The sequence below is a fragment of the Brienomyrus brachyistius genome, chromosome 13 (genome assembly GCF_023856365.1).
Source record: "Brienomyrus brachyistius isolate T26 chromosome 13, BBRACH_0.4, whole genome shotgun sequence".
Classification (NCBI taxonomy): Eukaryota; Metazoa; Chordata; class Actinopteri; order Osteoglossiformes; family Mormyridae; genus Brienomyrus; species Brienomyrus brachyistius.
The window spans coordinates 14,180,959-14,324,384 of record NC_064545.1 but is presented as its reverse complement, the minus strand read 5'-3'; the positions used below and the strand labels follow the sequence as shown (position 1 = coordinate 14,324,384).

Here is a 143,426-nt window from a genome sequence, read left to right as displayed (position 1 = left end):
TGGCCCCGGAGAGGAACAGGAGCGGACTGGCCCACCGAGGAGGAATAGGAAGAGACCTGCATGGCTGTGTGAATGAACCGGGTCTGAAGGGGAAACACCCCCCCAGTGAGGAAGAGGAGCAGACTGGCCCACGGAGGAAGATCAGGAAGAGACCTGCATGGCTGCGGGAATGAGCCGGGTCTGAAGGGGAAACAGCCCCTCGGAGAGGAACTGGAGACAGCAGGAGGCCAAGCTCCAGGGTACCTGGAAGGCTTAGCTCTCCTTACGCCTTTATCACTTTTCTTCACACAGATCAAAGCACGGATCATTCAATTAAGGCAAGGATTTTAATCCTGATTCCATCCAAATAAGAACACGGCAGGAGAGTGGTTGAGTATATCTTCTGGAAATTGCATCACTGAGCAAAGGTTTTGATCAATACTGTTTCAGTGAGTAGCCAAGTATCGAAACTCTCACCTGGATAAGTGGATGAGGAAGGGCAGGAAAGGCATAAAGACACGAGTCTCTTGGCTATGAAATCAATTAAAATCATCTTGCTTGGCACTGGATTCATCAAGCACCTAGACTTTATGCAGAGAAGTGGTCAAAAAGCATGGCGAAGGGCATATAGTAAGAACCTCCTCAGCCAGAGATCGAACATAAGAAACAAGACAGAACGACATGATCCCACAGGCTGTGTCCCGCCTCCTCACACGTCCCAGAAAGCACGCTGGCCCAGCACAAAACAGGCCAAGAGGAGCATTCAGCCAGCAACACTACGTGCATGTTGAGATTTCTCTGAGCAAACCCTGTGAATCATTTTTCCTTCTCCTGCTAAATGCCGTGCATGGCTAATCGCTGACAGAAAAAGCCTCTTGTTCTAGTGCTTCGCGTGTGTTACTGAAATTGTACAGTCCTGCCCTGAAGCCTATATCTGCACAGTTTCGACCAAAACACTACAAAATTAGGAACGGCCATGAAATCCAAATCGAGGCAGGTTTGCAGATATTGAGATACCCGCGTATGCCTTTCTAAAGCAGACGACAGTATCCGAATAAGACAGATGGTCACTCGTCGGCAATAAGCAGAAGATTTTCCTAGCAATGAGGATGAAGAACAAAAATAAATTCAGCTGTCTTGTGTCTGGCAAGATAATGTCTAAGACATTCACATTCACCTAAAATATCGCGTGTCATATGCTATTTAACCAGTATTATTTTCATCACACACCCATTTAACGATGGTGCATAAATACGTATATAAAGATGTGGTTTATTAAGCATTGCTGCGGTGACTTTTCCCAAAACCCAAAAACAAAAAACGTTGCGCTAAATATTTATAAGACGACACGTGGTTCGGTCACTGGAGCCAAGACTGGGCCTAGATCCACACCTCTCTGGTTTGGAAGCCATGGCAGCAATCTAACAGCGTGTTTTATAAAGTTAATCTGTGCAGCTTCAAACTTCACAGACGGTTTTGTTTGGCAAGCTTGAGAGAAACCTATTTAAGGCCGACACAGGCTGTTCTGTGTGGCTACAGGAAAGCAGGATGAGGAGCTAATATTTAGAAACACGTTTTTATTTGATTTCTCTATTTATCTTGTGTGTTTCTCCAATCCCGGGGAACCTATTTAGCATCAAAGGTGCGGCCGCGCACGCCCACTGGTACCAGTGGAGGCAGCCAGGGGTTTCTGGTTTTAAATCCATCCCGGAGCTGGCTGCTGGACAGCCCCACAGGGACCCTAGACATTCCCTTCTGGGGGGCTGTTCCAAAAGCCAAACGTAAAGGAGGCAAAGCTGATTAATGCGACGACTGTGTGCACACAGTTTCTACTTTGCCCACCATCAATTTCAGTACAGCTTTGTTTTTACATAGTGCCCTTCCCAACATGGCCGCTCGGCAAGCGATTAGCCAACACTTTTTTTTTCAAGCACATCTAATACAAACATGAAAAGCAGCATTGCAGACCCACGTAACGGTAATTTTCAAATTTAAAAAGTCAAGTCTGGGTGAAAACTGCATTTCCCTCCTGGAAATACTGATTCCTGGCGCATTTAAAACCAAGTGGGGCGCCAGCTTGCGGTCAGCCTGTCGTACGGGCAGAGTCACAGGCATCCGTGGAGAGAACCAGAGGGTGTCACATTCTACATCCCACCACCGCCGTTGTCGCCGCGGGGGGGCGGCTGACTGGACAGCACTGGGAGAATACGCCACTTACCAAGCTGTGCGTGTGTGATCTTCAGAGCAGGCCTCGGATATCTGGAGCTGTACACACTGCACCCGCACACCAGCCTACACTGTACCTAATGAACATCAATCTCAAGCTGCAGGGTGAACTTAGCAAGAAAACAAAAAAAGAAACCTTTTAAATACTGTCCCGGTTCAATGCCCAAACCCAAGCTCCTATTTCCAGGACCCAGGTTAATTTTATTCCCGTGTCTCCCACCAACCAAAATAGCATGCGTATTTCCATGGATATGATGCATCGACACTGCCTGTCTGCTAAACCAAGACTTTGCAATGACCCTTTGCCATAGAAACCTTCTACGCACATTAAAAACTTCATAAGCATTAATGACTGCACTGTGCTCTCAGCTATTTCAAATCCCTTATTACGAGACGTGTAGCACAGGGCTGACAAAACAAGCTGCGAGGAGACGCACACTGTGGCAATCTAATTTGCCTAATAGATTCCCATTTCCCATTCCATTTCTGGGAAAAGAAGAGTAGAAAAAGACAGAGGATAAAAGAGGAACATGAGCTTTTCATCAGAAGCACTTCCTCAACTCCAGTCAACAACATAGCCCAAAAGACAAAATGTGTTTTCACACTGACTGAAGAGCAAGGAGAACATCAAACAGCACAAAACAGTGGCTATCCACGGCTCCAAGAAACTTTTGTGTCACTACTGCGGTTTTGTGGAAGGACAAACTCACCCAGCAATCAGAGCAGCGATCCCCTCTTTGCTGGAGAAGCTCTATCCAGCCCTTCCTACTGTCCTTCGGTCTTCAGAAGCTCCTTCTTGTCTTTGGCTTCCTGTTTCCTGCTAATGTTGGAGAGAGAAACAGAGAGGGAGGGAGAAGGAGAGAGAGAGATAGAGAGGGAGAAGGAGAGAGAGAGAGAGAGAGGGAGAGAGGGAAGCTTCAGATGATTCAATGGCACAGCGTAAACAGCAGCTCTCTGCGCTGACAACCCGTGTTAGCGGCCGCTCAACCTCGCCCACACAGCCCCCACCGCCCCCCACCGCCAGAAAAGGGCTGCAATCAGGCAGCACTATTCCTGAGCAGAGTGCAAGACAACCCCCTGTAACGCCCCCAGCCAAGACCTCCCGAGCTGTATCTGATGCAGTTAATTAGTGATAAACTAGTTCCCATCTTAATTAGGATGACTAAGATTACTGTTGTGTAAAGATATTAAGGATAATATACATACAAAGGCCTGGACCGTAAAATTTCAGAACCAAGCAAATAACTCCATATCGATGAGTGGGGCAATACAGTTTTTAGTAGGTAAACGCAATCATTCTTTGCCATAGAGTAAAGCCAAATGAAAGCTTCTGTGACCCCAAATGTGCTGGACATCTGCTCACAGCGGCCAGATCGCCCGATGGCTCCTCCGTGGACCCAGAAAAGCACAACGGCTTCCTGTATCCTGTACATGAGAGTCGAACAGATCCCAGGCCTTTGCCAAGCAACGAAGTCCATCACACTGTACGAGCAGCGTGCGGCTTGATGAATGTCGAGCGGAAGCACTCTGCTCAGCTGCGCTAGCAGTTAGCATCAGCCTGCGGGACTATAATGTGATGCAATTGAGTAGAAAAATTCACTTGGTGGAGACCAGAAATAGACCGTCAATTGAAACACACACAGGGCTGCCTGTTTGCCTGCAAGCTGCAGCCCAGAAGAGAAGAGGAGAAAGAGGCACAGAAAAACACCTCGTACTGGTAAACGCTCATCATTCTGCATGTCCTTCCCTGCTGTGTTGGTTCCCAGATTGGCGCTGATCCACGGACACTAAGCCCTGAACACCTTCGCCCTTTGCATCACTCTCAAAACACAACTGTAATTCAGCAAAACCATGGGCAGTAGCTGAGAGAACCATGCTATGCTGTTTCAGTGACAGAGTGGGTAGAGTTAAAACAGGATTACAGTAAGTGTTAAGAGGACCAAAAAATGGGTTGAAGCAAGATACAGCAAGAGCAGCATTAATGAGGCAGAGTGAGGCTGTGCCAAAAAAATACTGTTTGGTTATGCAATGAAATTATCAAACAGGCCAGTCTGATTTCTCCCCTTAACATTTGAGATCTCCTCTCGTCTCGTGCACTTTTCAAGTTCTGAGTCATAACATTCAGGCTGAATGATGTACCTCCCTGTCACTTCCAGCAGGGCATGCGCCACAGGCAATGTAAGCAGGCCTTAGCTTATGGTCACTAATGCTGCCAGGCTTGGAGGGCAAACAGGTTGTCACACGAAGGGTGCTGATGCCCCCAGAGGAGAAGCAAAACCATTAAGCAAAGAAAGCAAGACATTTTGTGCCCTTGTTCTCACGCACCATTACATTTCCAGAGAACAAATCATGAGCCACAGAGATTCTATATTGCTACAAATCACCTTAGAGACAGTGCAGGAAACTCCTTTCATTATAAATATGCTGTTCTGTTTAAGAAATATATGGAGGAAAGCAGAAGCATTCCGGCTAATGATCCTTTGTTTTACGTGATCCTTCTCTCAGTGAGCCCCATGCCTGAGTTTGGCAGTTTGCTCATATTAGATTAAATTCAGAGAATAAAGGCAAGCACCCCATTCGTATCCCCACACGATTCTCTGAGCCCATCATCGTAAGCCGACAACCTACAAGATTCCTTCTCTGCATCCATGAGATCCCACAGAAACATGCATGTGTGATGTGGAAACAGAGGATGAGCCAGCAGGAAGGTAAATAGGCCAGCAAGACACTTTCAGATTTTCAAGCATGATGTCTCTTCATTAACAAAACTGGGAATTTAATTTCGAGGATTGGTTGTTAAAGTGCAGAAAGACGCATGTGCCCATGAAGCAGCACACACTGCAAGCCTAATGGCAACACGAGCTAACGTATACACCTAAAGTACTGAAGCCGTCTCCATTTTTATGAAGACTCCATTTCATCGGAGATGGATTTGTGATTCTGCTAACCAGTTTCTAGACCATCCATTACAGTCGCCTTCTTTATCAGATGTAATTTAACATTCATTTGTCAATTTCTGCCCATATCTTACTTATCTTTACAAAGTGCAGGTCATTCACCCAAGAAATGGGAGAAGAAAAACAACAAATTCTGTTGTTCTGTTGTTCTTTTTTACAACAGTATTATAATTGTCTTTGCAAAAGTGTATTTGAACACATTCCTCTACTGAAATCGAGACCATTTTATAACTGATTTTTACAAATATTTTACTTCTTAATTATACCCATAATTTAAAGTTTCAATTATAAGTTCAAAGGAGAGACTATTTTACATATTTTTTCCCCAGAGGAAATCCAAAAACTTAGCGAAAAACAAACAGGTGGAAAAAAAAAACTAAAAAAACTAAAAATGAATCCCTGGTGCTTGTTGAGCGACACTCAGTCCATGGCACTAAAGCTTAAACAATATTTTCTGAGGATTTATTATTTTACACGTCAATGTGTTTGGATGCAGTCACACAGCTATAGTGGATAGTTTACAATTTGCTGATAAATGCTCACAGTGTTAGACAAGCACTTCCCTTATGCCCTGCTCAGGGCAGGGGTGCAACCCGTGCCCAAATCCTACGGTGAGCACATGACAAATGTTGGCACAGTTGTAGAGTGTAGCATCAAGCTTTCTTGATTTATGCAGAAAGAACATAAAGTATTAAGCAAAGACAGCGGAGTATTACCAAAGCAAAAGTGAAACAATCATACAGAGGAAAAGAGGTTCTGGTCCCATCATCCTACATCTGACACCAGGTACGCAGACTTTAAAGATGGATTAATCACAAGTGCTGATAAATATTACTGATATCCGTAGAAAGAGAGAGGGCGGGGGTAGACTTGACCTCACTGTTGATTCTCATGAGAACTGCTTTTCCGTAAACGATCAAACACTCTGCTGTCTAGTAACAAGAACTTTCATATTTAATGGGAGTCTACAGGGGAAAACATCAGTCATACTGCACAGGTGTCATCAGTTGTCTTTCAGTTTTTTTTTTCTTTTTTCTTTAATTACATGCACACCACCTACAAGCAGGAAAATTCTCATTTGGCTGGTGGGAGATTTTTAGGCCCAGTCTGGTCGCTAATGCATCCTGATACCTCTGTGAAAACAACGGCACGCTAACAGACTGGCTCGGCGCATGTCTGCTTGCTATCCCCATGGATGCAGGGTGGTAAACAAGCACCAGCCATCAGCGCATCAAAATTACCAGAAGCCACTGTGCACTTTCAGCTCCTAACCTTCAGTCATCTGTAGCGATGATACGCACCTCATCACTGACTGGAAGTGTGGATAAACCTACACTGACGGCAATCACCTGCAACGCCTTCCATTACATGTAAATATAACATTTCATACTATGACTGTAACAAGATTTCTATGAGGGATTTTTGTTCATTTTTACAGACGTGAATTTCTCTTTGCTAATATAATAAAACACACGTATTCCATATTCGTTCTTAACTTTAAAAAGCCCCATCCAACCGCCCACAATGCAATCAGAGTAGAGTGCATCCAAAACTCTGTCAGGCGAGTTCGATGGCCGTCTTCCTCTCTCCCTTCATGCTGTAAGGTCCTGTCTACTGGATGCCATGGCTGGGGGTGGGGATGGGGGACTTGTGTGTGGCATTTTACTCAGTTTTATGGAAGGATCAATGACTTTACTGGGTGTCATGTAAGACACAGACAAATGAGTGTATATTAGGGGTTGCACATATTTAATGATACACCATTATAACGTACTAAAATCTAACTACATTGTTTAAAATATACGCAAAAAGCAATTAGATAAAAGGATAGTTCTGCACTGCCTGATTGTGTTTGTCATGCCCACACGGCCCATTTAGTGCCACGCACACCTGGCACACAATACATCGGGCACAACACACACAGCCATGGGTATGCTGAAAGGGCTCAAAAGATGGAATTAATTATTTAAAAAGAATAAGAAACAGCTATCGAATGGTATCGTTTTATATATAACTTAGATAGCAGACAGGGTTGCGAGCTTCAGTCGCACTCAAATGCATGAACGCTTATTACTAAATAAGAAGCAAATGGCTTTGACATTGATCTGTAACATTATTTGGGATTTATATGACAAATGGACGTTTCTGGCATTGCTGTGTTTTAAGGGTTTTGGTACCACCAGGACTTTCACAATCACAAGGAGGCGAGACACAGACTGCAAGGCGTGCTTGTCTGCTGTCCGAGAGCGCCGTCAGCACAGACAGCGTGGCCTGCCGTATAATACACTCGAGAGAGAGAACACATACATGCCAATTACGTTTAAAAAGTGTGTGTCACACAGCAGTATGGAATTCAAAACAAACATTCGTTTCTGACAATGTTTTTATTTATTTTTAAACCATTTCATAAGGCTTTTGTACTTTTGGGTCGGAAACTAAAATCAGGCGCAAAAAAAAAAACACTGCATAAGATCTTAAAACTTTGTGGCCTAAATAAAGAACAATTGTCCAATAAACATCTACACTATTTAAGAAAACACATTTTCAAGGAGTATATCATTTACCGACAGAACATTAAAATCAAACTCATATAATTGGTTAAGCCAAGAGTTATACACAAAACAAAGAAGTGACTTTGTATCTAAAAAATATTACATTTGTACGGGGCATAAAATCAGATTTAACCAAGGAAGAATGACCAATTATATATTTCAAGGATTTCACATGAAACTGAAGACAATGGCTGATAGTTCTAATGGGAATCGGTGAAAAGTTTCAGTTTTCCATAATAAGGGTGAAGGCCAAGCCTTTCTCCTGGGGTCTTTATGACGACTCAGTGCAGCGTGCCTTGTTGCCAGCAATACTGCTAAGTAAACATAACAGGACACAGCCAGCGGAAGGCTAAGCCCATGCTCCGCGAGCACAGCGAATTGTGTTACAAGATGACTACAAAGATCAGTGCTTCAGACTTTCTGCAATGCTTATGCTTATCACAAGAAATTTTCACCGCAAACAATCATTCTCTACAGGAAAAAAATACTTTAGTTCAAACAAGAGATTGACACCTAAACATCTCATCAGTATAGCAACAATGTTATCAGATTATATCATGTGGCAAAAGCATTTAACAATACCACACTATTCACTGTTCCAACTGTATTTTTCAGAATCACTTTTGTGCTTTTAATCTTTAATATATTCACGTTTTATTACATTACAGTTGTAAAATAAATATAAGAATGTCATCAGAAAAAAACTTTATTAATCCTTCCTTCTTTCCCGTTCTGTATCTCCCTCTACCTATGTTGTATGTATCACAACACAACCCTGCAATGCACTTTGGAACAACTTTGTTGTAAATTGCACGATATAAAAGTAAATTTAATTGAACTGATTTGAAATCCTGGACGGAAACTGCTTCGATTACAACTGCACTGACAGACCAAGACACCAGTGAACACGAACGCTAGATGACAAAATCCATCCATCCACCCATTTTCCAAATTGCTTATTCGTCAGGGTCGCGGGGAGACCGGAGCCTATCCTGGAAGCTATGGGCACGAGGCAGTGAACAACCCAGGATGGGGGGGCCAACCCATCACAGGGCATAGATGACAAAATGAAAAAAGTAATATATCACAAACAAAAATTAAGTAAATAAAATTTAATATTACAGATAAAATTGATGTCAAATTAACTACAATATAAATTCTTTGAGGAAAAAATGCATAATCTGTTTTCTATAAAACAGAATATATACACCTGTGTTACTAGTTTGCAATGTAACTAGTTCACTGTGAAAGATAAATTAGCTAAAATGCTTTACAGAGAAAATGCTTGATAAGGTGCATTTTCTACTCACAGCAGTCCCTCACAGGGCCAGTATTTTATGTGATATTTCATGTATGTATTTCCACATTCAAAATTAAATCACCAATCAAGATGCAGTGTGTATAAAGCATGTATAAATATTATCTTTTTTTTATATCATGTGTTATATTTGTAAACATCTTATGACGTTTTTTTATAGAAATGTATTCAATGTATTTTATTGGTGAAAAAGTGTTTCAAAAACATGTAATTAAGAATAAGGCTAAAACAAAGCTACAGTGACTGAATGGAGAGAATGCATTCTTTACAAATAGCCAGCGGAGAGCTACTTCATTCAGTACAGTGAGGTGATGCCACAATCACATTCTTAACAGGTTCAACTAATCTACAAAACTTTACAACCACAGGTTTTAAAATCAAGTGTTTCAAAAATCAGGCATTTAAGAGGTCTATATAAAAATCTTCTTGAAAAACCACAGTAAATTAAATTGAGCAGAAATAGATCTGAACTGAACTAAAACCAGACACAGCTGTCCTTATTGCGCCTTCCAGTTGTGCGTTTGTGTCTATTCCTTGTGCAAGCCTGAAGGAGCATCCGGGGAAAAAACAAACAGTCTTATTACTACTGCCTGAGATTGAAACTTTCACCATGTTTACTTCCAAACGGGTAAAAAAAGCAAGGCAGCGCATCAGAAATCACAGGCCATCCATGAATAACAGTGTCCACAATTAGTCTCCTTATAAATCCATGAAGACCTTTTCCTTAATTTCCAAACACAGAACAGTCTTTTACACTCGAGTCTATACAATCCATGTCCGAGACCTGAGTCGATTCAAGCTGATCCATTATACTAAACTCGGGAGAACAGGGTAACTCAAAATAATTTTGGCAAGAGGCTACATTAATTTCGCTCGATTCGCAGGCACACTAAGGTCTGGCGGAGACAGAGAACACACAGAACAAGGTGCCCAGACATGGGGTCTACACCTTTAATGGAGAGATATTATAAATATATTTATGCCATCAGTTAAACATACAAAAAAAAAAAAAAAAAAACAGTGGAGAGTGAGAATCCCACGAAGGACCCTGCGGCAGCCAGCAGTGTTTCAGCACGTGCCACCCTGGCAGCCTCTGGGGCTCGGGGGGAACCCAGAGCGGCAGTGTGGTTAAGGCACAGCGCTGAGCAGCGTCCATTACGAAACGGCGCACAACTCCCCTGCTAGTGGGTGACGAACATTAATCCAGATCATCTCTACATTGCAGCTGTTTTTTATATATTTTTTATCTGTTAAAACTAATGCATATCTGAAGTGGATTTTCAACTATTCAAAAAGCAGGTCAGGACTAAACATTGCTGTATATAAACAAAAACGAGCACTAAAAATGGCGACGTTTCATAAGTGTTCGGGAAATACAGGTGCCCAGTATTATCCTACAATCCAGTGATAATCTCCTAAACTGATTTAAGTAAATTCAGAACCGAAGAGACATCCTTAACAACGACTGTACGCAGATGCAACTTTTGCATGAAACAAAACAAAATAACCCGTAAATAAAGACTTTACAAGTGAAATCGGACACAACTCTTATCCAAAGAAATTATAACAGCAGAGATCGAAAAACATCCGTGTATAACTTTGCAAAGCGCGTAAGGATGACAGTACGACGGATACCCTGGCGTCAATCCGCCGGTACACTACAGGCAGCAGCCTAACACTACATTAATCACGAGTGCAGTTATGAGGTAAAATCCGAGAAAACAGTTATCCTTATAAACTGGCGATGTGACGCTGCTTAGTTTTTCGGTTTATACATACATGTCCATAAAAAGGGAATCACACTAATGCAGCCGTTCATACCTAACGGTAATTAACGTCAGATGTTACGACGACATTTAAAATATACACACAAGTTATTCTGAACAATCAATAAGTGGGTGATCACAATTCATAAGAAATTAGGAAAAGGGCACTGACGCCGTCGAGCAGGGGCACCGGAGGCAGCGCGCGATATGGCGCATCAGAAAGGAGCACTTATTTCCGACACCGCGGCATATAAAGTCAGCGGCCAGCCGCACCCTGGCCACCCCTGAGCTCTCCACCGTGATGACAGACAATCACTGCACATCTGCTTTCTACCGCCTGGACTTCGTGTCCAGTTGGACTGAACTTATAGCAAGGCGTTCTCCCGGAACTATACGGACTACGAATCATTCTGGAAAGTTGAGGCGTCTTATCAAGCAACGAAAATGTTATACAAGTTGGAAGTTAACCGACAATGCACTTAAAATGACCAATATTACCATATCACTTGTACTCTGCTTATGTGTAACGTAAGAATAAGTTACAGTAATTAATGTCGTACATCTTGAACGCGGCGCTGTCAAACAGCACGACCCCGTTCCTCGCTGCCTCACCATAATCATATATCCGTCAGATTTTACAATTTTTTTTCGAAGCCCTAACTGCGTATCTTGCCTGTGTCGAAGCAATTGCTCGGTCACGATACTTTAGAGAATCATTTTTAAAAAACAATCGGTACGTACGAGCGGCGCTACAAACAACTGTAGGAAAACTCCAAGATCAAACAGTTACAGCAAGTAAACAGAAAAAAGCGTGCTCCGCCAGGTGACATTTTTACATGGCTGCTGAGAGCAGGCGATTCGTACAGTATGGCAGAGTTTAAAGACTTGCTCCAAGCACGAAGATACATTATCCGGCACATTAATGTTTCCCCCTAATTAATGTAATGTCTTCACGATCTCTCGCGCTTTTACTTCGCGTGCCTCTCTCTCCCTCATACTCAATGAGGTCTCTGTGTAATGCTCGTACTATTTTAACTACTCACCCCTTTCTCCCCAGTGCCTCGCTGGATATAGATACTCTGTATCAATGACTCCTATGGATACAGTGTGACATGAGCGCACACTTACTCCTGCCGATACCGCGCGTCTATTTTTAGGGAGCTGACAAACTCACAAGAGCAAACCTGTCCTCGCGCCAGACTCCACCCCTTTATTGGACGTCGTGGCCTCAGGCTCCGCCCCCATTGGACGTCGTTCGGCACGCTCCGTCTCTTCGTTAGACGTTCGGCGTAGTCGTGAAGGCTCCACCCCTTCTTCCAACAGATAGCGAGGCCAGGGAGAGGCCGAACGTATGAGATCCGAAACTTAGGGCGCATCTTCAAAGCTAGCTGTCAGTTCACATTCCCGACATGTGTTTCAAAGATGCGTTTGACCGGTGTCTTGGCGAAAGCTTTAAGTACCCCCGCCCTCCTGCTCAAATAAGAAATAGTAAGGAACTTTCTAGTTAAGCAGCTTGTGCTGTGCCGTGTGACGCCAGTGATATTAAATAAGAGTCCTCAGGGAAAGAAGCGTTTGCAACAAGCAAAACAAATGATGAAATGTGACTATTAAAATACTTTTCCCCGGCGTTCAAACCCGTATTCACTGTGTGAAAGGAAACGATCTTTTATTAAAATTAAAATGTGTTACTTTTAGTTTAATATGTGTTTTTGTTGTTGTTATTGTTGTTCACGCTTACTCCATAGAAACCATGGACGTCATTCACTTGGACTACAGCATCAATAGGGCCGTCGGTTTCAGACAAACGTTTGGAGAAACCAATGAAATTGCTCCGAAGTTGGATTCTAACCAATGGGTTTAAGAAAGGCGGTCCGCCCACCAACGCGCATGGGATGTTGTCACGTGTAGATGCAGGATCCGGCCGAGAGGTGTGGTACTTAGGGAGGATTGTTTGGGCCGGACTTAAAGGCGCCTCGTGTTTAATAAAAAACTTTCAAATATTTTGTTTCGCAATACCGCACCGACTATCACCTGCTCAAATGTACATGAACGAATAGAGTGCCGTATAATTTTACTGTGCACATAACCCTGAAAGTGCTATAGTTTTATTGAAAGCTGTTTTAGGTTGGTTATTGGTTCCGTTTTCACAGTCATGTCAATTTCATTTTGAATTAGTTACCGAAACAGTCCATCTTAACACGAGAGATTGTCTTATAGACGTTTCAGGTATTGGAAATAGATGTAACTTTGTCAATTGACTAATTTCTTTACCGTACCCTTGTACGATAAGGCTAGCTTACATTTGCCACTTAAAAATAGTAGTAACTCTTAAATGAAAAAGGTTATATCTTGTTTATAATTTTCTAATTATTTACACTCTGACCCAGAATAAGACAAGTGGGTACAGAATATGGATGGATGATTTACAGAGTGTTAGAATCTAATTAATAACCTGATTGCAAACCATTTATAAATTATAAGGGTCATCGTATTGTAAAGTGGTACCTTTAATACAGGCCAGTAACGTGCACACAATAGAGGGTACGCGCATGACGCAACAGCAGGTGGAAGTCACTGCGATCACACCCACTGAGGGGCAGAAAGACCGAGTGGCAGCAGCATTAATCGGCTTGGGTGCTGCATAACCACATTTAAAATGGGAATGGCCTGTTGTGCGATTGATTATACAAATTGATTTAACAAGAAATAGGAACTCTCTTTTTACAGACTGCAAAAAACGAAAGTAAAGAGAATCATCTGACAGATCTACGGTTGTATTACGGTTGCAACGAAAGACAAAGAGGGGAAAACAATACCCCTTTAGTAAGCCCTTAAAAGGACTCTAACACAGACATTACAGTCGTGGCCTAACGTTTTCAGAATGACTGAGAAGTACTGATTTTCACAAAGTTTGCTGCTTCAGTGTTCGTAGATCTTTTATAAAAATATTTCTATGGTATATTGAAGTATAATTACAAGCATTTCATAAGTCTCAAAGGCTTTTATTGACAATCACACTAAGTTTATGCAAAGAGTCAATATTTGCAGTGTTGCCCTTTCTTTTCAAGACCTATGAACTTCACTCTGGCTTACTGTCAATCAACTTCCGGGCCAAATCCTGACTGATGGCAGCCCATTCTTGCATAATCAATACTTGGAGTTTGTCAAAATTTGTGGGCTTTTTTTTTCTCCACCCGCCTCTTGAGGACTGACCACAAAGTCCTCAGTGGGATTAAGGTCTGGGAGTTTCCTGGCCATGGACCCAGAATGTCGATGTTGTGTTCCCTCAGCCATTTAGTTATCACTTTTGCCTGGAAAAGGCATTGTTCATCACCAAAACTGATGCATGGTTGGAAGAAGTTGCTCTCGGGCGAAGCCTTCTTCACAACCATTGAACTTCTCTCCTTGAAGTTCTTGTTGATCCGATAAATGGTTGATTTAGGTACAGTCTTACTAACAGCAATGTCCTTGGCCGTGAAGCCCTTTTTGTGCAAAGCAATGATGACTGCATGTGTTTGCAGGTAACCACAGGTAACCATGGTTAACAGAGGAAGAACAATGATTACAAGCACCACCCTCCTTTTAAAGTATCCATCTGCTATTCTAACTCAATCAGCACCACAGAGTGATCTCCAGCCTTGTCCTTGTCAACTCTGTCACTTGTGTTAACGCAAGAATCACTGAAACGATGTCAGCAGTTCCTGTTGTGGCAGGGCTGAAATCCAGTGGAAATGTTTTTTTCTGGAATCATGGCAAAGAGGTACTTTGCAATTAATTGTAAATCTACCTCTGTTGTAAATCTACCTCTATCTCCAAGTATAGTGTATACCTTATATTTATTTACTTTGTTTACCACGTGCCTATTTGTTACATGTCTTTCTTTCGTCTGCACTGAAAAAAACTGGAGCCACGTCATCTCGTCTCTCTGTGTACCTGTACATTATATATCAGAGATGACAATTAAGTTTACTTTGACTTTTGACTTTAATTGCGATTCATCTGATCACTCCTCATAACATTCTGGAGTATATGCAAATTGCCATCATAAAAACTGAGGCAGGGTGGTCTGACGCCGGACGGTGAAGCACACTCGGTGGGTAGTTTACTCAATTACTAGAGGCATGTAAGGATTGGGTTCAAGCAAGTCATAGGTAAGGGCACACATGACAATCAGGAACACAACAAGTATTAACAATAACACACACAGAAGCTATTTTCCAGCATGCCCCTGCGCTAAACTGCCCCCCCTCCCAGAGGTCGACCGTCCCATCGACCAATACCAGTCCTTCGCCATATCCTCCAGCAGGTCTCAAAAGACTGGTGGTAGCTGCTGAACTCCATCTTTGGGGACAGCTTCTGCGCGGAGCAGCTGGGAATAGCTGGCAGAGCTGGGTTGCTAGTGGGCCCTGGGCAACTAGCAGGCTCTGGTGGAGCAGATCCCCCTGGGCCCTGGCCATTCTTCCTGTACAGCTTGGTGGGGAACTGTTGCTGACCTCCCGGCTGTTTCCACTACTGGTTCCCCTGCTCCACAACTCCTGTGGCCTCATGCAGTTGCTCCAGTTACTTCCTCTTCCACTGCGCAAGCTGCTTCTGCAGCCCCTCCAGGCTGGCCCATTTCTGCTCCAGAGACTTGTGCAGCCGCTGCTGGTCCTGCTCACCCTCTTCCTGTTGCTCTGCCAGTTCTATGTGCTCCTGGGCCAACTGGACCTCCAAAGCATGACACACCTCTTTGCAGCCAAGCACCACCACCACCTAGCGGCCGAGTAACACTGCCTCCGCTGCCTCGGCTTGACGCTTCTGACGGTCACACTCACAGCTAGCCAGTTCTTCGTGCAACCACTCCCGATCCTGCTGGCTCTGCCATCGCTGTTCACTGAGCTTGCGGCACTGCTGAGCCAGCCGAGCATCAAGCATGCAGAATGCCTCCTCATGAAAGGTGAGCTGAGGGCTTTCACTGGCTGGTGGGCAGGCAGAGCCTCCAGAAGCTTCCACCATCCCCGGTCGCCGACCCCAACTCGGACAGGGTTCCAGCAGGCTGGCAGGGGCAGGTTCAGGGCACACTGCATGAGTCCAGGGCTTTTAGGAAGGATGTGGCGGCAGCCCCCCCCCTCTCCGTTGTCCCCTGCTCGTCTGCTGGCAGCTCTGGCACTGGCTTCCAGGCTGTAGCGTGCCCGGTGCCCTTTCTTTCTACAGCACCAGCACATGAGCTTCTTGCCTCGAGCCATCATCCCCTGAGAATCACCTCTGTTTCTCTAGGTGTGCAAAGCTGGAGTGGTCTGCTAGAAGGATGTTAGTGGGACCACTTTTGGTACCCCACTTCACTACACCAGTGTAGCATCTGGCAGAACTAGGCATCACGGTCGCAGCAGAAATCAGAGGCTCACTTAAAGGGGAAAAACAATACCCTTTTATTAAGCCTTTAAAAAGACTATAACACAGGCATTAAACAACCACTGTACAACACATAATGTGGAAACGCAGGGTGGTCTGAAGCTGCACGGTAAAGCACACACACAATGGGTAGTTTACAGAATAACTAGAGGAATGCGAAGATTGGACCGGGTTCACGAAAGATAAAGGCCAGGGCACACTCGACAATTGGGTGCACAAGTTTTAACAATAACACACATAGGGCCTATTTACAACTTCTCAGCATGCTCCGGCACTACATACTGTATTGACTACTCATCAACTAAATATCTAGCAGCATTTATACTCTGTGTAGCTGTAGTTTTTTTTCAGCATTCATTAAACACATCCTTGATGATGAGCTTTGTGTTTAACAAACAAAGTGGGGATGGCTAGATAGTGTTAGCTAGCCAAGATAAATGCAGTTTTCCTTATAAGGGGCTGCTCCACAAAGCAAGTTTCTAAAAACTATGTAGCCCAGAAACCCGATTTCAGGCCTATGGTCCACTGGTCCTTTGGTAACTTGTACGGATCCCTGTCGAGTCCAACTGCTTTTAATTGAAGCAGATCAGTGTCTGTTTTGCAGTTTTCCCACATTGCAGCATGTTTTGCCACTCAGTCTGGCAGCGTCTTCCAGTGGGAAAATGATTCTGATGCATACCTTGCATTATCAATAACTTTTTAATTAAATCAGCATACTAAATAGATTTTTTCTTGAATATGAAAAGTCACTTCTTTTGGGCATATTTTTCATATTTGTCTGTAGTTCTGTGTTGTATTGCTCTAGTCTCCATAGGTCTTTTGAGAGTATAGCAATCAGTTGTAAGACTGACGTTATGTGGAAACCAGTTTTCAAACCAGCTCCACTTGCATTGTCCGACAATGATATGTCTTCAGTACACAACAAAAAGCAGCTGAAGTCATTTTACTTAAGTGATATACAGCAATATTGGGTGCGATGTGTCCTCCGTAATAAGTCTTAAGTCCATACGATTGGAGGCTTGTGGGACCAGTCAATCAAATGTCTTAGTCTCCGCTTCTCTAGCTGCATGGATCCATCTCCTCTACAATATAATAATTACCACGAGCTGATTGGGGACCAGGGTGGTTTGCGTTGTACTTTGCAATACATTGTTGTTGCATCACTCAAAGATTTACAGCCTCTTAAAATGGTTAACAACAGATAATGCCTGGTGGTTCTTTTTTAAACAACACCTAAAGTTGTACATTTCACATACCTATAAATGCAAATGTAGTTAACGGTCTGCTAAACAAAAACATTAACATGCAGAGGATGGATCAGTTGTTTGATATATTATTGGTGGCCTACATGGACATTTATCTGTGGCCCAGGATTTAGAGTGAAGCATGCGCATGCTGTTGCCCCCTTGGTGGCCACTACCTATCAAGTGCCAGCTCCCAGGCCCTGAGCACGCATTAGGCATACTCCAGTGGCTCGGGGCATCTCCCCTTCCTTTAACATCCAACAACAGCTGTGCCTGAGATCACTCATATTTATAGGAGTTCAGCAGAATGTGCCGGCGTGCATGGAAACAGCAATGGTCTCTTTGGTCAACCATGCCTGTGGCACCATACTTTTCAGTATTGCTATGGATTAATGTGAATTGAGTTCTCATATTGAGTTTCCAAAGGAGAACGTGAGACACACACAGGTGTAAGTGGCTTGGCTGCATATTCAAACGATGTTGAAAATCATCATGTGTTAATTTTATGATTAACCACGATCCTGGTTTTGCTGATTCGATATTGATTCACAAAATCCCAAGATGGATCTAGTTAATTTATTGACCTAGTTAATCTATGCCTTTTCCCCTTCAGTTTGAAAATAGTTTTGCTGAATTTTACCTGTATCGGTACCTTATCATATACGTGACGCTACTTTCTCCCTCACTTATAGGAGGGTCGCAGCACCATTGTGCAATCGCCTCACGTTGCCATCTTGGTGCATTGTCTGGCATGGCAAGTGAGTGCAAGCATGTCAAGTCAAGCAAGGCTTTATTCTCACACCAGTCATTCCCATTACACTGCTTACGTTATGTAAAAGCAAAACAAATGAAACAAAAGCAAACGATGTAAATAGAAAAATTATATTATTGGATATGACCCGCTGTCAGTTATGAGAATATTGATAATTATTGTTATTTCAATGTTGTGGTAAAAACAATGCAAATAAAAGTGACTAAAAGTGTACAGGTACAATTTTTTTTTCTGGCTGGGTGCAAGAAGTGCAGAGGGTGGATGAAATATTTCAGTGTATTCATAAGTACAAGAATAAATGACATTGCTTTGCCACGTTGACATTACAGCACTATGCCTGTTTTTGACAACAGATCTGGTTTGATTGCACATTTGTGTCTTAAATATAGATTGAATATTGAAATCGAATGAAATCGGGCACTTGTGAATCGAATTGTGAGGTCAGAGCTGATTCCCAGCCTTAAGCAATACCCATATGTTCCTCAAATAAAAAGATTTGTAATTTATGGCATATATCTTTAACTTAAAGTCCGTCTGAAACATGTCATGTGAGAGAAATCATTTTTTTATGCTTTGACAGTGATAGATTTTGTTTTTAAGGAACTATACCCAAATGTTCATCAAATAAAAATATTTAGTTATGCAAGCCTTTGGCCTTCCTTTTGTGGTTTTCACAATTTGTTTCCAGTGCATTTGTAAATTTGTGTTACATTTAGAGCTTTTTAAACATCTCTCTAAATATGGAAAGCTTCTATATAGTATTTTATATCTCATTCCTATGGGGTTGATACCGGATCAGACTGAATCGAATCGTTAGCTTGTGAATCAAATTTCAAACTAATCAAATCGGGGCATCTGTGCCAATACGTAGCCCTAGTGAACATATAAGTGCTGCACATAACAGAGAAAACATTACAGCCGTTTCAGATATTTGTCTCCCAGTACACACATTAAAGTCAATAAGGTTAATACCAATACTGATGCTGAGGATTACATAATTTATGTCTTATGATTGCAGATAGGGGGCTGTAGGATTTGGGATGATTAATGTGTTACTCTTTTAGTTACACGTCCAAATCTTTATGAAGAATATATCTGACTTGCTTGCCAGGTATGCTAATGACGTTTATACTCATAAATAAGATGTTTTTGTTAAAGTGTTCAGAATTATAATATATTGACTCAATAGCAAACTGGAATATATATATATATATATATATATATATATATATATATATCATAATAAATGCAGTCTCTTCAAGTCCTGATGCTCTCTCAATGTGTGTAATATACTCAGTAGAGCAACTCCTATTGACATTCATAGTTCAAGAGCATTAATTACGCATAATCATCTAGCCATCTAGTGCTAGTGATTAAAGGCCATAGAGGACAAATGTTTCTTTTTTTGTTTTTCTTGTCTTTCTAAACTCTGCTATTGAAACTGAATCTCGTTCTGATTTCAGCCAAGACACCATTGTGTTGCTCTGCCTTTTTGCGATGTCCCCTTTAAATAATTATGGCAACGTAAAAATAACCCATCATTTACATATTCCACCGACAAGCCATATATCTCTTAAAATTTCATGATATAATAATGAAAATGCAACGAAAGTAAAGTTTCATTTGGCCAGCGATGGTGGATCTAGTTTGTGCAGTTATATAATGCCTTCTTTCGCCCAACAAAGTCCTAGATCTGGCACCAAACTGCATGAGGGAAGTTCAGACCAATGGTGTGTGTTATAACAGCGATAACCACGTCACACTCGCACATTTCCACTTGCTAGACATCAGCATTCCCATTGTCATAAAGCTTGATAAATGATGGAGGCTCGTACAAACTCTACTTGTTTACTAGCTTGCCCAGACTCTCATCTGATTTCTTCAGGTTTACTTCTCCATTTCTTTGTCTCCCTTTCTCTCACCACAAAGCCACCCCACCCCCAGTAAAGAAAGCGTGTAGCCAGGACTGGGCACGCACAGCTCACTGCAGCCACCCACTGGCTCCGGACCCTGCAAAACACATCAAATAGCGAGCCATCTGGAGTCCAGAGATTAGCGGGAAGTGAACACACTTCCTTCTGTTCATTTCAGCGCTACACCGTTTGCAGGCTTGTCTCATTACACTGACATTTCTGCCGCAGCCTCTTTCTCTGCTTCTCCAAACTTTCCTCATGTCGTTTGTTGCATTCGCTGGCATTTCCCTTGTACCTTTACGTGGAAAGTGAGAAAATGGCTTATCTGCCTTTGGGATTTTCTTATGCTTTGCCTGCACAGCAACTTTCACATTTTAATTCATGCTGATTTCAAACACATGTCACATAAACCTGTTTCATGCACATCATGAAATGCTACAGCTAGTTAGAAAATCTATAAATGTTCTGATTTTCCATTCAAATATTTACACCATTTTCACATTTACTGCCTTTTTCTCTACACTTTGGAATATTTCTTTGTTTACTTCCTTAGAATATTCATCCCTTATTTAAAAAAATGTGACAATGTTTTTGCTTTTGTTAAAAAACATACTAGTGACATTGAACACACACCTGCATTACTGGTAATATCACATGATGGTTTATGAAGAAAACATTTGCATGTTTTTTTTTCTTTTTTTAAATAAAATTCAAAAGCTGCAAAAAAGCAATATATACCTGTCTCACACCTAACTGCTGCGAAGCATATTGCCTTTCATAATCATTAACCAGTGGCTGCAGTGCACTGGGAGGCACTGTTTTTCCTAACGGGAAGCAGACAGAAGCAGGAAGCTGAGTGACACCGCTGATGAAGATGATAATGTCCACGTGACGTGGCACATGCTGTAACACCCCCCACCACAGGATATTAACGTGCCCTGCAGCCCCCACAGCGTCTCCCTCCATGGCTGCTCAGCACTGTCTGCTGGCTCACGCCTCTTGCTCACTTTCCAGGCACCCACCCCCCCCCCCCCCCCCCACTCCTTTGTTTCCACACCACTTCTGGCATGGGGGCAAGTACACATTCACAGTCTCACCCTGCCCCCTCCCTCGGTGCCTCCCCACTCACACACTGTGTTGAGTTTCTCACCTGTTTCTCTGGTCGTCAGATGCCTTCACAGAACCTGCTGCTGACTGCATACATGTAGGTGTTACTTTCTCTCTCTCTCTCTCTCTCTCCCGCCCCCATGACCCCGCCGTTCCTCAAAGCCTTTGATTGGTATCCCTCTTGGCCCTTGGAGGCCTGATTCGCACCCTCTGCCTGCTCTCGCCCCCCCCCCTGCAGGAGGGCACAAGGCATTGGCTGTTTCAAGGAGGGGGTCCCAAACAAGCTTGGACACCCCCCCCTCCATCTGCAGCTGTCAATCAGTGGCTGGGGCTTTCATTTAATTATTTTGTTTTATCATTAATGTGAGGCTATAGGAATGGGGGGGAGGCAGTTGGGTTGGCAAAGGTCTACTTGCCCAGGAAGATACAGAAACATTAATAGCTCTCTATTTCACACCCAGGCTGGAATAGGGCTTCATGGCACACAGTGAGTCAGTTGCTAAGTTGGGCAGTAAAATTTGGGTTCCCCCAAACTAATCTGACGACTGCTTTTATCCAGGGCAAGTGACTGTGTTACAGTACAGAAGCTATGTTGGGCTGACTACAGTTTAATTTTACTTGAGGACTGACAAAACTGCTCAAAGTAATGTATCCAACAAACGGCAATTTTAAATAACCGTAAAACTATGGAAACAGGACTTGGATTGAAGTATAAACAGCCTTCTTGTGCCCAGCGTGTCTCTAAAGGGATGCATTAAAGCTGAAAGTTTAAGACTGCTGCTACTGAGAATAATTTGACATTTATTTACAAACAAAATGATGATACAAACTTTCCTAAGATGGTTCTTGATCTTTTTTTTTCTATGTGTGTATGTATGAAATGCAAAATATAAAATGGCTCAAACTGTCTGTTATGTGAACAGCTTTCTTTAAAGTGAGCTGCTTGGCCCTCAACTCGTTCTGAAAGGTGTCGCCACAGCAACGGTCTACAGTACAGTGTACAGTGTACAGTGTATGCCAGAGCGGAGAGGCAGCTTCAGACTACGGAGTGAACATGTAGAAAACGGTAAAAATAAATAAATAAATAAATAAATAATGTGCATTAGAGTTCACCTATGACAGGAGGGGCTCGTTCTGGAGAAGCCAGACAGGAACAATGGCTATCAGTGTGACAGGCTGTGATAGGGACAGCTGGCATTTTCAACATTGCATTAGACCAGAAATAACCACAGACACTTTGCCGTCCAATTAAACAATGAACTGAAAAGATGCTGAGGACTTTTACGAAAGCCCGGGCAAGTTAGATCCATTGTATAGTCATAACACGTGGTATTTTAATCCTGTTTGGCTTCACAAAATAATAAAGCAATGATGCAGAAATATTTCAGTGCTTTTTTATCAGGCATAAAGAGAGACCTCAAGCTGATCGGAACGTTACCCTGGGATAACTTGCCTTTATCCAAGTCTCATTTACGTTCCTCTTCCTACCATGACTGTCAAGACTGTGAACTAATAGACTCTGCTTGTCTGGATTTTTTTATATATATATTTGCACCCTGAGTAACTGACAGATTCATGGACAGCACCGTGTCCTATGTAGGCAGTAGTGGAGGAGCAGGGGCTTTTGTTGTGAAGGCTGTTATTTCAATGCCATTCCTAACACCTAACAAACCCCGAGAATCAGACTTTCCTGGTGTAGGCTTATTAGAGCATTACTCGGCCTGCACCATCTTGCCGTTGACATATCCATCCAAATCTTCAGTCCCACTGAAGCTATTTATCCATTGGGAACCTTTATCTTTATTATTGTTATCTGTCTCTGTGGAAAGCTCGCAAAAGTCTATCTGCAGCAAAATCTGTGTTTCTAAGAATGATCTACCTGTTATTTTATGTATGGTCTGTCTTCTAGTTAATTGCCTGTCAGTTGACATATGCATGGCAGTGATGTGTAAAAGCCCAAAGCACTTCATTTCCACGTGACTTTTATATAACAATCCAAGCCATGATTAAGAGAGAGTAAAGAATATACAGAGTTGCCTCTCAGCAAACTTCAGCGCAGTGCTAGGCGTACAGGATCTAAATATACTCACACTGTCTCACAGGCCGGGTCGGCTCTCTCCTTATTGACTGTAATTAACACCAGCCCTGCCCTGCCAGTTACAAGTGGCACAGGAGAGCATGCAAGAGTCTTTTTAAAACTTAAAGTTATAAAGAAACCGTACACACTCCAAGCTTTAAAATCTCCATTCACAACCTTCTTTCATGATATGGTTGTTTCCACATTTGCTGAAATGTGATTGGGGGGGGGGGGGTACATTTCTCAGTACCTGTTTTTTTTTTAGCATTTTTGGTCCATTTTCTCCCCCATATATCTGTAGCCAAATCAGTCCTGGCTGAGCTAGCCTGTGTCCCTGCCAGAAAACCAAGGGCGGCTGGTGTGTTTCCTCGGGGTCATGTCCCGGATTGCCACACCTTTACTGTACTCTGGGAAAGCTGACCATCGAATGGCAGATCAGCGTCCAGCAGCTCACAAGCACCTAGCAGAATAATGAAGCTGAAAAAAACCTATGCAGTTCTCCTTTCCTCTCTTGAAGCAACGCTGGTTTGATGCCACAGCGTGGAATTGAGCAGTCGCCTCGTCATTTTTGTCTTTATGAGCCAGTGATGATACTTACCAAGGATGAACCAGACACACAAACACACAGCTCGCCTCTCCCATGCTAGTTCAATGCAGGAAACGAAAGTCAAACCTAGTAGAACAAGTAGAGCTGCTAAAGGATTAAGATTTAAAGATCCTACAGCTTCAGACTTTCCTGAAGTCACATTTTACCTTGTATAAACTATCTCTCCAAAATACAAGGAAGTCCTACAGCTTCAGACTGTCTCAGTTTAGCCTCTTTAACTTGTTTCTTCAAAGTAATAGTCCTAAAACTTCAGACAGTACTAACGTGTCACAGTTTACCTTGCTTCACTTGCTTCTCCAAAAGAGCAGAAAGTCCTACATCTTCAGAATTTACTGAAGTGCCACAGTTTACCTTGTTTCACGAAAGAATAGACAGTCCTGTGTCTTCGGGCTTTATTGGAGATTCATGATTGAACAGGAAGTCCTCCCTGACGTTTCAGCCTTTCACAGTATGCTGTAGTGAATTCTCAGAAGGCTTATAGCAGACAAATAGGGGATGAAGTACCTAAACACACAGTGGACCATTTGTTTTGGAGCAGCTTTTTTTCAATGGAAGCAAACAGCTCCCAGAAACAATCCGACCCAATTAATTACCCCTATTATTCTGAGAAGCTATGGCTTCCCTTTTAAAATGGGCCAACCACACTGCAGTCACTGTGGCAAGCTCATTAAAAATTTAACAAGGTCAGAAATGATACTCTTTTCTTCATTATTCATAATGCCCTTAATTTCAGGTATCATTTCATTAATCTTATGTAAATTAGCTGTTTAATAATTTACCTTGACATTTTGTATCAGGTAGCATTATCTTATATTTCTGTGGCTTGATGCCAATTAAAATGACTTAAAACTGAATAGATACTCAGATAGCCTTAAATTTTATACCCCATCTGTGGGATATATTTCATCAGCTTAGGGTCCATGCTGTGTGTTCACATTTTTCCTTCATTCAGCACAATTAAACGTTACAAAGAGATACAGTACATACAACTGGACTAAACCCTACTGAAGTAAAATGGGAATGTGCTGCATGTGACTATTTTCCTAACATACCAATTTTCTCTGTAGCTTGTATATGCTGAGCTTAGGTGGAATGAACATGTATTTCTGATGTAAATTCCGGGATATGTTTTTTTTTTTTTTAACAGCCCAACAGTGAGCGACAGTGTAATGTTATCAAATTGGCTTTTAGAAAGCCCATTAAATGTGCAGTGCTTGTTAAACAATCAATATTTCTTTGGTTTACCTTGCCTCTGCTTCTTCCACTGCCCCTCCTAAGAGCCTAAAAGTCCATTTATACTTTTGCATTGAGTCTACAAAGAGCTTATGCCATGGCCCACACCGATGTGAGCATTTTTACTTGTGTGTTGGTGTGTCTGTCTTGCTCTGCAATTACACCCCCAGAACACTAGGTGGCCGGGCATAGTGATTTAAGTTTCCCTTAAACATTTTTACTATGTCATAGGAAAAAACCCAAATCAGATTGCTGACCATACACGAGTACTACGCTGTTGTCTTCATCTGTAGGCATCAATATATAACAGGTTAATCTTGTCTCAACTGTATGGCATTTTATGATGAGATTGCAGATTACAAAGCAAACCTATCGAAGCTGGTGCTTTTCCACTGACAAAGAACCAATAGGTACCCAAGCTGTACCGCGAAGAGACAGTGCAGTTCCAGATCGCTTTGGTTTTCCACTGCAGAAGGGCCAGATCGGCCAAGTTTAGAGAGCGACAGTGACTTAAAACCAAAGAGACGCTTATTGTTCACACAGTATACATCACGATTTGCTATGTGCTGATTTCCACTAGTATGTCTGTGGGAATCGCTGTGTTATGTTAGCATCTAACGCTAGTAGAATTAGCATTTGCTTGCATAAATTTGCATTACAAATCCATTCCATTCAGACATTCTCTAGTACTTTTTTAAGTAAGAGGTTGGACATTTTTAAGTTCCGAGGTATCGGCAATGCATCAATACATCATGATGTGATAAACTACTAATATTGAATAACATATAGAACATGCCCCTTTTCCTTCAGATAATCTATGCATATCAACACAGATCATTGGTATCTCCATGCATTTCGACCCATCAGCTCAGTTTAGTCACCCTTTCAGCCCTAATAGTAAGTAGGGTCATGTTAGCACAAGTATGGCTCAGTTCTTGGTGGCACTGGAAAAGTATGGAGATGTACCAAAGCCAAGTGCATGTCTAGATGTGATCTTTGAATTTCATCAACACTGGAATCCTGATTCTCAGAGATCAATTCTGTCTTGAGGGATTTCTGAAACAAAGGCTGCCCTTATATGTATCTTGTTGCTTATATCTCCAGTCTACCACAAGGCTTTTTATGCTTTATATTTAAATACACCCCAAGCTGGCAGAATTGCCCAAAAAAGGCTGAAAGCTCAAAGGGTTGAACCATGAATCACACTAAAAACAGGTCAGTCATAAATTGCTACCTTTCTTAGGACAGTGGGAATATTTGCATGAATATACTTGCAGTGTTATTTCACCATCATCCTTCAAATGAGGAGCAAATGCACATGTTGAGGTTACACAATGAAAATAATAACATATTTTGAAATGTGTCCACCTGGACCAGCCACTCTAAAGTCATTATCACAGGTCTGCATCAAAACCAGATCAAATTACTTGACTGTCAACAATTATAAAACGTCTCTGTTGCTGTCACTGAAGCAATTCCATTAACCAGTCACAATAACTGCATAAGATATGATAAATGTAGTTATAAGCTAAAAGCTATATTGTGCTCTCTGTCATTTTTATAATTTAAATTTCATGCAATATACTCCCTGTCTGCCCACACAGATCAACCTAGTGTCAAGCTAATTTATTAATAGCCAGCTAGTCCACAGAACAGATCACTGGAATTGGTAGGAGGCAAAACATTATGTTTTAACTGCTCTCTGACATTCGCGTAGTTCAGTTGAAAGTATTAGAAATTTTGAGATATCTTTATTTTGAAATATCAGTATTGAAATATATACAGTCTGCTTAAAATAAAAAAGTTATAACTGCAGAATGTTTTTGAAAGGTTTTGAAAAGGTTTGTGGCCCCTTTTTAATCAGTTTGGTTGTGTCTGTTGGCCATCCCGGAGGGTGATGGGAAAGATTCCCCAAGTTGTTTTTCAGCCCCAGATGCCGGGCCTTGAGACTATTGATCGAGACTGTGTGTTGAGGCTTCAGGTTGAAAGAACCGCTTCTTAATTTTAGCAGCTTGTCCATTTGTGTGGGAAACATGAAGGACAGTGGTCACAAAAACATTATCTTGCTCAAACATTCCTTCGTTTTTACTCCAGCTAAACGTAACATTTTATAGTTTCTAATATAACCAATCAACAATCTTAATGTATAAACCTATTTTTAAGACTGCACCAAAAATAAATGCCGTTCCATCTGTTTCGCCAAGCCTTAGGCTTTGAAAGCCTAGTTTAGTTGGTTAGTTTTTGGTTAGAAGGTTTTTGCCAAACATAAAATAAAAAGAAAAAAAATTCTTATTCTAAAATAAGACAGTCAGTACTTTTACATGTACACTAAGAAAATCGAATTATTGTGTTAGTCCGACTAAAATCGGAACTTTAAAGTACATGAATACATGTTTGTACGACTGAAACCGTACTAAATCGAATTTCTCGAAGTTGGACTAAGACAGCCAGCTAATGTGATTTGGAGTCTATTGACTCTTGCATGTATACACTCAATCGGACTCAAACTGGACTAGGCGTTCTGCGCATGGGGTATAATCTGAGGTAGTCGTCTGCCTCCGAGTAACATCGTACAAAAAGTACGGTACTTCAAGTTATTGGTTTTCCACTGGCGTAAAAACTGGTACCAGCACCAAATGGCATACATCACAATGTAAGGCGGGGTATTATGCACTGAATTCGAAAAATGGCTGTAGTACGACTGGACCACGTGGAAAATTAATACCAAAATCGCATGTTATGCATATCCAATTCTTACATCGCTAGTCAGCTAGATTAAGATCAGAGTTTTTCTTACCTTCAGTTTGGTATAGATATGGTAGCGCAGAGAGTTTAAGTCTCGCTAAAACTGAAAAAAAACTTACCAAGTTCAGTCATTTTAATTATTATTCATTTTCAAGGTTATCAAGTATATTTTTCAAAATCAGTTGCCTTCGCTGTTTTTGCATGAGTACTGCATGCTTTTCCCCAGACAATCATAATAATTTTCTTGCTTGTTGATTAAATCACTCCTAGGTGGGATTGTGGGAAATTTATGTTAAACTCCTTTTTTGTTTCATAAATACCCCAATATTTATTACAACAAAATCACATTGCTATATTTGAAAAATCTCCAATACCGTGCTGTTATAGTATATTATATAAAATGCTTTCTTGTTATGCTACCCTGATCTTGTTGTATCTGTTCTTCCTGCCAGGTCGCGATTAAAGTTTGTGTCACTTCATGTGTCCACGCATCCATTATTATTCATTTTTTTATTTTTTTTAATGTCTGTGACGTAATAGGTCAACCGGAAAAAGCCCAACACTAACAGCCAAAAGGAGCCATATCGCCACCTATTGTAGCAGAGTCGGACATACTTCCGTTAATAAATCGATCCCCCTTCCGTGCATGTGTACTGGGACAAGGACAGTAGTCCGATTAAATGGTGTAGTCGAGCTATACTGTAGCTTCACTTAGCTATGCATGTAAATGTACTAAGTGACATCATTTTCTCTAAAGATTCTGATTAGGCCAGTCAAGCAGAGTGACATCAGAGGTGGAATGGGAGTCAGCAAGATATCCAGCCTTCATTCCTTGGTCACAGTTACATTTCCCCAGCTTCTGGTAAACACTTTTGTCCTCTGTCTTCTTTATTGTTGGTTTCTAGATGAATTGCAGTATGTTTGATACAGGAAGCAAGTGGGTCAAGATCAACTCCAACTGAATTATGTGAAATTTTAACTGAAATGAAAATAATGGCAGTGTGGTTTTGGTATTATATATACATTGGCTCAGTATGATTTCACAGTATAAAAGAACACCTTTCACAGATTGACTTCTAGGGTCCAACGCATTTTCATAACACTTAGTAATTAAGTAAGTAAGTAACTTACTTTGTAAGCACCTTTCGCAGACAAAGCAGTCACAAAATTCTGTACAAACCTGAAATGCAGGAAAAAAAAACATTAGAGAAAATATAAAACCTATTAAAAACAGACAACGCATAACATAACACGATTTCACAGGATCGGCTCACATTTCACCAAAAATGTTTTTGGTAAACTGTACCGAAAACTAAACTGCAAACTGTTTTACCAAAAACATTTTACCACGTTCGCATCTTTTTAGCTGTGCAGATTTTCTAAATTTCAAGTTGATGATTGAAACTTTAGACTTACCAGTAAGCAGGCACAGTGACAAGTATGCTAGTTGTCACTCTAGTTAGCAAATGACTTGAATTAAACCAAACAACCAGTTATCTTCAGTGAATTTATTAAATGAAAATTTGACACAATTTTATACCATTGGTTGAGTTGACTGTTTCCCTGTTAATATCCAAGTACAATTAGAAACAACATTATTCCTTAAACCCACTCTAGAAAATAATGAGGTAAAGTGATTTTATTAGGAAATCTACCACATCATTATTCTGAGGCAGCAGAAATTGCTGAGTCTGCCAGGGCTGTAGGCTTTCTCGGAGATGGCTTTTGAGGGCACACTCGTTGCCTGGGAAACTCAACAACTTAACGAAAACTTGACATTAAATTTTCATTTGTGTGAACGCATCCTGAGAGTTCAGTCTGAGATTCAGCCCCCTTGCCTATTTGTGATGAAACAGTCAATTTAAACCTTTGCAATCCAACATTAGAGTGTTGATACCATATTCAGCCTGTTCCCATATGTAGGACTTTCTAAGCAGGACAGCAAACTGAACCCCCTGATATGAGGTAGGACAGAATAGACACTTTATTCTGGGGTGGAAGTGGGCAGAGGTTTAACTAAAGGGGCAATAAAAAAAACAGGCATATCAGGCCGAAGGGGGCGACTGAAATACACAACAACTGAAAGTGGTGTCAAGTCACAGACGGGCTACAAGTCATAGCTTGGTCTGCCATCAGGGTCTGAGTGCAATTGGGGAGAGAAAAGGAAACTGGAGCTTATATAAGGGTTTATAAGGGAAAAAAAGCAGGTGCAGAGAGTGAGTGGACTTGTCACCTATCACAGCCCCACTATCTCACAGTCTCTCTGCCAATGCAATATGTTCTACTGCCCCCAAAAAGGAAAACTTTTTTGGACATCTTGTACCTTCTGTGGAAAGATTGCATCTGCCACAATGTCTGTCCTTCTCCCTTTCATTCTCTGCTTTTTTGATTCAGTTTTATTTTATTTCGCCTCTTTCACACAGGTAAACAAAACATGGCCACTAGGGAACTCAGGAAACATCTGCTTGCCTGATCCAGGTGAAGAATTTGCATGTGAGTCAAGCCCATGGTGTATTAGAGCTGCTTTGTTCGCAGATGATTTATGAGGCCCCAGGCATCTGAGAGCTGGGTTGGCAGGGTCTGACCCGGCAGCGTGGCCCCAACATTGCTGCTGGATGGGGCTGGCAGACCTCTAGTGCTTGCTCTGCAGTTAGACTGACACATATGGGCTCCGAGGGCACCCTCACCGACACACCCCCCCGCTATTAATCACGGCACGCGTGGAGCAGTGCTGAGAGGGGAGCACGCAGCGTTTGTCTCACACCCCATCTCCCTGCAAGCCGACCCGGCAGGGCAGCAGAAAGCCAGGCATAGAACGTGGCCCTCATGTCCGTCATAGAGGCACTCGAGCATCCTCGTCTCCCCTCGCCTGCTGTCCTGGCCGGGACGGCGAAGCGTAACGGAGCGTGTGAAGCTGAAGCAGTACCCCACAGTGCTACAGTGGGGACACAGAGGGCTGCAGTGCCAGTAGCTCAGTTCTCTCTTTATATGAAGAAGGAGCAGATTTACCAAGCTCAGCAAAGGCCGCGCCTATGTTACTTGCTGAGTTATATCTGATTTTTTCAATAAAATTTCTCATGCTAAATGAATCTGCTGTGATGTAATAATGTAGTGCAATTCATTCAGATTACACATTCCAGATAAGCAGAAGGCATGTTAATTGCTTAGTATAGAGATTCTGAAATAATCTTTGCGAAGACACCCCATTCCTCTAATTCTTCTTAAAACGTATCGCACGCTCTTGTCTTTGGTGACGGGACTTCTCCGTAATACCAAAGGACGCAGCTGAATTTACATAAGCGGGGGCAATGCAGACTGCCGTGAAGCCGGCTGGTACCCCAGCAGTCCCAGGGTTAACTGGGAAATGGTCCCCAGATCTTGGCATGCCATTTTATCGGAGGTAGAGAGACTGTCCTTGGAGTTGACATTGAACACACTTCGAATGGAGGCAGCCACTATTTGACTTTGATAAGGGCTCAGCTTTCATACGATAAACAGTGCTTGCTTTTAACTGCTTCACTGCCACACCTACGTTCTCCCAAAATGGGATCTTCGGCTGCATTTCCCTGCAGTGGAGTAGCAGTCTGGCATGTTCTCTGGGTCTCTGTCTCTAATTGTCTCATACGTGTCCTTCCTGTGTGTCTCTTCCTCAGTATAAAGGCTCGTGCTATTGAAGTGCAACAAGATGGAAAAAAAATAAAATCCAGGGCTGAACACAAAGGGCATGAGGTGAACTGTTTGCCAAAAGGCAATGACAGGTTTAGCTGCGCTGAGACTCTGGCCGTAGGAAGTCAGGAACCCTCTGACCCGCAATGTCCCTCTCCTCGCCTGCTGGGCTCCCTGCACCCTGGCTTTGGCCTTCAGGGGGCTCTATTTGTGTACTATCAGAAAAATGGCAGGAATGTCCCAGGACCGCACAGCTCGATCGCACGCCGCTGGAAGTGCTAACATCCTCGTCTGTGTGTAAATCATCGTGCCATGTTTGCGTCGTATCATTACGCATCATGCGCGTAGTGGCAGATTGCCAGCGGGGGAAAGACAGCGAAATGGCACAGCTCTAATTGCATAGTTGATTCTTGTAATAACAGATTTACTATGTATACTTTACTTGACCATATCTGTTAATCACCCTGTTTCAGGGTATTACACTACGGCTCATTGAATCGACAGCCTTCCTTAATCAATACGCCTCCTGCTGTCTGTAAAAGATAATGAGGCTAGTGAGAATGTCATACTTTCACACTTCACAGTGACCCTCTGCCATGAACTTTAACTGTAAATAGTCTGATATGAAGCGGTGGCCATCTGCCAGGCAGCTCAGTCTTCCTACATCTCCAGAGTCAACTCACCAAGTGCTTTCTGACCCGTTTATGAAAGGAAGCTTTTGCCCCATAAACACGACCATGTTGCGCTCAGATGTGCCTGTGGGTGAGAGGTGATACTCATGAGCTATGACCTTGCAGTTGAAGCCCCTTGATGTTATTCTGCCCTCCGCACTCTTTTCCTGTTGCTGTGATGAAGTGTAACTTACGTCTCCATTGAAGGTCTTGTGGTAGCCTGGCCCAAAGCCGGCGGCTTTCCCCCAGAGACAGACTCCGGCCTGTTTCCCAGTGCCTTCCATGTGCCCGGGCCGCCCCAGCTGCCGCACCATGACCATGCAAAGCAGGAGTTTTATATAACGGCAGGAGCCCAATAGCCAATCAGCACCCATTTCCTTCTCTACACAATCGCGGTCAGTCTGCCAGGCATGTACCCCCCTTCAATGGCTTTGAACAGCAGCATAAGCTTAATACATACTATATATTTATTCATTTAGCCTAAAGATGCTGGCTCAAAATGAGAAGATATTTTTCATACCAGAGGAATACCGGATACTGTAAACATCACCATGTTGTAATTCATTATATGTTTCCTTTTCCAGAGTAACTTGCATGGCTGTTGTGGCAAAAAACGGCAAGCGTGAATATACAAAAAACAGGGTCTGTGTCAGGAGCACCTAAAGTGATTGGCGCCAGGGGCCACATTTCACAGCTTGAGGTGCTTCTCTGGCCCCTGCTGAAGGGGTTATGCCATGTGGCATATCCAAGTAGATGAGCTCTGGGTAGCTGGGGACAGCAATCACATAGAATCAGGAGGCAGCAGATCTGCACTGTGATACAGCCCTATGCTAAACATCTTCATCTGATTCAGTTCTATGTTGAATGTCATAATCAGATACAGCTCTGCATTGAAAAATCATGATCAGATACAGCTCTACATTGCCAGATACCACATTACATTGAAATTACAATCTGATTCAGCTCTACATTGACAATCAGATGCAACTCTACACTGAAAATCATAATCAGATATAGATCTGCATTGCCTTAGCCATACAAGATCTTTTCCAAATACAGATCAACATTCTTCACCAGATACAGCTCTGAATTAAAGCGCTTAACCAGATCCAACTGTAAATTGAGAATTTTTATCAGATACAAGCACTGCACTCTGGAGCTTTCCCAGCTGAAGCTCTCTGTCTTCACTGACTTGTGGGTTGCTGTCAGTGTTTCATGGATAACATCTGCTGGCTGTTTTTCTCATGCATTAATTTTGACTTGTTTATCCAGAAGCTGACCTGGATTTCTGTTTCACATATATATGTACACGAATATTCAATTGAAAAGCATTCTGTTTGGCAATTTAGAAACACCAATTAACCTCAATGTGTGATTGCGCATGTGAAGGTGCGTGTAAGAGCCCTGATGGACAGGCATCCCATTCAGGGTGTTACCCGGCCTTTGCAATATGCTCCATGGGATAGGCTAAACGCTCATTGTGACTTTGTATTGTATAAGTAGTTTGAGAAGTGGATGGATGGATGGATGGATGGATGGATGGATGGATGGACATTCAAAAGCAGTACGTCACTCTCTCTTTCTTTGCTGAGAAAGTGACCTCTTGCATGCCTTTTCTCATACACTGCACTGCTGATTGGCATTTCCTCTTTGCATGGACTTGTATGCAATCCCCATTGTGTGATGAGAGAGCCAGCAAAGCGAGACCTTCCCTGTAACCTCATGGGCTTGTGTGTCCCACGTTACTGGTCCTCTTCCAACCAGCTGATCTCCACTGGAAAAAAGCCCCCGCCAGCAGGAGTTATGACTGTGAACTTTTTCCCTTCATTTGGAAACACTCGCATTGTTTCTTAACAATACACAATAGCAGCAGTATAGGCTGAAATATGGAGAATGAGAAATGCCAATGGAATGAGTGCACTTTGTTCCTCAATGCTGGAGGGAAAGACAAGGGTAGCAAACATTAAGCTCAATGCCAAAAGCCTGGAATTTTGGGATGACTGTTGCTAAAATCTGATGGTGGAAAAGCTGCTGATGTAATTATTTGGGGACAACAAGCTATGAGCTGGCATCTCCTCAGAAGACGCAGGATGATTGAAGGTAACGTTGAACACATAAGGTTTGACACATGATATATGCCTGGCAATCATCACCTGCAACATTGTTCCGAAATATATAATTAGTAATATATCATTACACAGCTTTATAAGTTTCTGTCTGAAGTGAAACCCATTAAAGACCAGCTTGCATTTATTTGCATGGTAGTGACCGATACCTTTGACTCTGGAGAAAAACGCAAACAAGGGAAAAGACAAACAAAGCCGGTGCCAATCTGATCTGGGGTCAGATTGAACTGGCAGCTATGTTGTATCACCATCCTTTTTCTTTATGTTCTCACAGAGACTGTGCATCGCTCATTCCATCACAGAAGAGCTCTCGGTGACAGGCCGTTTGTATGGTAATTACTAAACCTAATAATGTATCTATGTTTGCATTCATGCACAAATAGATGTCAGATGCTGTGAGTCAGTTAGACAAGCATGTCACCTCACTAAATCTCAAAGTAGTCCTGCAAAGCAGACATATAACCATACTGCCCCCCATATGATGAGCTAATAAATTATATGATCTTTCTGCTGTAACTTAGATGGCCTCCCCAGGAGGGATAAGAGGTTGTGTGTGTGGGAGGGGTGTGTCTGTGTGGTAATGCATGTGTGTGTGTGTGTGGGGGGGGGGGGTGCCTGTGTGCATGTGTCTGTGTGAGATTCTGTGTGTGTATCGGTGTCTGTGTGTGTGCATGTGTGGTGAATCATGGTTTGTCAGGTCATTACATACAGTCCGCCATTTCTCCTTTGCCTCACGCAATCCACAGATTCTAGGTGCACATTTCTCTGAACAAATATTTATGGACCAAGTGGACAGTCTAATGGAGGAATCGAAGCATTGCAAACTGGATCGTTATGTACAAGAGCCAACATGGGGAGGCCCAGTTCCCCACCCCAGTGTTGCTGAGAGCATTTCCCAAAAGCTGGGCAATAAGGAGTTTTATGCAGGGAGCAGCTGACTTGCCTAGGAGATACGTCAATTTGTAATTCCTATCTTAGCTATCTAAAACTCCTCAAAAAAATAACAGTTCTGCAGGAGTGTGAACTTATGAAGTGGATGGGACATAATGTGGGATTATAAAGGCAGCAGGGGATATTACAGCTTTACAGGCTGAGTGCAGGAAGGCCCACTTCCCCGACTCTAAGGAATAGAGTCACGGATCCTGAATAATACAGGCAGGACTGGCTGGGGACATGCCACAGATGAGCACAATGACCTGGGGATCCATGGGATGTCATGGCTTAACGTGATTCAGCTTTACAATGTAACGGCATTTACCTTGAGTGGGATCCTAAATTGTACTTAATGCTGAGGCAAGCGTGAAATACCCAGACAGCACCATTGAATAAAGCCCAGCATGATCTCCACATTATAAACAGCCACCTATTCTTCACACAGAACAAAAGAGGGATCCATGGCTATTTTGCATGCATGACAGTATTTAATGCAAGGGTGATACAAACTGAACCATTAACTTGCATCAGCTTGCATCAAATACCATGGTCTGCTGCAGTGTTTCTCAACCCAGTCTTCAGGGGCCCCCAGATGCTCCACATTTATGCTGTCTCCTAGCAGCCCCCTACCAGGGAGGGAGCAAAATCATGGACTGCCTGGGGGTCCCCAAGGACCAAGTTCAGAAATACTAGCTTCTCCAGCCTCGCCCGCCTCCCCAGACCGGCTTTGGGCTTTGCCTCTCCAGCCTCGGCCCCCTCCCCAGGCCGGCTTTGGGCTTTGCCTCTCCAGCCTCGCCCGCCTCCCCAGACCGGCTTTGGGCTTTGCCTCTCCAGCCTCGCCCGCCTCCCCAGACCGGCTTTGGGCTTTGCCTCTCCAGCCTCGCCCACCTCCCCAGACCGGCTTTGGGCTTTGCCTCTCCAGCCTCGCCCACCTCCCCAGACCGGCTTTGGGCTTTGCCTCTCCAGCCTCGCCCACCTCCCCTGACCGGCTTTGGGCTTTGCCTCTCCAGCCTCACCCCCCTCCCCAGGCTGGCTTTGGGCCTTACGTTGCCATCTTGAAATGCAGCCTCCTCCTAGAGTGCATCTTGTTCAATGACAGCATTACACAGTGTACAGCCTGTGAATTTCATACATATCTGTGCAGAGGGTAGGGGCAGGTTTGGAGGGTATGGGGGACAATACGGGTTAAGGTTTAATAAGAAATTACCTCAAATAATTGGGAGGACTTCCAGTTAGCACCATAGTGAGACAGGTGGTGGTCACGGTACACAGTCTGCAGAATAACCAGGCCTGTGTGCGGGCACTGGCAGTAAAGCCTGGGGCTTGGGAGCAGCTGGGACAGGCACCGGAGGTACCGCATAGAAGCCGAGGGAACGCAAGCAGACATCTCGATGGCAGCCAGATCCGCCCAATCTGGGCCCCAGTTTCTGAGCTCGACCGCCGTCCTCAAAGTGGGTTGAGGACTTGTGTGCCTGGTGACTGCGCTGCCTCCCGCGCAGATGAAAAGAGAGGCATTTTTTTGTCTAACGCGCACGAATGATTACAGACTCAGCACGGCAGTGTGCTAAGAGAAGAACCTAATCACTCAGGAGGCTCTGCCGCCTGGGGAATGAGCCCAGAGGGAACTCGCATTTGAGAGGGGAACACACTCTAAAATATACAAATATATTCAGCAGAAAAGCTGGTGTGGGCAAAGAGATGTGTGACCTGATTGTGCGGTTGTGAGCTTTAAAGTTCTTAGGCTCACAGAAGTCAAGGTCGACTTAAATATTTAGTTTGGGCCGGGCGTGGGGGAAGCCCTGAACACACTCTCGCTAAAAAGTGGCCATCCCCTTTTTTGTTAACCTGTTAACTTCGCTCTGGGGTAATTCCATATGCAAAAACATGTCAATTATCTATTTAGAACTGATCTGTTGTGTGAAATATTCCATTGCTGATACCATCATCTTTACCAACGATGCTCTGTGGTTTGTTTATCGGAAGAGTTTCTCCTGAATGACAGAAACAGCAAACAGGAAATGCGCATTTACCACGAGTTCCCGTAATGTGGGCTGCTTGCATATAAATTCCCAATGGCCCAAATCATGGAGCTACATGCATTGGATCACCGCCTCTTCCTATCATGAGGGCACACCGGCTTGGGTTCTCTCTGCACTGTTCTGATCCAGGGGACTCCAGAACAGCACCGTGAGCCTCATCTTCTGGCCATGGCACCAAGTGCCTCTGCAGTGGGTCTGCAACAGCACGGTAGGTGGGGTGGGGCAGGAACAAAACAGTTCTCATGAAGTGTCAAAGTGACGGAGACAGGGGAATGCATTTCAGCCAATACAAGAGTCTGATCGTCCACAACAGGCTCTCTTCTGTACTTCCTCATCCTTTAATATTAGTCAGGCTTTGACTGATTAGGGCAACAATTTTAAACAGGCTTTTCATTGCAAGTCTATATCGTCTTTGTCAAGAACTAAAATATACTGTTTAGGTCAATAAAACACATAGATTTCAATTTCTTAATCTCTGAATGAGATCACTTGAGTGTGTGTGTGGGTGCATGTATTACTATATATGCATTATTTCTTGCAATTTGTCATTAGAATGCTAGTTCATTTCGACTGCACCTGCATAAAAAATCACCCCCTTACAGTTTGGCTTTGAGAAACCCAATAATATCAACAATAGAAGTCCTTGAGGAGGTATAGGAGTAAAAGAGATGTGATGCATGCTGTGGAACACATCTGAACCAGTCTGGCCGAGAACGGATCCAGAGGACCAGAACAGAAGCCATTCCGGGGGGGGGGGGGCAGTGTGACTCCAATGTGAGGGGGGGGAGTGTGACTCCATTGCGAGGGGGGGCAGAGTGATGCCATTGTGAGAGGGGGCAGAGTGACTCCATTGTGGGGGGGGGGGGGGCAGAGTGACTCCAATGTGAGGGGGGGGTGTGACTCCATTGCGAGGGGGGGCAGACTGATGCCATTGTGAGAGGGGGCAGAGTGACTCCATTGTGGGGGGGGGGCAGAGTGACTCCATTGTTAGGGGGCGCAGCGTGACTCCATTGAAGGGGGGCCAGAGTGATTCCATTGTGAGGGGGGGTGGAGTGACTTCATTGTGAGAGGGGGCAGAGTGACTCCATTGTGGGGGGGGGGCAGATTGATGCCATTGTGAGGGGGGGCAGATTGATGCCATTGTGAGGGGGGGCAGATTGATGCCATTGCGAGGGGGGGCAGAGCGACTCCATTCCAAATCGGCCGCTTTCAGACCCCGGCAGCAGGACCACACACTCTGCATGGGAGATGCTGTTCTGCTATTACTGGTGCAACAATGGGCTTCTATAATTGGGACAGTGTTCTGGTGTAGCGAGGACAGTGTACTAGTGAAACTGGAACAAATCTTTGGTGTAACTGGGACAGTGTTCTGGTGCAGCTGATACAGTGTACTGGTGAAAATGGGACAGTGCTCTGGGGGAGTTGATACAGTGTACAGTGTACAGCAGCGGTTCGCAACCTTTTTTGCATCGCGACCCAATTTTTACCATGCCAGTTCAGTCGCGACCTTACATCAATTATACGTTTAAATTAATGCTATGATCAAGCATGCAGTGCATCCTGCAGTTTACGCCAATCAATGGCTATCGTACAAATCTGACTGAATGTGCCAGTGAATTTTAAATTAAGCATCTGTGGTTTGGCTTCTTGGATTGGTTCAGTGCTCACTAGCTTTGTGCTAAGCAGTTGCAGACCAAAGACCCAGTTATATAGGTCAGTGGTCGGCATCCTGCGGCTGGCAAACCACGTGTGGTGGAGCATGAGGCTGCGGCTCTTCTCAGAACGATAGATGTATCCACATATGATAATACTTTCGTAAATATATATCATTTATTTATGGATTAATATTGTTATTTTTCATTTAGATATTGCTTTAGCTATATGTGAATGAGGCAGTCCGTTGTGTGCTACTGTGATGTCATAACTGCATAATTTACATCTTCCTCAAAGTCACTCTCCACAGTGAGATTACGTCTCCGGTCAAATGGTATGTTCTCCGGATTTTTCTTCAGTGTCCGGGATTGGATGTAAGCTTCAAAGTTTATTCCTAATTCTTTCTTACTTTTTGTAGTAAATCACCACCATGCCTTCCCGGGTCTTCGCAAAATTGTTATATTTTTTCTTATTTACATATTATTGCCAGCTGAGCTCGGAGTCATAAATACATTTTGTGCGGAGAGTGGAGGGCAGACAAATGCAGAGTGAAACGAACTTTACTCAGAAAGAAGGGGTCAGGGTGAAGACTATCGCTACAGAACTAATCATATTAGTCACCTTTGTGCCGTTACGTGTCCGAGTGATTTAAAACTGAACACCCCCTCCTGGCCCCAAAATTGTTTTTCTTTATTTTTGTACTTGAAGTTCTGTTTTAGTGTTAAATGTATATATACCGATATTGCATTAAAAATCGTATTTCAAACCCTCCTCTCTGTCCATTGCGGCTCTTTGTGAATCTTGTATCAGACATTTAGGATAAAAGGTTTCTGATCTCTGATATAGGTTAATTGTAGGTGCTGGGAAAAGCTGATCTTGGATCAGCATAGAACCTTGTTGGTGCATCTCCAACTTTGTTTCATGACCCAAATCTGCCCAAATTTCACCCATGGTTTGACAATCGCTGGTGTACACACACATACACTAGATGGACAGAAATATTGCGACACCCATCACCATAGGTGCACCTGGCCTTGCAGTCCTGAAGAACTCAGGCACGTGAAATCAGGCATGGTGCTGTCATAGGATGCCACCTTTCTGATTGTAAAGTCACTCTGAAATTTCTTCCCTGTTAGATAATCCACAGGCAACTGTAAGTATTATTATTGCAAAGTAGAAGCATCTAGGAACAACACAAACTCAGCCGCAAAGTGGCAGAGCACATAAAGTAACAGACTGGGGTCGCCGAGTGCTGAGGCACAGAGTGCGTAAAAGTTGCCAACGTTCTGTTGACTGAGTTACTGCAGAATTCCAGACTTCCTCTGGCATTAACCCCAGCACAAAAACTGTGCACTGGAAGCTTCATGGAATGGCCTTCCATGGCTGAGCAGCTGCATGCAAGCCTCACATCACTAAGTGTAATGCCAAGCATCAGATGGAGTGGTGTATAGCACAGGACTCTGGAGCAGTGGAAACACCTTCTGTAGAGTGACAAATCACTCTTCTCTGTTTGGCAGACTGATGGATGAGTCTGGGTTTGGCAGATGGCAGGAGAATGTTACCTGCCTGACTGCATTGTGCCAACTGAAACGTTCGCTGGAGGAGGGATAATGGTATGGGGTTGTTTTTCAGGGGTTGGGCCCCTTAGTTCCAGTGAAGGCACATCTTTGTGTTTCGGCATACCAACACATGTTTCCAAATTTGTGGAAACACTTTGAGGAAAGCGCTTTCCTGTTCTAACATGACTGTGTCCAAAGCAAGATTCATAAAGACATGGTTGGGTGAGTTTGGTGTGGAAGGACTTGACTGGCCTGAACAGAACCCTGACCTCAACCCCATCAAACACCTTTTGGATGAACTAGAATGGAGATGAGCCAGGCCTTCACGTCCAACATCAGTGCCTGACCTCACAGATGCTCTTCTGGATGAATGAGCAAAGATTCCCACAGACAAACTCCAAAATCTTGTGGAAAGCCTCCCCAGAAGAGTGGCAGCCGTTATAGCTGCAAAGGGGGGGACCGGCTCCATATTGATGCCTGTGGATTTAAAATGGGATGTCATACAAGTTCCTGTGGATGTAATGGCCAGGTGTCCCAATATGTTAACTCACACAAGGAATTTGGTTATAGCCAATGGTGTCTCAAGCTATACAGACAATATACAGACAATGAACATATAATTTACAGACAATACACAATATTCAAGCAATATAAAGACAAATAATATACTTAAAGTGCAAACAACAATAATGAGCATATATGTTGTGTATGAGCATAGTATGATATATGTAGTATTTGAGGCAGGGTGTAAAAATTATCTGAAAATCTTTTGTCCAAAGTGACATGTAGTACAGAGCGAGACACCTAAAGCACGAACACAATCACAGGAAAAGCATAGCATACAATCAGAATGACAAACACTTTCTCCAGACTATAAAGTGCATTCCAGCATCAACACAACAGTTTTCTTCAGTTCTGTGATTGTATTGCCCTGTGAGATCATTCCCACTATGTATCTTCATACAACCTTTGTGTAACCAGTAGAGGCCTGCTGCCCTCCATTAAAGAGTCACGACATGTCGTAACATCTTTGCGACCCCCCCTGTTATTTTCCCCTGCAAGGAAGGATGAGAATGGAATGTGAATCGTAGCCACAAGATCAAGCAAGGTGGATTTTACACATCTTCCTCTGGGATCAGATGGCAGCTGTATGGAGTTTTCCAGAGCAGTTATTCAATATGCTTATAGAAAGGACACAGATAGCACAGCATCCAAAGAGGTGGGCTTGTGGCCAGGATGTAGTCCTGGGATGGATCAGCTTTTGCACATTTCACCTTGGGAACAATGTTGTGCTTGCTTTAGTAAAAAATATACAACTCAACAAAATGGACAAATCATAGGTCAAATGACTTGATTTGAATAACGGCTTCTGTTTTTCCCTCACAATTAATTAACAATTTTGTACAGCTATGTATGGCAAAGAAAACGAAAGGTAATGTGGAATGTTTGTTATTTCCATCCGGTCATTTAAAGCTTCTGCCCACTTGAGTCTGCAAAAGTATGATTTCTAAAGGAAAAATAATTGCCAGCATTTATCGATCCAGTACTTTGTTAGACTGTCCACATGTCCGGGCTTCATGCTTGGTAATGACAGAATAGAATAGTGACTCTAAAAGGGTTTCATAATTTGTTATAATTTCAGAAAGGTAATTTCTAGGTTAAAGTTAAGCGACTGTAGATGAAGGCCGCAGATTTGTGTATGGATGGTAGGGACAGAAACCCACTCATACTGCCGGAGTTATATGTGTTTATGGCCGCGGCATTTGGGGCTGATCTGCTCCCCACCAAAACTTCACCATTGTGAAAGATATATATAAATATAAGCTCTAACAACTGGATGTTACAGTATATTTAAGAAGTGACTGAATTCATTTCATGTCGCTGTGGCACATCTGAGCTATCATGTAAATCCATCTGAGCGAAAATGTTCTTTTGCAAATCCTAGAATTTAAACAATGGAGATTATTCTCACACAAACCCAGTGTGCTGGATTTGCAGATGAAGATTAGGATGAGGAATGCTCTGTGGCGCGTCGCTGACAGCTACTCGGCTTTCTTTCTTGTCCTCACTGGCTGTTTATTGCTGCCAAAGAGGTGGCTCAGAGCTGCACTCTGCTTAGTGGGATTCCCCATATTCCATCTCCAGGTGAGAGAAATGGCACAAAGGGCCGAATCGGCCAGCAATCAGCTCTGCCAGATGACTGTCTTCACATCTGTGTGGGGGGAGCGCTGACAAGTGACTGACCTTGACTTGTGCTTTATACAGAAACGGCAGTCTGCTGCTGGCAGCTTCGATAGCCAGGCGATGCACGCGTGTGGATAAATTTACAGACAGTTTGGTCTTGGGGACAGATTCCTGTACTTTTGTAATATTTCGGCTGGGTAAGGGAGCGGGCCCCGTGCATCTCACCGCAGGTGCTGACTCCGGCAGCGCCAGGGGGTCCCAGCGCCGCTGTCCCTCCGCGTTAGCTGATAAGCTGCCCGGCGTGTCAGGTACAGTCAGTGCAGGTGAGGAGCCCACCTGAGCAGCTTCTCTGGAGATGTTGAGCCAGACGCCCTGCGGGGGGGGGCTATCAGGGACAGGGTCAGGAGCGGCTCGCCTGGCAGGCAGAGGCTCCCCCTCCCTCCTCTCGGCTGGGGGTCGCCCGACCCTGGCGGCAGGTTGCCCGGGTGACAGGGGTGTGGAAACGACGAGAATGCACGCAGCGTGATGGCGGCAGACAGCAAGTCCCCCCCCCGGCAGAGCTGCACTGTCAGAGCCGCACTGCCAGATCTGCCGTCCCTTTCAATTAGCTCCCCTCGCCGTCAATCCTGTGCCCGGGCGCCATGCTGACGGCGGGGGTGCAAAGGCGCAGGGGGGGCCCTGGTAGCCGGACTGGGATTGTGATATCTACCGCTGCTTTGCAATATGTCTGATTCTCTGAGCTCTGCAACACCATGTCACAGTCAAGACAGCACAGCCGAGAGGGGCACGCTGTGCCAGTGGACCCCCCCTTAATCAACAAGGCAGCAGACTGGGGGCTATTCCCAAATCCTCAAATACCCCCCAGCAATGAAAACATCTTATGGTCCCATGGACTTGGACACAGTGCAAAGTTAGCCAGCTTTGGGTCGTTAGCATGGGGGAAATTACAGGAAGGAAAGAGGAAACACATGACTCATTGGCAGTGAGCTCATCAGAAGGAGGTATAAAGGTGCAGAGTGCAGAAGCTGAATGTGGGCGGAGGCCCAGGAGGCAGAATGGGAGGCATACGAGGGCCCTGGGGTGCATGGGTGTGAGGTGTTTACACTGGGCTCACATCAGCCTCCAGGTGGAACTGGCTCCTGCCCACACCCCTGGTGTCATCTCTCTTTGGGGCTCCTCTGCTAGACTCTGTGGGGGCCCCAGAGGAGAGAGACACTTAACAACAGCTTAAAAACAGTCATGCTTTGCTGGGGGAGGGGTGTGGCGGAGCAGCAGAGCAGCAGAGCAGCTGTCACTGGGATAGATGTCCATCCAAGATCACTTCACAGTTTGTGGTGCGTCATTTAGCAGCATCTAACAAAGATGAGGTGTCTGAGCTCTGACTCGCTGTAATCTGTGCCCTTTCTCTAAAAAAAAAAAAAAAAAAAAAAAGAGAGAGCTTAATTCCTGGCACCCATCCATCCATCCATTTTCCAAACCGCTTATACTACTGGGTCGGGGGGGGTCCGGAGCCTATCCCGGAAGCAATGGGCACGAGGCAGGGAACAACCCAGGATGGGGGGGCAGCCCATCGCAGGGCATTCCTGGCACCAGCACTCCAAAAACTTGGTAATAGTCACCTTGGAAGAGCTTTAGTAACAGTTTTGAAATGTCCTGGCCAAATTCGGAGAGAGAGACAGAGGCCAAAGTTAGTCTTTTTGCCTGCACACGCCAGGTGCTGTCAAGGATGTCTCGCACTTAAAATATGACGATACATCCAGTATTTTCAGCAGCACCACAGACATGCCTGCTCTGCTGCACCCACCTGCCTCAAACCAGTTCTCCCACCAGCAACATAGAGGTGTCCTACTGGCACCCCTCTGCCAGCCTGAATACACTCTGGCTGCATGTGGCTGAAGCGTCGTTGGCTTTCATTAGGATGCTGCTTTCCAACTAGCGAATTGAACCTTTTATAGTCAATGAAGAGCAGGAGCACTGTAAGGATGGAGGAAGAGGACCCTTTGGAGATAGCTGACTGATCTCTGCATTGTGCTATGAGGAACGGTGGAGCCGATAGGTATGTGCCATATGGGTCTGCATCCCACTTCCAAAAGACAACCTGCCAGACCATCGACCCCCCGCATGGCCTGATTCCAGCCATATGTCTTGTGCAAAAGCATCCCCAGTCAAACCTAGCGTGGCAGGCAGCCTTTCTCTGTTCTCCTGCCATTACCTTGCAGAACTCACTTTTAGAGCACAGCATGATTCCCATTTTAATTCTGGGCAAAAAAAGGCAAAAAGGAGCAACTTCCCAGAAATAACTCAAGCTGCAGTCTTTTGGTGAGAGTCACTGATATCTGTCTCCAGCAGCGCGCCCCTCTGCTGGGGTGCCAAATCTTTGTCTTCCAGGGGCCAAATCCTGCAAGTTTTAAGTTACATACTTTAATCAGCACCTGTTTCACATCTGAAACACCAGATGAGATGCTTTTATTTCCAAATAATAACTTCAATAGAACAATAAAGCAATGAGGTTTAGTAAACAGGTACTCTAGCTCTGGAGTATCGAGGGTAGGTACTTTTGTTCAGAAGGGATCTGATTACATTTAAATATAATTAAGGTTACTGTTCAAAGCAAAAAAATATATAATATGGCATCAATGAACTATAGTGTGTTTCTACACATCTGGGTAGCAGGTGACTCTCTGCTTTTTGAAAGAGCGGAGAATCCCTGGGTGCCGGTACTGTATACATCGAGAACCTTGAAGTGCCACGTGTGGCTTGTTTAGGGGTCACATGGTCTTCTCTGTTACACGGTGAATTTTTTATGACTGCATCGTAATCAATAATCCCCAAAACTGGCCCTAACAATGCAAATTGTAACTCACAGAAACACTGGCTGACAGTGAACAAGAAGGGACATGCTTATTTACAGCCACAAGTAAAAACTTCTGCGTGATACTGGCTTAAACTGGCATGTGTTTACGTACAGGCCTCCTGTCCAGGTAGTACCCCAGCCTTGTGCCCTATGCTGCCTGGGAAATGCTCCAGGCCTTCAGTGACCCTGACTGGGATAAGCAGTTGGAAGATTGACAGATGGATGCATGCATGCCCAATCAGGAAGTAGTCATTTTGGATTCGGATCATATTCACATACATGGGACAAGACCAGACCCAGTGCATCACTGATTCTGCTCAGACAGTCATCGGCTGTGACCTGCCCTACTTCCAGGTCCATTGCAGCTCCAGGTCCAAGACACAAGTGAGCAGGATTGTTGTCGAGTCCTCTCATCCTCCTCAATGCATCATCCAGACTCTACACTCTGGGTTGTTGATCTCTGAAAACTAATGGCACTTTGTACCCAAGCCGTACCCAAGCCGTACCTCAAAGAGAGACTAATTACATCATGATTCCAGGTTGTTTCAGTTTCCCACTGCAAAAGGGTCGGCTTGGTAAGGGCGTTGCCAAGTTTGGAGAGTGACAGTGACATAAAACCGAAGAGACACTTATTTACTTTTCACGCATTGTCTATGCACATTTGACACATGGACACCTGCTAATACATCCATCCATCCATCCATCCATTTTCCAAACCGCTTATCCTACTGGATCGCGGGGGGTCCGGAGCCTATCCCGGAAGCAATGGGCACGAGGCAGGGAACAACCCAGGATGGGGGGCCAGCCCATCCCTGCTAATACAAATGAACAAAATTACTATAACTGGTATCCACCAGTGTTAATTTATTTAACATATTTACTATTTAAAGTGGGTTGGAAACTGCTTGTTGACTGTGGGATCTCTGTTCACAGGATGTCATATGTCACCACAGGCATTATGCCAAGACAAATTCATTGTGACATGGCCAGTAAGTCACATTTTGATACTCTTGCAACAAATAAATGTCTAAACTGTTGCGACTTGGTGGGGGGCCATTGGAAATACAATTACTATGTAAAAAAATTTCAGATATATTTCTAAATGCAGCCTGGTTCAGTTTTTATAAGGATTAACACAACCGTGTGATTGTGGTTGGTATTTGGAGACCTGGAATTGTGAATGGCCGTATGGGAGCCCAGAGGTAGGGAAGACCTTGAAACAGTGGCTAATGGATTGTTGATGGGGTGCTCAAAGATTGGATAAAGGAGTGCTGAGAGACAGGATCTTGTGATTGGTTGGTGGAGGGCTCAGACTGCATCAGCGTAACACAAGGGACCTCCAGGTTATGAAAGACTTTCAATCCCATCAGGGGAGGGCCAACTTTTTGGTTGCGTCAAAAAATCAGTAAATTTTTAGAAAGCAGCTGGAGATAAATTGCATGAAACATTTTGAGCTCCCAAAGAAACAGAAGTCATTATAGAAACAGACATACCGAGTTATACGGCAATTTAGTTTGCAGTTTATTTCCATGGCAGAATTTGCTCTGTATTTAAGTATTGAAGCTCAGCTTACTGCAGAAAAAGAATACGAAATGTTAATCAGAATTTGAATTTGTATAAGAAAACTGGTAGCTTTATTGTTTACCGCAGGTTCACCCGTTGCTTGAAGTCTGTGCCTATTGCAAGTTAAGATACTCCTGAGAGCTCCTTGAAACCAATACAGGTAACATCTGGGCAGTTCAGGTCAAATGGGAGGCCCTATCAAGAGAATAATGCTGCTGGCTGAGATGGTGCAGTAGTGAGGTGTAACGACAAAAACCACGATGGATAAAATAATTTCACTTGTTCCAGGTCACGGCTCAAGCTACATGCACCTTCAGGCTCCACCTCCCCTGTGTAACACTCTGTACGTAAAGATGTCAATTTGAAACTAAAACCGCAGCCAAAAGCCAAGGCTCTTCTCTCATTATCTGCGCTTTAAAAATCTGTTATTACTATAACAAAGAATTTGCCAGAACTTCAATATCCATCAATTTTGTTTTCCACACCAGCGACACTAGATTCCACAGGGCAAATAACAGGGAAGAGTGGAGAGATTTTTCTGTCTTTCTCTGTCTTTGTGAGGAGTCCTGCTTGGGCGGCACAGGGCCCCAGTTTGCCCTTGAATAAACTTGAGCGGATGGTATCCTGGGGCAGAGATGGTAGGAGTGCACTGAGAACAGCAGGAAGGGGGAGAGCAGAGACACTCGAGCCTCTTCATTAGCACATTAGCATCCTGGGATCATTATCCTCCAGAAAGCAGCCCCCCCAAGCCAGCCAACCACCTTCCTTCCCTGGAGAGTCTGTGTAAAAGCACAATAGCGGCTAACGGGGAGGGGGTTTGCGGCTGTGTGAAATCGCCACCCACCCCACATGCCTGATAGCACGTCCACACGTGAAATGGTTACGCTCCACAGTCAATTAGCCCAGCCTGGGGTTTATCTCGGGACCTGATAGCTGTACGCTCCACCTGGCAGGGAAGAGGCAGGGTGCAAAAAACCAAGCAATCTGTCCGCCGGCAATGGGAATGAGGTGCTCGACTGCAGCTGGAAATGACTGCTATAATATTACATCCCTGGATGAAAGAGGTAGCTGTGAAAAGGAAAGAGGCATTAAAGCAGCAAGCCCAGCACCGGCCTGCTGTCGTGGACACGTTCAGCTGAGCTGGACAATGCAAGTACAGGGTGCAGCATTTCTAGATACTGCCAAGCTGTTGGATCTTTGGTTCGACCTTGTACATCCCATAGGTTTTCCTGGCCTTCTGTTAGACTTCCCATAGAACAAGCTGGCTGCTGGTAGACTGAGGTGAATGTACTGAAACTGTGGTGGGAAAACAGGTAAAGCTACGGCAGCACACAGCATGCTCCTCAAAGTCCCCTCCAGCCCTCCTGTGGTCAAACCACCCTACTGATCTTATAAAAGAGCCACATTACGACAATGAATCTAACTAGGACCAGCTGGCTTTCATTACCTGGGTGACTGGTAAGCAAGGGCCTGCTGATCAGTTGCAGTGATATTGTACATGATGCTCTTTCCATGATTCTAAACTAGTCTCCAAGTTATTATCCTGGCCTTACGGTCTTGTACTGCAGAGCAGGAAAACTCCTACAGCACCGGACTTCAAACGTAGTGTGTTTATGGTGTCTTTTAACATCAAGGGGGAGGTTAGTGGGTCAGAGGGCTCTGCATCTGAACGGAACATCACCTGTTTGAGCTCCGGCCTCAGCAGAACAGTCACATGTCTGTGGACCCTTGAGCAAGGCCCGTAACCCCCAGCTCCATGGGTGCTGCATGTTGGCTGATCCTGTACTGTGACTCCCAAGCTACGCAGAGCAAGATGGGATAAGCGAAGAGAAGAATACCAATGTCTCTGTACTCATACTTATGCAAATGGAAAACAAAGTACTTCTTTATCTCGTCTCAGTCCACCCCAGCAAGCTAAGTTCTTGAGGAAAACAGGAACAGCCCACTGAATAGTGAAGGACATGCTAATGATTTGCTCTGTTTCAGATGAAGAGAGGCCAGGGTGTGTTAATCCTGCCATTCAGAGCAGCCTCATTGCATCAAGGCAAGCCTACTTCTGCCGCAGACTGAAGCTGTCCATCTGTGAAAGACTAACAGCTGGGCCCAGAAGGGCCTTGTTCCACGTGGCTCCTTTCAAGCCCACTTCAACTGCAGACTGAAGCTGTCCATCTGTGAAAGACTAACAGCTGGGCCCAGAAGGGCCTTGTTCCACGTGGCTCCTTGTAAGCCCACTTCAACTGCAGACTGAAGCTGTCCATCTGTGAAAGACTAACAGCCAGCCTTCAGAGGGCCTTGTTCCATGTGACTCCTTTAAAGCCGACTTCTCCTCCAGAAGGAAGCTGTCCATCTGTGAAAGACTAACAACCCGTTCCAGAAGAGCCTTGTTCCACGTCGCTCCTTTCAAGCCGACTTCTCCTCCAGAAGGAAGCTGTCCATCTGTGAAAGGCTAACAGCCGGTCTCAGAAGGGCTTAGTTCCACGTGGCTCCTTTCAAGCCGACTTCTCCGGCAAAAGGAAGCTGTCCGTCTGTGAAAGACTAACAGCTGGCCCCAAAGGACCTTGTTCCACGTGGCTCCTTTCAAGAAGTACAGCCCTTGTCTGAAATGTTTTCATTCTCCATCTCCTCTCCCTCCTCCTTCCCCGCCCCAATCTCCTCAGATCAAAGCCCGGCTCTGGGTGATGACCAAAGCGAGTCGCCAGAGTGAAGGCCAGCTCACCTCCCTGGATCTTGCTGTTAGCATATGCCATGCACATGGCTGGCACTGAACGAAACGCTCACTGTACTTTGCACCGCTGTCGTTTGAAGCCGGTTCAAACACAGCCTGCTCAGATTCTGTGAGCAATGTGGAAGCAACCCATTAATGTCGCCCTTTTTCAAAGAAAAAAATAAATAAAGATGGAAAATGATGTTGGTGCTGGCCAGTTCTGCAACTCCCAGAAGGGTTATTTGCATTTGCATTTCGCTGCCGCTAACCTTTTGAACCAGAACACTTTCTTTATGCAGAGCTGAGATTAACTGCGCCTTTTGTATTTTGGAAACATGGTGTGTAAATCAAGCACATGTCCCATGTTTCCTCCTTCTCTGGCCACTATTCATTCGGGATGACGCTCATTGGGAAAACCAAAAATCCCACGTAATATAATAAGAAACATCCTTTTGCACCAGAGTAAAAAGAAAAATTGGGATTCCAAGGAAATTGATCAATTGAAGGAGATTTAGGGCAGGAAATAGGATTTTTCAAATTCTGACTATTATTGGATGAAATACAGGTGACAATCAAATCAAAAGCTCTGAGATCAACCTTTTTTAATGATGCGTGCTGGAAAAAGTCTCCAGATATGAGTCAAGAAAAACATGTCAGTCTTTCAATATGAATAACACAAGGCCACGAAAAAAGCTAAATCATTTCCGGCCATTAGTCACACTAGGCAATTAATTACTTCTGAACCTCTTTCTCTTACATTCTGTGTCCATAGTAGAAAGGAAAAAAGACATGTGAGAAATGATGCATACCAAGTCCAGCATGCTCTTTATTTTTCTGATCGTGAATGTTGGTTCTGAAATGTACAGTCGCGGGGGGTCCGGAGCCTATCCCGGAAACAATGGACACGAGGCAGGGAACAACCCAGGATGGGGGGCCAGCCCATCGCAGGAGGCTTTTCACAGAGACCTCAAAATTGTAGGCACCCAAAAGTGGTAGGAACAGCACAGGAGATTCCCCAATAACAAACATAAGCAAAAAATGTTCGGGAAGAATGACAAAACCAAGGATACGGAGGTCAGAACTTACAGGTGTTTATTTGGCATGACTTATGTCAAGTGCGCTACATTGTGCTGGAGTTTTGCTTGCCCTGAAAGTACAGATGAAAATATTACCCAAGTCTGGCAGCCAGAGAAGCAAAGTAGTCTCCGGACTCGCATTTCGGGAGGTGATGGGTGAGCCGCTGCTGTCACCTTACTGGAAGGTTGGTCTATCATTGATGTCCCATTGCTCTGCTCTGCACGGCTCTCCCTCCAGAGAAGCCCCCCACCATGCACACATAACAGACACAGATAATCGCCTGGGTACCTATGCATGCATCTTTTCCACATACTCTCCACAAGTCCTACGCATTCTGCTCATCGCGTTGAAGAGCCTCAGCATGCTCACACATCCCACGCGCCACACCTTACAGGCACTTCAGACACACTAGCAGTGGCTTTCTGAGGCGGATGTGTGTCAGGGGCAGAATGCTCTTTACCCCTATGCTATGAAGAGAGAGGCAGCAACACAGAGGGAAAGTGAAATTAAATGGCTGTGATAAGGACAGAGAGACACTCGAGAGGCAATGGGGGGGCACATCTCTGATCTGAGATAGGGGACGTTTCTGTGCAATGCCGCCCATCTGTGCTGTGCCTCATCAAAGGTAACGAAGAATACTGCCACCAGCGATATCCTGGATCAGAAAGCCCACAGCACTAGCCAGCTAAAATTCAGCATATGTCCTCTGTTGACACTCCCCACAACCCCAGAAAAAGACCGCAAACCTGCCCTTTTTTTTACTATTTGGTTCTCTTTCAAATCCTTCACAAGATTGTTAGCATCTCTTCAAACAAACCGGGAGTGGTGTGATCGTTTAAACACGCCTGGGATACTGAAGCCAACGTGACGCCTCTTGTTTAAACAAAAGCCCGCTAAGAGTGACAGGCTGCTATGTTCCGCACAGGAAGTCGGAGTCAGCAGCCAGCTGTCCAGTAACTGATCCGAAATGCCGCTCTTCTCAAAAGTATTCACAGCACGCTAACTGATTTCTTTAAGTCACAGATAGGGGAGAGGGTGTTATTTTTATTTCTTGCCACATGTAGGAGCTTTCACACAAAAGAGATGTGTACCCACAACAGACCAGACCAGTTAATCACAGATAGGGACATCTATCCCCCGCCTCTCTGGCTGCTTGGCAGACAGCAGCTCATGTTCTCTTGGCTGCAGGAGGCTGCAGGTCCCCGTGTGCTGACCGATGGATGGCAGAAGGAGGATGTGTTATCAGGAAGCCCCTTGGAGGCTGGAGTGCAGAAGGACAGGGGTCACCTGAAGGAGGTGCCACCAGAGCAGGCAGGCTCAGGATCTGCCGCAGGGCACTGGGGCCAGCTGTGCTCATGCCAGTGTGTCTGGGGTTCATCAATCTCCCCATGTCCATCGAGATCAACCCCCCCCCCCGCCAAACTGACTGTACGGCAAAACCTGGTGGGGGCACACCCCCGTCCTCTTCATTACTGGTACTGAAACCGCCTGCAGGGCCATTCGCTCTGAAACTGCCCTCTGTGAGACTCAAAGGCACACCGCTGCTGTGTCCCGCAATAGCGACAGCCCCCCCCCCCGCTCCCGCCACAGCCCCAGCTACGTGAGTGGAGGGTCTTGCATGTTCTGAGCCTCCTGAGCACCGCTGCGCCGCACAACGTGCCGCAAAAAGAGCCAGAGCAGAGGGATGAAGTCCGACCCGAGCAGCAAACAAACTTCGTAAAATTTACAACAACGTAAAAGCCGTTGTTACAAGAATTCTCATATGGTACACAAACAAAGCATACTTATCGCTTTATTGCTCCCCTTTGTCTGCGCGACCATAAACAATATCAGCTGGGAAGCTTTCGCTAAGCTCAGATCTGAGCACGTAAGAGGCCCTAGCAGGATGCCTGCCACCAGTTTTAGCGCTGAATAGATGAGATATTTTCTTTCTTACGAGCTCTTTGTTTTTTGGACTCGGCATTCAAACCAGCTTTGGAAAAGCAGAAACGGATCATAATTTAAATGTAAAAACTCAGGTGAAGCCAAAATACGTATTATGACTCCTCACGTGCACAACATTTATATTAACCATTACAATGTTAAATGGTCTTTTTTATTCGGATGCAAAAGTCTTTTGATGCAACATTTTTTTTCTCCCGGCAGTTGTATTAGGTGCACAAATATCTAAATTAAAGCAGCAGAAAACGATGCACACTCACATATGAATAGCTGCCTTTATCTAAAGCATGGCAGCTGCTGAGATATTTGCATCCCAGCTACGAGTCACAGACGGATGCTTTTGAGGTATAAGAATCCTGTTTTGTGCAGTTAAACAGCCAAGCCATTCAGTTTCAGCTCAGTATGAATAATCACAAGAATGTAACTGTAAGAATAAAATAAAGATTTTGGTGTATTTCTTTACAGCCCATCCTGCTTTTTGTGAATTTCATTTTGACTCCTAAGCCACTCTTTGCCTTCGGGGGAAAACACCAACCGTAATAGCTGAACTTGATTGTGGAGTTCTGCATAAGAAACATTAGTTAAAAATGGGTAAACTGATATCTCTGGCCATTCTTTTAAGTGAAAGCAGATGTGTTATAATACCGTCATAGAGTGCAGCTGTAAAAATGGCACAGACACAGTTTCTCAGCCTCTGGGTGAGGGTGACCTGAGCTGTGAGTTGGCACAGATTAACTGATTCTATCAAACAAGGTTTATGTCATTACACCTAAAAGCTGCATCAACTTTCAGCTGGTGCCATCTGCAGACCCTCCCAGAGACCACAGCTGTGTGACTGTTACCTGCACTCTGGTGCACTGTCTAAGTATTTCCCCTTACAAGTTGAAGAGTGACAGAATATCTCTGGGATCAGAAGCTTTTCCATGTAATTCTTTTATGACACTCAGATGTTGGCCTTTCAATCTGAAGTTTACGAAAAGAACAAGACCTTTCACCTTAAAAATAAGGAAAAAGAAAAAGAATTACCAAGAATTTGACAAACTATGCAACATGCAATTAAACAAACCTCTGTGCATATAACTGTTTAAAGTAGGCTATAACTTCTTAATAACTAATTTAAACTTTTAAAAATGATTGTTACATGTGTGTAATATAATAACGAGGCTTTCTGGGGGTGTAGGAGGGGAAAAGGTAAACATTTGCGGGCAAAGTCACACAGGAAATGTATACAAGTGTTGCAGCAAAACAAGTGCTACACCACGATACGGAAACCACACTGAGGTCCTGCACATCAGAGATGATCGTTTGCCTCATTTGTTGGAGGGCGGTGAGAGGTGTTAGGGGTAGCAGGTTTATGGAGAGTGGACTGCTTTGCAAAATGATGGTGTTTTCATGCAAAACTGTCACATTCTTCAATAAACAAAATGGGAACAATGGGCATCAGCTGTGTGTGTGTGTGTGCCCTGCGATGGGTTGGCGTCCCATCCTCGGTTGTTCCCTGCCTTGTGTCCTGCGATGGGTTGGCGTCCCATCCTCGGTTGTTCCCTGCCTTGTGCCCTGCGATGGGTTGGCGTCCCATCCTCGGTTGTTCCCTGCCTTGTGTCCTGCGATGGGTTGGCGTCCCATCCTCGGTTGTTCCCTGCCTTGTGCCCTGAGCTGGGTTGGCGTCCCATCCTCGGTTGTTCCCTGCCTTGTGCCCTGCGATGGGTTGGTGTCCCATCCTCGGTTGTTCCCTGCCTTGTGCCCTGAGATGGGTTGGTGTCCCATCCTCGGTTGTTCCCTGCCTTGCGCCTGCAGCCTCTGGGATTGGCTCCGGACACTGAACAGGAACAGAAAATGGATGGATAGATGGAGATATCAGATGCTTCCAGCTTAGAGTCAGCGAGGAATTCTTACTACTGCAAAGCCTTTGCCTGTGCTGTATATTTAAACTTTATTTTAAGTAGTGTGTACATTTAGACTCCAAGAAAACAATACCAAATAGCAAACTGGAGCAAAATCACAGAAACCATCTCAGCAACTTTGAGATTAATTATTTTAGTAACGACTTCTGATTACGGATGAAGCGGCTGTAGCTGCTTCATGCAGGGAGGCTGTGGTATTAGCTTCTGAGGCCAGAAATCACATGTTAAGACACTGAGAACTGGGAGTATAAGGTAAAGATGGGGGGCATTTCATTGTCTAGGGTGGAACTCCAGGTTGCGTTTATTGTGTGATGTGGTGTTTCTTTGTAGAACATTTCGTCATTCTTGGACATCGGACAAGATGTAGGAAGGACTTCGGTATTCAAGCACGGCAATAAATAAGAGAAAACCCCCTAGTTGCGCAATCATTCATTTTTTGTTCACGTCCTTCCTGTCCCTGCCCTGACTGCTGTAATGATGCAGGTCCCGTCCCCCCCCAAGCTAGAAATTTGAAAAAATGAAATACGGAAATACGTGAATAATAAAAATATACAATGAACGAAAAACATCTTGCACTTAAAAATATATTTAAATGAAAAATAAAAATGTCACATGCTTAAAAATATATATGACAAGGAATTTAGAAAATGACACATACTTAAAAATATATTAAAACAAATTTAAAATGTCGTGTTTAAAAAAACATAAAAGAAAATGAATAAAATATGTCACAGCTAAAGCTAAAGCTAAAGCTGTTTTTTCCTGGTTCCTAGCAGGCTGCAGCCAGAGCTTGCACAGCGCTGCATGTTTCTAACAAAGACACGCATGAACGGTACAGATGGATACGGTGGCTGCTTCTCTTGGGTCTAGAGTGCAGGTGGTAGCACATGGTCCCAGCCTGTGTTTGCTCGTGTGGCCCGGAAGCCCGCAGGCACACAGCCACTCTCTTTGGGCCTGTGTCCCGACATCGCAGACGTGTCCTTTTGCGGGGCCATGCCGTCGGACATGCTGCCTAAAACGCTGACAGGCACCTACCCATAAGCGTCAGGAAGGCCGTGGGAGGTGCTGACTGCGGCGATGAGGAGCTTCTCCTGTCTCCTCCTGCTCATAGATACATTCACAGCTCACTAGTCTGTTGCCTTCCGTCTCCTCCACTGTTTAAATTAATTTTCATTACATCAAATGCACAAAACCTTAGAGAATATGTGTCACCGAACAGACAGACAGATAAATAAAACAGCATCTAGTATCTCTGGAAAAACCTCCGTCTCAATAAAATAATGTCTAAGGTGGTGAGTGTCTGCAGATTGATTTCCTGTGGTCCCCTTCATACTGACCCAGTAATGGCTGAATGATTACAGCTCTTTATGATAGGGGAATGATTTTCATTCAGTCACATTAACAACAGCCAAAAGAGACCAGGACAAAAGCTTCACACTCAGATACACAAGTAACTGAAAAATCGCGGATGTGCAAATAACACTTTTTTTGTTGCAAAATAACAGGTATTATAACCCAACATAATTATTTTGGGCAGGTTGTGTGAAAAATAGGGCACTATTCACACATAATGTATCTGTATCAGCAGTTAAAGGAAAGCGATTTATTCAGTAATTAGTATACAAATGACTAGATGCTGTAATGATTTCTATTTTGTCTTTATTAGTAAAAGATTTGTACTTACACTTTTGGAAAAAAAAAATGTCTTTGATATTTGAAATTGGAGCACATACAATACAAACTTGGTGCTTTCTGAAGTGTGTCAACAGTTCTGCAACTTGTGTTAACTAATGAACATTTCAAGAAATGTGACCAAGCAATTGAGGGAAAAACCACAACAGTTGCGTTGTCATTTTGGAGCAGCTGAAATCAGCATCGCCAACTTACAGGAACATTTGCCTCGAGTTCCACCCATCATCCACAAATATTCATCCAACAGCATGAGCCTGGAGCTAATCCCAGGCTGCCCTTGAGAGAATTCCAGGCAATTTACAGACATCAATGCACATTTAAATCATTACTGGAAACTCAAAAAACCTGAAGAACGTGTAGCCAGAGGAATGAAAGCCACAAGCCCAGAGGTGCGAGGCCACAATGCTGACCCACTGACCTACTTTGCCATCCTGCTTTAAACTCTTAAAAGAACAAAAAAATACTGCTTCCAAAAGCCAGCTCCTGATTAAGGTGTAGCTTCTCCCCCCAGAAACTTGCACTTCCCCTCATGTATAAGGTTGGGTGTTTTATTAGAACAGTCAAGCCTAAGAGTACAATAGCATCGACCCATTCTGGGACTAAAACCAGCTGCTGACTTAAAACTGCTTCACCAGCTGGTGTCCAGTCTCATAATAAAACATGAATGTTTTAGGATGTTGGCTCCAGGTTGCTAAAGTAAGGAGCATTTATAAAACACTCCCCTTAGCTCACGAACAAACAAATGTCATACACAGCCTCCATGACTGTCTGCTCAGTGGAAATTATAATCATTAATCTGCAAAGCAAACATTTCATAGTTCTGTTATTGAATGGTTTAACCCTAAACTGGGGTCCTCTTAGTAGTCAGACCCTTTGAGACAGAGGATTTTAAACAGCTGTTGTGTTTACATTTGAGCATCTACATAGCGATGGTACAAAAACTCTCAAGCCTAAATAAAAAGTTTTGAAAAAAACAAGGAAAAACAAAATAAAATGCGGCATCCAAGCTTGCACTCAAAGTGTAAATTATTCACTGCTGATTAAAACATTAAGTTCTGCCTTTCATAATGCTTACCAGCACTACCAGTCAATCAGTAAAAATTCTGCCTCAGCTAGGTGGGGTATCCAGTTTCAGCTCTAGAAATGAATATCTAGGTAAAAGGTTTTATACACATATGATACATCTGTACATATTGTCATTTTATGATTATCTTGTTAAAAATGAGCTCCGTATTTGAGCACATGGGCTGTGTCCTTAGCATAAGGTGTAAAAAGGACACATTCTCTGTGTCAGTTATGGCAGAAGCCCACCTTCCTCCTCACTAAGCTCCTCTCTTTCTCTTTGGGCCTCCGTTCGACAGCCGTGTCTCAACCATGCAAACTCACAGGGGGCCTATTTTATGTGTCACTGAGATCTGACTGTGAGTTGAGCATTTAAGCAATTAGAACAGATACAGATGCAGTACTGACTCCTCGGTAGCTGCTTTCTGTTGTTATCTAGTGATTTAACTGCGTTTAGTTTAAGCTGCGCTTAAGATTTGTTTTCTGGCAAAGCAATGAGAAAACACTCTTGTGTAAAAAAAACTGGCACCTCAGACTTGCCCACTGAATGTGACTGTGTGCTTTGCGTTATAGTTGCATTCCATCCAGGCTGTTTGCCTGACTTGTATGATTCAGCCCCCTGCACTGATAAATGCTGAAAGATCCATGCATATATATTTGATATATAATTCTCCCATCTCTCCCATCCATTATTAAGTAAATGACCTTTATAATAAAAAGATGCTTAAGAAGTACAGTGTGGTCCTTGACTAGGTGCCATTTGCTAACCGCTGTGTATTTCTGGCACTTCAGAAAATATCTCCAATGGCCAGACCAGTCCTGCCATCACACAAGTGTCAGCTGATGGACCCTGATTTGTCGCTGGGGGGTCTGGGGGACTGCCTTTAGATCTTCCAGCTGTGTGTTGCCAACTGGGGCAGAACCTCAAGACCCCCTCAGACCTCGAGGCAACCCTTGCTGTGCACCTCAGACTTAACACACCGTCTGGGGCCGGTTCTACCCTGAGGTCCTCTGTCAGGCAGTCTGTTTTTAACCCTCCGGCAGGGGAGACTAACGAAATCGAGTGAATGGAGCAAGCTGGAGGGGAGATGGGCCGCGGGTGGGGGTGAGGCCTCTGTCTCCCTGGCCACCAGCCGCGAAAACAACGTGGGCCTTGCTGGATGCCTGCCCTGCGTTCCAGGGCCAGTTGGGTAGAGCATATTTTTACTTGCCGTTACTAAATTAGGAAACCAGAAGCCCAGAGTAGACGGCTGCCAGAGGAGGACTTTGGGTCTGGCAGGGGGTGCTGTTAGAGATTCGTTTGCAGAGGGCTGGTGCCAGTCCAGCCAGGGTCATTAAGAGCCACTCAGGCCCGAAAATAGAAGCAAGACAGGGATGGGGGCCAAGCTGGGCCCTGGACTCCCAGCTAAAGGCCCAAGGGACAAACATGCAAACAAACAGCTTTTTATGGACTGCCAGGGTCAATAGGAAGCTGCTAAAATAAGCTACTTTAGACTGCTTTGGCAAACAAGGTGTATGTAGCGCAGGGCTGATCGCATCCCCTGTCTACCTGCTTGAAATAGACCTCCATGGGCCCTCTATGGAGCTGGTCCTTTCTGCATTCATGCCAGGATGGCACCGCTGTTTGCTGTTTGCTTGCTGTGTGGCTGATGCGCTAACAGAGTCTGCACGCGGATCAATGTGGAGAACACAGGTGCCCCTTTGACGGGCCCACCGTGCTGCTGGGGGCTTGACTGCCGAGGGAACATGGTTCGAGGGCATGCTGGGATAGAGACAATGAAGGCCTTGCGAAGGTTGAGGACCTGGGTGGAAGGAATCCTAGTTGACCACTGGGAAACCACTGGCAGGGGAGGTGCCTTCACCTACCAATCCCTCCAGGCTAGCTCCTCTGTGGACTGAGCAGCCTCTGCTCAACAGAATGCCAACAACCGCAGACAGAACTGACTTACAAAAGTTCAGTAGAATCATCTATTCTTTGCTTTTGTGGGAAGGTGTAAATGAAGGTGTAACATTTACTTGTGGTTAAGGTGTGAGTTATGAGCAGTGCCTCTTTTCTTCCTTAGATGGTTTTTGTCAGATACCTCCCACGGCAGGGGGATAGACTTCATGCTAACTGGCCCCAGTGCTTGGAGCGCAAAATAATTAGATAAATAAGCAGTGGATTTTTTTTGTTCGGCCATCACCTGTAACATCCCCTGTCAAATAGTCGCACTGACAGGAACGTCTGTGTTGATTGGTGGATCGTGGGATCGAAGCTACAAACGTTAGTATACCAAAAAATAGAGAAAAGCAGAAGTAGGAATTGCTGTGGTTATGGACAGGGAAACATAATAAAAAGATGCTTCCTTGTTGTGGTTATGATCTGGAAATTTCATTTGAAATATTACAGTACCATGTCCGCATGCGAGATTGAGTTATAAGAGTTATATAACTCAGTTATGATACATAGTTGGTCTTTTTTGCTGTTTTATTCCCAAATATTCCAACAATGAATGATGTTTCTGTTGCCATTAGCTGGGATATCGGTCACTTATAATTCAAATATGACTAACCCTTTAGTTTAATCCAGACAGAGTAGCATTATTTTAATGTTTCAGTCTGATGCTAGCTTGCTATCAAATGGATGGCATGGTATATTGGTTTTGTCCTACTGTCTCTGGTGAATGTTGTCTAACCTTTATTATTCACAAGGAGAAACAGAACAAAATCCATCAGATCGCTCCAGTAATTCATCGTTTCTTGAAGCTTCTGACTACTCCCACGATATGTAAAAATCTACTTCAAACACTTCCTCAATGGCTAGGTGCACTGCTTCAAGACATTTGAACATAAAACTGGAGGCTGATTTTAGTTAAATAATTTTCTAGAGAAGGTGTCATAGATAATTCCTTAGTGACATCTGCTGGACAAAAGAGTAAAGTACTCTACCCAAATAGGAGCCGGTTACGTAACCAATGGAAAGTGGGTTAACCATGATTTGCAGTGCACAAAAATCCCACCCACATCTCCTATTACTAGCCTTTGGGTTACAAGCAAGTGTCCTTACCCAGAGTGTTGTTACCTGCTCATAGCGGTGGAGAGTAATGAATGCACTTTATCCATTCTTCCATCCATTTTCCAACTGTTTATCCAGTACAGGATCATGGTGGCTCTGGAGCCTATTCCAGCAGCACAGAGCACAAGGCTGGGGGCATCCTGGATGGAAGTGGAAGTTCATAACAAGGCACACACATGAAGGGTATTTTAATCTATCTAGGCCACATCTTTGGACTGTGGCAGGAAACTCAAAACACATCAGGGAGAATACACTAACTCCACACACACTGGTAAGGAGCCCAGAACCCTGCAGAGGTGACGTGATTGTGCTAACCACTGAAGAGTAAATATAGTGCAATTAGAAAGATAAACAGAGTACCAATAATCCATTTATACATCAAAGGTTAGGGTCATAAGGGCTGTCAGTGATAGAAATGCCAATACATGATTTCCACTTCACAGGCTAAATGTTTCATTAAACATCTCAGATGGAAATTCATTGCTCCTGCTTAGGACAAAAAATATAATAGTTTACATATCTTCTGATAGTTAAGTTAGGACTACGGCCTAAAACATCTAAGCTATACAGAAACTTTAATGAAGTCATAAACAGAGCTATATCTTGCTGAGTATCTAACACCCCTAGCAGACAAAATTTTGTACAGGAGATTTTTCTTGTGCCGTTCTCAACATCTATAATGTTTTGTGTTCTATAAAAGCATTGCGTGATTTCATTCATAATTACAGCAGAAATCATGAAGGTAGATCTTATCCTTTAAAAGCATTCCACCTGGACTCTGCTCGTAGCAGAGAGCACAAAAACAGGGTCATAGACCAAAAGCTCCAGCGTTAGGTATCACACAGGAACATGTGAAGCATGCAAAGTGGAATGGCTTATTATTACCAGCGACTCATATGCCAATGCGGAGTCATTCCAAGGGATCCCAGTTTACATCAAGAGACCATCTCAGTCTATGGTTAATAGAAAGACAAATTGCCTGACAGCCACAGGGTAACAGATGGGAACCCATGAAAGCCTGTAAAGAACAGGTCCAGCACACTCTACAGATAGAGCCAATGGCGGGATTCAAAACTCAGCACTGAAGATGGGGGGAATTTTGTTTTAAAAAAATCACTTATTTCTCAGGGAGCGATTCATCTAAACCTCAATTGTCTTAAGACTGAACATTGCGCAGTGCATGAAATGTGCGTGACTGTGTTTTTTTCACTCTTGGGAAAGGAACTATTTTCCTTATTCGACCGACCGCTATCAGATAAAACATAGCGGATAGTGAGGACAGGTGTCGCGTAATGAAATCATCGGAGAAATCTAGCTCAGACTTGATCTGAAGTTTTGGTAATACGCCGTACTTGTCGGCTCGTGTGCGTTCGCGTAATAATAATAAAAACCATTGGTTTAGTTTTATTATTTTAACAAAATAATGAATAATAAAAAATATGTGCATTTTTCAATTTCGCCTCACAGACAGTGCAGGCTGCAATATTTGCTATTTACAATTCCCAGTATAATTTGTGAAAGGAGAACAAATATTTCTCTTAATGAAAGAAATCAGTGCATGACTTCGCGGTCCCAACTGCAGTACTGAAGAGGAGCATAGCAGCTGTTTTTCACCGCTCCTTCAGCAGCCATTCCATACCCATAATCCTTAGCGGAAGTGACGACTAGCGTTTGTAGACTGGCGCCGGCGTCTTGTTTGTTACGTTTGGAAGTGAGACAAAAACAGATGCTCTTCTGTCATTAACTGAAGTTTGGTTATTTCCTTTTGTCAGACAGCTCCAGTGTTGCTTAAGTATAATGGAAACGGATGATTTGGTTTTCTGTGCTACGCATCCTTACTGAAAGGATCCTTACTTATTGAAAGATGAACGCTGTCGTCGGGTCAACAAAATATTTTAATAGTGTTTCGGTCGAATGTGCAAAATCGTAAGATATGGTTGAGTTCATTTTAAAGTGTTTTATTAGTTCATAAATGGATCATTTCTGTGCTAATACGTGAAAAGTATTCATTGGTGTGTTATATCCCGTAAATTAAACTGCACTGTGCACAAAGGTTTTGAGGACAAATGTTTGTGGGGAAAAAATTGTGTTGTTCAAGGAGAAAATAATTCTGAATTTATATGTTTTTGCAATTTATGTAAATTTTGTCTACCATTTTAACTCTTTTGTGGCATTTGTGGGTCCTGATTTTTGTTAATCATAAAATAAAGGAAATTTAATAGATGATGACTGTGATTGTAATTATTGCAGAAGTTCTGGCCGTGGTTCTGAATGCCCCACGTTATGGTATGAGAAAGGACAGGGGGCCCAGAGCCCCAACAGAGGCGCTGAGAGTACAGCAGACATCAGGATTGGTCCTGAAGAGAAGCTGTTCCAATGGCAGACTGAAGCACAAGCCCTGGAAGACAGTCAGCAGGTATTTTGTGTGTATGTGTGTTTAGATTTATATCCATCCATTTTCCAAAAAGTGGGTGGGGTGGGTCTGGAGCCTATCCTGGAAGCAATGGGAACAACCCAGGATGGGGGGCCAGCCCATCACAGGGCACACTCACACACCATTCACTCCTACAGGCAATTTAGCAACTCCAATTAGCCTCAGCATGTCTTTGGACTGTGGGGGGAAACTGGTGTACCTGGAGGAAACCCCATGACAACATGGGGAGAACAGGCACACTCGTGACCCAGGCGGAGACTCGAACCTGGGTCCCAGAGGCGTGAGGCAACAGTGCTAACCACTGCACCGCCATGCCGCCCCTTAGATTTGTATGCAATATTAAAATACATCCATATTCTATCGCCAAATATCCAGGCATCACTTACTGCTGATGGCAGCCATTTGTAATTGTGCAGTGTATTTGGCACCCTACATACAATGCAGGTTTAACATGATGGGAAATGAAGCAAGCAAAGCTTGAGACTCCAGATATGAGTGTCCGAACTCAAACTGATCAAAATATTCTTTTGTAATTCCTTTGCATGAAGTTCTCCAGACAGGGTTTTAAAAATACAATTCCACTTGTCTTGAATTTATCTTGTTTTGGATTCATACGTGCTCAAATGTTACCCTGTGTTGGATGTGACTTACACCTGGAACAACAGGAGATGTGACTTACAGTCCACATGAACGAGAGAGCTCCCTGTGAGAGGGATGCCCCTCTCTGAAGTGAGGGAACAGCATGTCTGCATGTGTTTTCTGTTCTAGATTGATGCATGTGTCCAGGCCCAGGTGCGCTGTGTAGCCCTAGCGAGGCTGGTATATGGAGACAGCCATCTAAAATTGGCTCAGGCCCATGCCAGACTGGCTCAGTGTTACCTGCAGTTGAAAGGTAAGACCCTTCTATGATGTTTTGTGTTCATTTGTCAAAGCTAATATATGTGCAAGGGCTGTTTCGCCAGTTTGTATCTGAATGTCTCTGTATTAACAATTGACCAAGTATGTCAGTCATCCACAGTCAAAATAATTTAGTGTAGGAGTTTGGGGAATTTTTTTTTTTTTTATGTTAATGCCGCATGTATCTCCACCACGGCACCCATGCAGGCTGGCCACAGCAGGCGCAGGAACACACTGCGAAGGCCAGGGCTATCATCCTGTCCTGTTCCCCTGAAGCAGCAGGCGAGGAGAAGGCAGAGGTGCAGGAATGTTATTTTACTGTATATTACACTCAGGGAAAATCAGCCCTCCTTCTAGGCAAATATCCTTTGAATGAACTCAGACGAATCTAAACATGTGAAGAATGCCAGCTTCCACTTGGACATTTTTTTTTTTTTACTTCAAATATGTAAGAAAAATCTGGAGAGCTAAGGGTTTGATATAAGGTTACAGCCAGGCGGTGGTGGTAATCGACAGTGAAACTTGCATGATGTGACAGCATGGTACTTATTGTCCAAAAGTGCATAAACAAAACTGACACTGTTTCTAATAGTGTTATACGAGCTACTGAATGGCTAGTTACTAATAACTTGGGAATGACACATTGATATTTTTACCAAACAATGGGGTCGACAATGTACTAGAGAAGGGTGATGAAGGATCTTTTTAGTAAATCAGCTGAAATCCTTGACTGCCTTTCATGCTGGAGGAGGCTGAGGTTAATTTGGAAAAAGCCGACTTGCTTTTCGGAGAGCTCCAGCAGGTGGAAGGCAAGAGGAAGCAAACAGAGTTTGACATCGCCTCAACCTTATCCAGGTAATACACAAGTCATAGTAGACATTCATAATGCTTTGTCATCATTTATGCATTTGTTTTTCCATTTCATTTGAGATAATGTTGTGCAGGAGGTTCCAGGACCTTGTATGTACAATATGTTTAATTTTATATGATATATTTTATTAATTATTTAAGCTTGGGTGACGATTGTGGTAGTTTTGCATGCATTTGGCGCAGATTTGCGTATAACTTTCCAAGGTATAAATAAGCCTTTAAATAACATTGACTGAAGACAGCTTATGAACTGATAAATCCATGTCTCTCATTTACTTGAGAAATGTTTGATTGGGTACCTCAGTACACATATCTCCATCATGTGGCCACAAGGTGGCGCTCCATCATCAAAAATTGATCAAACATGTTTCTCACGTACACATCGAGCTTTAATTTAAGAGTAAATGGGTTCTGCTTTACAATGTTTACAACCTCATTTCCAAAAAAGTTGGGACGCTGAGTAACATAAAAACAGAATGCAATGATTTATACATCTGTTTAATTGAAAATAGAACAATGACATTAAGCAGCTTTCCTGCTGCAGCGCTTGATGAATGGTGGGGTTTCCTCTACCAAAACATTACACCTCATGGCCAAAAGGATGTGGACATACTTTGGAATTTGTGACGTCAGCTGATTCACCCACAGTGTATAGTCAAGTGTACTCTTTGTAAAGTGCTCTTTGTAAATGGTCATGGTAGTAATATAGATCGTAGAGGAGCTCAGGGATTTTCAGCATGGAATAGAATTACGAATGGCAACTTTCCAACAAGTTAGCCCTGCTAGGGCTGTCCTGGTCATTTGTAAGGGGTCATATTGTACTGTGGAAATGTCTAGGCACATCTACAGCTTAGCTCATGTGCAATACCAAGCATCACATGGATTGAGAAAGAACGTCATCATTGTGTTGTGTAGCAGTGGAAGCATGTTCTTTGGAGTTATGCCAGACGTCTGCCAGACTGATATATGAATCTGCATTTGGCAGATGACCTCTGTCCTGTTGAGCAGCATTGGGGTGAGTTGGAAAGGCCACTGTGGGGCAGGCCAGATCAGATGATATCAGTGTCCAGCCTCACTACAAAATGTAGTGGTGATAATACAAACAAGATCAGAAGTGAACAGGACACAACCTATAATTGGGAAACCAGTAGGAAACAAGAAAGACTGGGGAGCAAAACTAATAAATATCAATGAACAGATGAGGCTAGTTTTGAACCCACAACCAGAGGGTTAGTAGTCATTAAGTCGTGCATTCAACCCACTGAGCTATGTTGCAGCCTGGGAAGCCGAATGGGCACACAAGGGACTCAGGACTAAGACAGAGGATTGCCAGCAACACCTGTTAGCCAAACGGGGACTGAACACATAGGAGAGAGAGATGGACTATGTGACAGAGTGGGAGAAAGGCGGAATGACCAGCAATGACTGCTGATCAAATGGGGAAAGGTCACCGAGGGTGGGGACAGATGCTGATCCTGACAGTTGTACCCAGAGACATTTCCATACAATACACAGCCATTTGGCTCATCTGTGAACGCTGAACAGGGAGAATCCCATGTCCAGAAAGACAAACAGAGAAGCCATTTTAAGAGCATTCGTATGGATTCAATATAGTGTTGATGACTGTATGAATAGCACACAGCCTGCAACAAATTACAATTAAAAAACACCTGTTTAAACCTGGTAGTTTAATATACAGTATAATAGTCTTCGTCCTTTATAACCATCTGTATGTCTTCTGACTGTCACTTGACACCGTTTCCTATCTAGTCCGTTCTTCAGCTGCTCCGCCTTATCAGGGGTGGGGTTGAGTTTGGGGTGCTTTGGGCAGCTGTCCCCCATGCGGGTGAGTCAGAAGGCATTGTGCTATAATCTAAAGGTCAGGCAGTGCTCCGAAATTCCATGGATGTCACCCTGCAAGTGCAGCTTCTCTCAGCTGAGGCAGTGTTCAGTGTGAATGCAAGGCAGCCACTAGCCTTGTAGTAAGGCACAGTAAATGTGTCTGATAGTCGATGACATTGAATAATATTATACTATTAGAAAATTTTCCAACCATGTCATTTTTTGTATTTTCTGCCACAGTAAACTAGGAAGGTTGTGGAGGTTTGTAGTCAGTCTATATGTATGAGTGAGATATGATTTCATTTATTCATAAATCCTGAAAGGTTATGGATACACTTATACTACTTTGTGACCGTTGACAGTCTTCTCTGCCAGTCAGAGTTTCCCCAGAGCCCTGTGCCAGCAGCAGCAGGCTGTGAACTGGTAAACGTCAGACCGGTTCATGTTAGACTGACAAGGCAAAAGCCACAGGACTCCTGTGGTCAGGCTCGGGTCCAGACATCAGTCCTGGCAAGCAAAGATTTTGACTTAGACTGAAGTTATGGTCCAAACCCAAGTTGAAGTTTAGGTCTAGGCTTAAACTTTACTAACAACTGCACTGGGATTTTCTCTGCTCTAGATTATACCGGCGTCAGGGCTGCCCGGATAGGGCTCTCTGCCAGTGTGAGCGAGCACTGAAGCTTACCGAGGGACCCCACGCAGCCTGTGCTGTCTACAAGGACATGGCAGCCATAGAGGAAGAACAGGGCCAGCCCAACGCAGCAGTACAGTACCTATTAAAGGCGAGGCATCAGAGCACTTATGCATGAGATCCTCTAAACTGGTTGAAGCATGTTGTCAGCAGGGCATTCACACTGCAGTCACCAGCCGTATTACTGACTGTTCCTGCAGGCGTACTCCCTGGTCCAGGAGGTGGTCCCAGGTGGACTGGAGGAGGCAGACATATGTTACAGTCTAGCTGTGGCCTACTCTAAATCCCAGGACCCCAAGGGCCTTGGTAGGTTCCTTTAGAATACACTCCATGTGAGGTGCAAATCGGGATGATTTTATATGCATGGATCTGGATGTAGAAAGGATTTTCTGTGATAGATCTCTGTGTTAACCTGCAATGCACAGCCAAGACCCCTAGATGGCATCAAAAATTGCCCCATAGCTGAGATTTAATGTTCAAAATGATGATAAGCTCATAAAGGAATAATACTATCAGTGGCATTTGCCTGAAATGACAGCAAGCACAGGCTGGGGGAGGCGAAGTGTTTGATTAATGTATAATGTCTCTGCAGACAGTGCTGCCTCATTCTTCCAGCAGAGTCTGAGTATCTACAGCAGGTGTCTAAGGCCAGGGGACCCCCTGACGCTCTCAGTGCAGGACAAGTACTGTCGGGTCCTCCTCCTCAGCGGCCAACAGGAGGTCTGCTTGCACCCTGGGTCGCACGCCCTCCACATATTCTGTTGGGGCTTGTGGAACAAGTCCTTAGTAATCGCACAACTAAACATGCAGTACCATCTTTTACAGATATTTATCTGGGTGCTTAATGTATATTTGGCAAAAAATATCATTAGAATATTTACAGATAGACCTTAACACAAAAAAATCAGGATGACTCCTATTCGCCAAAAAGTTACTGATATCTTGTAAGACAGCTAGAACATCGCTTTAGTTCCCAAACTTGTCACATGTAATTGTTACATTTCACCACCAGCCCACAGCTCAAATAAGACATTTCATTTAAGGATGGAAAGAAGGAGATTTGTCAGTATTTTTCCGGTTTCTATATCTTTCTGATCAGCGTGGTACAGAACAGGCAGCTACTGCATCGCACTAGCATAACAGTGTACAGTGGTGGACAGGGCTCTGCTAATCTGCTAACTGCTGATCCGAAAAGCTAACTAAAGCTAATCTAACTGTACATCCAGGTAAAGTAAATAAAGTTTAACGGTCAAAAATGTTTGGAAATCCTAAAATCTCACATTTGTTCTGGTCTGCTATAAGCTTGTCTGAAGCAGTCTATCTGGCACACTGTTTGGCTCACTACATAAAAACCACTTTTCATATTCAGAGTAGTATCTAGTTGTTTCTCTTGACAAGAAATCTGTGTTTGACTCAACTTGCCCTGTGTTTCCAGAAGGCTATGAAAATCCTGAAGGAGTCCATGTCCCTGAAGAAGAGCACATTTGGGGACCTGAGTGCCGAGGTGGCTGACAGTCTGCAGCTGATTGGTGGAGTGCAGATGACACAAGGGGAAATGATGCAGGCCTACAGAACTATGAGCAAGGTGAGACTGGCACAGTGAGCCCAAGGGGAAATGATGCAGGCCTGCAGAACTATGAGCAAGGTGAGACTGGCATAGTGAGCCCAAGGGGAAATGATGCAGGCCTGCAGAACTATGAGCAAGGTGAGACTGGCACAGTGAGCCCAAGGGGAAATGATGCAGGCCTGCAGAACTATGAGCAAGGTGAGACTGGCACAGTGAGCCCAAGGGGAAATGATGCAGGCCTGCAGAACTATGAGCAAGGTGAGACTGGCACAGTGAGCCCAAGGGGAAATGATGCAGGCCTGCAGAACTATGCGCAAGGTGAGACTGGCACAGTGAGCCGACCCATGCCGACATTTCCAAGGGAGTTGGGCCATGCAGTGTTGTAGGAGTGAGTTTCAGCAGCAGGTTCCTAAACACAGGGATACTCCCGGGCCAGCAAGCTTCTGCTTATGAGTCTGTGTTCTTACCAATTGTCATCCCTTCTCGTCTAGAGGCACAGTGTCAGATCTGCTAGATTTGGGGTAGCAAAGGTAGGGTCCTGCTTTAGGATAGTCAGTAGTGACACTTGCCTGATGGAAAGGTTGAGACCATGCTGCAGAGGTACTTTGGAGAGCTCAGCTGAAGATCTGGGTATGTAGTGACTTTATGATACCAGCATTTCATGGTGGTACATGGATAACATCAGGCTATATTAACTATGTCTCCAAGGCCCAGCAGCTGCAGAGCTCTGTGCTAATCCTGGTCCCCCCCCCCCCCCCAAAGTCAAAATACCACTGTCATATTGTGCTTTTTTGGGAAGCACTTAGACAGCTTGGCTACTTGATTTTTGCAGAGCTGGAGACTTTGCTAAGTGCTGTCAATGATAAATACATTGACCCCAATTATAAAAAATCAGCCCAGCTAATTTGGATTTGTAACCAACCCAAATTTGAGAACCAGAAGAGATTAAATAGTAGGATGTTACAGTATTAGATAATTTCTTACGCATGTTTTTATGAGTATTATTTTAGGGGGAATAATGTCAGTAGCTGTCTTTCATTTGTTCCAATCATTAAATTGTGTGTCTATTTTGAGGATTATTTCGATTATTTTGTCCACCTGAATAATATCCATCCATCCATCCATATATCCTACTGTAAGGCACAGCCATTCAGAAGTTAAACAAAGAGTTCATTTTTAATATTTTAGTAATGTGTAATATGTGAAGGACACATAAAATTTTATATAGTGGTTAGAATCTGACACTGGGCCATGTGAATTTCCAGAATAATTACACACAAAATGAGCACCATAGTGCTTTTACTGTGGAATCATCGGTAGAGTAATCAAATGGCTTGTTGCTATGTTTCAGTGTTTGTGCCGTAACCAAGTATTCGTACGATGAATCAGAGCTCACACATCTTGTGCTACACCGGGCCAATAACCTTTGGAGGTCCTCTCAGATGGGGGCAGGGTGGAGATAGTGTCCTCTTACTAGAGGCCATGACAGCTGTCCTTTTGCCTGGGTGAGACCCAAACTTAATAACGACCGCACAAAAAGGCATAGCAGTGAATCATGCAGAGGCTGGTGTACTTGTGTGTTTTCCGAACTGCTAGGAAAATGGAACTGAAATGGTAAAGATTTTTTTTACTGTTTTTCTGTTATGTTCAGTCCAGGCACAATGTGACCTCATTTTTGGCAGCGGTGTGAGGAAAACATCCCAAGAGCCAAACTGAGACTTTCCACACTTGCATTTTATTCCACCTTCAACATAATGGAAGATTCTTGTTTTGATTTTTTTTCCCCTTTTTGCCTTTCCAGTATAGCGTACACTGATTTACTTGAAGTTTTGCTCCTAGCTGCAGTAGCTTTCAGCTACAATTTGTGTCATGATTTTTGCTTTTCTCCACTAAAGGAAGCTTTGCTCATACTTAGCGTACAACAAGCAGGTCTTCCAACTTACAGGGAAACTTGGGGGTTGGTGGCTGGAAAAAAACCACACACTGGTCCATTCAGACTAGTGTGGTGCTGAGGTATCACCCACTGCATGGCTGCACTCAGGTTTTCATCCCTGAGGTGGTTTGTCATGCGGTGGGTAAGAGTCAATGCACTGTAATCAGCGGATGCTCCTTACCTCTAATCTGCTAACCAGATGGAACAGTTGTGAGGAAGCTATCCAAGTAAATCATGCACTAATACAAAGTGAAAAATAATCAGATACATTTAAGTTTCATTATTCTGCTTTATTAAATTGATCCCAATCATAATATATAGCTGTCAAATGATTTCTTTAACTTTACACCTTTTTGTGCTGTTGATACTTCACCTATTCCCACTTTATTGTATTGTCTAAGTTCACAATGTTTGAAGTGCCATTTGATCAAAATGTTAAACATTGCTATATTTGTCTGTTACAAAGAACTACTTCATATTTTCTAGATTCTAAATGAGTATTTTAAATACATCACACTGTAGACCAGCTAAAGATGAAGTTACGGGTACGGGACACTCCCTGATAGTACTCTACTGCTACTTTTCTGTCACAAAGATTTCTTCCACATTCTCAAAACTGCATCTGCAATATATCAGCAAATGAATTGACCTCTATTTTTTCTTTTGACATGCTAGGGGAGTTATTTGGACTGCCCCTTCATTCTGGCCACTGTTTATCTAGTGAACACATCTGACTGTGGTCTGTTATGAGGTTAGAAGGTGACAATGTACACTACTGTTTGACCACTATGCTGACCTGGATTTTTTGAATGTCAAAAAGTCAATTTTCTGTGACTTTTGTTTGCCTTATTGAGTTGATTATTTTGATCTTGGTTATACCTATATCTTGTTATTCTGTTGGTACTTAAGCATGCTGAGTTAATTTCAGTGGGAGTTTGTTAGGTTAGTACTACTTTCGAGCTAATATTCAACATGAAAATGTGATTAAACGTGCTATTACTCATGATTAAGAAAATTATTCATTTGATAGCCCAAATAAAATCTAAAGTGAGAAAAAAATACTGTGTGAGTCATTAAAATTTAAACTTTGCACTTGGCATGAATGAACTTGAGTAGAAGAGACTCATTGAATTGTACTGGCATGATATGCTTCTGCTTGACCACATCCCAGAAGAATAATGTGATTTTTTTCTCTCTCTCATCCCAGTGTCTGGAGGTTCAGAGCCTGTTGTATGGTGCCCAGCACAGAAAGACTCGAGTCATACAGCAAACTGTAGACCTGCTGTCCAAGTAAGTCAGCTTTAGTCAAATCTCATCTTCATCCATTATGTAAGGAATAATTGACGACGGGCCGTTGAATTATTAGAAAATAATGCACACCCGAGGTGGTAATGCCTCGGGTGTGCATTATTTTCTAATAATTCAACGGTCCGGAGTCAATTATTCCGCTTATACTACGGTTGCCACACCTCAAGACATCGATCAGATGATATATTTTAAGGGATTCGTCCGGTTTTTCTACTTAAATCGCTATTGTGAGTAGGATTATTTCTTCCGCATCTCATCCAACGACTCTTTTGCTAGTTCCAAAACGTCATTTTAAAGCTGGCAATGGAGGCTTGAGCCGTTGATAGCAGACTAATGCAGTTAATAATGAAGTTATTAGAAAGAGAGCGAGAGAGACAGAGACACAGATAAATAGAAACAGAGAGAGAGAGAGAGAGCTTGTATGAATTAGGCTACCTCTGTGTGTCCCTCAACAGTGTTCTGAAGCACCGTCTCTAAACTGTAAGTCTGCTTTAAGATGCAGCGCTGTTATTACCTCGCTAGTGAGAAATGTCATGTGTAGCCTTTAAGTTGGTACACTAGGCTAACTAATACTGCTGCAGCCCAGTTGTTGAAAGTTTCATATTCACCGTAAATATTAAAATTTACTTTCGGAAAATCGTCTGTCATGTTGTTTTTGTTAGTCCTGTGTGCTGTATAGGTACTGTATGCTAATTTCCGTTATTACAGTTAACTATGCGAAGTGATATGGAACTGTAATGCGGTCAAGAGAGCTACCTGGAACTACGTTCGCCGTGCGTTTATCTGAAAATAATTGCATACCTCAGAACATTCGTCAGCCAATCAGATTCAAGCATTCAATGGTCCCGTAGTATAATAGCCAATATACACTCAGTGGCCAGATGATGTCTTCGATGTGAACTTGAACAGTAAATGAACCTTGACCCAATTTGTATGCTGCGTACTGTACAGTATACGGCATTGTGGCCACATGACTGCAACAGAGGCATCAGTACCCTGGCAGATTCAAGAGGCCGTTCTTTACGTACAATCATATGCAGAATTGCGCAGGGGGGCCAAGAATTTTTAGCGACTCCCCTGTCCATAATCAGTATAAATACTTTTATTTGTAATAACATGCACAAAACTAACTTACTGGTTTGTTGTAGGGCTCCAGAAGTGGCCGGCAGACATCATAAGGCAGAGAGAATGAAACACAGACCACCTTTCTGTGCTGTGGTACCTTCTCACCTTGTTCCAGCAGGAGCAGCTCTCAGTCCATCTGACTCTGAGCATCTTAAAAAAACATTTAACTAATGCCAAGGTTTCTCAATGATAAGTTCAAAAGGAGAGGAGGAGTGATTGACTTTAACATGTTTTGCTTATGATTCAAACTAACAGTGCTATCCATTTAATATTATCTAATTAAACTGGTTAGCAACAATAAATTGAAGACAGTTAGGATTTGGTGATGTTACAGGGAAAATGACCATGTGTTTATGTAAGAGAACAGGTTTCAGACAGTTCTGAAGATCTGCCGTAGTGTAATAAACACCTGTAACCACTGTGCACTTCTTGAATATCACAGACCCAAACACCATAACACTGTAAGATATATTTTATTCGTAGGACTGATCAATGCTCGAAGAATGTATATTATGTGGGGGGAAAAGATTCCTTATCCTTAATTAGCCAACAATGTGTGGCATTTCCTTAGCACGTCAGGTTTTAGAAGCATGTTAAAGGGCATGTACATCTAGCCTGCTCATTCAAGCCAAGCTGTTACCAATAACACTGTTACTTCAATCACTAGAGGTTTTGAGATGTATCATTAATGTTAGAATAAAATAACATTAAAAGAAACATTTTCCATGTGAGCATTTTCTTATCCATCGTTATGTTACAATGTATTTATTTATTGCTATAGGTCTAATGATAACTGTAGCTGTACCAATATATACTATTTTTAACAGAGCAGTAACTTTGGATATGGTTTATTGTGATGATGCATTTTTAGGGGAAAGATCTCTATGAAATTCACATGTTTCTTCGGCCTTCGTTCTATCAGAAGATGGCGAGATTTTGCTTCCTAATGTATAATGATATTTGATAATTAAAAGGTCACAAATTACAAGGCATAAAGCATTATTTTTTTCATCTGCAGAACTGAGTCATCATTACTAAAACTGATTGATGATATACTTGCTTTTAATAATTCTGTAAAATGGTTTAATTATCTAAATGAATACTGTAAGTTTTAGAATCAACTTTAAAAAAAAAAAAAAACTCCGATATACCCATAACTAAACCCCCTCTATAATGCATTTACTGTCTTTACATTTCTGGAGCTATGTTATAGATTAATATTTCTATGATGTGCCTACTAACTTTAATACTGTTTAATATTGCACTGTAACTTTTAATAATTTTAAATGCTGCATAAAATTTTGAATTAAATGAAGCAAGCGATCACTGCAATTTTCTAATATGGAATACAGAGATCTCCACAAACTCTATGTATTGTTATCAAGACAATGATTTCATTCCAACCACAGCATTTTAACTATAGCACATGTTTAAAATGATCTTCTAACAACAGCAACAGTCTATTAAATCATCCATACATCCATCTTCATGCTCTTCATCCTGGTCCACTTTGCAAGTGGAAAAATAATCGTAATCAATTATCCTCTTGACTTTCCAGGTAGACTGTTGCAATTCTTTTTTCATTTACATGGCCTTCAAGGCTAGGTGCTTCTTCCTGGTTCACAGGGGGGTTTGCTTTCTCCACATAGCTATAGATGTCCTCTTTCACCTCATGGCTGTTATCTTTTTGGACTCTCAGACCTTGTGAACTCCTAGCCTCCCCGGAACTCCCACTAGAGACTGCTGGTTTCACATCACTGACATCCATCTGGAAAATAAATGACTTTTCAGATGGCCCTAGCTTAATATGTTTCTCTGTTTTGTTTATTTGATTTGTTGGTTCTTCTGGGGTTAGGTGTTGCTCTTGATCTTCGCCTGCCACTTTACCATCCAGACGTTCCCCATTTTCTTTGCTAATTGTAACTTCACTCCTGCTGTTGATTATTTGCTGTACACCTGGATTGCACGAGTGTAGTGCTGACAATAACTTCGCCTCAAAATCTTCCCCCTGCTCTTCCAGAAGTCCAGAGTCTTCCAGATTTTGGGAAATGTTAAGTTCTGCTACAATAGTCACTGTTCCACTGTCTTCAGCCTGCTGAACTTTCCTGATATCAACTGCCAAGTTACCAGAAGCTTCTTGATCAGTTTTTGTGAAAAGAGCCAACTCATCCTTAACAGTCCCAGATATTGTTCCTTGTAACTGCCCCAAAGTCCCTTGTAAGTACTCCTTTGGATCCATATCGTCCTTTCTTAGGAACTCAAGAAGGGATTCCTGCACTGTGGGAGAAACATGAACTTCCTCTTCTATAATACAATCTTGGAAGCTGTCTCTAGGAAATATATGTTCATCTCTCACATAAGTAGTTTTAGGTAAAGCCTTACAGTGGCCATCCTTTTTAAATATACGGTTGATTAGGCCCCCATCCTGATAATACCGTTCATCTGATAAGTCATCCAACGCTTCATAATGTCCATACAATGACAGGGGAACATCATCCGACTCTGAAATATCATCTGGTGTAGATACAAAATACTCAGTTTCTTGATCCTGGCTAAATAATGCAGCACCCAGGTCTCTTGAACTTTCTGTAACCTGAACAGATCTAATGTTTTCATATTCTCCTCCAGGAGTTACTGGAGCTCTGTTTTCTTCAAAGTGATCATCTGAATGTCTGGAACGCTCATCAACATTTGTAAGCTCCTCAATTGCAAAGAATAATGAAGATGGCTGATTAAATTGACTTGTCTCCGTTATTTCATATTCCTCATTATGTTGAGAGTCCACTGGTTCCTCAACAATCTCAATATTGACCGATTTATTTTTAAGATCTTTTTCTCCCTGCAGACCAAAGCTAAGCAGATTTTCAATCATACTTCCTGTGGGAGTTCCCTTTATGTCTTCTAATGCAATGTTCTTTACTTTCTTGCTGAGGAATTCTTCTAGAACAGATTCATCTGAGACATCCAAGTCATCCTCTACCTTGGATTGCAAAATTATTTCCGTCCTGAGTCTTCCATCTTCCTCTTCTGATTTCTCCACATGGCAGGTTACCGTTGTATCCAAACCAGCAGGTTTCACAACTTTCTCAATGATCTCTTCTACAGACATTGATTCCAGAACATTTTCTTCAGTTGCAAGTGGTCTGTGCTCTACATATGGCTCCCTAACAGTGGATTTCTTTGCAAACTGTGAACCTGAATTTGAAACTTGACTTTCAATCTTATTCCCAGCTAAGCAGTCTTCTGTCACAGCTGTGTTATCAGTGCTTCCCACAATCTGATCCCCTGCTCTGCTTTTCCCCTGGGTCATACTGACTGTGTCCAGGTCACTCTCTTTTTCAAGGTTAGTTTTTTCAACCTTTACATGTGTGGTTCCCCATTTCTCATCACTTACATGTAAAACCTTGCTCACAGTTGATGGTGACGTCACTCTCACCGATTTGCTGTCCTCTGTAGCTAAAGTACCAAGCTTAGATCTGACTTTGAGGCCTGCCTGCTGGGAAATGACTGAATCAATTGAATGCTGTGACTTATTGTTCATTGCCGTTCTCTCTTCTATTATTTTGTTCTGGGCGTGAACGTTTTCCTTAGTATTCAGGACTCCTTTGACAACGCTAGTAGAAGCCTGTGGTGCTCTAGGGTGGTCCTTCTGGGATGGGGAGTTGTGTTGACCCACATCATAAAACGTAATAGGGACTATCCTTGTATCACCAGATGAAACTTTCATATGTGATGTTTGTTCTATGTATTTGTTGTCAAAACTTATGTTTGAAGGCTTCCATTTTCTTCCATCTTGCCTGCTCATGGATGCTCCTTTTGGAGTGTAAGGGTATGGAGGCATCTGAATATCTAAGGAGGCACGACAACATCAGAATACAGTGCTTTATGGTCTAAGGTGTCTTTCAGATTGTTACATTACAAAAGCACACCTTACCAATTTTTCTAAATGGTTCTGCTGCACGGTGGTCCGTCCACATATACTCATCGGTATTCTCTCCTTCAAGAAGTGCCCTGATGGAAAACAGAATACAAAGTTGAAAGATAAACATCAAAGGAAAAAGAGCTTAGAACTAAATGCCCTTAAGGTGACTGTTGTGGATCAAGACAAAAATTATATAAAACTGGTAGAGTCAAGGCCCAGTACCTTGCAATGTCACCACCATGAAAGTATTAGCGGTCCAAGCAGCATTAGCTGCCAGATAGCTATTGTTTTTCTTTATTATTAATAAACGTAACAGTAACTGCTTATGTGATAATTGTTTTATGATTGATTGTTCTCTACTAATTTAAACAAGTAATAAATGCACATTGGAAGCAATTAATATCCAAGTTCTCATCCTTGCATTAGAATATATAGACCAGTTAATATTTTGATGGTATCTCATGTGTAAATCCCTGAGTGAGATTTACAGCTAGGCATATTTGGATGAATGTAAACCACGGCGATTTAACTGGAAAAGCCAGAAATTCAAAGAGGAAATATGAGAGAAGTATGTGGTTTATATAATGTAAATTTGACTAAGGTAAGAAATCTTCACCTGTCTCCTCTAATCAGTATTCCTGAGTAGCTCCAGGATTAAAAAGTTTAACTTTACAAATCATTAAAATATTTCCCACATCATATAGCATAATTGCTTCAAGCTACGCAATTTGGTTTTACTGACCACTCACTGACTTTTGGGTCACTGCCCTCACGTGCCCATTGGGTCCGACATCAAGCGACTGTGACATGTGCATGCCCCACATGCCGGGCAGTTGCAAAGTACAACCACCCGGCCTCATGCAAACCCACAATGCGACTCCTATCAGACTCCTTCAAGCGCTGGTAATTCTGTCTAATGCGTCTAGGAGGCATCCTCTGTGTCTGGTGACTAGATGTGCCAGCTCCTTGCAAAGCGAATCATTTACATACCCATCCAAATCAGACCATTACTTCTGGGTGCTTAACTTTTCCGGTCACTGAGTATACATTACTACAAACCCATAACCGAAAGGTGCATGAGGTGTCAGTAAATGTCTGACCTGTAGGTGGCCACTTCCAGGCTTAGGCCCATCTTGATCTGCATGAGGTCTTGGTGATCCTTGAGCTTCTTGCTGATGGCATTGGCTAGCATCCTGCACTTCTCTTCCAGTTCCTCAATAATCACCTATCGGATTATAGAGGTCATTTTTTTCCCTGTGATGTGTCCCCCCCCCCCCCCCCGTAAGAAATCATTTTTCTGAAACAGCAACATAATGAATTTAATACAGTGTAGAAACACCAGGGACTGATAGGCAGCTCAAATACATTTAGATTTACTACATTTGGCAGACACCCTTAGCCAGAGAATAAAAAATAAGGACACATACAAAATAAGGGCACTTCTTTACTCCCCACAATGCCCTATAAGACCCTCCCAGCAAGGTGCTGTGTATAAGTGTTGTCAGCTATACTGGAGTGTGAGAATCCTGAGACAGGAACCAGGCAGGATAGGATAGAGACTTCTCACACTAGTCATACATAAGTGCAACCAATCAGTCTTCTCAACAAATGCTCATCACATTAGAAGTTCCTAACTTTACATTTGATCAGAATTTGCTGTCTGTATTCAAATCATCAGCCAAGAATATTGGGGCATCTTTAATATTTTTCCTTACACATCTATACAATTGCACACTTTCTTATAATTTTGATTTATAAAAACGAATACACCTACAGTGGAATTCCATCTATTTTCTGTGTCCCAACAAATTTACCTCAGACAGTAATGTAAACATATTCCCAGTCTCTCCAGTGTAAGGCTGTCTGGTGTCTCTAACCTGCTGCGTCACTTATCTTTTGCAATAGGTAGCTGTGCTCATTGGCTGATGCCAGTGGTGACCTCCCCAAATATAAATGTCAAGCAGACAACGTTTACCATTAAACTATACTTCCAATATACACTAAATTACTCTTGGAGCATGATAACCAGACCAAAAGCTGTTGTATGAAGTATGTTACCATCTCTATAAAGATATGCCATTGTTTTTCAGAGAGTCACAGAAGACGTCTTGAAACACAGATGGTACACAAGCAATATGAAGTTTTTGTTTTGTAGGTCAACAGGATTTGTGGACCAGCTGGCAAATTGGATGAAGTGTACTTATGTAGTTCAGTTAAATGGACAAATCAGGCTGATTACTGCTTTACTGTCAATACCAGTGAAACTATTTTTACTCAAACTAAAGAAAGGCTTTGAACAAAACACTACCTTTTAAACAAGTGAACCTGGTACCATTTTACATATCCATGTGGGAAAAAATGGCTGATACTTATTATTATTTATAGATACATATACAAAAACTTTATGGATTATGCTTAAATATATATACACCACACACGTTTTATTCATATTGTGAGAATACTAATATACATTCAATGAATATGTGTTTAATTTATTTCATCATCCATTGACTTACACATTACACTAACAAAGTAATACAACTGTCAGTCTTGCAAGAATAAGCAATTGTACTCTCTGTAAAAACATTTGGATTTACTGATAAGTAAGTAATTCTATGGGAGACTGCGTAGCTGCCTGGGTTGTAGCCTCTGGGATAATGTTTTCTAACAGATTTTGGGTGTGGCACTTGAGGCTAAAAGAGCGGTTTACTGCTGTTCCACAACACCAGCTAAATGTCATGCCTATCCCTCCATGTTCCACCCGTTTCTATATATTATTTTTATTCCGCATTATTATTGTTTATTATTGTTTTTTTATTTTTACATTTGAGAAGTAATTGCTCTTTAGAGTATTACACATGGTCACACAAATACTAATTACTGACATCGCACTTAACATACAACTGTTTGTTAAGGGTAATATGGTGGAAGAGAATATTATTTACCCGGTACTGGTTCAGTTCCTTGGGAAAGCTAGCTTGCATGTTCCTTAGCTGTTCCTCAAGGTGCACCCGCAATTGGTTTTGTTTCTTCACTTCGTTGTTAAGTTTCTTAACCTCTGATGTATATTGCATCTTCTCCTTCTGCAGATTTTCGAGCTTTACCTCGTCTAAGCGCAGCGATTCTTCGATATCGGCAATTCTCTTGCAGTATACCTCAAAGGTCTCCCTCCAGGTCTCCGACAGAGTACGCGCATATTTGTCGAACTCTTCCATACTGATTTCGGGGGGATCAGGAGGTTTTTGGATAAAAACAGGTAATGCTCCTGAATGAACCTGGTCACGAAACTGAGCAATCTCTCTTTTGCGGGCATCTTCCAGACACTCGCACTCATTCTGAAGTTGGAGCAAACGACTTTCTAGTGCGCCGTTTGCTTTCTGAGCTTCCTGAAGCTGCTTCTCGGAGGTTTTCAGCTCCCCATTGATATCGTTGCGTTCTCCGGATTCTTGTAAGCGCAGTGCTTGAATCATCTTAAGTTCTCGCCAGAGCTTTTGTCTCTCCATCTCTGCCTTGAACTTTTCTAAAGACAGCCGATCCAGCGTCCTCCTGAGCTCCCGCAACTCGGCCATATGTTGATTCTCCCATTTGGAAGTTGTTTCACGCCTAACTGCGTTTATTTCTGATATAAGAAAGGCATTTTCTTGTTCCAGTTGTTTTACCCTAGACAGGTACTGGATGAGCCTTTTGTTTAGCTCCTGCAATTGAGTCGTTTCCTCCTCAAAGGTTCTCCTAAAATGAAACATTTTCCTTTTTAAAATCAGGTAAACCCGAAAAGCAGTCAGTGAGAGTTGCTCCCTTTTAAACACTGAACGTGTCGTGTTGGTAACGATGAGCGCGTCCAGTTCAGGAGTCCACAAGGTCTAGCGGGACCGCAAAATCGGAGAAGTTAAAAAGAAGGTGGGACTTCAGCTTACTCTGCCAAAAGTCATCTGTTAACAAACCCTTCTTTAAAAAACCTTCAGTCGGTCTGTGATCAAACGGCTCTCTCAAGTGGAGCGCTGCAGCCACTGCAACAATGGTATTTGCCCCTTTATATATAAACGATTGTGGTGTAAGAAACTTAAAAATTATTTAATATACATTATATTTGCATTTTTAAAATGTATATTTTCGATTTGGTTATTTCTGAATAAGGGCGATTCTAAATTTTTTAAGGTAGGGGTACAAGAGGGATCACAAGAGCCATATAGCCAATTCCGTTCGGCCTGAACGGAATTGGCTATATGGCTTTTGTGATCCCTCTTGTACCTCCTAGACCTTTTTTCCACAACACTTGTGGATCGTGGAGGCTCATCACCCAGCAAACAACTGTAGTTCCCCGAAGTTGACATTAAATACTAGCAGAGCACTGAGTTTCAGCAGAATACACCATCTGTGATGCGCTTTAAAAGGGAAAGACGTTTACAAATCAGTTTGTATATTATGAGCATCTCAGTATCAAATTAACATGTGCATTAAAATATTTTAGCGGATTATTCCCCACTAAATTACTATATTTAGGAAACGTTAACAGATAAGCCTAAAATATTGGATAAAGTTAGTGACAAGCCTATTAATTGTAAATTCCATTCTCTTAATGCTATTCCATCCATTTTTGTGGAATTATATATAAAAAATGCTCCTAAACGTGATTTTTTTGCAGGGTGGCAGGAGTTAAAAATATATAAATATAATATTGGAGCGTGTAAAATCAGAAAACGGTATAATATTGTGTGTAGCACATCACGTAGTATAGTATGCGTGACGATCAGTGTAATGTTGTTATTGCTAACATAAATGTAAGGAGTAAGTTGCCTACAATTATCAACTACTACTGACAGCGATGTCTTTGTACCCATTTTAGCGTAATAAAGCTCTATTAAAACATTTTGATGCATAATTTCCTATGCTAATGCACAGATAGGCCTTCAGAAACTGCAGGGCACCAAATTGGGGATACAAATCTATTCACAAAAATCTCTACAAATCTGAATGACTTTTTCAGCCATTAATCATACGTTTGTGCACAGATACGAAGGGGGAGCATTATTGGCATAAGACTAGAATGTATGGTTGGCCCTGCTAAAACAGACACAAAGAAACTCGGGACCTCAATACTAATAACACTAGTTTGTGCACATATAGCCATGTACCTGAATGACTTTCAGCCATCTCACATGCTTCTCTGCCCAAATATGAGGGGGGGGGGGGGGGGGGGGGGATAGAATTATTTCCTGACATTCAGGATATTGTGTTACCACTGCTAAAACAGACAAGCAGCAACTCTGGACCCAGATACTGATAATACTCTTTTTTTTTTTGCAAAGAAGCATGTGGGGTGGCTGAAAGTCATTCAGATACATAATTAAATGTACATAAACTGGTACCATCAGTAGCAGTATAATTATAAAATAAGAATCACATCGATCGTCACGCTAATACTGGTTATAAGTGTTACAAGCAATATTACCCTTTTCTGTATTTTCCCAGGAATCATCTATTACCAGTTATTTAAATCACTTAATTATCGTTGAAACATCGAAAAGACATGTGATGTTTTCGCATATATGGTTTATATTAAAACTACCGAGAATCCGTATAAACAGGGGAGGAGGACTCCGCTGGCCAATCAAATTTCAGCTGGAGCCACTTTCCCTGTGGCTCCGCCCCTGTATGTGTCACTACTTCTGGAATTCTCTAAGTTGTGATCATAATAGTGCAAATAAACTGCATGCAAATTTGATTTAGAAGCGCGACTGGCGTAGTGGACGTACCCTAAAATTTATTATTTTGACTAGAAGAGTGCATTTCGGAGGGGGTGTTTACGTTGGTAAAATATGACTCAAAGCGAAAAGCCCACACTTCTGATGGTCTCTCAAGAAAAGGCTATCGTGGTTGTAACCGGTATGCATGCGAACTTTCACTTTAACAATAGTATAAAAATAATAATATACGAATTTACAGGCTACAGAGCCGCCTGTTTTTTAAAAACCTAAATCCAACCTTCTGTATTCAGGGTTTGGTCCTTTTAGTCAATACCTGGTAAATCTCAGCTGGCAGGCAGCTCAGGTAAGATAAAACCCAAGGCCATTTCGATGCAGATGTTTTATATTCTTTGTACTTTCTAACTGACATTTGTTTATTTTTAAGAATAAAAATAAGTAGCTGATTTTCTTATAGTGGTAAATTGTACCGATGTGAATCTCCTCTGATATCGTTTACCTGGCACGACTAGAGTCAGTGTTTTGGAAGTGTTGAAGTAGGGTACATTAAATGAGCAAAATAACACATTTAATTACCATTAGTTATTTCACTTGAAAAAAAAATGTAGATTTTTGTATGGTTGGCAGCAAGTTCTATATTTGTTAGGCATTCACAGAGGTTTTATTTACCCCACTGATATACGACAGAACACTGGTAATAACTGTGAATTTACCCAGATACAGTATAACACGCATTATATACTGACAGATTTTGTCCTTTCCTGACATTTCAAAAAACCACTGGAAACAAAGTGCTGATGTCGCAGGTTTGCTCTTGCAGTTGGGCCTACAGGTGGCTGTAAATTTCACATAAAGACAGGGTGTATGTGCCCCGTAATTCACTGGCATCCCATCCAGGGCAGAGGTGTTACTAGGATGTCATGTCTGGGTGGGCATTTGGATTATTTAGGTGGGCAACAACAAAAATGTTGCTTTTCCCAAATATGATGTGTGTAACAAAGGCTTAGTGATAAGGTTCAAACAGTTTACCCTGTGATAAAGAAAAACAGCCTTGTAAATTTTGGATTGTATGATGACCATACTTATGAACTTAGGAATTATGAGCAAATTTTTGTTTCGATCTTCAGTACGCTAGAATAGAATAGAATAGAATAGAATAGAATAGAATAGAATAGAATAGAATAGGAGATTTCACAGGGCCAGGCAGCAGTGCCTGTATGATGAACATCTGAACTAGGATAGTTCTATCTAGAACAATGTCTAGGCCCAATGAGGTCATCAAGTATCAAGATTTATTGTCATATACTGATAAAAATGCAACATTATGACCAGTAATGAAATTCTTGGTCCCAGAGCTACCTCAACTTTTGCACCGTAACTAATAGAACAAAATGATGAATAAAACAGAATCAATAAGTGTAAAATAAAAATAAGAAATATTTTAGATATAATACTGATATATTTTAAAATAAGATAATTTTAAAAAGAAGTGTTGTGCAATGTAAACAATAAGAAACAGTGTGTGTGTGTGTGTGTGTATGTGTGTCTATATATATATATATATATATATATATATATATATATATATATATATAAACATACATATACATACACACATATACATACATACACACACACATGCTCCCCGACCTGACACACACGGTAGGAGTGTGACGAGAGTTAGGGTTAGTCCTAATTTGCGATGTTGGTGAGTCCATATCAAACCTCCAACTGCCAAAGGAAGAAGATCCACTGTCTTGCTGTCACCTTAACCACACTAATGTGGTGTGACCAGCTCAGATAAGAGTTTGAATTTGCTGAACCACTCCACTCCTGTTCCCTCAGTGTAGATATGTGCATGTCCTTCCACCTTACTGCCTCCATGGTCATCTCCTTTGTCTTACTGACACTGAGCAGCAGGTTATTGTCCTGATATCATGATGTCAGGGATCTCAGCTCTGCTCTGTAGGCACTCGTCTTTGTCTGTGATGCAGCCGATGATGGTGGTGTCATCTGCAAACTTAATGATAGTGCTGGAGCTATGTGAGGCCATGCAATTGTGGGTGAACAGTGTGTACTGCAGGGGGCTGAGCAGACATCCCTGCAGGATGCCGGTGCTGACTGACAGTGGGGAGGAGGTGACTTTGCCAATTGGCACCACCTGTGGTCTCCCTGTCAGGAAATCCAGGATCCAGATGCACAAGGAGGGACTGATGCACAGATCTTGGAGCAGCCTGGACAGCGCAATGATATTAAAGACGGAGCTGGAGTCAATGATAAGCATCCGCACATAAAGAGCAGCGTGTTTTGTGAATCCTATCGTTTCATCAGCGACCGATTTGGCCGGTAGGAGAACGAGTGGGTCAAGTGAAGTGGGCAGCGAGGATATGAGTTGGACTTTAATGATACTTTCAAAGCATTTCATGACAAGGTGTCACTGGGCAGCAGTCATTTGTTTTTTTTTTGGGACTGGGATGATGGTGGTCTTCTTGAAATGTGGGGACTATAGATAGGAAGGTTAAAAATATCTTAAGACAACTGCCAGTTCAAAGGTACATGCTTTGAGAGCTCGACTGGCAATATTGGCTGGTCCAGCACCTTTTTGTGCATTTATTTTTCCAAAGGATTTAAACTCCAACATGGTTTGCTTCTCAAATCAGGTGTAGAAGTTCAGCTCTTTTTTTTCCAGCATTTTCATTGGATTGGCAGATAATTCCTCTTGGTTTAGCAAGGTTCACCTCTGGAGCCCCACCTCTGAGAATATGTGGAAGTTTAATTTTAGCCTATTTTAATACAATTCAAATTGTGCTTAGAGGGAATTAAATTTAAAGTCATTGGACCTCACCGGATTTTTTCTTTAAAGGTTGTGGCGTTTGTCGTTTTAGAATGTTTCCTGTTTAATACACTATTTCTGATTGCCTGAGGTCACTTTTTAACAGAGATGGTTTTTCTGCTTTTTGTTCTTATTTTTTTTTATATATAAAGAAAAGATTTGGTATTCCATTTTTTTTTCTCCAAAAAGAGTTGCTGAAAATGAATGTCTGATGAATATTGAACTTATTGCCAACTTTTCTCTGGTAAAGTGCGGATGTTCATATCACTCTGCCAGGTACCACTTTAAAATAAGGCTTCCTTTGCCACTTGTAAATGGTAGTAACTCATTAATAAAAAGGAAACTGTTATAACTTGTTTAAAATCGTCTATTAATTTACAAAGTGTTAAAACCTGTTTTAATAACCAGATTATAAACCATTCAAAAACTCTTTATATGGGTAGCATTATTGTAAAGTGCCACCCTCTGCCATGTGACAGGATGTGCATAAATTTGCAAAAGGTTCTGCAGTAATGTATTATTACTATGCCAGTTACTTGTGCAAACAGTCAAAACGATTCCAAGCTCTAAGTTGAACTTCCTTTAGGGTTTGGAGACACTGGGTTTAGGAGAAGATGTCATTGTCTATGCCAGGGAACTGCCGGTGCATTACACCAATGCCCAGGAGCTCATAGCACATATATGGAAAACCATTAAGCCAAAGGTACCTGTCAGTTATCTTGTAGTAAAGCATAACAACATTATTGCTTTAAAAATAAAATCCTTTAATAAATGCACAAGTGCATATTATTAAATTATGACTGTAAACTGTTGTCTTGCTTATTATTAATGTCATTATTATTATTAGAATTATTCTTGTTATTGTTTTGAATGTATTGTGTTAATCTTTTCATTATCTGTACTTATCTTACTGGCATAAATTAATGGGTTAAATTTTCATTAAATCAATTAGAGTGACTGAAAACCCTCTAATTTGATCATGGTTGTGAATAAAATGAAGTGTAAAATATTACCTTTTCATAAGAAAGTTCCTTTTGAATTAAACGAGGTTAACTCTTTGTCTAATGTACATCTCTTTGGTTCTAAGCTGGCTGTCCACATGGGAATTGCTCCAGGGTCCAAAGCTGTAATCCTAGAACAGTGTGGAAATAATCAAGGCTATAGACAGAGAGATGTGTGCGGCGTCTGTCCCCCTGGTCACTGGTGTGTGGAAGGAGGCCAGAACATACTCCACTCCATCATAGACATGAAAACCCTCACCAGGCACTTTAAGAGTCTGGGTTGGGATGTTATTTACTCCAGGGATGCTGGTAGGTGAGGATAAGTCGTATTTATTTCTTCATCAGTATTATTTGAACCTAAATATTATTTATATTATTTTATATTATTTGTAGATAAATGTAAGGTAATCCATGCACGGAGCAGAAATATAAAGTACAGATATTTTATGGGTTCCACTGAAATAAAGGTAGCTGATTATGAGAAGGATCTGGGTGTGTATGTTGATGATTCCATGTCCCACTCTTGCTAATGTTGGGAAGCAATTAAAAAGGCCAATAGGATGTTGAGTTACATCGCTAGGGGTGTGGAGTTTAAGTCAAGGGAGGTGATGCTATGATTATACAATTCCTTGGTAAGACCCCACGTAGAATACTGTGTGCAGGTTTGATTATCTTATCTAAAGTTTGAATCTTATCTAACAACTCTGAACTATTAGTTAAGTTCTCCACATACAAGCTTGATGGGCCGAATGGCCCTCACTTGTTTATAAATTTCTTATGTTCTTATGTTCTGTTAACTGACAGGGCTTTCTCCTTTTTGTGTGCAGGTTTCTGTGTGACTTTGTGTATTACTACTCACTGCACCTTGGAGGGGGGAAATCTGTCTTTCTCCATCTGCCCACAAGGGGAGCCCTAGCTGACTTGGACAAACTGCTGCCTCTGCTGCAAGCTGTCATTCTGGCTATGCTGAGCCAGCTGGAAGCCCAGTGAATGGGGACATGCGACTGACTCATGTTCACATGATGTTCATGCACAGACCAAGGCATCTCTGTATTGCCCATAGTTCATGGCTGTTTGCGTGCTGTGACAATCTTACATTTCATCCTGCCGTCCTGTCAGGCTAATGTCACCCTGTCAGTAATGCCAGTCTGTAACAGAGCACATATATACACACATGCAGTCATGCTCTAGGAGGTATTTACAGACATACATTAGCCTAACTGGGAGGAAACCACAATACTCAGAGGAAAACCCCCCAACATGGAATTAAGTGTTACAGTTCTAAATGTAGGTCTACAGATCTAGATCAGAATCAGGATTTGAACCTTCAACCCTAAGGGACTGAGCTACAGTGCTGTCCATACTTTGCATCATTTGGTTTAATATCCAGTAAGAAAAAGAATCATTCTTTAGAATTCTTACTGTCACAGCAGCGTCTTGTTCAGCAGCTATACTGCTATAACTTCAACAAAAAAGTTACCTGTCTGTCTTAAATATTGAACAAGTCCAAAATTTAAAGGGGCCCTATTATGTTCATTTTCACTGTTCATAATTTTATTTTGGAGGTCTGGTAGAATAGATTTACATGCTTCAGTGTTCCAAAAACACATTATTTTTCTCATACTGTAGATCTCTATTCACTCTGTCTGAAAGTCTCTCTTGGAGTTTTAAGCCCCTCACCTGATAATCCCAGTGTGCCCAGATTGGTCAACCTGCCTGATCGATCAGCCTGCCCTACACCTTCTGTCCCTGTTTTGCAGTCTGCTGACAGATCCTTGCAGCTAGGCAGCCAATATGAATTGCGAAAAGTCAGAATTTCGACTTGGTAAATGAGAATTCTGAGATATACACTGTGTGTGTTTTTTTCCTACTCCAGAAAGTGGAAACGGGCTTCCAAACTTCGGTGTGTACTCCGGGCCCTTAGAATTTTCAGTCTGTTTATATGCACATAAAGTTACATAACAATAACACAAAGGGAAAAACAAATAAATAAAGCATAATAAGGCCACTTGGAATAAATGTGGATCCATTGATGCAATGCAATTATCAGAAAAATCATTTGTTTCCATTTAATCCGCATTCTCTTTGTAGGACAATAGACCAGTGAAATTATATGCATACAACATAAACATAGTTGTAGCAGCTGAATAATAACTGTTCGGTGGACTGGCACCTCTATACTGACAACGGATTTTAACACTAGTAGAGGCAACCAATATGGACAAAGATTTCAGTCAGAGAATCTGGCATCAGAGGCAGGTGACTTTAAGGCAAAATATATTTAAATGAAATTCATAATCAGTAATTACATTAAAATATTGCCGTAATCACCTCTAATGTTACATATTGTAGAACCACAAAGCATTTTTCTCTCTTCAAAACTTTTGAGTCCCTCCATAGCTAGAGCAACATTATCCGATTATCTTCCTCATCAACATCAGGCATTTTAACTCATCTGAAAATGGAAACAGAAATATTTTAATACATAGCTTATAGCAACATCATTGGCAATTATTGTAATGATAGAATTATGATCCAAGTTCGCCAGTGTTAAGTTAGCCGGACCATTATTTCACGATATATTAATGATAATAATTAATTGGCCATAAACATCAATATAGAATTACATTCTGATTGTTGTTTTAACATCCACATACATGGCTGGAGTGGGGAGAACATCCACACATATAGAACCATGGCGGGGATTCAAACCTTGGTCCCAGAGGTGTGAGACCATCATGCCATCCTCACAATTATGTATTTTATAGTAATTTGTATTGAAACAAAAACTATTTTTTCCTATACCTTCTAGGGTTAGGGTTAGAGTTAGAGTTAACAAACCCTAACCCTATTTTTTTCCTATACCTTCTAGGCTATGGGATTCAGTGACCCAAAGCCAGGTGAAGATTGTATCACTTCCTTAGCCACACAGGGCACAGCAGTTTTTATTCATTTTTAACCATTTGTGCAATTGATATAGGTTTTGCTGAACAGCTTCTAGGCTATGCGATCCAGTAACCCCAAACTAGGTGTAAAATGTAGTGCTACCTTACACACACAAGACAGCAGATATTAGTCATCTTTAACCCGTTATGAATGTTAAATGGATTTAATATGGAAAAAAAAATGTTTTTTTTTTTGTAGTTACTAGTTTATGCAATCCAGTAACCCCAAACAATGTGTAAATTGTAGTATTATAGATGTACAGGACACAGCAATATTCATTCATTTTTAACTGTCATGTATTTTATAATAACTTTTATAGTATACTTTCAGTAGTTTCTAGGCTATGGTATCCTGTGACCCAAAACCACATGCAAATTGTGGTATTACCATAGACACACAGGACATCGCCTCTTTTTTAACTGTTTATGTATTTTACAGGAATTTGTACTGGGAAAATTTTTTTTTAAATAGCATTCAGTGGAACAGGAGATGTGTTCTTCAGGGGTGGTGCCTGCTATGGGCTCCCTGTTCACACCCGGGGACAAAAGCGAGCACTCAGAGCTGAAACTCCCTGTATCATTCAAACAACAGGCAGGGATCTACAAAAGTCCTGTGTCACCCATCAGAGCTCCACTCTCAGACCGGTGCAGTAGAAGGGGCCATGAGTGTGTATTGATGCTCACGCAGAAGGATAATTGCTTCTCTCCGAATGCCAGACATGGCTGCAGACTCTTTGCCGGTTACATAATGCAGCATGGTGACAGCTGGCAGAATTACGGTGTCAGCACTTCACAGATCAGCTCTAAGCCACTGCAGTGTTCCCCTCTGCCACTGTCATTGCTCACGGGGGAGGGGGGGTAAAGTAAACCAGTGTAATTATTCTTCATATGCACTCGACATCATGCTAACTGGCGTCGTTTGAACTCAGATAAACATACTGTGTATAATGCACGCTAAAATGTTTTTAACGCTGTCACAATGAATGAGTGTCTAATAGACGAATCACAAATATTTCAGCCTAATATGCACCATGATTTATTGTGGATGAAATTAAATCAGATGTGTTTCATGCAGGTGTCTCAGTATGGTTGTTTGTGGATGGTTTCTCTGTGTATGGCATGTGTATTTTTCTTTGTGTGACTGCTTTTAGTTTCCATCTTTATACATATTTATCTAAATATATATTTTTTATTTAGATAGAGATACTTAGATTGGATGAGGAAGGGGTGAACTTTCATTCAATTTTGCTTTGGATGCATTAAACATATGTCCATCTTTTCACTGATTATGCTAGTCAGGTTTTTGCTGCCTTGAGCACAGGCGTATGAAGTGTTCTATGAAAACATGCAGACATCGTCACTGAGCACATTCACTTTCCCTTACGTCTACAAATAGAGGACAGCTTAGTCTGTGACAGAGGAATACTGAACCTTGTATGTGTGTGTGTGTGTGTGTGTGCGCCTCTTTCACTCTCAAGGCTTCATACATCTGAAAATTCTCAAAATGAAAAGAATCCCATTTGTAAGCTCATTTAATGTCACTGCAGATTGTGTGGTGAGGAACTGCTCCACACAGAGACTGTAGGTTGTCTGTTGTAAAAAGTAAAGAGAGCAAAGCTTGCTACACTTTTCAGATCATGCTTCGCTAACACCTGCCCTGCTCACAAACTAGTAGGATTAGACATTATGGTCCAGATCCCTGCCAATAACCTCCATATTGTCATTCCTTGCCGTTAGAATTCCAGCAGCCAGTAATTACCAAAAGCAGGAAGGAGGATTACTTAAACTAATTAACAGACTTGTTGGCTTTTAACTGTTCCAGTACCACATATGCTATTACATGCTGTTATTTACTCACAACACACGCCTGGACCCCCTTTACAGTAATGATGCAGCAGAGGTAGCAGCTGCTCCCACGGCTTATGCTCACTATGTCCTAACAGGTGTCTCCAGCTCTATCCATCCATCCATTTACTGAAACCGCTCGTCGTATTCAGGGTCATGGGGGTCCGGAGTCTGTCCTACAGGCGCAAGGCAGGGAACAGTCCAGTATGGGCTGCCAACCCATCATGGCTCCAACTGTGACTGATTTTTCAGAATAACTGTATAGTCAACATACAAAAGAGAATATAGCATATTGTCACAACATATATATTATGGTATAGTATATTGTATCGTATAGTACAGTATAGTATCTGCAGTTTGCCATTATGAGGGACATCAGAGTTATTACTTCCTAAACAAAGCTAATAAGCAATAAAATGAGACACACTGTACTGATATTTAATGGTTGTCTGCTTGTCTGTTTTTACTCTAAAATATGCACAGAGCAGGGCTGGCAAACATTAATGAAAAACATGTTATTGTTCTGTTTGTGATATAACAGGCTACGCTGGTACATTACAGGGCACACACACACATCATGAGCAATTTATTGACCAACGGCACGTGTTTGGAGAGAAACCCAGAACACCACAAGTCCTCTGATGACACTGACAGGTATCCTGTCCAAATTGTACCTTGCTTTGTGCCGATAGGGATCCTTGACTTCACATACAGTCAGGTTTAGTATAGAATATAAGAAAATACATGCACAGGTAAATAGTATACAAAATTTCAGTATGGTTTTTCAATCAAATGGTATTGTCATGTATAAAACACTAAAATATACAGTTAATTTAACAACACTCAGAACAGTATACCGTAATCTAACATTTGGTGTCTCAGAGGACAGCGAGATGGGAAAGCTGAAGAACTCCTTTGATAGCAATTCTTTATTTGCCATTTGTACTATTTGTATAAGCGTGAGCACAGAATGTGAGCATTTTTATCTACTTTTAACGCCAAAGCACACTGGATGAGATTAACAAAATGTCAAAATTACAGAAAGCATAGCTGGAGACTGAAAGCAGAAGACTGATGACTCTGTTGGTAAGCAGCCTCTCACCTGCCAATAGGTGTCAGAGCACTGGGAATTCCATAAAGGAAGTGTGCTATTTTAATTAAATGTTAATTTTTAGTTGCTAGTTAGGTGTGACAGAATGAATTCTCTTTAATACAGACACCTGCTGACTGTAATTTTCTATTTATTTATTATCTCAAATACTTCGCCTGTCATATCTGATGACCACTGGAAACTACCTTTAACATGAAGCTTGCTTGACACCTTTGCCAGACCATTTACCTGCTTACTGGTGCTTATGAATGAGTTTAACATCATATGTCAGTCTCTTTACTAACAACCTATCTGTTGTTACTGACAGGTTTTCCACCGTTGCAGTATTTTGTACACTCTCCATTTGGCGTATGGGTCAGTAATATTACACAGCCTCAGCTGTAATCCATTTAAGTGAAGGGAACTGAATCCATCTGTACCCACCTCACTGGCATTCTCCCACTTCTCCCCAAAAAGAATAACCTCTGATTAGTCTTAACAAAATGGCAGTTAATGGACAGCTGGGCAAGCTGGCAAATATGAATGGCATAAAATCGGAATTACAAAAAAAGCTAAGATGGGATTTTACAGACACCGGACAAAAGGGCTCGTCAGCATGATTGAGCGTGGCGCTGTGGATGGTGGCATGACCAAGGACAGGCACACGCACAATGGGTGCATGTGAGCAGAAGAATCCTGCCAGCCTGAAGTTAGTAAGACGAATCCAATGCTCATTCACAATATTATGCCTAATTATTGGCCAAAGTTTTTATTTCCTTAATCGGGAGCATTTGTAGTGTGACTGACTTAAGCCCAGATGAACAGTCAAGATTACGAGGATGACATGTAAGCCTGTGCTTACGCAGCATTTGGGACTAATCTGCTCCCCCTCCTCTGCCAAAAAAAATCTCTTTTATCAATCCTGGAGAGAGAGAACAAGCTCAGACACAGAGGAGGACAGTGAATCAGAAGGAAGGAGATCCATGGTGAAAATCTAACCATCCATTGGCTCACATGTCAATAGAGATCCTGGGAAACAGGCAGGCGAACAGCTGACTGTTCTGCAAGAGGAGGTGGAAATCCGCAGTCCCGCATCCCTACGGAAAGGAAGATCCACCAAGCTGTAGAACGCTGACATTAACTTCCTTCTTGATCCAAAGTATATTGTGAGGATCCACTTTCAGCTGCTTGTTGGTATATAGGGTAACTGAAGACCACGCCCTTGAGTTGTCCAGCATGCCATCACCAAGTGTAGGGAGCAGAGACACAGGTGACCATAGCGGTAAGTTCTACCACCATTCTGGGCCTAGGTATCACCTGTGAGCATGTCAGTCAATTTGATTTGACACCAATTCTCTGTTAAATTTTGAATGTTATTTGGATATATTTTCATTACCTTTAGTATTACCCTTTAGATATTTATCTTTCATTTGCGAGACCTTATTGCACTGCCTCAGGACTGAATAAGTGTGCATTTCACTACACGTTGTACTTGTATAACTGTATGTGACAAATACAGTTAACTCAGTAATTTATCATGCATTGTCTCTTGATTTCTCTCACATGATTTTGACCCTCAGCATGGATTTTATGCTTGATATATTGCAGTTGCAATACATATAATAATATTATTATAAAGTATTCATCTGTCTTCTTTAACTACTTATCCAGTACAAAGATGTCACAGCATAAGGAGACAGGGTGACATTCTGGAGTGAATGCTGGTTTTTATTATAACTATCGAATAGCATGTTAATATTATTTTAAAGACATATCCTGTATCTTTTGTATAAAATTGATGTAATGAAAGCTTGTGTTTAAATGTGTTATTCTATTAGGGAAATGCATTCTATTCTATGGTTGTAAAAGCACATTTTCATGAATCAAATTAATGGATGGGAGTAATTAGAGAAGTAACTAAAGGTTAGATACACATTAATCTACATTCAGCTATATTCTTACATTCATGCTGAATCAGTCATTGGCCTTTCGGTACTGAAAGTAAAGCAGTAATGTTCCTAATTGTGATTTGTGATACCAGGATGACAGAATAAACATGCATGTAGATCACAGGAGCGTTTTTCCCTAAACCTGTATTGGGTGGGATGGGGGGCACAGGCAGGAGCTCATCTCCAGAGGGTCTCCCTGGACCAGGCCTGCTGTGTAAGGTGTGTGGAGACACCAGTAGTGGAAGGCATTATGGCATCTATGCCTGCAATGGCTGCAGTGGCTTCTTCAAGCGCAGCGTAAGGCGAAGACTTGTCTACAGGTGAGCGGATGGCAATCAAAGTCCCTTGGAAGAAAGCCTGTGTGTGTCAACCTGATTCCTGTTGTAGGAACACTTAGAAAGATTGAAGCTTACTTAAACTTGACTCGTGGTTTCTTCGATGGGTCATTTTAAGGCGTTTCCCGCTCTGAAGCAGTCTAATGGTCAGGCGTGGATCCACTTCCATTGGGAAGTTCAGGATCAGTGTTTCTTCCCCAACCCTGACATCATATAGTCTATAAAACAGGGGTACAAAACCCACCGGTCTATTTTGACATGTTTACAAGTCAATTGCAGGAGAAGATTAATGGATACCGCTGTGTTTCATTGGAGACCCACCAGTGGACTGCGATCAGTCCCCCCTGCTGATTGCGTTCTCGCTATTCCTGTAGGTGTCAAGCCAGTACAGGAATGTGCCCTGTGGACAAGGCTCATCGGAACCAGTGTCAAGCCTGCCGGCTCAAGAAGTGCCTGCAAGCCGGCATGAAGAAAGATGGTGAGACAAGAAAAACAAAACCATGTACAGCTACTATGGGCAGCTATGGGCACCATTTTTCAGGGTAATATTAGAGTAATATTGAAATAAAGTGGCCTGAATGATTTGCCTGGAAGGCAGGAATGAATAGCTATCTGGCATTGAAAAGAATTGTATGGTTACCCTGTGAAAAACACCCTTGGATGGATTAGCTGCATTGTCAGGAGTCAATGGAAGGGCTACTGTAGCACATATTACAGGAGTAATGAGTCATGACACACCGGGCATAGAGCAATCCCAGAGCCATGCCACTGGTGACACTGACACCTGTCCCCCCCCCCCACAGCTGTGCAGAATGAGAGGCAGCCGCGGAGCACGGCACAGATACACTTGGAGGCCATGGACCTGGGCCAGAAGCACCTGGATACCACGAGGGAACAGAACTCCTCTGCTTGTCCTAATTCCTCTGACTGGTCTAATGGTGACAGCCCATCATCCCCCATTGTGGCATCTGCCCGGCCCCATGCCGACAGCTCTGCCAGCTGCCCGGGTAACACCCAGTACTGCCTCAACACCCAGAATGGCCACCGCTTCATGGCCAGCCTGATGACTGCGGAGACGTGTGCGAAACTGGAGCCTGAGGAAGGTGAGATCAAGTCATGCAGTTGTAACAAGCAAGCATCACTGATGCATTATTAGAGTTTCTGGCAGCACTCCAATGTTTTTTATACTTAATATTCTCTGTTACTCACGTGTCCATATCTCTGTGCTGACTATCAACATCGCAGTGGATGAGCCCATCAATGTCACCACTAATGAGCCGGAGAGGGAATCGCCAGAACACCACATGTCCCTGTGTCCGAGCAGCAGCAGCCCTGAGGACGCCCACGAGATGTCCGCACGCCTGCTCTTCGTGTCAGTCAAGTGGGCAAAGAACTTGCCTGTTTTTGCCAGCCTGCCCTTCCGGGACCAGGTGGGACACGGAGCAGTAGGCGGGATTCTGCTGAGCACCCACTCCCCCTTTCAGCAGCAGAAAGCAAATTTGGTCAATTAATTTTCTCTGATCAAAATAATCATTGATGACGAATTCAGCCAGGATGTTATTGCATATCAAATCTCTGTTGCTTCCTGCATTAAGAGGAACAAGAAAAAGGGAATTTCTAGGTTATCAGATATTAGCTGTGAGGACGTTCAGTTGATGCATATTTGCCAGAGAGGACAGCGGGATTTGACAGTTGCCCTTTTGTCCACAGGTGATCCTACTGGAGGAAGCTTGGAGCGAACTGTTCTTGCTCTGTGCTGCCCAGTGGTCTCTGCCCCTGGAGAGCTGCCCTCTGCTCTCACTGCCTGACCTTTCATCCCCGCTGTTGGGCAGGGCCAGCTATCCTGGCGCTGATCTCTACTTGCTGGGAGACATCTTTAAACGTTTCAAGGTCCTTGCGGTTGACCCCACTGAGTTTGCTTGCCTCAAGGCTATTATCCTCTTTAAGCCAGGTGGGTCCAAATGCAGGTCTAGTGAGCAATTACTCACTGCCATTATTACTCAAGCTAGCATCTAGTAGCCTTACATTGTGTAAGCCGGTGGACTGAACTGGCATGTTGTTCTCCATGGGGCAGACACTGGAGGTCTGAAAGACCCAGAGCAAGTCGAATACCTTCAGGATCAGTCACTGGTGATGCTGAGTCAGCACGTCCACTCACACTACCCCACCAATCCATCCAGGTAACTAAATCAAATCATGTTGTCATCACTTCACACAAATGAAATAAAATTCTAATTCTTTATAGCATCGGACAGCTAGAAATAAGAGTAGTGAAAAAAAATAAAATTATGATAAAAATACACAATGACAGTGCACATGGTTCAAGTAAACAGTGGTGTGAGACATTGTAGTGAAAATATGCAGAGACCTAATATCAAGCACTCAGTTAATGAAAAAAGGTTCTACAACATACATTGTTACTGAAGTGAAACTGTCAAAATCTCTCAAAGAGAGCCTGCGTTTAAATTTTGACTTCTGTTTCACAAACTTTTGTTTATTTGTTTCTGGTCATGTTGTCATTTGTGACAGGTACGGCAGACTGCTCCTGCTGCTTTCCTCTCTGCATTTTGTCACATCAGAACGCGTCGAGCTGCTGTTCTTCCACCGGACTATTAGGAACACACCCATGGAGAAGCTGCTATCTGATATGTTCAAGCATTAGATGCCTGGGTGTCTGGACCTGCAGGCAGGGCTGCCATAAAGGGGGGGGGGGGGGGGAGTGAAGATGACTCGACACCCCCGACTGGTAGTAGAGTCTGAGTTGGGGGCCCAATATGACATGTTTACATGGGGCACAAAATCTTTAACTTCGCCCTTACCTGCAGGGTCCATTCCTGTTCAACAGCAGCCTGCACCCACTCAAAGCTCCTCTGTAATGATGGCAAAGCCAGAGAAAAACAACTGAAGAGAAAGGTTAGGGCCATAAATACAGCCCTTTAAATGATAAGTGATACCTTAATTATTCCTTAATCAGATTCAAAGTATCTTCTCCATAGCAAATAATTTAATTTCAATGTATACTTTTAATTAGCCCGATTTAAGACTTTATTCATATTTATATTTTTTTGTTTACTACAGTTCTCACATATTGACATTTTTATAACTTACTAATTACTAACCAATAAGATATGAATATATTTGGTTAATGAATGGGGCTGAAGGAATGACGATGAAATAAAAAAAAACTGGTTCAAACAAACAGTGTTAGTTTGTTGATGCAAAGGCCAAGCTAACATTTAACGTTGGCCCAACGTTGGTAGAACGTCGGACATAACGTCGGCCCAACGTCATTAGCAGACGTTGGCCGGACGTGCATCTGCACATCGGGTTTACGTCAACTCAACGTCTGCAGCGAACGTTGTCCCAGAATAGTGGATGCCAACAGGACCAAATAATGTATCAACACCTTTTTTAGTTATAAATGTGACCCATCACAACAAAACCGGTCATAAGTCGCTCTGAACTTGACCAGGTCAATATAGACTCGTCGTTCAGCTGCCTTTTGTAAGCTTATTGTGAAATAAGAGTGCAACAGATTAACTCGGATTTCACAAATTGCTGTCAAATTCAGTGCGACTTATAACCGGTTTTGTTGTGATAGGTCACAAATAAGGTAAGTGTAAGTGACTAGCTCTACATTTTGAGATACAATCTGCAAATAGGCACAGTTTCAACAGCCAAAATCACAACTTTTTTCAAACATTTGCAACCATGAAATTTTTAAATAAAGGATGGACAGAATATTGCACCAATCTCTACAGGAGTTATACAAAAGTTATTTATAAAGTATAGACTAGATTATAATTTATAGTGAAACTGAAAGTGTGCAACACAAGATTCATCTCTCAAAATTCGAACAGTAATTGTCAATAATTAATTCTTCATTAGATAAAAAATGTTCCAACCTTGAAAAGGATTCAAAACCAAATTGCCTGCTTACCATAATGTAAATTTACTGAAATTTAACTTTATTAGTAGCACCAAAAATAGATAGAAAAAATTAACAACTCCAGATTTGTGAAATATCTAACTTGTCCTAATAAATTAATTGTATCTCCAAAACTATTCACCTCAGCAAAGGCTCATCACGAGACGAGCGAATAACCAGACATGTACTTTCAAAAGGTAAAATAAGATATCTTCTAGGGTAAAGACAGAGTTATCTCTCATCAATTATAGAACTTCATTTGGCAGAAAAATTGTTTGTGTACAAAACCCATAAATGTGCTCTTTACATCTCATCATCACTTTTGTCACTCAAGACAAATAGGATAAGAGGTTTTGGTAATTACTATCGTAGTTTTCATTAGTTTTGTCAACTAGATGTTTCTATTTTTTCTAAGACAGGTCTGTATACTTAGTCTTGGGTTGATAATTAGATTCACTAAACTATTTACCTTCTTCCCTTCAGTAACTCTCAATCTGAAAGAGTCTGCAACTCTTACTATAGCGCCTTTCTTGAATGTACTGACCTTTTAAATCAGTGTTCTTTTAGGATACAGCTGAAAATATACTATTCAACTCAAACCATATGAACAACATGGCAAAAGAATTCAATAATGAACAGTACATTACATAGGATGTTTTTATAATATGATTCAGTTCAATGTTCCGTTCAGTCCTCATCCATTTAATCAATGAGAGGTAATTGCACAATCCTACCACAATATCAGTGAGATAGTCTTCCAGTAGGAAAAATAAAGTTCAAACCGTGTCCCTTCGAGCCGGTTGTGACGTTGTCTCAGCCTCTTAATAGATGACAGAGGGATTGACACAGTGGTTCAGTGGGTAGCATTGCTGCTCAGTTTGGATGTCATTTGCAATATATTATGTATATTTTAACGTTAGATGCATAACTGATGTTTAATTTCACCCGTGTAATATCAAGGTGGTTAGATCGAGTACAACGGCTTTTGGATGATGCGCCCAGGCTGAAGTTCCGAAATACTTCCAGTAACTCCTGAACCAGCAGAGGGCGCTGCCCGTCGTCTCATCCGATAAATCTTTCGTAAACACGGAAGTAACCATTGTGGGAAGAGCGAAGGTTCTGTTATGGTTCAATTCATTATTTAAACTATTTCATTAGTTTAATGCGTTCAAGAAACATTTAATATACATACAGGCCATATATATCCACGTTCAAGTAATGTTTTCCGGGTAAAAAAAAAAGAATAAAAAAAACCCGGTACACTTGACAAGGGCGCCTACGCAGCGTTTCCTCGCCGTCATGCTGTGGAGATCTTCGGGTTGTGAGTACCAAAGCCTCCCGCAGAGCGACTGGAGCTGCGACTCGCATGTTTCTGTGGGCGGCGCCGTACAGTCTCCGTATCTGCGAGGGGGAAACTCGTTTGACTTTGTCCCCAAAATTACGGACGGCGACTTCACAGGTACTGTCTGTGCGTCCCGCAGTTCATTAATGTCGAATTCCCAGCATTGTTCGATCTAGTGAGCCGGACGAGCAGACCGTCGGGGATACTCTGTATGTTTAAGTCGGACTGTAAATAAACAATGTACGATTATGTTGCACAACTTGTATATCCATTGAGAAGTTGTAAAAAAACATCTCCAGTTACCTGCAGTCTCAAGTAGAAACACATACACAACGTAAAAGGAAGCAACGAAATCACTGAATTGTAAATCCTTTTCAGGACATGGACAACTTATAGACCCATAGTCATATGTTTATATATTTGTTAAGTTTAATTTTATAATTTTTTCCACCTCATCTATTATGTATAATTGGTCGCTATATAAATTATTTTTAATGCTTGTTAAGGTTCTGTTGGTTCTGTGTTTCCTCTCGAGACCGATCCCAGGGATGGCTCTCCTGGATGTGCCAGCTGGTGGTCTCCCTTCTGGTCTATGTTTTCGTCTTTTTCATCTTTCCGTTGTCTGCTTGGTTTGTCCTCAAGGTAAGTGTAAGGAATCCACTTCCAGAGTCAATAAACGGTGGTTTATTGAACAGTAAAAATAATATAATGTGATACAGTGTAGACATACACCGGGTATTGAAAGGCAGCTCAAATACAAATTAAGGACAGTTCTTTACCCCCCTTTATATCCCAAAACACCCTCCCCAACAAGGTGCTGTGTGTAGGTGTGATGCGATATCGTGCAACCCTATGGGTAACTGAAATATATATTAAGGTGTCGTTGGCATAGGAATGATAATTAATATTATGTATTATTATTACCTAATGGCAGCTTGTAGAGAGATTATTATTGTGTGGTATTATTTTTGGTTCTCTGCCGTAGGTCGTGCCTAATTACCAGAGGATTGTCATGTTCCGTCTGGGCCGAAGCCGACCCCCAAAGGGGCCTGGCGTGGTCTTGATACTGCCTTTCATTGACCAATGGCAGAGAGTTGATCTTCGCACTAGAGCTTTTAACATCCCGCCTTGCCAGGTAAATGCCCTGGATCTCAGTTCACAATCCCTAAAGAGCAGTGTGACCATGCAGATGCTGTGGTAGCAGGCAGATGTGCCTAGTGGTTTTACATTCTTCTCTTCTGCATCAGGTGGCCACCATGGACGGTGCACTGCTGTCAGTGGGGGCTGATATACAGTTCAGAATATGGAACCCAGTTATGTCTGTGATAGCTGTGCAGGACCTGAATGCCTCCACCCGTCTCACTGCGCAGAACGCTATGACTTGCACGCTTGGCAAAAAGACTGCCAGAGAAGTCCAGCTGGAGAGAGTCAAACTGGGCGAACGTCTTGGGGTCAGAGGGGTTCCTGTACTGCAAACTCCTTAATAGCCGTGTTTATTCTATGTTGTTTAATGACTCAGACTGATGGTCACTGTGGATTACAGATGGATATTAATGACATTACTCGACCTTGGGGACTGGAGGTAGATCGTGTGGAGCTTACAGTGGCATCAGTGCTGCAGGCCCCAGATGTCAGCCAGGCGGGGGGGGTCCTCGTGCCCCCCTTCATACCTGGCTTGGAGGGCCTTGGGCCCCTGCAGGAGATTGCGTCACACTTCCTAAGCAGCACTGGCTTTTCTCAGTCTGGTAAGGGTAACAGGCATCCTCTTTCCGAGATCTGTCCTCGCGTTTTAGTAAGTGAGGAGCCATTGATGTCTCTCTGCAGGGGGTGTTGTGAGCCTGGTGGATGAGCAAGGGTGTCGCAGGCCAGACACGCCTGCACCGCGCACCCTGGAGGAACTACTGGGTGCTGTGGAGCCTCTCCTGTCTGAACGGCTGGTCCGGCAGGTGGGGGCATGCTTCCAGTTCAGCATCAGCCGGAATGATGGCCAAGTCCGGAGCTGCTATGTGGACTTGAGCCACGGTAAGGCTGGACCTGGAAGTCGCTATGAACTAGCAAATAGGGATCCACCTACATGCATATGACTAAAATCCAATTTTGGCAGTTGATGGCCAGTTAATTCATGTTATGTTTGCCCTCAGTGCAACCTGGGGAATGTTTGTCCATGGCCTCCGTTTGTAACCGCTGTTCAGCATCTTCCTGTGTAGTCTTTCACTTGACTAAGTGTCTCCCTGTGGTCCAGGGGCAGGGGCTTTGGGACTGGGGACACCTAACAGGGATCCAGACGTCACCCTGCAGCTGAGTGAGGAAGACCTGCTGGCTTTGTTTGAGGGCAGCCTGCCCCCCTTCCAGGCCTATGCCAATGGGCGGCTGCTGGTGCACGGTGACCTGAGCCTGGCCCTCAAGTTAGAGGAGCTGGTCAAGCTGCTGCGGCCGTAGTGAGGCCCCACTGTGGAGCAGGGATGTGCTCTGGACATCCTCTGCTGTCACGCCGTGCGCTGCTCGTCGCATTTACTGGATACATGCGAAAATGAAAAATTTGACAGGTTTTTTTCTTCTGACAGGTTTTTAAGGACTGTATTGGCTTGTGATTCAGTGTTGTTCATGTCTTGTGTGCAGTGTTTTTTTTTTTTTTTTAATAAACCGAAATTTTATAAGAAGTCTTTATGATATTTATCCTTAAACCTTGCATGAGGGGATGACCAAAGAGGAGGATGTTGGGGCTGGTGTCTGTGTCACAAAACAGGATTTCATGCTTAGCTGGATTAGTTGCTGCATTTAAGGTGCCCTAGCTTAAATGCACGTTATCTTGGTTCACTTATATTTAAGGTAGTCTGGGCTAAATGTGTCAAGTTTTTCGGCTAAGCATGAAATCCTTTGTTATACGGGTCCCTGGTCACCCTGACATGATGAAATTACTAATATGACTTCCACCATCATTTTATGACTAAAATTTGTTGTTAAACATGCACTGCAGGGCATAAAATGTGAGTTCTTGTTTTTTAGATAGTTTAAAATAATTAAATAGTTGTAACTAATTGTTGTAAAATTTGGATAAAATTTGGGGAACACAAGATTAGAGTTATTTTAGCCTTCTGTCCAAGGGCATATCCATGGTATAGATATTGGGGGGTTAAACCTGCTCGGAGCAGGTTTGTTCTATTTAAACAAAGATCAGCTCACACACTTAATCAGTGTCCGTGCATGGAAATCCATTCAGTGATGGCCTCGCCATTCATGGATGAGCGACCAATTGCAATCGGTGCACAAATAATACGAAGGGAATTTCAAATTGAGAGGGTTCTGCATAATCGGCAAGATCCTTTATTGTTGCTGGATGATATTGTTTTTGAAAGACACCGCTTCAGCCGAGATGGAATATTATATCTTAAAGATATATTAGCTCTGTATAAGTCCATATATATAAGTCCAACTATGGGAAGTACCGGCATTAACTCATCCAAAATGAGGCATCTGATCTCGGGTGATTTAAGCAACGTACAGAAAATACCCCCTGATGTCCACATCGTGGGGGAGGGTGAACTTCCAGGAGTGTTCAGTCCGACAACCAGACTTGTCACTCACTAGCTCTAGAAGTAATACATTTACCATAGAGTTCTCTATGATCTAACTACCTCGATGAGACACCACCTGTAGATACTGTCATAATAAACAATAGATGATGCAGCACATCACCTCTGGATGCAAACTGCTGACACAGACTGACTGTACACACATACCAACATCATACAATAATAACTAGCACTATAAAATAAATACACACACACACCATATTACAAATATGAACAGAGTGCTGAGTACACATTACAAGCTGTACTATGACAGTGCCATACTGACAGACCTGACATCACACTGATCGACAAACAGAACAAAAGCACAGACAGACATAGCCATACCAGATGCACACAACCTACAAAGGACACAGATAAAATGTGCAAATACACAAATCAGTGACATGGAAATTATTTTTTTAATTGCCTCTAGAAAATGGACAAACTGGTGATTGTTCCCATTCTTCTTTCCTGCATAGCTATCATCCCTAATACAATATAGGAAAACCTACAAAAACTACATTTACACCAAGCACATACATTATACTACAATAATAAACACAGGCCACATAGTCAGGAAATTCCTTTCACATTTATAAACCGGTCCTGATGTCCTGGCGTTTGCCCATGGGGATATACAAGACGTCATTTCTGCATGATTCCAATCAGTATTTATAGTCAAAATCACCAAATTCGTGGAGCTCAGCTGCAAAGACAGGGAGAGAGAAGCTCAGCTTCCCCTAAGTACCTGGCTGATACTAAGCTAACATTAACTACTGCGGGATCCAGTTACTTATTCTTTTTTCAGGCAGTAAAAAGTCCTGCTTTCCTCACTTTTCAGCTAATTCTTCCTCCATTTCTCACCTCCACCGATTGACCAAATTAAAAAACCCGCCAGATTACCATCACTGCACAGAAAGATGTGCTGGGCGCAACCAAGTGTACAGCTGAAGGGGTGGGGATCACACACTTATGTTTTCCTCAAATATATTAAAAACCAATAGCAAATAAAATAAGCAGATCCGTTGAGAGGGCTTAGACAAAATGTTTCACATATTTTCTCCTGTATATTGGGGGGGGGGGGGGGCAGACTGATATTTGCTCAGTATTATGGGGGACATTACCCCCAAAGAATGCGTGGTTACGCTCGGGTTCCTGACATTGCTGTTGCTGTGTAGTAAAATGAAATATGTATATAGAAGGTTTTTATGGTATAGTTCTATTCTTTACTGGATATTTAGCTGTAGTATTTAAGAAAGTATCACCAGTAATTTTTTGTTGTGGTTTCATTGCAGACTGAAGGATGCTTCCCCAAGCCCTGCCCTCTCAAGGCTAGTGTGTGTTTAGTTTGTCTGTTCACTGCACATGGTCACTCAATCGCTGACGGAGGGATTGTCCTTCCATCTCTGTTTGGGGAGAAAACACTCCAATGCCAAGGTCTCTCTACTCCCCTGTCAGTCCGGCCTTGTTCAGCCTTATCTCAGAAAGATTTTCCCTGCAGGTGCAAAGGGATGGTAGTATAAATCTAGAAATTCATTATCTTAATTTTATCTGGGATAGTTAATATTTAGCTGTCAAGTAATTATATGAAAAATATGACTAGCCGTTTTGTCAAAAGTCATCTCTTTGTTGTTGAATTTTTATGTTACTCTGCAAAGTTTATACCATAACTGTAGTGTTTCTGTTCAAAAATTCTGAGCCCATCTGCCCTGTTTTGGTAATCACTGAAACACCTGAAGCACTACATTTACCTCTTCTTACATTGCACTGCTGTTTGTCCTGTTGTCCCCCATATATCCAACCCTCTGTGTTAGGTTGAAGAAACTGTTATTAATCATTTGTTATCATTTCTGTATAATCAGCAATGAGTGTAAATATGTATATACATTATTTTGTTTTCCTTTAATGTCATATTTTAGATTATATTAGTTTACACGTATCCTGAGCACGTGTTTAAATAGTTGTCCACCTGAGTAAAACCAGAACTTCTTACTCTCACAGTCCTTTCTTTGTTCACACTCCAAGACCCCTGCCCCCCATTGACTATAAATAAAGGTGCCAAGGGGAACCTTTATTTATGTTAAGTTCTGGTTTTACTCAGGTGGAAGGAAAACAAAATAATGTATATACATATTTACACTCATTGCTGATTATACAGAAATGATAACAAATGATTAATAACAGTTTCTTCAACCTAACACTCTGCCACTCTGGCCCAAGAATGTCACTTGAAATACGCAAATCTGGAAAAACACAAAGAATGCTTAATGCAGAGTGAATGTGCCACTAGTAACATTTTCAAGTTATAACCTACGGAACAGTGAAGGAATAATGATGAAGGTTTATTTTTCCCCGAGGGGGGGTTGGGTATCTTTTGCATATGGCATAATTTTTAGCAAGTCATGGAAAATTGTTTAAATCTTCTTGTTGGCGTCAAACTATAATGTCAAATCTGCCAGTTTAGCAATTTCAAAACCTCCACCCCAGTATTTGCGGTAACCATCTAATATACCGGTTTATTTGCTGAGTCAGCCAGTACCACACCATGATTGGCTAATCAATACCTCAAGTTAATTACATAATTAAGTTTGTGAACTGGTAGTGAAATTTAAGAAAGAAATGGAATGGCTGAGGTGCCTCAGAGGAGAGGTTTGGGAACCCAAGTCGTGTTCTTCCAGCCAGCCAACAAAATCTCAGTTCTTTTTCTGAGAACCAGTACAGTTGCTGAAGGGGGTTGTCTAATCCTGTGTTTTCTAAATAATAAGGAAAAAATAAAACCAGAGAAGAGAGAGACAATCATGAATGTATGATTAGGCTAAATGTCTCCCAAGGTCTTGGGCAAGGGTAGGGGGGTGGGTATGCTATATATGAGGAGCAGAGCAGAAGTGCAAGACACTGAGGTGGCCATGATAGGAATGCGGCGTGCCTGTTGCAGCTCTGTGGCGCCGCGCCACGCGCTAGCGTCGATGATGGACACCCACTGCAGTTGCCACAGCGACAGCACGTCCACGCTGACCCATGGCACATACCCAGATGCTGTCAGACCCTTCAGTGACATCCCCGGGCTGTGGAACAATCAGGTGGCCAACCTGTACACCTTCTGGAAGACAGACGGGTTCAGGAATGTGCATCGGATGATGGTGCACAACTTCAACATCTTTGGGCCCATTTATCGGTAAGAAATGTTCAGTAATTATGTTTATTTAAAGTTGGTTAATATATATTGCTGTTTTTCATCGTTTGAACTTTTTAACTTTTACTTGTGCACACTTTTTAATTGATACATGCAGAGGTGGGTGGTAATAGCTACATTTATTCTAAGATTTACTTAAAATTTTATAAAAGATTTTATGTTTCATCTTACTTACATTGACAGTTTTCTGGAGAGGACTCTATTTGCTCAGCTACATATTGCTTATTTAGTACAGGGTCGGTAAGGCTGGACCATATCCTTGGTCCAAGGACCAAGGTTGGGCTCACTAGACTGAGGGTACAGTACATACCAACTGGGGACCGTACCACATGGGGATCCCGCACCGCGTGTGACCGTACCACATGGGGATCCCACACCGCGTGTGACCGTACCACATGGGGATCCCGCACCGCGTGTGACCGTACCACATGGGGATCCCACACCGCGTGTGACCGTACCACATGGGGATCCCGCACCGCGTGTGACCGTACCACATGGGGATCCCGCACCGTGTGTGACCGTACCACATGGGGATTCCGCACCGTGTGTGACCGTACCACATGGGGATCCCGCACCGTGTGTGACCGTACCACATGGGGATCCCGCACCGCGTGTGACCGTACCACATGGGGATCCCGCACCGCGTGTGACCGTACCACATGGGGATCCCGCACCGCGTGTGACCGTACCACATGGGGATCCCGCACCGCGCGTGACCGTACTACATGGGGATCCCGCACCGCGTGTGACCGTACCACATGGGGATCCCGCACCGCGTGTGACCGTACCACATGGGGATCCCGCACCGCGTGTGACCGTACCACATGGGGATCCCGCACCGCGTGTGACCGTACCACATGGGGATCCCGCACCGCGTGTGACCGTACCACATGGGGATCCCGCACCGCGTGTGACCGTACCACATGGGGATCCCGCACCGCGTGTGACCGTACCACATGGGGATCCCGCACCGCGTGTGACCGTACCACATGGGGATCCCGCACCGCGTGTGACCGTACCACATGGGGATCCCGCACCGCGTGTGACCGTACCACATGGGGATCCTGCACCGAGTGTGACCGTACCACATGGGGATCCCGCACCGCGTGTGACCGTACCACATGGGGATCCCGCACCGTGTGTGACCGTACCACATGGGGATCCCGCACCGTGTGTGACCGTACCACATGGGGATCCCGCACCGCGTGTGACCGTACCACATGGGGATCCCGCACCGCGTGTGACCGTACCACATGGGGATCCCGCACCGCGTGTGACCGTACCACATGGGGATCCCGCACCGCGTGTGACCGTACCACATGGGGATCCCGCACCGTGTGTGACCGTACCACATGGGGATCCCGCACCGCGCGTGACCGTACTACATGGGGATCCCGCACCGTGTGTGACCGTACCACATGGGGATCCCGCACCGCGTGTGACCGTACCACATGGGGAACCTTGATGAGGGATGTTGTTTTTCACTTACCTTCAGCTATTAAAAATTTAAATATATCAATAGCGTCATAACAATAATTAATACTTGTTTGATGCTTCTTGTAGAGGAAAATAGAAGTTTTAGCCTTCTGGCTACAATGCAGTTAGGGAAGTTGCCTCCGTCTGATTATGTTTATTTGCTTCCGCTGTGTTTTTTTTCTATTTAATACTGTGTGTACATAAGTGCTGAATAATAAATGGTTCCAGCATCATCATTGCGATGTGCACGTGCATAATAATCATATCGCATCTGTCTGCACTGCTTTCTGTCTTAACTTGTGACAACACCAACTTAGACACATGCTATTGTTGGATAAGTTCCATTTGTGAAAGGTTTATTTTGGGTAATTGGTTTTATAAATATTGCAGTATTACTCGATGTGATATTGTGATGTCAATCGTGCAGCCCAAAATATATATTTATCTATGTAATACATTCTACCATATAGTAAAAAAGTGTCTAAAAACCAGTTTAAGTGGCCTTAAGCTCTGTAAAATAAGTTGGAGAAAAAGACTGGACTCAAGTTACCATAGTCAATATTAAAAGCATTGGCAAAATACTATGATTTATGACAAGAATGGAAAGCCCTTCAAGAAACAGTTGACACTTTGCAAAAAAAAATGTTTATACATAAAGGCATTTTAATGGAGCTCAGCAGACATCAGCCCTCCCCTGGGACAGTATACAGCAAACTGGCAGGGAAATTTGGTATGAACTCCTCAGGTCTGCATCGACTCCACACAAGGGCGTTAATGTCAAGCATAACTTATACAAAACTAATCAAAGTGCCAGAAGTAACATGTCACACATTTTAATATTTTACTGTAAAGCAACATAATAAAAAGTAATATAATAACCTATATCGCTGAATAATGGAAATAAATACAAGTAATAATAGTAATCGTCATTTGCTAAAGTTGCATGACATAAGATTCATTATTTCAGAATAGTTTTGGTATTTTAGTAATTGTTGGTTATTATATTGACTTAAAATTCTATTAACAATGTGGGTGGAATAGTTTGCTACTTTTATGTAGGACTATGCAATAGTCCTAGGCAGTCAAAAGAATTTTAACAAAGTGATTCAATGAAAGCTGGTAAGAGTTTCTTCTGTTCTCCAAAAAGTGACTGATACCCAGTTGAATGGCAAGATCATCGCTTCAGTTCTCAAACGCATCCTCAAGGGCAGCTCAGCCATTCAATGTAATTGTTAAATTTCACCACCAGTTCACTTTTTAATTAATTCAACTAATTCAACTAATTCATTGATTGATTAATTAATCAATCTATCAATTGGTTGAATTGATTGAACAGTTGATTGGATGATTGATTTATTAAAAAACTTGATTAGCTATTTGAGGTGTGATAGTGGTCGAGTCAAAATACACACGGGTGTATTGGATGGTTACTACAAACACCGATACAGTTAGGCTAACACACTTTCACAGGCATAATAGCTTGGTTTTATACTAACATGAAGACCATTTAAATATTTTCTTTGGCTACCTAAGACTTTTGCATGGTATTGTAAATGGGTGTTGTCTTCCCAGTGATAAAGTTTGTGGTTGTCTTACTTTTGCAGGGAGAAAATTGGCTATTACGAGAGTGTGAACATAATCAAGCCAGAGGATGCAGCCATTCTGTTCAGAGCAGAAGGTCACTACCCCAAGAGACTGAAAATGGAGCCGTGGACTGCATACCGAGACTACAGAAACCGCAAATATGGAGTCCTTCTCAAGTAATCAAGGGTCATTTTTACAGCATGTAATCCTCCTTCCATTGATTTGAGTTGGATGGAATGATGTATAATGCAGGAATAATAAATAAAACCAAGGCCCCTCGACTTGGTCCTTGTTTCTGATTTTGTACCTTATCTGCCTGTGAGTGACCCCCCCCCCCCCCCCCCACCTGCCATTTCTAGGGGTTCTCGTTAGTAAAAGTATAACTGCTGCTCTTCCCAGGGAAGGAGAGGACTGGAAGTCCAACCGAGTCATTCTGAACAAAGAGGTCATCGCTCCAAATATGCTTGGGAATTTTGTGCCATTGTTGGATGAGGTTGGCCAAGACTTTGTGTCAAGGGTTCATAAGAAGATCGAGAGGAGTGGACAGGACAAGTGGACCACAGATCTCTCCCATGAGCTCTTCAAATATGCCCTGGAATGTGAGACATGCTTGTGTGTCATGGCAGTGATCACAAAGCAGTAACAGCCCAGTACTGTTCATTTAGACACAGGTTAAGTGCAGCCACCTATTGATATGCTACAATATATTAACCCTGCATTCAATTTGTTACAAAACGTCTTGCTTAGTACTTGTATCCAGTTCCAATCATTGTCCAGTGACCTTTCTCCCCTTGGCTGTCCCATTCTGCGCTATCCAGCGATAGGATCCGTACTTTATGGAGAGCGGCTGGGGCTGCTGCTAGACTACATCGACCCTGAAGCTCAGCACTTCATCCACTGCATCACTCTTATGTTCCAAAGCACTTTGCCCATGCTGTATATCCCCCCCGGTCTGCTGCGGCGGCTGGGGGCTACGCCATGGAAGAAGCACGTGCAAGCTTGGGATGGGATCTTCAGCCACGGTAAGGTTACAGCCTGGCCATACGGACTAAGGGTACTTTTCCACTGCAATCAAGTACCGTACTTTTGGTACAGTACTTTCAGTAATTAGTCCATAGACTTCCAGCTGAGTACCAGTACCAAAAGTTCCAGTACTTAAATTACCAAATTAGCTGGGATCCTTTTTTGGTAGTGAGGTACTTTGGGATGGGTTGGGATGTTTATTGTTGATTGGTCATGCAAATAACCTGCCTCTGAAATGCAATACAACTGCTCTCTTGAAAAAAGTTGTAAATTCAGAAAACAATGGTAAACTAAGTACCTTGTAATAAAATAAATAAATAAAAGTAATGATAATGTATGTCACGATCAGTGCCGGACGGAATGGAGATCGTGCGGGCAGGCGTGCAGGGAGCAGGCAAACAGGCGGTAATCGGGGTAAAACTGGGGTTTATTACGGAACGGGGAGCAGGAGACACTAAACCACACAAGATCCACAATGATCACAACAAACTACAATGACGGACAGGGGAAACGAGTCAGACCAGGACTTAAATACACAGGACTGATTGAAAGTAAACGGACACAGCTGGGTACGATCAGGGAAGCACACGTGGGTAAGCAGGGGACATGGCACACACGAGGAGCGGACGAGCCGGGCATGACAATGTATGCGTGGACGAATGAAGAGACCCAAGCTTTAATTGCGATGTGGTCAGAAGAACCAGAAGATCCTGATGGCATGACGTGAAATAAAAAGGCATTTTTTATACTGGGGCTGCACAAAATTGGAGGAAAACAAAATCAGATATCACAGTATGATTTTGTTGCGATAAATACTGGGATATTTATTAAGCAAAAAAAAAGAAAGGTCACTCTTACTAGTCCAAAACGCCTTCCCATGAGTCCTTTGTTTCCAACATCATGACACCCAGCTGACGTTCAGCAGTGGTACCAGTTTTTACGCCCGTGGAAAACCAATATCTTGAAATACCATACTGTTGTTACTTTAAGTAATTAAAGTATGGTAGCTGGTGCAGTCGAAAAGCACCCTAAATATTTGTTTCCATGGATGCAGTATTCGTGCATCACGACAAGCAGCAATGTGGAAATGTAAACAACATAAATGAGAAGACCCTGAAGTTGTAGCCAAACCACAGAAACGTGTGTCTGCGTTGGTGATATAGCGGATTATTGCATCCAGAACATCTACCGGCGGCTGCGCCAGGAGCCCAGCATGAAAGGAAAGTACCCTGGGGTGCTGGCCAGCCTCCTGCTGATGGACAAACTGTCTATTGAAGACATTAAGGCCAGTGTCACAGAGCTGATGGCTGGGGGTGTGGACACGGTAACCTCCTCCTATGCACCTTCCCAAACACCAGGCATGCACAGTGTATTGGACACTGGCCCCAGGCATTACATTCACTAGTGGGGGGTGGGTCACCTATGGGGTCAGTTCATTGTATTAACATTATTGGTGAAGCCGTGAATAATGACCTGTTGGCCTGGGTTGCAGACTTCTATCACTTTGTTGTGGACGTTGTACGAGTTGGCTCGGCACCCGGACCTGCAGGAGGAACTACGGGCCGAGATAGCAGCCGCAAGGACCTCCACGCAGGGGGACATGCTGCAGATGCTGAAAAAGGTGCCGTTAGTCAAAGGTGCCATCAAGGAGACACTGAGGTAAACCCCGCCGACAGGCCATCAGAGAAGGCAGAACATACCCACAATGAACACAACTGACTCCAGCTCACTGGTTTAAAATGGCATTAAAAGTATTACTGGAAGAACAACAACATTCCATTCAAAGTAAAGAACGGTGCTTTTCCACAAATTGCAAAGGTTTCCTATGTTTTAAATGTTTTAGTGAAACTTAACCCCCATATGGGAACTGCATGTGCATAACATGCAATATCGATATTGAAATCAGACATTGCCCAACCCTAAAATAAGCCACGAAAAGGTGTGAGGTTATATGAAAATTAACAGCGACGTGGTGTAATGCTATTTCCGTATAGCTGCACGCTAAATCGTTTATTCCACTTATACCATGGCTAGTAAACAAAAAAATAATAATAAATATAGGTCATTTTTCTGAAGAAAATTATTTCAATCAGCATTTAATAATGTTCCAATGTACTCTTAAAAGTATAGTCCCTATAAGGACAGAACATCTGGTCAGGCTCCTCCTTGGAATGGCAAGTTCGTTAAGTTACCAAGTGCTTGCGTTTTAAAAAGCAAAGAAAATGATCTTGATAAGGATGACTGATTATTTATGGATTTCCTTATTAACATGTTTAATAAAACAGAAATTAGTAAAATTTGCCAAGTAAAGTACCAGCTGCACATGAATATATGTTATGACTAATTAGACTGCCGGAACTACCTGTGCAGTTAGACAAGTACAATAATCACCCGAATGGAATGTCTGGAGAGATAAGAAAATGGTTACAGTATTTTCTGAAGCTGTGGTAATATATGAAATACACCAAGGGTTCCCAGATATTTCTACCAGAGAGATAAATTGCATCAGGAACACAAAGTAAACGGGTGGCAATACAAAAACCTTCTTTCAGATGCCCAGGTTGGTATAGTATGTATGATATATTGTACTTCTATTAGACTTTGCACTTCGTTGAATATAATAATTTGGCCACTCAATTCTGCCCATGAATATGAACGTCTCACGCCTCATGCTCCTCTGGTACAGCTCTAATTCAACTTCCCACACAGTTTGTGTTCTAAGCACATCACCCGGTCCCGATTCGGTTCTGCAATACGTTATACTTTAATAGCTATACTTTAATGAATTTCTGAATTCACTACAAATTCAAATTCACTGGTAGCAATTTTTCCACTCACTGTTTCAAAGTACCCAAAGTTCAGTACCTTCTGCAGGTGAAAAGTGCCCTATATTTATTTGATTCACTGATCTACACCCTTTGCATAAATAAATGCCACTCAATTGTTTTTCTTTATGAACTGAGACATTTTCCTCATGGTATGTTCTGTGCAATGAACAGTGAAATACTCACAAGCAGGCTGAAGGCCATATAGTAAAATTACAGGTTTGAACCCCCCCACCCCAGATTTGTTTGCTCTGGACCAGACACATAGGCAGACAGTAAAAGAACAAGCTAGAATCCCACACAAACTTTCCCAAACCCCCTGCTATGGCCGCAGAGCTGCTTAAGACATTACAAGAGGCCTTTTCTTAGTAAGCCTTTACTGCTGGTAATACAATAAATAGACAAGGATTGGAAACAAAGACAGAAAGTGGGAATAACAAATCAACAGTACATTACTTCATTGTGCAATCTATCAGTTACAGGTACAGGTAGATGCTGCAAAAAATTCTGCCGTCGCCAATGACTAGTTATTCTGTGTGTTACACATATTGAGATGCTGACAGTGTTATTGAGCTAAAAGCTACGCGTGTTCCATGTTGCACGCTTGACAGTTGCAGTTACACCATTGAATCACAGGTTTCCTTTCCCCTGTAGGTTACATCCTGTGGCTGTGAGTTTACAGAGATACATAACAGAGGATATAGTGATCCAGAATTACCACATTCCAGCTGGGGTAAGGCTCCAGCCCCGCACTGCACGCAGGAGCGACTCCATAGGATTCTTCCAGCCAAATTACTCTGGGTTGCTCCTGTTCTGCCAGTTCCACTGAGCCCTCTTGCTTCTACACAGACCTTGGTGCAGCTGGGCCTGTATGCCATGGGTAGGGACCACCGCATTTTCCCCTGGCCGGAGCAGTACCTGCCTTCACGTTGGCTGTCCCCCGGTGGCCACTACTTCCGGGCCCTGGGCTTCGGTTTTGGACCACGCCAGTGCCTGGGCCGCAGGATTGCAGAGGCCGAGATGCAGATCTTCCTTATCCATGTGAGTCCACACCTGGCCGCACTTCACTCAGCGGTAAACTGCACTGAGCCTGAAGGCTTCCAGACACCCTTATGAAATGTTCACCAGGGGCAGAGAGATATTAACCAGTGCAGGAAGTTGCCTGCTCTCACAGTGTCACATCATCACTCTCATCTGAGCCATGCTCTTCATTTTTAGATGCTTGAAAACTTCCGAATTGAGAAGCAGAGGCAAATGGAGGTGAGAAGCAGCTTCCAGCTCATTCTCATGCCAGAAAAGCCCATTTTACTGAGCATACGGCCCCTAGCCAAGCATAAGTAGTCTGGGTTTGCTGGGGAGTTTTGAATTTGGTGTTTAGTTTTTAGTGTGTAACTAGTGAAGGCTGTTAGACGTTTAACAACATTTAAAAAGTTATTAAAGCTTTGCACCCTTCCTATGTTGTGTTTATTGTGTGGTGCATTTCATATTGTCATATTATATGTATAATGTAATATAACATCTAATATAATGTCTAATATAATACAATCTGCCAAAATGTGTCATCTTTGTATTAATCATCCATCTGGAATCACCAATTTCACTGAAATCACCATAACAAAAACAAAAAACTTTTTTCTCATAACATTCAGAATGATTTTATCCATCCATCCATCCATCCATTTTCCAAACCACTTATCCTACTGGGTCGCAGGGGGTCCGGAGCCTATCCCGGAAGCAATGGGCACGAGGCAGGGAACAACCCAGGATGGGGGGTCAGCCCATCGCAGGGCACACTCACACACCATTCACTCACACATGCACACCTACGGGCAATTTAGCAACTACAATTAGCCTCAGCATGTTTTTGGACTGTGGGGGGAAACCGGAGTACCCGGAGGAAACCTCACAACGACATGGGGAGAACATGCAAACTCCACACACATGTGACCCAGGCAGAGACTTGAACCTGGGTCCCAGAGGTGTGAGGCGACAGTGCTAACCACTGCACCACCATGCCACCCCCAGAATGATTTTATATTTTATTTATATTATTAGATATAATTTTGATAAGGTAAGGCTTCTGGAAGGAAAGAAGGGGAAGATCATTTCAGAAGATGCAACTTCTGTCTACTTCTGGACATCATAGGCTACGAGGTGGTCTGGAAAACAAGAATCACTCATCAGGGTGCTCCCATAACCAGAGGGTCTCCTATAGAATTACTGTAATAATTAATGCTTCTAAAATTATGCAGTACTGACCTCCCTATCAACACATGCAGCAGACAGCCCTATCATGTCATCTTTCAATAGGTTTGACCTAACTTAAAATAATATTCCCATGATATTTACGAAGACTTGGGTATTTTAACATACTCTTCATATTCATCTTAATTTCTCAAAAAATCCAGGGGTGAGATACAACACTGACCAGAAGAGAGTCACTGAGGGTCACGGCCGTCTGAGCAAAGCCATGGGCATGTTCACTCAGTCTTGTCAAGAGTTCCTCTTTTTCTCTGCCCCACTTCTGTGAATTTTCTTCCAGCTGAAAGATGGAAGATATTAAGCACTATCCAGTGCACGTGTCTAACTGGGCATTTTTAGGAAAACACGACGCCATCACTGAAGCGCTGTCCTTGTTATGAAGAAACCAATTCTTCTTAGGAGGTGCCCTGTCATGTCCTCTAGGTGGGACCACGCACTGGCTGCAGTGGCACTCAAGCAGTTAGGAAGCCTACCTGAATCTCCAGTGTGCTGACCTGAGTCTGTGCCCTCTCCAGCTGAACCAGCAAGGCCAGTTTTTCACTGTCGCTAAAAGGTTCAGGAACCTAAGAGGGGTGGAGGTGCTGGTGTGACTTAGCTGGCAGCAAGAGTCTGGCGGACATCGCACACAGTTCTGTATATTCTGTATATAAATGTACAGTTTATTTAATGTATTTAATGTCACTGCTGACAGAAACTTGTGACCCAAGACATTCACTCACTAGTTCACTTGTTGCAGTGGTGTGACAATAAAAGTGATTTAATTATTCATATTAAAAACAACCAGTAGTATTAAGTAAAACATTTTAAATAAGTTGAAACCGAAATTATGGTTGTAAAAGAGCTGTTCTGAGTTAAATAGTTCATTGACACGCAGTTTTAATTAGGAACACCTTCACAATAACATAAAACACCAAACATTTGTGTTTAGTATCCCTTTGGCAGCCAGTGACTACAATTGCAATTATGACCCTATTGGCAAGAGCAGAACTGAAAGAGTCAGTCCAAAAAGTATGATCCTTAATATATGTGCAGATTTGGTAAACATTGCTTATCAGTCAACTTCTGTTATGAAACCAATATGTTTGCAACAGTTTTTAATAGAATTAAGCAAGCATCACAAGACTTTGAGAGACTCTCACCTATCCCATCTCACTCTGCATGCGACACACAGACAGGTAGGAGTAGGGGTGGCAGCTAGTCAACAGGCAGCACCCCTGGGGCAACTGGGGGCTTCAGGGCCTTGATGGTGACATCAGTCCACTCAGGACTTGAACCAGCAACCTTCTGATCACAGGTATGGAGTCTTAACCCTAATTCAATTAAATTTAAATTTATTTTTATATAGCACCTTTCACCATAGAGTTGCCCCAAGGCGCTTTACATCATGCATAATACAAAAATAGGGAAAAGGAAGACAAAGGAAAGAAAGAAGGAAAGAAACAAAGAAAAAGGCAGATGACAATGGAAGAGAGGAATCAAAAACTCCCAAGTGGGGAAACAACCTTGTCAGGTTAACTGGCTGCTCAACTCCCCCCCGGCATACTAACATTACTGAAAAGCAAAACTCGTGGAATTGTTTGTTAAAAACAAGGTGCGACCCTAACACAGAGAGGCAAGAGCAGGCTTGGGGGGCAGTCAGCATGCAGCACCCCTCAGGCTATTGGTTTCAGGGTCTTGATTGTGACAATAGTCTGCCCCAGGACCTGAACCAGCAACCTCCTGATCCCAAGTACAGAGTCACAAACTCAAGCCGGTAATCAAAGCAGTCTATCCATCCATTTTCTAAACCACTTATCCTTCTGGGTCGCGGGGGGTCCGGAGCGTATCTCAGAAGCTATGGGCACGAGGCAGGGAACAACCCAGGAAGGGAGGCTAGCCCATCACAGGGCACACTCACATACCACTCACTCATACATGTACTCCTATGGGCAATTTAGCAACTCCGGTTAGCATCAGCATGTCTTTGAACTGTGGGGGGAAACCGGAGTACCCGGAGGAAACCCCACAACGACATGGAGAGAACATGCAAACTCCACACACATGTAACCCAGGCGGAGACTCGAACCCGGGTCCCACAGGTGTGAGGCAACAGTGCTAACCACTGCACCCAAAGCAGTCTAATGAATATTAATTTCATATCTTAATCATAACAAACATTTTAAATCTGGGTTTAAAATATCTACTAAAAAGTTTAGTAGATATAAGTGTGTTCAGAAGTTCTACCTGCAGCGGCTGCTGGATGGTCACTGGCTGCTTCTGCAGCTTCTCAAGCTCCGCCCTCAGGCGGGCGTTCTCTGCTGCCAGGGCCAGCTCCACCTCCCACCCCCTGTGGTTGTACTCACCTGTGGGCAGTAGTGTCTCAGCCCCAGTACTTATACACATTCTCATTAGCCACACTGACCTGAAACAGGTGCCCAGAGGGCCTTACGTTTACTGGCACAAGGAAACATATGTCAGTGTTTGGCAGTCAGCATTTCAGATCCCACCCCACTGCAAAATGTCCCAGGGTAGCCATGTGTCTCATAACGACTAATTAGCCCCCACAAGGGAGAGATGCTTTTAAAATGTTTTGATCTTAGCTGTGTGTACTGAACACAGTTCCCACCTGTTTGTTTTTTCACATGTCTGGCCTCGTCATTAGCTCTTCCAGACAGTTTGCCACTCAGAGCTTGCTCCATCTTTTCAATGACCTACGCCATAAAAAAAAGCATTTCATCCTATGTGTCACAGAAAGGCTATACCAATAGTGTGATAGTACACAGCAACTTATCTATATGCAATGCCTTAAACAACAGGAAAACCTTGGGAATGCTTGCAAATATTCTGGATTGCAAATGATGCAAACAGATATTCATTTAGTGATTATTATTGCAACCTCACACACTAAAACAGAATAGTTATCAGGAAATGGATCATTTGTCTGTAGTAGTGAATAACAAATCAGTAACAAAGGCTAAAACTGAACAAAATATGCCGCATAAGTATTCAGGCTCTGTGCTGTGGTACTTCAAGTTGAAATAAAATCACTGCCCCCACCTAACCCATCAAGCTATGCATGTATTAGCACATTGTAACTGCACTGTAAGTCACCATGAATGTTTAATTAGGAGCAGCTACAGTGCAGAGCTTACATGTCTGCATACTCTGCATACAATGAGACAAAGATGGGAGCTGCACACTACATAATGAGCGCATTGTCAGACTGCACAATCAGGATGTATATGCCTGTTGAAAGGCAGGATAATGAAAGGACTGTGCTGAGAGCATGCAGTACCTTCTCCTGCTCCCGCACTGTCGCTTCTAGGTCCACCATTCTGACACATCGGCCTTGATATTGCTGGATGACAGTCTGCTGCTGCTGGTGGTCCCTCTGTAGCTGTTGCAGCATCTTCTCACAGTCATTCTTCTGGGGGGAAAGAGCATTGGCATGCTATAGAACAAGCATGATGGTCCAATGGACAGTCAGGAGTCCCGCCGGCTCTCACCCTGATGAGCTCGTTCTGCATCTGCTGAATCTTGTCCCTTTGCACTGCAGATTGGTCTCTTTCACTGGCTAATTTAAACTCCAGGGAGGCTGCGAGAAACAGCAGAAAAAGTAGAAATAACTAAATGGAAAAGATTGTTGGGAAAGGGTTTTTGATTCTGGAAACATTCAGACAGAATTTGGTTTATCATATCAGCCATATAGTCTACAAAGTACTGTCCAAGTTTCCTGCAGTAAGTATCTTGCCAATATTCAGGAACACTCAGAGAAAATGAATCTGCCGTCTTACTAAAAATTAGTATTACTACTTCAAAAATATCCTGAATCATAGCATGGCTGATTATAGAATCACAATCATTATCTCAGTACCTCAGTTATTTTTATTTGCCATTATCACCCCACAACCCTGAATAGGGCAAGCAGTTACAGAAAATGAATGGATGGATGCTCATTATTATTAATCAACATTCATTCTTTTATCACTTTTCTTGTTTTAGTTGAGGTTATGTCATTGTTTATCGCGATTATAATGTGCTTTCACAGCCAGAATAATCTTTGTAAAGTCTTTCTGTTAATTGCTCCCTTATCTTTCCCTTTCAAGGTACCTTTGATTCTATACAAAAAGTTATACATGTTGTTAAGCTTAATACTGCATTCTGGGTCTGGAGTATAGCTGTCTGCACAAGGAAGCATGAAATAATCACTATTCTTGGATACCTGCCTGTGGAGTGAATGTTGTCTCTGGAATATACATGCTGTGTGTTTATGCCTCACATCCTGTAATTCTGCATGCAAAGGTGGGAAAACATCTGTTTGCTTTTAGGAAGATACTAAGCCATCTGTGTGAAGGTTGTGTTCTGGCCTTTTACGAGATTAAACTCTTATCTTGTAGCATTTAACATTCCGAAAAATGAGCTTGCGTTAGAATGCGTGCTGGGAGTGTAGAGAAATATGCAAGAACGTCATAAGACCGTCAGAACGGACAGGAATGAATGCCCTAACAAGAAAATTATTTTATGATATTCCAAATCCTTAAAAACCATATTGGCAGTAGTTTAGAATAATGAAACTTCATACAAAATAGTAGTATTCATTTGGCTGAGTTTTATCCAAAGCGACAGTTGAGACAAGCAGAGCTAGACAGTCCCTGGAACAACTGGGGATTAAGGGCCTTGCTTAGGGGCCTAAGGGTGAAATTACTCCACTGATCCTGGGATTTGCACCAGTGACCTTCCTCTCAGAAACGCAGTGTCTGAACACACTGAGCCACACTCCCCTGTAGTTACTAATAGCTGTAATGTATTCAGACTATTAAAAACAATTATATAATTAAACTGGTCTCCTAGATGTGAGTGCCGGCAGTAAATCAGCAGGCACATGAAGGAGCACCTCAGAGACAAAACAGTGTGTCTCTACATGGGTGTCTGAGGCACCAGCTCCCAGTATAAGTGCAGGATGGGCTGAGCAGGCAGGCTTGTAGATGAAGAAGCACTTCTAAGACGGGGCAGTGTGCCTCTGTGTGCTGAGGCACCGGCTGCCAATGCAAGGGCAGGGCGGGCTGAGCAGGCAGGCTTACCAATACAGTCGGCGATCTCCTCTTTGGTCATGACGTCAACGTCAGTGTTGAGCAGAGTGCGGCCCGGGTCGTGGTGCAGGCTGAGGCGGCTACGCAGCTGCTTGTTATCAGAGTTCAAGGTGCTGACCTGCCTCCTCAGCGCCAGGATGTCCTCGGCCATTTTATTCATGGCTCTGTGGTAATTCTCCATCTCCTCCTCATTATTGTTATTACATTATTACAGATTGCATTAACAATTACACTGAATCATCAGCATCATGTTAATCAATTCGCAATCACACTGATGTAGCTAGTACCTGACGGAACAAAAAAATGTAAAAATGGCACAAAACCAGTGAGGTACTAAGTCACTGCAGTCACTTACACAATTACTGCAAGCATGTAAATCAAAGTGAATTTTACATATTTACAGTTTTTACTTTTCAAGACAAGTGTGTCTTTGAAAGAGTATCCTGACCTCTGTAGCCACAGAGGGGGAAGGTGTGTAATCACTAAGCAGTATGTCCTTTGAAAACAGGCATTACCATTTCTTACTGTTAGCAACAAACAATTTCAAATTTGTACCACTAGGAGTCAGACACCTTACACTTTCTAGGCCAGATCAAAACCATCAATCCATTGTCCTGGTGAATACATAGCCATCCATTTAGCCAAAGCATTCAATTGATTAACCAGTGAATTATCAATTAATTCTCTAATTGGGCAGAAGAAATCGTTTCAATAATTGAAATAGTGCCAAATACTAACAGCAGTAGTGTCACATTTTTAGGATTCTTTGCTCATTGAAACTCCATTTCATGTGTGTTTAAATGAGCAATTATTGTGTCACTGATTTAGTAAATTTGAAACTGCTATTTCCTTCTGAGTGTAGACTGACAAAATGAATACATTATTTGTTTCACAGATGATGGGTGGTTCACACATGACTTTTTTTAAATGATTGCCAATCTAGTCTGCAGGTGAGCAGTAATATTACACAAAACGACGAAGTCACTATTAGCTACCAAAGTCTGTCTTGTCTCAGAACTAAAGGCAAAAGAGCCACAATCCAGGACATTGTATAGGATTTCATTGTTTGTTATTGATGGCTGTGGTTCCCCTGAGTCTTATGAAAGTAAACATTACTTAACTGAAGGACTTAAGACAGCTGATTACTGTGAGGCTTGTGCGCGGACATAATTGGAGGCCAAGCAGGAGCTGAGTAAGTGTCCATGCTCCATTACATCTGCTGAAGCGCCCCCTTCTGACCTGATAGGACGGACACCAACCATGTACTCACTCTGCTCTGACGTTCTGTATCTGCAGCATGTGCTTCAGTTACTGAGGTGCTAAGGGAGAGATGCATGGAATCTATAACCCTTCTCCATCCACCCTCATTAAATTGAGTGCTAAAGATAATATGCTGAACATGAAGCCAAGTATTGCCACATTATTAGGTACAATGACTTCAGATGAAGAAATATTCAACAGTAGTGTAAGGTTAAAATGATTTTAAGATATATATTAGGCTTTAAATCTGGCCCTCTCTGGGGTAAGTCGACAGTATTCTGGGACCACCTCCCTCCCCTAATCACAATGTATGGCTCATTGGCTCACTGAGAAAGCACAGGCCAGACCCTGCTTCAGCGTCGCCTGAATAATCAGACTCCTGAGAGTAAGAGGATCCAATATTCAGGTTGAAGCAAAGCCAACGGAGTAGCTAATCTAATATACATTAGAACCACAATGACAGTGACAGTAAACATCACAGTGTCGTTTTAAAACAGACCTTGAGGGTCAAACTGCAGGAAGAAGAGGCATGAGAAGGTGGGAGAGACTGCTGCCCACCTGGATGTGGCCTCAGGGAGATGCGCCGTGGTCAGGGTACTGTGGCCCGGCTCAGGCTGCTGTCGTGTTGGAGCTTGCAGCATGTCCTGGGTTTGGCCAAAAACATTCACCCTCTCCTGGAGGATCCCAGCCAAGGCATGGAGAGAAGGCAGCCCAAAAATGCCACCTTGGACCTGTCATGTCCATGTCCATTCAGGTTGAGAGCCACATATTTCTTGAATTAGGATAGGATGTTAAAATGAGATCAACACCTCATGGATAATGTGGGACAAATAGCAGCACATAGTGATACAGAGTGCTGCTCCCAGGCTATATATTTCCTGTCAATCTCTACTACCAACATCACCATGCTCATCCAACATGGCCTCAAAAAATCTTTCAATTATAAAGTTTTGATACAATCTCAGCTTACCCTCAGTATGCACATACAGGAACTATTCATAGGTCAATGACTCATTAATAAACATTTTGTGTCCAAAAAAATTTACCCCGTATACACTGCTCTGGGTGTTTTCTATACCCTAGTGACTGCATTACTAACTAGCTCACACGATGCACTGAAGGGAAAAAATGAATGAAGGTAGCAAGTCCTGGTAGAGGACAGTAACACACCTGGCCATGTAGAATGGTGTTTCAGAAAGATGTGCGATGTACAATATAACCTTCTGGTGGACAAATCCCTCTCTGAAGGTCTAGGGAATTTCCACTTGAGGCTCATGGGTTTTGAGAAATGCTCTTATATCTTATCCATTGTTCTTGTAAAGTGGGGGTGGGGGGATCTTGGTTAACAGGAGGCTAATAATCTGTGACTCCAACTCAGACACAAACCCCAAAGCCTCAGCTAACAACTTTCTAACAAGATCAATGAACAAAATACCACATCATCCTGAGTCTATGCAGCAGCCCACAGCCTACCTTCAGTTCATCCTCAGTGTGAGTCTCCTTGTTTTGCATCATGATGCAGAGCAGACTGAATCTTTGTCATGAAAACATTTAACTAGTCCGAGCAGAGATATTACGAGCTCATGTTCTCGACATGCACAGCTCATACTCTTGTTGCTACAACACAAGCTTCCCATAGCAACTTTGCTGGCCAATGAAATCACTGCTTCCACTCAAAACAAGAGCCTTTTGTAGGAAATTACAAGCTTTTAAAGGGAGATTAAAGGTATATTAAATAGATAAGGCGGCAAACTTAGCACTCTTATTATATCTTAGCATTATAGTTCTTTCTGGACTGTTCTTTCAAATAAATTATTTCTTATATATTTGTTTTGGCATTAAACTCATCTTAATCTTAGTGTACTTTGAAAATATGTCAGATTTATGTGAAGTTTGTAATTTGACATCAAAGTATAGACATTGCAAAGTTTATTTTGGAACACCTGCAGAAACATTATGAAAGTACATAGTAAGCAATGGTGGCAGTTTGTTTTGATCCCAGATATCTGATCACCAAAGTCTTGGCTACATGAAGATGATTAAATAGTGTAGTTGTAACATTCAGTTTGATAAATAAACAAGAAACGCGCTATTTCTGGGCTCCTTTCATTGAATATATAGCAACTTTCATGTGTATGCATGAACCATTCACACCTGGCCACACCCCCTCCCCCCCCCCCCCCTTTTTATGGCGCTGATGGGGATGTATCTGGATCGTTTTTACGATTGCAATTGTTCATCAAATCACCATGCGAATGCGATTTGAATACGCGGAAATGCGGCTATTTAGAATGCGAATAGTGATCTTCAGGTGAGGGCGGCACAACACTCAGATGCAGGTAAAACAAAGAAAGGTGACATGCTTTACTTTTTGCTGATTTAACCTAATTTTAAAAACTTTAATATTTCTGACAATTGGCATTTTGAAAAGAAGACAGATTACGGATTTAGTCAGCATTTTATTCATGATTCTACATGAAGATTTCAGCAAGATATAAACTGAAATAGACGCGAAAAGTAAATTGATGTGTCTTGTATTAATTGTGAATTACTTCTTGGCTTGCTGACTTTGCTAACCTCTACATGTTTCCTGTAGACTGGGTTTACTTCTAACATTCCCTTACAGCCTCAGACTAGACCCCGTTTCCCCGAGACCCGAGGCGACTGCCCAAGCTGAGTTACGGTGAATACGGGCCCAGACTGTGGGGCGCACACAAGCTGAGTTACAGCATGGACCGGCTCTGCCTCTGAGACACTCACAAGCTCAGATACGGCCAGTGCCGGCTGAGCCTCTGAGGAGTTATATGTCGCGGGGCCCAAACGGTCATCTAGACTGACATTGTATTAAGCTGTACTGATTTTCCAACTTCTGAACCGAGTCCTACATAGCAGATCCGCGGATCTCCTTATCGGCCGAGGCGATTCCAGTGTACTCCACTGTCCGGGATTAATGGGAGTTCAGCAATAGAAAGCAAAGCCCAGGAGTAACCTGAATAAGAGAAATGTCATGGCTAAAACATAATAAAAAGTCTTTAATTAAATTGGAGTCAGATATAATTCGGTTTTACCTAAAATGGTAAGTACCTTTGCAGGAGCGCTAGGAAGGCCTACACACATTCCAAGCCTTTGGCTGTCCAATTGGATTCTGCCATTGGGCCAGTGGACGGTTCCCTACACATGACTATCTAACTGATCAAAATTATGACTACGTATGACTGAAACCCAGTGATGAAGGTTCCACTGCATGGTTCCCACTTTGATCTTTAAGCTTCAGACTGGACACACTACCATAGGTACTCACTTTGTGTTCCTGAAAAAACTAAACAAGGGGTCTGCAACCATGTCAGTAGCGGCATTGGAAGGACATGGATACCCTGGAAGATTCAGGGGTCCCAGCACTAGACAGGGGCAATTTAATATGTAAAATCAAATATAAAATTGGGTGGGGGCCCCAAGGTGACATTTAGCCAGGGAGCCCAGAATTACTAGCTATGCTCTGCATGCAGTTACCAGCAGTCCTACCTGGCATCTGGAAGCAACAATTGTTTCAGTTACATAAAATGTTCAGTCTCAGGCATCAATCGTTATTTACATTATGAGCAGTGTTTTGAATCTATGAGAGCATGTTGGCTTTGCATAGCAAACAGACCCTAAGTACCAGTTTATCTGCATGTGATTTATTAGGACAGTATTGTTTTCTTTCTATACACACACAGACTGGGCAGGTCTCTCTTATTGTGTGTGTGTGTGTGTGTGTGTGTGTGTGTGTGGAGTTGGCTGCCTGTGCCTCTTCAGTTCTCTTGCTTATTTTGTGTCATTCTTAACCTGCTAACTGTAAGCTAATCTTTAAACCATCAAAAAGCTCTGTTTTACTTTAAATTAAATTGCTTGATTTGCTACGTTATTCCTTAATACAAATTAGAAAAACTGCTAATAATAATCACTAAACAATATCCTGGAAGTGGCAGTCGTTGCTGGTATGGTAGAGGGTCGCTGCCCTGTCCTGGACTTCCCCTTATAATCACCACTCCCCCACACTGGACAAGCAGTTATGGAAGAAGGACAGGCAGAGATCAGTCTCTTACACAATCAGTTTTGATCACTTTATAGACTGATTGGAGGCAAATTGGGAATATTTTTTAAGACTTAGACTTCCTGCCCCAGGCTCCAGTCATGCCTCATGTTTCTCACTTACCGATGACATTCCTGCAATGATAATTATTTTCATGGGCAGAGGTATAAGTCCTAACCAAAATAGTCCAGGCATCATAAGAGTGAGTATGTGAAGATATCATACTTTGTGTTTATTCAGAAAATAAAACAGGAAAAGGAATATAGTCCAGGACTATTGTTCTCATTTACTCCTCATTCCTTATTGTGTTGTTGCTGTAAATGTTTGTTTTATTTTTCATCTGACTCCTAGTAATTTTGTCCAAACTTTGATAACAGTCCTTTTCCCACAAGTCTAGCCGTTCCCCAAAGTCCACATCCATATTTAAGTTGTTTTTCAAAATGTTTTACATTTGTGTGTGTGGATACCTCTGTTAATCCAATTCCTACCTCATGTCTAACAAATTCCCTTGTCCTCTCATGAATATCACATGCTCACACACAGACACACACACACAACAATTGATGGATTTCTTGCCTGCCTGGTTGTGTGAGGAATCTTGGTAAATACCAACAGTCGATACATGCTTCCTGGACTTGGAGAGGACAGCATTCCCCATTACATACTGGGAGATAATGTGGTACTGGTGCCATTACTCTAGGCTTTTCAGTCCATTGAGGAATGCAGAAAGAGCCGTCTCTGCATCCTTGGCACAAAGTTAAAGTTATTTGGAGTGGCTGTTGGCTTCTTATCTCCACTTACATTAAGAGGATGCAGCAGTGAACAGAAGGGCAGCAGGTACTGGAGGCCAGAAGTTACAGATGTTATTTCCCTTTCATCCAATCAGGAAATCCGAACTTTAGAAATTTAAAACTGTTTGCTTTATAAATATTGTCATATTTATCACAAAAAAATCATATTGCAATATTTGACATTTTTCCAGTATCGCGCAGCCATAGTATATTATAGCAAATACTTCATTATTTCTTGTCATGCCATTCAGATCTCATTGAATCTGTTCTAACCAGATTGCAATTAAAGCTTTGTCCTCTTCCTTTATCCACGCATACATTATTATTACTTGATAGACATTGATAGAGTGCCATGTTCTCAGATTAATATTCATTTACATGTTAGGAGTATGCATTAAGAGACAGGATCAGTAACACCAAACAACTGGTCAAACTGGATTTCTAATACGTATCAATTTACTTCATCTACTCAAATTTGAAACCTGATTCTTTTTCGTTCCTGCAGAGAAAAAGTGCAGTTGGATTCATTATTTCCAGAGATCCATTTAAAAAAAAAAAAATCAATAGCATGTGGAGATCAGATTAAAATGTGCACTTACGCTGACATTGATCGACTCCTTTGTAAAACCTCTCTGAGGTTTCTGATCAACGGTTAATATCTATAAAGTATTCGGCTTTGGTTAGAATATACTGTACAGCAAAAGATATGCCACCTATTTCAACTATGTCAAGTCATTATTTCAAAACAACCCAAAGAACATAAAATAGTACAGCTAAAAACGCAGAAACTATTGGTCACAAGGCCAGATTTTCCACGGTGGCACCCCCCAGTCTGTGTTCCTTAGCAAAACAAGAACTGCAAAACAGGAATTCACACAGTTTACGAAATTCAGTAAATTAAGAAAAAACTCAATGTTAACTCAACCAAACATTGAGTATGTGGGGCAAGGTGAGGTCGCGGGGTAGTGGGTCCTGGGAGACCTGGCACAAGCAGTATGTGTCCAATAATAAGCAGTGGAAGAAAAAACAGAAATATATATTTATTTTTGTACACAGCACAGTACAAAAGTTTCAGGCAATCGAAGGAAAAAGCTATTAAAACTATTTCTCTGGGTATATGTGCTCCATACAAAACCACAATTTAATAATGGAAATTAAGAGTAACAATGAAAACTAGTAAGAGTTTCTTCTATTCTCCAAAAAATCACTGATAGTTGAATGGATGGAGATGAACGTCGCTTCAGTTCTCAAACGTCTCAGGGGTACTTCAGCCATTCCACGTAATTGTTAAATTTCACCACCAGCTCTATTAATTCATTAAATTAGTTAAATAATTTGCTGAGGTATTGATTAGTCATACAGCGTGTACTTGTGGTAAAGTGAACAAATGCATGGCTGTATTGGAAAGGTGCAGCAAAATGCTCGGGTGACTTTTGGAGAGGTTTTGATACGGTTTAGCTAACAAAGTTTGACAGATGGCTTAGTTTTGTACAAACATAAATTATATTTATTATACATACATACATACACAGGTACAATAGACAGCGGCATGTAAGGGACCCAAGTCATGAAACAAAAGAATCAATCTTTAGGATGGGATTTGCAAAGATAGAATTTTATGGAACATGCTATCAAGGGTGAAAAATTCATTGTGCTCTTTGGAAGATATGCTGCTTAAAAAAAAAAACCTTTACAATACTTAAAGAAATGCATTCAGTTAATGAACCTCTTCCAAAACCTTTAACTGAAATGTCGATTGTCATTAATTAGGTCTGCTGCTCACTAAGCAGCCTACAATTCAGAGGGTTCAATGAAATATAACCACCATGAATCTAGGACCTAGTACATGTTCTGTCTGCTGGATGTTCGTGGTTTAAGAAAGTCATCAGCAGGACTGTCCCATGGGACACCATTTGTCGCACAGCAGTCCCACACGGCAAGGTAGTTACTATACCAGGCTAATTACTATACACTATACTTCCTATCCTAATACTGGAGAAATTTGTTTTAATATTCTGGAAGTGTTTGAGTATTCAGGAAGATTGAAGGGCATCCATCCATTTTCTGAAACAACTTATCCTATTCAGAGTCACGGGGGGGTCCGGAGCCTATTCCGGAAGTTATGGGTATAAGGTAGGGAATATCCCAGGATGAGGCACCAACCCATTGCAGGACACACCATTCACTCACACAAGCATACCTGTGGACAATTTGGTAAAAAGTAACGCCAACTGGCCGGTTCTTAGACTATCGGGGGAAACTGGACTACCTGAAGGGAACCACACAGCAGCTTATTACCTTCCCTATCCAGAAAAAAAAAATTGTTTAAACTGTATTCGTTTGCTTTACTATGTCCTGTGTAGTATCTTTTTCAAAACTGCTAAATAAGTAAAATTGAATATACTGTATTGTATAATTTATATTATATATTCATATTTGTACTACCGCAACTATCATTTAGTGAAGTATATTATATTTACATCCCACAGATCACTAAAAGATAAAATATTAGTAAATTGGAGGCTGTGGAGCACTACTAAATCTGGAGATCATCAAAAAGTTTCTAAAAATGTATTACTACGCATCCAAATACAGCATCATAAGAATCTTTATGTACTACATGTAAAAAAAAGATATTTTCCTGCATCTGCATTTCATTGTCCATTTATTTTGCCCTAATAAGCTACATATGTCAATCTACAGTAGCAAATTATGTATTTTTATTAAACCTGCTATATGGCGATTTCCAGGAATCATCCTCAGTAACTTTCAGCAAACGAAACACACTATTTAATATAGAAGATGATGTAAGAATGAACTGTCCCCTATATCCATTCTCTGAATGTTAGCATACACGTTTTCCAAGTGCTTTAGGTTACTCTTGTTCCGTCATCAAAGCTGCTACAGTGTGAACCCCAGTATTACATCCCAGTAAATAACTAAACACAATGCTTCTCCCATATAGCCTTTGTATCTTTGTGCCCTGAACTCACTTGTAGCAGATTCTAGCCATCCTTGACCACGATAGGTAGTTAAAAAAATGGATGGATGGCATAGATGGTATAGTGTCGCATAACCAGGGGTGGGGATTTGGACCTTGCCCCCAGCTTTGTGAATGTGGAATTTGCATGTTCTCTTTGTGTTCATAAGAGTGTCCTTCCACAGTCTGAAAATGCAATGTTAAGTAAATGACTGCCTGTAAAAGGCCTATAGTGTGTGTGTGTGTGTGTGTGTGTGTGTGTGTGTGTGTGTGTGTGTGTGTGTGTGTGTGTCCTGTGGTAGTCCTGTTCATGATGTTCTCCTGGCCTGTGCAAATGTAGTGTTAACATCGGAAAAATTGTTTTTGCCATAAATTTCGGTGCAGAAAAGGTCAATTTTTGTAAAACCAAATACCACAATTAAAACATTTCATTAGCAAAGGTTTTTTTTACTCAGCAAAAAATTCATAGAAGGCATCAGAACTTGCTTTGAAATCCCCCATCTCTGAATGTGAAAGCATAGTGTTCCTATCCACCTCTAGAACAGTGAACACGTGCATTATTGATCCTGTAATCAATGCTATTTGTCCTCCGCAGCCCCACACATCAAACAGATATGGACGCTCCTAGTGCCTCTCTTACTCTTCCTGTTAAGCATTTTAAGCTTGTGCATTGACTTTGCTCAAAGATAATGGAATTTATTTGATTAAACAGTAACTATATAGAAAGGAATTCAGAGACCTAATGAAATCAAGATAGCAAAATAACCCAAAGAAACACATCCAGACTAATTCATTTACATAATGTACTTTAAATACAAATAGACAGATACGGATGGCAATCTATTTTTTTAAATCAGCAGGATAGTACTGAAAATGGAGGTACATACTGCATAATTATTTGAATGGATGCCTTTGTCATTGCACAAGATACAGAATTGGAATGCTATCCTTGTCGATGCAAGAAAGAAGACAGGAAGGATACAAAATACAGAAAATAAGATGAATGCAGGATAAAATAGAACAGAAAAAAACTACTGAATAAGTTAATAGAATACAAGAAATAATGTAAAAGGAGTGTAAAGAATAAATATGTAAACTGTAAAATAAAGATATAAAAAGTAGCTGGAAACATTTAAGCAGCTATTGCATATAATAATGATTGTTGTGGACTGGCTTTGAAGAGCAATAGAATTAAACAGGCATGTAATGAGGGTCAATCTCATATTATGGCACCTTATGCAATGGACATTCTTTTGCAATACTTTCACACAAATCTGTGCTGTATCACTGGCTGGTGCACGATGCTGACATAATCCAGCCATGGCTCAGAAAAGGGGATGCAGTCAACCAAGCCTCCAGTCAGTCAACCATGTACAGTGGTGCCTGTGGTTCACTGTCAGTTCCAGGAAAGTGGTCACGAACCAATTTGTATGTGAACCAAGGCAACATTTCCCTATAAGAAAGCATTGATTTTCGATTAATTCGTTCACAAGCCTACCAAATAATTTGTTAATTTTCTGGTTTTTATAGTAAAAATACAATATGGTGAGGCGACTGGCAGACAGAGGCATCGTGGGAGCAGAGAGAGACATGGAGACTCGCTTGCCAGGGAAATCACGCTCTTTATTAACAGTCCTTAACCTCACCCCCAGGGATTAGGGTTTTGTCCATAGAAAAAAAATGGACAGTCCCCACAAACATATGAGTAAAGGTCTGTGTATGTGTGTGTGTGTGTGTGTGTGTGCAGCACACTGATGTCTACCAGCTTGAGATAACTGATGGATGGATTGGAGGTGACTGAATGGTAGGCTGGCAGTCCTTTTAAACATGGCAATCAATTTGGGGATGGTGTGTGACTCAGTGGGCTACGCCTCCGTGACTGTGATCAGAATGGCACTGGTTTGAGCCCGGCTTTAGCAGAAAGCCTCTGTGACTGTGATCATAATGGCACTGGTTTGAGCCTGGCTGGTTTCAGCCCGGCTTTAGCAGACTAACCACATGTCTGTGGGCCCTCTAGTCTCTTAACCTCCAGCTCTGCGGTGGCTGATGCTGCCCTTTGCTGTCGAGTTTACTCTCACCTATATATGTGTATGACTGAGATCAAGATCGGCTCGGCAAAAATAAAATTTGCCCACAGGGATCAATAAAAGTGTTGTAAAATATGTGGACTCTCCCAGCACTCTAAAGCTTGTTATTGGAGCATATTTTAATTCTTTATAATGAGGCAGGAAATAAAAAGGCACCCCCCCCCCTTTCCGGGACTGGAAGTCCTCCCACATAAGTCTACCCTCTCCCCGAGTCACCATCCCCCATTCTGCAGATCAGCTTTCCATCATGGTTATAGGAGTCGGTGTGTTGGCTGGATTACATGGAGGTAATTTAATGAGTGGAATTGATGTGAGGCTTCATTCCAGAGCTAAAAGCTTCTCTTCCTCTCAATGGGAAGCACAACTGGGTTTTTTTTTAACAGAATTTGTATATTCATGGGGCTCCTAAACAATTCTGAAGAACTCTAAATACACCCATCCATCCATTTTCCAAACTGTTTATCCTTCCGGGTCGCGGGGAACTCTAAATCAATTTATTAAAACAGAACAATGATTAATCTTTCAGTCACTTTAAATACACAAAGCAGATATTTAGCAACAGCTCAATATGCATTTCTAACATTTAGCAGAAATAAATTCACCACAGCTCATTCATAGAACCCATTGTTACGATCTGTCGAAGACGGGGAAGGCGAACAAGCAGGGAAGCAGGCTGGAGGCAGGCAAAGTCGGGCAAACGGGGATTTATTGGGTAGACGGGGAGCAGGAAACATCATATGCAGACTAACATCAATGACAGACAAGGAACCAGGGCAAGACGCGGACTGAAATACACAAGACGGAGCAAAATAACTAGACACAGCTGCGTACGATCAGGGAAGCACACGTGGATAATCAGGGGGGTGTGGCACCCACGAGGATCGTACGAGCTGGGCATCACACCCACACTACGTAAAAAAATTTTGCTACTACATAAAATGCTATTTATATAAAAATAAAATGAAATAAAACATTTTTAACCACATAAACAGACTTTTTTCAGAAAACAGGGTCAGTCAGTCAGTCCCTGGACCAGTTGGGGGGTTAAGGACCTTGGTCAAGGGCCCAGCAGTGAAAGGCCAGAACCAACAACCTTTTGATCACAAGCACAGCATCCTAACCCACTAAGCCTTACAACAGAATGACAAAAACCTAAACAAATCTTGAAAATGTTACAGATGTTAAACATATAGTTTTGACATTCTGTGAAGTTATACTGGGGGTTTGATTATCCATCCATCCATTTTTCAAACCGTTTATCCTTCTGAGTCGCGGGGGGTCCGGAGCCTATCTGAGAAGCTATACGCATGAGGCAGGGAACAACCCAGGATGGGGGACCAGCCCATCACAGGGGGTTGATTATTTTAAGTGGATATTATTAGCTGAAAAATATATTCAAGTAAACTAATTAATTTATATGTACATTATGCATGACACACGTAAAATTGAAAAGCAGAGAATAGGAATACATTACTCTGTCATTAATTTCATTAATATATAATTGCCTTAATTTGTCACATCATGTAATAACCAGTAAATATTATATATTCAATATCCTGAGGATGTACAGGAATTGAAGGCCAGTTCCTGCAAGCTACACATTGCATTAACAATCCTATTTAAAAAGCAGCCTTTGACACTTACTGTATTTCATGGATACACTGCCACACAGCTATGACATGCAAGTGACATAATGATACACAGGCACATTGACACACACCCACAGCACACATATAACACACTGACACATTGGCACACACCCACAGCACACATATAACACGCTGACACATTGGCACACACCCACAGCACACATATAACACGCTGACACATTGACACACACCCACAGCACACATATAACACGCTGACACATTGGCACACACCCACAGCACACATATAACACGCTGACACATTGGCACACACCCACAGCACACATATAACATACTGACACATTGGCACACACCCACAGCACACATATAACACACTGACACATTGGCACACACCCACAGCACACATATAACACGCTGACACATTGGCACACACCCACAGCACACATATAACTTACTGACACATTGGCACACACCCACAGCACACATATAACATACTGACACATTGGCACACACCCACAGCACACATATAACACGCTGACACATTGGCACACACCCACAGCATACATATAACATACTGACACATTGGCACACACCTACAGCACACATATAACACACTGACACATTGGCACACACCCACAGCACACATATAACTTACTGACACATTGGCACACACCCACAGCACACATATAACATACTGACACATTGGCACACACCCACAGCACACATATAACACACTGACACATTGGCACACACCCACAGCACACATATAACATACTGACACATTGGCACACACCCACAGCACACATATAACACACTGACACATTGGCAGACACCCACAGCATACATATAACATACTGACACATTGGCACACACCCACAGCACACATATTACTTACTGACACATTGGCACACACCCACAGCATACATATAACATACTGACACATTGGCACACACCCACAGCACACATATAACATACTGACACATTGGCACACACCCACAGCACACATATAACATACTGACACACTGGCACACACCCACAGCACACATATAACATACTGACACACACCCACAGCACACATATAACATACTGACACACTGAATCATTTTGTGGATGTACTCATTAGTGTCACTATTTCTTCATTACATTTTTTATATTTTTAAAGATCCCTGTGCAGATTTCCGCATTTTCCCCTCAATAGCACCGTCCTCCATAGTTCAGATCAGACACACTGAGTAGCCTGCATGTAATATGCAACAATAAAATGGCAAATATGAATGGATTAACAAAAAGGTTCACAGGCTGTCTGCAGATCCTCGTAGAATTGCTGGTGTTGTGAACTGCTGATAAAAAAAATTGCATACATACAACAGTATGGTGAATAGCGGAAGGTGGCATTCTAAAATAAACTAATCTAAGCAGCATCAAGCATATATGACAAACTCACCTTGTGCCAGGTTTACTAAAACAACTGAGTGCAGTGAATGGAAAGAAAACAATTCAGTATGTGGCATAAAATAAGGGAACAACAAGTGGGATGCTTTAGTTGTAGCAGTCAAAGTCTACAGTCAATAACCGAGACAGGAAGGCGCAGATCATCCCCTGGCACAGCCAGGAAGCATGTTTGAAAGGCAGTGATGATTCTAGGGGTTGGTATCATTCATGTCCAGCCACATGCTATGGTGGGCATGGCCAGCTGTCCAAAACCCCCGTCCTGAAATTTGACATTAGCTGGAGTCCCTGAGATGCTATTGAGACACTATATAACTTTGTCATCAGAGACAAATTCAAATGCAGACATACAGGAACCCCAGATACATGAGAAAATTATTAAAAACTGGTGTACAATGTAAACACATTATTTGTATGGATTTGAATGCAGCATTATAGTATATTCTTTTTATATAGTCATTTTCATAGTCAAAATATAGCTTAAATGGGTTGGAAAGATACTACCGTCTGTGCATGTGTAAGCTGTGCCTGGGGACTATGTACATCTGTGTGTCAATGATGAACATTGATTTCTTATTTGAGCTGCAGGGGTAGATACTATATCATGTGTTCATTTAATTATATTCTTCCCAGAACTGACTATGGCTACAATGGCTGAAAGTCATCAGCTGTTTCACAAATACCTAGATATGGGGTATTTCAGTGTACAATGTTTTCTTATGCATTTGCTGTGATTTTAATTTGATATTGATGTTCTGAATGTAGTGAAAGGTGTGAACATATATAAGACAATATTAAAGCAGCAGTTATTTGTCAAGGCCGAGAAGTGAGAGCTTCACCAACAACCTGTTTCCTTCCTCGGGTTTGTACTCTTGGAATGTGCAGTACAGATGGACCCAGAAAGTTCCAAGGTGGTTGCTGAATAGCCACAGCCTTGCAACTGAAAGGATCTACAGTGTTTCCTTATTCATGATTGCTAGATGCAGACCGTTTTATGCACCACTCAAATTCACCATCCTCATTGTGGCGGTATATATCCCACCCAGGGCTAATGCCAACAGCGTGCTGGCTGATCTTTACAGAGCCATCAGCGAGCTCCAAAACACACCCAGATGGACTAATAGCTGGTGATTTCAGTCACACAAATGTCAAGTCAGTTCTTCCTAAATTTCATCAGTATGTGGGAGGGACTATAAAGAGCACTGTGTAGCTGCATCACGGCTTGGTGTGGGAATTGCTTTGCCTGGAACTGCAAGACCCTACAGAGGATAGTGAGGACAGCAGAAAAGAAATCATTGGGGCCTCTCCTCCCTCTGTCGCAGACATTTACATGTGACGTTGCATCCACATTGTGGATGACCCCACACACCCCTACTAAACCTTCTTTTCCCCCCTTCCATCTGGCAAAAGGTACCACAGCATACAAGTCTTCATTGCCAGGATTGGAAACATTTTCTTCCCTCAGGCTGTCAGACTCTTAAACCAAAACTGAATTACGAACTATTTCATATACAATTTAATTTATTATATACTGCACACTCTCTGTCCTACTGCTACTATTGTTTGCACTTTTTTTTTACTATTTATTGCCGTCTTGCTGCTAAAATACAGTATATGTCATAAATACTGTATCTGCAATAACACTGTTTATTCAAATATCTTTTCAGCACCTTGGCCCTGGAAGAACAATGTTTTGTTTCACTGTATAGTGTGGATATGGCTAAAATGACAAATGAACTTACCTACCTACCCACCTATCTACCGGTTTACTGGCTGAACCAGTATGGTGCCACTCTCCTTCTCAGTTGTGTGCTATTACACTAACTGTCCTCTCTACTTAAACACATCTGGCATGTCGGCCAGACGTGAGATCACATCTCACTGCTGAGAGTTTAAGCATTATCTCCCACGTACCCTTTTCCTGTCTGCCTGCCTGCCCGTGTTGATTTAATCTTGTGTCTGTCCTTTCTTACTCTGAGTTCTGCCAAGCCCCCTGACCGCTGACTCTGGTTACCTGATCCTCGCCCATACTAAGACCGTGCTCTCATTTTGTCTCTCTATATTGTCTCATCGTTTGGTGATCAAGCTGATGATGTTGTATTGTCTGCAAACGTCATGATCATGTCAAGTGACTAGGCAGACAGTCATGAGTTCAGGGCTCAGTACATCCCTGTGGGACACCAGTGTTCAGAATAAGTGTCGAACACGAGTATTTCCTACCCTGACATTCAATTGCGGAGAATTCAGTTGCAGACTGTAGTGTTTAATTCCAGGCTATGGCGTTTGGACACCAGCGTGCTGGGAATAACTTTATTAGAAGCTGGACTGACATTGACGAAGAGTTTTGGAATGTGTATGTTTAACCCTTCCAGGTGCTCTAAGGCAGTGCAGAGAGACAGGCTGATTGCATCCTTAGTTGATCTATTTGTCCTGTAAGCAACCTGATGTTTGTCCAATGTGGCAAGGATTGAACTTATAAAATAAACATGTTTTATATGAACATGTTTTACAGTTGAAATACAAAAAAACATAACCAATATTTGCCAATATTACAAGCTAGTCATCAATAAACTGTTAATAAATATATCACAGTTTCAACCAACAACATTGTTTATTCCAGTGAAAAAGGCAATGCATTTTTGTAGTGCTTTTGGATTCACTTAAATTCAGGCAACCTTGCTGATGCAGTGCAATGGAAAATGGCTTTCTCTGCTGCTGTGGGAGCCATTCTCTTCTGACTTAAGAGCATTCTGGATGAAGTCCAGCCATGTACTATACTGATTAGACAGTGGAATCCGATTAGATAGGAACCGAAACACTCACATGAAGTGGCACTGATTTGTATCCTGTCCTTGAATTTTGTACACCATTAAATTTATTTGCATTGAAATCATTCCTGTGTTTTACTGGGCCTTTACAACTGTGCAACTTTACTGAACCGCAACCAGACTGAGATAAACACATTATACTTTAAAAATACCCAGTGACCACGTATTTGGGGACACATAGCCAATAGCATATAGAAACCACTTTTGCCTCAAGAACCTCCAAACACCTGATCGCCTGCCTGTGGCCATCGCCCCGACAGCTCTTGCCTGCTCGCCTGTGGCTGTCGCCCTAACGGCTCCTGCCTTCTCGCCTTCAGCTATCGCCTCATTGGTTCCTGCCTGTTTGCCTGCCTGTGGCCATCGCCCCGACAGCTCTTGCCTGCCTGCCTGCCTGTGGCTGTCGCCCTAACGGCTCCTGCCTTCTCGCCTTCAGCTATCGCCTCATTGGTTCCTGCCTGTTTGCCCAAAGCCATCGCCTCATCAGTTCCTGCTTCTTCACATATATTTCGTTCATACAAAGCTTTTATATGGATAAATCCCCCGGAGATTCTCCACCCCCGGCCTGATTTAGAGGGCCAGCCTTTATTTGTTCCTGACAACTACACGCCAGCCATTATTTGAGACCCAGCTTTTGAATTTTGGTTTTTATTTGAGGAAATACAACACTTTTGCTGGCAAGTCATAACCTTAAATATGGCTGCAGTTTACATAAAATTATATAAAATGGCTTATAACCTTTCAAGCACACTTGCCAAAAAGTGCCTTCATTCACAAATACAAATTTAATGAAGGTTTCACACAAACTCAGTGCATGATTGGACATACAGAACACACACAGCTAAGGTTTACTACACTCAAACCAAGGTTTCCCCTTCTATCAGATCTGTTGTATTTCCAGTGATATTTACCATATTTTTCTGGTCAAGTAACAAACGTAATAAAAACAAGGCTACACTTCAATGATACAAATACTCCATGTATTATATACCATTTAGTCCCTTTTCAAAGTTTTTACTCAGAGTCTCATTTTACAGAATTTCAGAAACTGTCAAATCCAATTGACTGTAACTAGTTAACTATGAACTGGAAAATAAATGCTTTAAAGAACCTGTTGTTCGTAGTTGCCATTGATTTCTCCAGACATATTCACTGCTTCCGCTCCCAGTGGTAATCGATCACTGTACTCTGAGCCCACCTCAAATTCCTCCTGTTTTATATCGGAATGCGAGGTAGGAATCGGTTCTGTTATGACATTGCCTTCCCATTCCCCTTCAGCAATATCTGTGACACCATCTTCTCTACCTAGGTCAGTGATACTAGACTCTTTCTCTGATTCAACAAATGATACTCTACGATCTGAATCAGACGCTGGGTGCTTCATCTGGTTTGGATTCCGTGCCTTAATTATCAGTTTATATGTTTTACCTTGATATTTTTGCATCAAATGGCAGAAGGTAGCCCCCAGAAGGGGGACAGTGGCAAGACTCAGCAAAAATATACTGACAACAACAATGATCAACAAAGAAGGGGTTTTCTTCCTAGTTACAAAGACAACTTGAACCTGACAGTCTTCCTTGTCATATGTTAGACAAAGTGTATAATTAGTTCCAGGTGACAAACCCATAAAATGGTAGGCGTTTATGCCATCCTCGATCTTGGACCATTGGACTACTGTTTGTCTTCTGCCATTATTTACACATAAATACAGCAAATCAATGGATGCTTTTGGAAACAGATTAAACAAATCTTTATTCACAGTTCTATGTTCTTGAGTCTGACTTTGCTGTAGACTGACCTTGGATAGCCAAAGAGGATTCAACTGGATCTTTGCTTCAGTGTCTGATACTTCCAATGAAATAACTCCAAAATCGAATGCATATTGTTTGAGTTCAGGAAGGCTCTGGTTGAATGCATGGTTGGAGATGTACTGTGTACCATCATGCACACCACATTTCATGCCAACTACTGGCTCTCTGGAGTCATGCTTGCTGTTTAGAGTGGTGTATGTGGACCTGCTTGGAAGGATTTTATATTTGCTTTTACCTGAGTTAATCACACTATTTTCTGATGTTTCAGACCCAGACCAATGGACCCATGGATGGACCTTTTCTGCTGTTGTATCTGGAACTGATTTGATGTCATGTCTCTGGGTACCTGCAACGACAACTGCAATTGTGCTCTCTGCTTGGCCCATGTCATTAATGGCCAGACAACTGTAGTTTCCCTCGTCCTTTGTGCTTATATGAGGAACAATGAGGGTACCATTCTGTAACATGACAAAGCGTCTGCCAGGTGTTTCCTCATCCATGGGTAAATCATTTTTCTCATCAACTGTACTTGGGATATTGAACTCAAAGTATTGGTTTCCGATACATATTTTCCACATTACCTCTGGTGTAGGATGTCCTTTGGCATCACAGTTTAGGATAAACATGAAACCCTCATAGATTTTCATATTATAGGCATCAGGCTGGGATGATACATGCACAGTAGGAGCTAAGCAATTCAATATGGGCATTCTAACCACCAGTCCACCTTTCAGTTCTGCTGGGGCTTCACAAGTAATGTAATTCTGCTCTGGAATAAACATTTCTACCCCTAACAGCCAATCCCTCAACCATTCAAGTGTGCAGGAGCAGATGAATGGGTTGTTATGGATTTGAAGGTGGGACATTAGTATCAATGGGCTGAATGTCCCTTCAACAAGTGTCATAAACTTATTATTGTTAATACGGAGAGACCTCAGATCCTTAAGGGCAGAAAAGGCATCCTTTGGCAAACTAACCATTTCATTATTGTCCATTTTCAAAAAATGCAGAGCAGTTAGATTTTTCAGATCCATCCATGGAAAATTCACCAGTTTGTTGTAGCTAAGATCCAGGTTGCGCAAATGGATCAGTGGAGCCAAAGTCCTCTCCTCTATGGTAGCAATCGCATTGTGAGCAAACCACAAAGATACCACGTGGGTGACACTTTCAAATGACTGCGACGTAAGGGCAGTAATTTTGTTTGCAGACAGATTGAGTGTCGTTATGTTAGTCGGCAGCTCCGCAGGCACCATGAGCAGCTCTTTATTAGCACAATTAACCAAATGATGGTTTAATGTCTCCTGACACACACATGGTCTGGGGCAGCTGTGTGCAGTGCTAAGCAGAGCCGTCCACAGTGTAACCCAGTAGAGGCACACCACTGCCATTTTATGCACCTGCAACAAATAGATTGCATGTTTAGTTAAAAACTATTTTCTCAGTCAGTCTTATTAAAATATGAATTTGTTTACCAACCATTAATGTGTAACAAGTTTACTGCAAATGACATATTTTGTAACACATACAGTTAAAAATCCAAGGCAAAATAAAGTATAAATATTATACTTTATCATACAAAAGTACTGGTAAGTTAAATAAGTTAGTAGATTGTTACAAGATATGGAGGGAAATCATCCCTTAAAACTTTGCTGTATTTAATGTGCTTCGAATCAGCATAAATTGGTGAAAGTACTGACAGCATATAATTTATGAAATCTGTACAGAAGCAAATTATCTGTTGAACCAACAGAAATTAATAACACAAAACAACACAGTAAATAATATTTATAATGTTAGATGCTCCATGTACAGTAAACATAGATGATTAAGTTTGACATCATTTCAAGCTACAATTATTTGTCCTCAGACTTAAATAATTTATGTAGGATATGTTTTCAGTATTATCGGCAACCACACCTACAAACAAGATTTACAACAAGGTAATAATTAGTGATTAAACAAATCTAGATTCTTTATCACATCCAAAATATATATATTTCATTTTTCTTCAGTTATATTCAGCAGTTTCATTAAATGGGCTCATGGAATAAGTTCGATATCTTCCCGAAACAGACACAGTAGACGGAAACCGTCATTGATTTATGGGAAATGTGGTCACCGTCAGAACATAATAATGTATCATTTTTAAAAAACAAATTATATATACGACAATATATAAATCTTAGAAAGCAGGCTTACCTTTCTGATGTTTTGTTCAGTGTATATAAGTTTTACTTTTCGGGTTTTGTTCTTTTATGATTTGTATAGCAATTTTCAGTTGGGTGTATAAGTATTTCAGTCATATATTTTGAATTCATCAACGTGTTTTTGCCAGGTGTGCAGCGCAGTAATTATAGGTAATGGAACAATCATTTTCTATTTATATTGAAAATCCAAATGATGCTTGCTGTTATTCAACTTTGGAGGATGTTCATTGCTGGATACCGCTTCTCTTCATTAGAGAGGAACAGAAACTGCTAGCCGCGCCCAACGCCCATCAGTCGTAATGGAAACACACACAGATGCACGCACCCACACACACACACACATGCACGCACCCACAGAGAGAGAGAGAGAGAGAGAGAGACAGAGAGAGACTGAAATCATCTACAATAACGAATTTAAGTGCACTCAAAAAATATAGTCTATAAAATTAAATGAAACACAAGAAAAAATGTATGGATGGGAAGCTATTGAATAGGCTGTCGGCTTCACACGGACAGATCAATATATTACAATGGGATTTATTTTTAAAAGTAAATTGTAATTTACATTATCAAATTTGTATCATAAAATCTTTGGAAACCTTCCTGAATCATTGAATTACTTTATGTAAAAGACTAAAACATTAAACATTTGTTATATGCATACAAAATAAAAATAGAACAAAAACATGCAGATTATAGATTACAAGTGTCATGCCCTGCTCATGCAGATCCTCCCGTGTGCCACGCCCTGCTCATGCAGATCCTCCCGTGTGCCACGCCCTGCTCATGCAGATCCTCCCGCGTGCCACGCCCTGCTCATGCAGATCCTCCTGTGCGCCACGCCCTGCTCATGTAGATCCTCCCGTGTGCCACGCCCGGCTCATGCAGATCCCGCCGTGTGCCACGCCCTGCTAATGCAGATCCCCCCATGTGCCACGCCCTGCTCATGCAGATCCTCCCGCTTGCCACGCCCTGCTCATGTAGATCCTCCCGCTTGCCACGCCCTGCTCATGCAGATCCTCCCACGTGCCACGCTCTGCTCATGCAGATCCTCCCGTGTGCCACGCCCTGCTCATGCAGATCCTCCCGTGTGCCACGCCCTGCTCATGCAGATCCTCCCGTGTGCCACGCCCTGCTCATGCAGATCCTCCCGTGTGCCACGCCCGGCTCATGCAGATCCCCCCGTGTGCCACGCCATGCTCAT

At 42.5% G+C, this 143,426-nt stretch overlaps 8 protein-coding genes and 2 long non-coding RNA genes across 23 annotated transcripts; 5 read left to right on the top strand and 5 right to left on the bottom strand.

The window, feature by feature from the left end:
* Window positions 1-14,763: 14,763 nt before the first annotated feature.
* Window positions 14,764-25,329, bottom strand: LOC125706162 (uncharacterized). The gene is made up of 3 exons (XR_007381916.1): window positions 21,269-25,329; window positions 20,857-20,942; window positions 14,764-20,413 (listed from the first exon to the last, which is right to left on the bottom strand). It is a non-coding gene; the product is annotated as an uncharacterized LOC125706162 (long non-coding RNA).
* An 18-nt stretch (window positions 25,330-25,347) lies between these two features.
* Window positions 25,348-32,523, bottom strand: LOC125706163 (uncharacterized). The gene is made up of 3 exons (XR_007381917.1): window positions 32,419-32,523; window positions 29,019-29,067; window positions 25,348-28,788 (listed from the first exon to the last, which is right to left on the bottom strand). It is a non-coding gene; the product is annotated as an uncharacterized LOC125706163 (long non-coding RNA).
* Window positions 32,524-62,235: 29,712 nt separating this feature from the next.
* ttc23 (tetratricopeptide repeat domain 23) lies at window positions 62,236-73,954 on the top strand. 2 transcript variants are annotated; one of them, XM_048972773.1, is made up of 11 exons: window positions 62,236-62,496; window positions 62,821-62,986; window positions 63,773-63,896; window positions 64,109-64,262; window positions 64,643-64,756; window positions 67,233-67,395; window positions 67,505-67,610; window positions 67,897-68,024; window positions 68,740-68,889; window positions 72,012-72,094; window positions 73,261-73,954. In XM_048972773.1, the coding sequence occupies exons 1-11, from the start codon at window positions 62,435-62,437 to the stop codon at window positions 73,406-73,408; spliced, it is 1,398 nt and encodes a 465-aa protein (XP_048828730.1). In that variant the 5' UTR covers window positions 62,236-62,434; the 3' UTR covers window positions 73,409-73,954. The 2 variants fall into 2 exon arrangements, with proteins under 2 accessions (XP_048828730.1, XP_048828731.1); XM_048972774.1 differs by lacking the exons at window positions 72,012-72,094; window positions 73,261-73,954 and adding an exon at window positions 69,010-69,032 and having other exon boundaries at window positions 68,740-68,949.
* On the bottom strand, window positions 73,695-81,050 carry synm (synemin, intermediate filament protein). Its single transcript, XM_048972772.1, has 4 exons — window positions 80,105-81,050; window positions 78,260-78,384; window positions 77,172-77,248; window positions 73,695-77,086 (listed from the first exon to the last, which is right to left on the bottom strand). The coding sequence occupies exons 1-4, from the start codon at window positions 80,900-80,902 to the stop codon at window positions 74,772-74,774; spliced, it is 3,315 nt and encodes a 1,104-aa protein (XP_048828729.1). The 5' UTR covers window positions 80,903-81,050; the 3' UTR covers window positions 73,695-74,771.
* Window positions 81,051-82,835: 1,785 nt separating this feature from the next.
* Window positions 82,836-88,541, top strand: LOC125706558 (pyroglutamyl-peptidase 1-like). 2 transcript variants are annotated; one of them, XM_048973288.1, is made up of 5 exons: window positions 82,836-83,042; window positions 83,155-83,207; window positions 86,281-86,397; window positions 86,782-87,008; window positions 87,523-88,541. In XM_048973288.1, the coding sequence occupies exons 1-5, from the start codon at window positions 82,976-82,978 to the stop codon at window positions 87,683-87,685; spliced, it is 627 nt and encodes a 208-aa protein (XP_048829245.1). In that variant the 5' UTR covers window positions 82,836-82,975; the 3' UTR covers window positions 87,686-88,541. The 2 variants fall into 2 exon arrangements, with proteins under 2 accessions (XP_048829245.1, XP_048829246.1); XM_048973289.1 differs by having other exon boundaries at window positions 86,782-87,004; window positions 87,523-87,660.
* Window positions 88,542-93,541: 5,000 nt separating this feature from the next.
* On the top strand, window positions 93,542-97,544 carry LOC125706297 (photoreceptor-specific nuclear receptor-like). Its single transcript, XM_048972936.1, has 9 exons — window positions 93,542-93,857; window positions 94,694-94,844; window positions 95,234-95,337; window positions 95,663-95,720; window positions 95,790-95,962; window positions 96,105-96,289; window positions 96,570-96,810; window positions 96,934-97,039; window positions 97,389-97,544. Exons 1-9 carry the CDS (start codon window positions 93,812-93,814, stop codon window positions 97,519-97,521), a joined length of 1,197 nt encoding a protein of 398 aa, XP_048828893.1. The 5' UTR covers window positions 93,542-93,811; the 3' UTR covers window positions 97,522-97,544.
* A 2,310-nt stretch (window positions 97,545-99,854) lies between these two features.
* stoml1 (stomatin (EPB72)-like 1) lies at window positions 99,855-102,771 on the top strand. Its single transcript, XM_048973263.1, has 7 exons — window positions 99,855-100,246; window positions 100,665-100,771; window positions 101,115-101,264; window positions 101,377-101,580; window positions 101,673-101,874; window positions 101,954-102,151; window positions 102,372-102,771. Exons 1-7 carry the CDS (start codon window positions 100,087-100,089, stop codon window positions 102,566-102,568), a joined length of 1,218 nt encoding a protein of 405 aa, XP_048829220.1. The 5' UTR covers window positions 99,855-100,086; the 3' UTR covers window positions 102,569-102,771.
* A 3,829-nt stretch (window positions 102,772-106,600) lies between these two features.
* Window positions 106,601-115,254, top strand: LOC125706645 (cholesterol side-chain cleavage enzyme, mitochondrial). Of its 2 annotated transcripts, none has more exons than XM_048973403.1 (9): window positions 106,601-106,876; window positions 109,975-110,130; window positions 110,354-110,553; window positions 110,773-110,976; window positions 112,141-112,262; window positions 112,470-112,636; window positions 114,457-114,535; window positions 114,652-114,843; window positions 115,021-115,254. In XM_048973403.1, exons 1-9 carry the CDS (start codon window positions 106,608-106,610, stop codon window positions 115,141-115,143), a joined length of 1,512 nt encoding a protein of 503 aa, XP_048829360.1. In that variant the 5' UTR covers window positions 106,601-106,607; the 3' UTR covers window positions 115,144-115,254. The 2 variants fall into 2 exon arrangements, with proteins under 2 accessions (XP_048829360.1, XP_048829359.1); XM_048973402.1 differs by having other exon boundaries at window positions 112,141-112,301.
* Window positions 115,255-115,377: 123 nt separating this feature from the next.
* On the bottom strand, window positions 115,378-124,006 carry ccdc33 (coiled-coil domain containing 33). 11 transcript variants are annotated; one of them, XM_048973410.1, is made up of 12 exons: window positions 123,867-123,998; window positions 123,564-123,706; window positions 122,952-123,165; window positions 122,404-122,452; window positions 121,125-121,320; window positions 119,550-119,638; window positions 119,339-119,470; window positions 118,670-118,754; window positions 118,288-118,406; window positions 116,538-116,627; window positions 116,231-116,344; window positions 115,783-115,961 (listed from the first exon to the last, which is right to left on the bottom strand). In XM_048973410.1, exons 3-12 carry the CDS (start codon window positions 123,032-123,034, stop codon window positions 115,950-115,952), a joined length of 969 nt encoding a protein of 322 aa, XP_048829367.1. In that variant the 5' UTR covers window positions 123,035-123,165; window positions 123,564-123,706; window positions 123,867-123,998; the 3' UTR covers window positions 115,783-115,949. The 11 variants fall into 11 exon arrangements, with proteins under 11 accessions (XP_048829364.1, XP_048829363.1, XP_048829365.1 ...); XM_048973407.1 differs by lacking the exon at window positions 123,564-123,706 and having other exon boundaries at window positions 115,378-115,961; window positions 116,559-116,627; window positions 122,952-123,124; window positions 123,867-124,006; XM_048973406.1 differs by lacking the exon at window positions 123,564-123,706 and having other exon boundaries at window positions 115,781-115,961; window positions 119,339-119,467; window positions 122,952-123,124; window positions 123,867-124,006.
* Window positions 124,007-138,483: 14,477 nt separating this feature from the next.
* LOC125706227 (immunoglobulin superfamily containing leucine-rich repeat protein 2-like) lies at window positions 138,484-142,472 on the bottom strand. Its single transcript, XM_048972806.1, has 2 exons — window positions 142,215-142,472; window positions 138,484-141,412 (listed from the first exon to the last, which is right to left on the bottom strand). Exon 2 carries the CDS (start codon window positions 141,401-141,403, stop codon window positions 139,307-139,309), a length of 2,097 nt encoding a protein of 698 aa, XP_048828763.1. The 5' UTR covers window positions 141,404-141,412; window positions 142,215-142,472; the 3' UTR covers window positions 138,484-139,306.
* Window positions 142,473-143,426: the final 954 nt, after the last annotated feature.

Excerpts from the sequence above, each read along its gene's own strand:
- LOC125706645 (XM_048973402.1), top strand. The coding sequence starts at position 106,608 with ATGATAGGAATGCGGCGTGCCTGTTGCAGCTCTGTGGCGCCGCGCCAC. Across the intron at positions 106,877-109,974 it reads ATCTTTGGGCCCATTTATCG|GGAGAAAATTGGCTATTACG; the intron begins GTAAGAAATGTT and ends TTACTTTTGCAG. Across the intron at positions 114,844-115,020 it reads TGCAGATCTTCCTTATCCAT|ATGCTTGAAAACTTCCGAAT; the intron begins GTGAGTCCACAC and ends CTTCATTTTTAG.
- ttc23 (XM_048972773.1), top strand. The coding sequence starts at position 62,435 with ATGAACGCTGTCGTCGGGTCAACAAAATATTTTAATAGTGTTTCGGTC. Across the intron at positions 64,757-67,232 it reads ATCGCCTCAACCTTATCCAG|ATTATACCGGCGTCAGGGCT; the intron begins GTAATACACAAG and ends TCTCTGCTCTAG. Across the intron at positions 67,396-67,504 it reads CAGTACAGTACCTATTAAAG|GCGTACTCCCTGGTCCAGGA; the intron begins GCGAGGCATCAG and ends CTGTTCCTGCAG.
- stoml1 (XM_048973263.1), top strand. The coding sequence starts at position 100,087 with ATGCTGTGGAGATCTTCGGGTTGTGAGTACCAAAGCCTCCCGCAGAGC. Across the intron at positions 101,265-101,376 it reads TTAACATCCCGCCTTGCCAG|GTGGCCACCATGGACGGTGC; the intron begins GTAAATGCCCTG and ends CTTCTGCATCAG. Across the intron at positions 101,875-101,953 it reads CACTGGCTTTTCTCAGTCTG|GGGGTGTTGTGAGCCTGGTG; the intron begins GTAAGGGTAACA and ends GTCTCTCTGCAG.
- LOC125706558 (XM_048973288.1), top strand. The coding sequence starts at position 82,976 with ATGACTCAAAGCGAAAAGCCCACACTTCTGATGGTCTCTCAAGAAAAG. Across the intron at positions 83,208-86,280 it reads TCAGCTGGCAGGCAGCTCAG|GGTTTGGAGACACTGGGTTT; the intron begins GTAAGATAAAAC and ends AACTTCCTTTAG. Across the intron at positions 87,009-87,522 it reads TACTCCAGGGATGCTGGTAG|GTTTCTGTGTGACTTTGTGT; the intron begins GTGAGGATAAGT and ends TTTTGTGTGCAG.
- LOC125706297 (XM_048972936.1), top strand. The coding sequence starts at position 93,812 with ATGCCATCACCAAGTGTAGGGAGCAGAGACACAGGTGACCATAGCG. Across the intron at positions 93,858-94,693 it reads AGACACAGGTGACCATAGCG|GCAGGAGCTCATCTCCAGAG; the intron begins GTAAGTTCTACC and ends TGGGGGGCACAG. Across the intron at positions 96,811-96,933 it reads TATTATCCTCTTTAAGCCAG|ACACTGGAGGTCTGAAAGAC; the intron begins GTGGGTCCAAAT and ends TCCATGGGGCAG.
- synm (XM_048972772.1), bottom strand. The coding sequence starts at position 80,902 with ATGTTTCATTTTAGGAGAACCTTTGAGGAGGAAACGACTCAATTGCAG. Across the intron at positions 78,385-80,104 it reads AGGAACTGAACCAGTACCGG|GTGATTATTGAGGAACTGGA; the intron begins GTAAATAATATT and ends ATAATCCGATAG. Across the intron at positions 77,087-77,171 it reads AGAACCATTTAGAAAAATTG|ATATTCAGATGCCTCCATAC; the intron begins GTAAGGTGTGCT and ends GTGCCTCCTTAG.
- LOC125706227 (XM_048972806.1), bottom strand. The coding sequence starts at position 141,403 with ATGGCAGTGGTGTGCCTCTACTGGGTTACACTGTGGACGGCTCTGCTT.
- ccdc33 (XM_048973404.1), bottom strand. The coding sequence starts at position 123,908 with ATGATGCAAAACAAGGAGACTCACACTGAGGATGAACTGAAG. Across the intron at positions 122,453-122,951 it reads CTCCCTGAGGCCACATCCAG|CACCTCAGTAACTGAAGCAC; the intron begins GTGGGCAGCAGT and ends TCTCTCCCTTAG. Across the intron at positions 116,345-116,537 it reads TCAGCACACTGGAGATTCAG|CTGGAAGAAAATTCACAGAA; the intron begins GTAGGCTTCCTA and ends TCCATCTTTCAG.